This window comes from Camelina sativa, chromosome 19 (genome assembly GCF_030686135.1).
Source record: "Camelina sativa cultivar CO46 ecotype springtype chromosome 19, ASM3068613v1".
Taxonomy (NCBI): Eukaryota; Viridiplantae; Streptophyta; class Magnoliopsida; order Brassicales; family Brassicaceae; genus Camelina; species Camelina sativa.
Genome location: NC_141898.1, coordinates 24,074,741 through 24,191,495, shown reverse-complemented (window position 1 = coordinate 24,191,495; position 116,755 = coordinate 24,074,741). Strand labels below are relative to the sequence as shown.

The following is a 116,755-nucleotide window of genomic DNA, read 5'->3' as shown; positions in this document are numbered from 1 at the left end:
TGTTTGTTATATTTAGTTTAGTTTTTTTTTTTTGGAGATTTTATTTTGAATTTTAATTGTTATAACAAAAAATAAGGGATCTTAATACATAGTAAGTCATTTATAATTTTATACGCTATGATTAAGTCACATTTTCCCTAATGATTTAATTATTTTACACAATCTTAGTTAAATCAACTTAATTTTTATTTACAAATAATAAAATGAGGATTCAACCCGTATTAGCATAAATTTAATAATAATTTATTAATTCCAACATGTCCTCTTTATAATCCATCTACCATATAACCATATTATATAGTATTTTTAATTTTTAAATTTTACATATTCATAATATTTAAAAATTTATTAAGTTTATATATATATATAATATTTAAATAAACGTTAATCGAAGTTGTTCTTACGTTAAGAATCAAAGCTCAAAGGTTTTGGAAAACAAAATAGGAATTTGTTTGCAAAAGATTCAGAGATAGAATATTTTTAATAAACAATTGAAAGTGTAGTTAAATATATCATAGTTTCTGTTTCCATATTGATTTTGCTGTATTTTTTTAGTTGGAATGGTATGTAAAATATTTAGGAAACAAAATCTGAAGTAATGCTATTTATAGAATTTTTTTAGGGATTAACTTTGTAAATAAAATTTTAAATAAGTACAAATATAAGGGTAGAACCCAAAATGTACTTAAAATGTATATATAGATTTGAGAAATTAATTCGAATTAAGTTATATCATTTAAATTTGTTTGTTAAATATTTTTGAAGTACTTAATATGCATGTACTTCAAAAATATTTGTTTGTTAGATAATTGGTTTCCTAAAATACTTAATCCGCATATACTGTAACATCCACGAACCAAGTATTGGGTTTTTGGGATGGGTGTCGATCGACACCAATAATTTCTGGTTCGACCAGATTGACTTAATTATCGATTTTGGTCGGTTTGGTTTAGGAAAAACCATTAAACCGAGTTATTTAAGTGGATTGTCGACAAAAAGGGTTTTGGAAGTTTATTTTTGTCGTCGTTCTTTTGTTTTTGAGAAAAAAGAGAGAAAATCAAGTGTTCTTGAGATTTTGGTGATTTTTGAGAAGAATATTGGTTGTTCTTAGGAGATTTGAGGCTAATGAGGAGCTAGAAGCTTGATAGGAGGGTTGGATTCGTTGCTATTGGTCTGAATCTTCCTGCAAAGAGGTGAGTGCATGACCATGGCTGATCTAAGCCTGAGATTCCTTTGTGGCTGGTGGGGCATTGTGTTTGTTTAACGCGAGTCACGGGAAGGAAACCTGGTTAGGGATAGGACTCTGACGTGTTCAAAATTGTTTGCTCGTGACTCTTGGGGGACGTTAGTTCTCCTAGTACCGCCATATACTGAGACTTTGTGGCTTGAGGGCATGGTTGGTATATCGACTTCAGATGACGATCCGGGGGCACGTTGTAGGATGGCAACCCGAGAGACAAATATTGGACTTCCTTATATATTATGGCATGCGGGCTTAGGCCCGATGAGGAGCCAACATTATGGCATGCAGGCTTGGGCCTGATGAGGAGCGAATAAAAACTCAAGGTTAAGGCCTATGAGTAAAGGAAAGTCCAAAAGTCGAGAGCAAATAATGCTTGGAACATGAGTCTATCGCCTAGAGGTGACATTCCGTTGATCGGTCGGAGGAGTGCGGGCCGTGGAGACGGTTGCACGGTAGCCAAGGACGAATCTATGTTGGTGGGGGAGAATTGTAACATCCACGAACCAAGTATTGGGTTTTTGGGATGGGTGTCGATCGACACCATGGTGGTGTCGGTAGACACCAATTATTTCTGGTTCGACCAGATTGACTTAATTGTCGATTTTAGCCGGTTTGGTTTAGGGAAAACCGTTAAACTGGGACACCAATAATTTATGGTTCGACCAGATTGACTTAATTGTCGATTTTGGCCGGTTTGGTTTAGGGAAAACCATTAAACCGAGTTATTTAAGTGGATTGTCGACAAAAAGGGTTTTGGAAGTTTATTTTTGTCGCCGTTCTTTTGTTTTTGAGAGAAAAGGGAGAAAATCAAGTGTTCTTGAGATTTTGGTAAATTTTGAGAAGATTGTTGGCTGTTCTTGGGAGATTTTAGGCTAAGGAGGAGCTAGAAGCTTGCTAGGAGGGTTGGATTCGTTGCTATTGGTCTGACTCTTCCTGCAAAGAGGTGAGTGCATGACCATGGCTGATCTAAGCCTGAGATTCCTTTTTTCTTGCTTGTTTGTTGTTGTTTTGTGTGTTTTTTCTTGCTGGGAATGGTTACTATAGGTTCCTACGGATGCATATGGCCTGGGTTTTGAGTATTGGACGATTTGGTGGTGATTGGAAGCGAGATTCGACTCTTGTCTTCGAACGATTCACGATTTGCAGGTGCAGTGTCGATCGACACCAGGAGGGTGTCGATCGAAACCAGTGAGTAGCATTGGTCTACACTGTGGGGTAGTGTCGGTCGACACCAAGTGCTAGTGTCGGTCGACACTTGGCTGGTGTCGGTCGACACCTCCCTTCCAGCGAGACTATGTGTTGCTTCCTGGTTTGTATGTTTTGTTTGTTGATTGTTTTAGATATTGGTATCTCAGTTGCTTGTGTGTATAGCCAAATAGATGGGAGGATTGCCTCACTGAGTGTTTATCAAATACTCATGCATCTCAATTTGTGTTTGTGGTGCAGGTAAAGACAAAGTGTGATCGTGGAATCAAGGCAACAAAGAGGAGGATGTTTTAGGGACTCGATTGGTTGTTGTGTGGCATTGCTAGGTTGCTAGAGTTGGGTCAGTAGAACATTGCTAAGTTGCTGGTTCTATGTTTTCCTGATGTTCGATTATTGGAATTGTTATACTTTGAATATTGGTTATTTAATTATTGGATATTTATTGGTTTAATGTTATTGGTTATGTTATCCGCTGTTATGTGTTTGTGGTTAGGTGGTTAGTGGGTATGAGACAACTAGCTGTAGGGTATTTATTATTAGGAATATTTCCAATCTAGCACACTTTAAAAAAAAAGTATTTGCTATTTAACACACTTTTTACTATTTGGACACTTTTTCTATATCTATTAACTATCTTACCCTCTAAAAACAACTCTATTAACAATAATACCATCAAAACTAGATATCTCTTTCTCTTATTATTTATCATTACCAAATTCACATGCTTCTTCTTTATCTCTTTCTCTCTCTTTCATCGCTCCCTTCTACCTCAATTGTCTGCAATTTTTGTTTACTATTTTTGAGAATTGGAGATTATGATTTTTTTTTAAAGCATTAACCAATCTAGCATCTTTGATTTTTGGGCACAGCGAAAGCAAAGAACCAGATAACGAGATTCTTCTTATATGTCATGGGCTTGATATCTCATTCTCATGGAAGGGATTGTTTTATCCTCCTCTCATTTTGAAAGCCAATTCAGTGGTGGGTTTGTGTTTAAATAATCTGAGGTTTCTAAATTTGAGATCTTTTTTCTCCCTTTTCATAATTGAAATCTTATTTAAAGTTTTAGTTAAAAATCCTAATTAACAATAGGAAGATCCAAATAAACAAAACAAAAGATCTTTGCTTTAGACAAATCATACAAAGAATCAAATCAAATTCTTGAAATTTGGAAAGAACCCAGAAAAAAATTACCCAGATTGAAGAGCAATTAGAAAAAGAAAAAAACAAACATTTAGGGGTCATTGTCACAAAGAAACTGACCATATAGTTGTTGATGCCACAAAGAAACTGACCATATGGTTGTTGATGCCACAAAGAAAGTGGCTATTGACCATATGGTCACTGTTTCGTGGACATCAACTTTCAGATTTTTTTCATTTGTTTTTTTTATTGGTATGATCAAAAGACAATTTTATTTGCATATCATCAGACACAAGAATCATCAGTTCACCAATTACTGTAAAAACAAAAATTATAAGGTGTACTGGACATCAACTTTAAGAGAACATAGTTTAGGCTTCTTTACACGGTGAAAAATTATTATTAAGATTTCTATGAAGTCATGTCCACTTGCTTACATAAGAGTATTGTCCACGAATCTCTGTTTGTAAGAATCTTAGAGTTTTAAGTTTGGTTGGAAATATAGCTATAGTGTATAACTAATCGGTATCCATAGCACCTGATGCAGCATCTTGATGGCTTCGGCAGTAAACCAAACGAGTCCTCGTTTGGTTATACGTATTATTGGTTTTTGCGTGTTTTGGTTAATTTCCTTTTCTTGTTTTCTAAGAAAGACTTCTTTGGATGTTTAAGTCTTTATATTTATCTTCTCCTACGTCGGTTGTGACCTAGGTTGGAAACTATATAAGTGTTTTTGGGATTAAGGTTTTGGGGCAGCTTTTGTTAATTAATAAACGAGATTTGTCTCTCATCCCTTGTCTTGATTTGATTAGCTTCATCAAAACAGGAAGTCGGTCTCAAGAGATTTGTGTAAATCTCTTGATTGAGCGAAGTAGGTCTCAAGAGAATAATTTCATTCCCTTGATTGAGCTACAACCAGTTCTTACGCTGCGCCAGGTTGGTATCAGAGCTCCACTACGATCCGTAACTATGCCGCGACCTAAGAAAGACGTCCAGCCAAGTGAGGGAGAGCTTAACCGCCAAGCCATCACAGAACTTCGAGCTCAAGTTCAGAGCTTAACAACGGTGGTTCAAGCGATGAGTTTGCGTAAAGCGGCTCCGGAGGAAGACAAATTTTTTGAAGAAGATGAAAAAAACAGAGTATGACGAGAATCCTTTTGGTGAAGAAAAGGTGAAGCTTATTCGTCAAAACGGAGAAGATGATAATGACGGGAGGTGGGAATCAAGCTTTAAGCTGGAGATTCCAGAGTTTCATGGAGGTTCTTCACCCGAGGATCTTTTGGATTGGTTTGTCACAGTGGAGGAAATTCTGGAGTTTAAACGTGTACCCTTAGAACGTTGTGTGCCTTTAATTGCGATCCGTTTTCGACAACGAGCTGCAGCGTGGTGGTCACAATTGAAAACAACTCGTTCACGTCAAGGAAAAAAAAAATCACATCTTGGGGCAAGCTTCGTAAGCATATGCAAAAAAAAATTTGCCATTCAATTACGAACAACTATTGTTCCAAAAATTGCAGAATTTACGTCAAGGGACTCGTACAGTTGAAGAATTTGCTACTAAATTTTTTCTATTAATCAATCGTGTGGAGGTTAGAGATTCTGAACAACAGTTGATTGCTCGTTTTATTGGAGGACTTCGTCAACAGATTCAACACACACTCAACTTGTTTCACCCTCTTTCTCTTGCCGAAGCTCATCAACAAGCAATCACCATTGAAACACAGACCAACGGCAATTATTCGGGTTGGAGTTCTTCCCGCCTGAATCGACAACCTACCCCTGCTACTTCTTTTGCTCCAGAAGTCGCTGTTCCTGTTCCAGCTAAGGAGACAGCTATTGTTCCTGTTGACACGAATAGAGCTGTCAAATGGTCCGTCCATGGACCATTTGGGCGAGTCCATCTGAACATTCTTTTGCATGAGCTTAAGTTGGACAGTCCCAAATGGACAATGGTCCACAAAGTGTCTATGCCCATTAAGACCATTTCCAAATGGTCATGACCATGGACAATCCATTTTTTTTATTGTCATTCACTTATAAAATCTGAATTTTATTTTTGTTATTTATTTTTGTTATTTACTTATAAAATCTGAATTTTATTTTTGTTATTTTCTTTTATAAAATATGAATTTATTTTTGTTGTTATTCACTTATAAAATCTGAGTATTATTTTTGTTATTTTCTTTTATAAAATCTGAATTTTATTTTGTTGTTTTTTTATAAAATCTATTTTTTTTTTGTTATTTCCCTTCTAAAATTATGAGTTTGGTGGAAAATTACGTAATTACAGTTTCTCCTCAAAACCAAAATTAGAGAATCCACATTTTTTGCCAAAACCGTAAAACTGTGTTTTCCCGCCAAAACCGTAAAATTACGTTTTCCCGCCAAAACTGTAAAACCGTGTTTTCCCGTCAAAACCGTAAAACTACGTTTTCCTGCCAAAACCGTAAAACTGTGTTTTCCGCTAAAATCGTAAAATCACTTTTCCGCAAATACAATAATTTATCTGTTTTATGAAAAAAAAATTATAAATGTATTTTATGAAAATAAAAATTTATAAATGTAAAATATAATAATTTAAAATTATTTAGTTGTAAATGGAATTTCTCATTTTGGTAAGTGGGCAACCCATTGTCCATTTGGTTAAGCCCATATGGTCAATGGACAAAAATGGTCAAATGCCCAAATAGACCATTTATTTTTTGGTCTGACCATGGTCAGCCCATATGTATATGGACATGGGCATGTCCATGGGCGGCCCGCCCAATTGACACCTATGGACACGAACCGACCAGTCCGTACGGGGACTCTCCGTTGTTTTGCTTGTGGAGAACCGGGGCATCGTCAGTCTGCTTGTCCGACACGCAATCGAAGAGGACTACTACTTGATGATACTGGGCGTGATGTTGAAGTAATATATGATGAGTATGAGGAGGATCAAGTTGTTACGGAGGAGTTAGAAGCAGATTCAGGTCACCTTTTGATGTTACGTCGTTCTTGCTTACCACCACGTAGCCAATCTGAGGCTCCGCAACGTCATAACCTCTTTCATTCACGGTGTACGATTGGTGGTAAGGTTTGTAATTTCATAATTTCATAATTAAAAAGTTGAGTATTCCCGATGAGCCACATCCTGTCCCTTATAAATTGGCTTGGTTGCAAAAGGGCAATGACGTGAGTGTCACACGACGTGCACTTGTGACGTTCTCAATTGGTGAAGCTTATAAAGACAAGCTTTACTGCGACGTGGTTCCTATGGATGCTTGCCATTTATTGTTGGGCCGACCATGGGAATTTGATTGAAAGGTTTTACATGATGGGTTTCATAACACCTACAGCTTTAGCTTTCAAAATCGCAGCTTTCTTTTGAAGCCTTCGTTGCCTGCTCAAGTATCGTCCCCCTCTAGCTCCATCTTAATTTTACAAAAGCGTCTTTTTGAAGCTGAAATGTGTGATGCGGGTATTGTTTTTGTCATGCTTTCGACTCATGGGACTATTCCAACAGAACGTGTTATTCCTTCAGTGTTTCAAGACGTGATTCATGAGTTCGCCGACATGTTTCCTGATGACCTTCCTGCAGGGTTACCACCTTTACGGGATATCCAACATCGTATTGATTTTGTGCCGGATGCAGTTCTCCCTAACAAATCCCACTATCGTATGAGTCCTAGTGAACATGAAGAACTTCGCCGCCAAATCGAGGAGTTGGTGTCTAAGGTTTTTTTGCGAGAAAGTCTTAGTCCTTGTGCAGTTCCGGCTTTGCTTATTCCTAAGAAAGATGGTTCATGGCGCATGTGTGTTGACAAGATTACCGTACGCAATCGCTTTCTGATTCCGCATCTCGACGATTTACTTGATCAGATTGGTAAACAAGTGTGTTCTCCAAACTAGATTTAAAAAGTGGGTATCATCAGATTCGAATACGTCCTAGAGATGAATGGAAGACTGCATTTAAGACTCGTGAAGGTCTCTTTGAATGGTTAGTTATGCCTTTTGGTTTATCTAATGCCCCGAGCACTTTCATGCGTGTTATGAATGAAGCACTTCGCCCTTTTATCGGTAAATTTATCGTCGTTTATTTTGAGGACATCTTGCTCTTTAGCTTGTCTCTTGAAGATCACATTCAAAAGCTCCGTGAGGTCCTTCTTGTTTTACGTCATGACAAGTTTTACGCTACTATGAAGAAATGTGAATTCGGGTCACCGGAAGTACATTTTCTTGGCTATATTGTCTCGGCTGAAGGTTTAGCAGTTGATCCTGGAAAAGTATCGGCTATTAAGTCCTGGCCTGAACCTAAAACACTCACTGATACGCGAAGCTTTCATGGACTAGCTTCTTTTTATCGTCGTTTTGTGCCACAATTCAGTAGATTGATGGCACCTATTACTGATTGTATTAAAGAAGGCTCTTTCTTGTGGAATTCAGCTGCTTATACGGCATTTGAGGTGATTAAAAAGAAATTAAGTGCAGCTCCAATATTAGCTCTTCCAGATTTTTCTTTGGTTTTCGGGTTACATTGTGATGCCTCAAAGACAGGCATTGGTGCCGTCTTAAGCCAGCGACAACATCCCATTGCTTTTTTTAGTGAAAAATTGTCGGGCTCTCGGTCACGTTACAGTACTTACGATGTGGAGTTTTATGCTATTGTGCAGGCAGTCAAACATTGGCGACATTATTTGTTTCACAAAGAGTTTGTTCTGTATACAGATCATGATGCTCTTAAACATCTTAGAACACAAGACAAGGTTTCAGCTAGACATGCTTCGTGGATTGGCTACTTACAACAGTTTACATTTGTGATCAAGCACACGTCTGGATCTAGTAATCGTGTTGCTGATGCTTTAAGTAGACGCTATGCACTCTTTGCTGTGTTAAACGTCTCTGTTCCGGGTCTTAGTACTTTCACAGATTTATATCCCATAGACCCTTTCTTTGGTCATATTCTACAGGACGTTGAGTCTGGTTCGTCACGGGATTATACACTTCATGAGGGATTTCTCTTCAAGGATTCTCGTTTATGCATACCAGATTGTAGCTTACGTTTGAAACTTATCTCTAAACTTCATACATAAGGTCATGTAGGGCGGGATTGAACGTTACAGTTGGTAGCATCTTCTTACTTTTGGCCTTCTCTTCGACGTGATGTCGAGAGGTTTGTGGAGTGGAGTGTTATTTGCCAAAAATCTAAAGGTCACACATCTAATACCGGTTTATACATTCCCCTTCGTGTTCCAACACAACCTTGGACGGATATAAATATGGATTTTGTCTTGGGTCTTCCTCGTACGCAACGCGGGTTTGATTCTATCTTTGTGGTGGTTGACCGGTTTTCAAAAATGATCCATTTCATCCCTTGTAAGAAGACAACTGATGCAGTTCAGGTTGCCAATCTTTTTTTTCGGGAAATATATTGTTTACATGGTTTGCCATGCTCCATTGTTTCTGATCGAGATTCTCGCTTCCTTGGTCATTTTTGGCGTTCTCTTTGGAAATTACTTAACACTAGCTTGGACATGAGTTCAGCTTATCATCCACAATCTGATGGGCAAACAGAAGTTGTTAACCGTTCTTTGGGAAATCAGTTACGGTGTTTGGTTGGTGAAGCGATTCGGTCATGGGATTCAAAACTCCCTCAAGCAGAATTTGCTCATAACCATGCCGTCAATCGTAGTTCTGGTTTTAGTCCTTTCCACGTTGTGTATGGTATTTCACCACGAGGACCGGTGGATCTTTCATCTTTGCCTGATCGTACTCGGCTTCATGGTGATGCTGAGGTTTTTGTTGATACATTAGCGCAAGTACATGCTGACACTAAAGCTCATTTGGAATTCTTGATATATCATGGTTTTTAGGTGTTTTTAGCCATGATATAAGTCTTATTTATAGAGTCTTTTTGGTATTTTTAGACTCTTTTGAGTCTTTATAGGATTTATCATGGATGGGAGCATAATGGAGCTAAATATGAGGATTTGGAGCACATTCAAGTATTGAGGCTAAGCTGTGAAGTTGGGAGACAAGTTCAGAGACTTGCATCGATCGATGCAAGTGATGGTGTCGATCGATGCATCATCTAACAGAAGAATCGGAAGTTTTCTCACAAGTTTTGAAGATTTACAAAGTTGCCATAAAATATTCCATATTTGCATCATTAGTCCCTGGACGTTTTTAGGAATATAATTAGGATTTTTGGGTCATTGTTTTAGACCTAAGTTATTTTCAAGTTTTATTTTTTGCCACCTTTTGAGAGAGAGACCTTGAGAGCTTTTTGGGAAAGACAAGAACTCAGCCCTGTTGAGAGTTGAGAGAAGTTTTTCTAAACTCCTTTGTTCTTTTCTTTTGAATTTAATGATATCTATTTTATCTATGGTTTTTGTTTCATTAATCATATATGAGTAGATCTCTTGTTAGATTCATGGTTTTTCATAGGGTTTTTATGATTTATTAGATCTGTTATTTTTAGGATTCTTTATTTTTCTAGATCTTCATCTTAGGTTGTTCTTCATATTAATTCTTGATTGATCACTTAGAGTTAATACCTAGGAAAATAAATTGATATGAGAATATAATTGATTTTCCTGATAAAACCTTTTGATGAGCAAAATTACTTTCTGCAAAGAGACTTGATTTAGTGATTTTGTGAACAATCTAAACTTGTTTTTAAAGCTGATTTATTACCTAGAATTTTGCAAAGAGATTTGGATTTTCTGGTTTTAAATTTAGATAATATTTGCAGTGAGAACTGGTTTATTTTACAGAAGAGTTTAGAGTTCTAGATATGATCTTAATTGCTTGAATCCTAATTTATTGATTGATTTAATATTTCATAAATTCCTGAGAAATTCCCTAAGCCTAGCTTTTTAATTCCCTGAGTTTACAACACTTTTTAATTTTGTTTATGCATTGTTTTTAAATTAATATTTTGATTTAGCATAATTAAAAGATTAATAAGTCTATTGTGTGATCTAGAGTCTCTGTGGATTCGACCCCTAGAGTATTACAACTGCAAGGCTGTTAGTACCATTAGGGTATTACAATTTAAACATATCAATCCTCTACAGCGAAATACAAAGCCTCCGCGGACACACATCGTCGACGTCTCGTTTTTAACACAGGTGATTTAGTATGGGCGGTACTCACTAAAGATCGAATGCCAGCAAGAGCTTACAACAAGTTAAAAGCTAAGAAGATTGGTCCTCTTGAAGTGTTGGAACGTATTAACGACAATGCATCTCGCCTTCGTCTTCCCTCCGACATAAACACTTCTGATGTGTTTAATGTATGCTACTTGTCTCCGTTTCTTCCTCCACCACTCCTTCCAGATTAGCGGCCGAATCCTTCTCACCATGGGAGTCCTGATGCAGCAGCATCTTGATGGCTTCGGCGGTAAACCAAACGAGTCCTCGTTTGGTTATACGTATTATTGGTTTTTACGTGTTTTGGTTAATTTCCTTTTCTTGTTTTCCAAGAAAGACTTCTTTGGGTGTTTAAGTCTTTTTATTTATCTTCTCCTACGTCGGTTGTGACCTAGGTTGGAAACTATATAAGTGTTTTTGGGATTAAGGTTTTGGGGCAGCTTTTGATAATTAATAAACGAGATTTGTCTCTCATCCCTTGTCTTGATTTGATTAGCTTCATCAAAACAGGAAGTCGGTCTCAAGAGATTTACACAAATCTCTTGATTGAGCGAAGTAGGTCTCAAGAGAATAATTCAATTCCCTTGATTGAGCTACAACCAGTTCTTACGCTGCGCCAGTACCTCATCCACATGATGGCATCCATAACTCAAACCAAAAATGTTTTGGAAAAATTTGAAACAAAAATGTCAAATTAAGAAATGAAGTTTGTTTGTTCAAGTTATAATATGATTATTCTATTAAAAAAAGTCTTTAGTTTTAGCTAAGTTTTGTTAATTTATGTCAAATTAAGTTTAGGGTTTAGGGTTTAGAGTTAGGATCTAATATATAGTTAAATGCTTTTGAGTTTGAAATTTAAAATTGAGTGGATAGTTAGGAGTTAAGGTTTAGAGTTTCATGTTTAGTATCATAAGTTTTTACAGTTAAGGGTTGTGTTTTCAAATTTAGTATTCAGGGTTAACAACAAAAATATTGAGTATGAATATGCTAACATACACGACTATTACTTTCATACAATTAAATGCATATATACATTTAAATCTGATTTTATGTGCTGTTTTTAGATGGTGCAAAGGAAGGAACAATAACTTTGCAAGATAATGTTTTAGAGTGAATTGGAATTAGTTGTTGATTCCACAAAGAAACTGACCTTATGGTCATTGTCTTGTGGATATCAACTTTTAGAGAACATAGTTGTCCACGAATATTTGTTTGTAAGAATATGAGAGTTTTGAGTCTGGTTGGAAGTATAGACATAATGTATAACTAATCAGTATCCATAGCACCTCATCCACTTGATGACATCCATAACTACTATTTCAGTATTTTGTTATTCAACTTTTATGCTTTTAGTTGACTTCTAAAAATTGTGGCACTACATGATGTATGTTAACATATAAACTTTCATTTTTTTTTGTTTTTTTAATCTTACAATTTTTGAAACTAATAAATCATAGAAAATCATAGAAAATAAGAAGAAAATAAATAAAATCTGTTGTTTAAATCTCAAAAATAAAATCAACTATTTAGTCGCTCATCTGAAATTAATATTTTCTAGATTAGACTTTCTACTATATTAAAAAATAATAAAATTTAATTTTAAAAGAAGCAAATTAGAAAGCATAAATAAGCACATCATGATCATACAAGTTATTTAGCTACAATTAGTAATAAAGTTGTTCAAAATAATTTCTCTAATTTTTTTTTGAGCAAGAAGCATAAATAAGAGTTAAGAATTTGTTGATGATAGAGAGAAGGGGAATCTAATGAGACATTGATGGTGTAAATTGTGAGTTGTCTTCGATCTTACTTTTTTTATTTGGTTGAAGTAACAAAGTAAGAGAGAAGAATGAGAAAGAGACAAAAAGATATTTAGTTTGGTTACCTTTTAGTTTGGTTATATTTGGGGAAGGGTAAAATTGTTCTAAAAATGGTGAACAATAGAAAAAAGTGTTCCAATAGCATAAAATGTCTAAAGTGAAAGAAATTTCATAAAAAGTGTGTCATTGTGTAAATCTCCCTTATTATTATTAGTATTATTATTATTATTTATAAAAAAACGGGTCGGGTCGTTTCATATACGTCCAAAATGTACTTCAAAAATCTTAAATATTTGGGAATATTAGTTTCCTAATCATTCAAAAATTAGATTCTCGTTTTTAGGATTTTTATTAATGTTAAAATAATTATGGGATTGTAAACTTTTGTTATGAAAATCAGTTGTATCATTTAAATTTGAGAGATTATACCATCTCTAAAAATAGTTTTGAATATTTTATGGGAATAAAACTTTAATCGGTAGAGTAGTTTATGGAAAAAGCGAAACGTATAGATGTTGTCTAGATTTTATTGCAATAAATGTTAAAGATTTTGGTCGATTTAAGAAGTTTTAGTAATTGAAGTTCTGTGCAATGTTATTTTTGGAAATTGTTTAGGGGTTAATGTTGTAAAAAAAAATTAAATAAGTAAAACTTAAAGGGCATAACACAAAATGTAATTCAAAATTTTTAATATAGATTCCGATCAAGTTTTAGTCATTCGATTCCTAAGCTAGATGTACCTAAGCCAAAAATATATTATTTCAAAACCAACTAAAATCAGTTAAAAAATTTGTTGAAAACATTTTGTTTAAAATAAACATATTACTCAATTTTCAATTTTTGACCCACAATTTTTTTCTTTATAGATCAAACAATTTATATTCATTTTAAAAAATTCAAAACATGGCAATCGCGTACATTTTTATTATATGAATGAAAACAGAAATATAATCCTATAAAGATGAGAGGTAAAGTATAATAACTAATAACAAATTAATATAGTAAGGTAGATATTAAATTTTATGTTTATTTTGATTGGTTAGTCATTTTTAAAAAATTAATAATATATTTTTGTTTTTATAAGTTAATTAAATTGCATAAAATTTTAAGGTTATATTCAAAATGTACTTCCCAAACTAATAAAGAGGGAATACAACTAGCAAGAATGCAAGATAACGAACGAGTCCTCGATCGATCCATTTCTTATTAATATTTATTGTTAATACCTATTTCGTATTTTATTTAAATTCTCTTGTACAAGATTGAATCTGAAAAATGATTATATGGTTTTATTAAATGATTTGGTAAAAAATACTTAGTTAGAAAAATATTAAAACAAAAATAAGAATGCTTTTTTTTTACAACAATAAGAATGCATTTTATATATTAGATATTGGAATGCAAGTTTTGATTGGTTTTTGTTATTAATGATATATATTTAAGGGAGATTCTCAAAAACAACATCAAAATAATTTTTTTTTCCAAACTTAGCACAATATCTTTAAAATTTCAAAAATAGAACCAACTAATCATTCCAATTAAATCCTAAATTTAAAATACTAAACCCTACTCTTCAAAACTATACCCTAAATGTGAAATTGAGAACCCAAGCCTAAAAAAATCCTAAAAATTAATTTTAAATATTTTAATTGTTAAATAATGCTATTTTTGGAAATTTATGCAATGTGTGCTATAGTTGTCCATAAAACTTGTTTTAGTACTATTTTAGAGTATTTCTCTATATTTAATATATTTCATAGGTTCAAAGTGATTTTTAGTAATATTTAAAGTAATATCCTAAGTTTCTAAGAGCATGTGCATTGGTGAGGGACAAATTTTGGTCCCTCAAATATAATAATTTTATTTTCAGAGTTTCTTAAGTTTGGTATGAGCATTGGTGTCCCTCACAGTTGGTCCCCTGGAAAAAATAATAGTATTTTAAATTTAAAAAAATAATTATTTAAATTAATAAGTAAAAACATATTAAAGTTTTAATTATAATTAAAAATATAACATTGACATTAAAAACATAAGAAAATTACAAAGTTACAAAAACTTGAAAAAAAAACAAAACATACAATAAAACATTAAAAATAAAAAACATAAACCATACAAACATCAAAAATAAAAACAAACTTTTTTTCCTCTGCATAGAATTTTTTTAATTAATCTTCATTATCTGTAATATGTCCAAAGTTAGTCCAAATATGCTCTGTCAAATCTTTTTTTAACTGGTCATGGACTTGTTTATCCTGCATATTTGTTCGACGAGTAATCGTACTGCTCATATTTGAACCCAAACTGGCGGCACCGACGGTATATGTTTGATCTACATCTTCTCCGTGTTGAAATTCAGAAACAATGTTTCGGAAACTGTATGTCTCTCGTTCATCCTCGACAATCATATTATGGAGTATTATGCATGCTCTCATAACATTTGCTATTTTGTATTTATCCCATAAAGGAGATGGATTTTTAGCAATGGCGAATCTAGCTTGCAGGACTCCAAAGGCACGCTCAACATCTTTCCGCACAGCTTCTTGTTTTTTAGAAAAGAGAGAATTTTTCATACCTTGTGGAAGCCGGATAGATTGTATAAAAGTGGCCCATTTTGGATAAATACCATCCGTGAGATAGTACCCCAAATTGTACTCCCTTCCGTTGACAAAGAAGTTGACCTCCGGAGCTTTACCGTTAAGAACGTCATCAAAAACATTTGATCGATCCAGAATATTAAGATCATTCATAGTACCTGGAGCTCCAAAAAAGCATGCCATATCCAGAGGTCATAGGAAGCTACCGCCTCCAACACGATTGTAGGTTTTCCGGTTGATCGTGAATACATCCCTTTCCAAGCTGTTGGACAATTTTTCCACCCCCAATGCATACAGTCAATGCTCCCAACCATCCCGGGAAATCCACGTTTTTCATTTTCATAGAGTAGTCTTTCTAGGTCGTCTGGTCTGGGACGTCTTAGATATTCATCGCCAAACAAGTTGATTATTGCAGCGGTAAACTCGTGCAAACATTTCCGAGCTGTTGAAGCACCAATTCGTACATACTCGTCAACTGTGTCGGACGCAGTACCATATGCCAATTGACGAATTGCTGCAGTACATTTTTGTATAGGTGATAGACTAGCCCGTCCGGTTGCATCCTGGGATTGATGGAAATACTCAACTTCGGTAGAGAGATGTTGCACAATACGCATGAACAATGGCCTGTGCATGCGAAACCGGCGACGAAATAAATTGTCCGGGTATGTTGGAGTATCACTGAAATAATCATTCCAAAGATTATTGTGGCCTTCTTCCCGGTTTCTCTGAATAAAAATCCGTTTCTTTGGCTCGACTGGTTCTTGAATGATATTAGAATTTTCTAGAAAATTATCAAAATAAGCATCAAAATAAGCATCAAAATCATCCACACCATCTCTTTGGTAGTGGTAATGGTTTGATGAAGATGACATTTTTTCAAGAAAAAAGGTTGAGATCTTATTTTGATATTGAGGTGAAATGGAGTATAGAAAAAGAGTAAATAAGATGAGAAGATATGGTTTTGCATCATCGAGAAAGGAAGTATATATAGAGTAAATGAGATGAGAAGATATGTGATACCCGTGATTGTTTAATTTACTAGCATGTGACACATCGAAACAAATGACTATTTTGCTTGTGAGTATTGATGAATGACTATACAAAACACCTGACATACAAGCTTACAAGTTCAGAAAATTGTCACGGGTAATCATAGGCATACAAGCTTACAAGTTCATAGGGATACAAGTTCAGAACCAGTTGTATTTAGACATCACCACAATTACCAGTAAAGCAACGACAATAACTGTTGAGAAAAACCATCATTTCAAAACAATTTCTAAACTTATTTCTGCTCTTCCCTAGATCAAACACTATTTTCTCTAACTGGGCTATTTTCTGCTCAGTTTCATTACGGATGTGTGAGTCGTAGTCACTGGCGAATGTAATGCTATCTACCTTCTCCGTCAGCAGTTCACATTGTATGTTCATCTCTCTCATCTCCTCCATGACTGCTGCATCTCACCACTTGTGAATATGCATCTCTCCATCATCAACATTCCAACATGTGAAGAACCTCCATTAACATATAAAACATCGCAAATCAATTCAACCTCAGGTTAAAACATTGGAAATCACTTAATAATATGGCAATGTTAAACCACTTACCTTCTGTTCTCGCTTGAGGATAGAATAGGCTGACCACCACAGTAGCATACCTTGGGGAATCCGAACTCAACCTCAGGTTGGGGAGGGTTGAGTCGCCTGAGTATTGAGTAAGTTACTCTCAGCCTCATCCATCCGAATCAAAGCTTCTATTTCCCTCTGCTCAGTGTCCTGCGAATATCTGTCATACTCCTCTGAGGAATCAGGCTGAGAGTAGCTGTAGTCATGGCCCATCAGATACTTAACCTGGAAATAACATTATTCAAGAACAGTCGTAGCTCGAAGGTTAACAAAGAGAACACATAAATTTATAGATAACAAAGAGAACACATAATTTAATACTGAAACAGAAATTCAAACTTATTCTACTAAATTAGGAAATACAAAGTTGCTTCTTAAGTCAATACATCAATCTGCAAAATATTGTGCCACTATCTTATCCTTTATAAGTTGATCAGCTCCACTAAGTGGCTCCGGTTTGGCAAGAAGTGTGTCTAGTATGCCAAGCTTCTGTAGCTTCTCCTTTTCAGCCATATCCACCCTCTTGACTTCCCACATGCTCGTGTACTCAGCAAGAGCCTTTCCCTGAGAGTTCTTCCTGTCAGCCTTCGCAGCCTTGATACCTTGAGGCCTTATCTCAGAGTCTTGTTCAGTGTGGGTTGCCTCGGATTGATCAGCTGCACCAACTGGTTTCCTCTTTGTTCTGACTGAAGGTGAGGGGGTGTTAATCGCGTTTTGGTTAAGGAATTTCTGCTCAAACCTTAACAAACACCAGCAATGCTCCATTGTAAACTTCGTCTTATAGTCAGAGAAGTATATCTCGTGAGCCACCTTCAGCACATCGTTCTCAGAGTGTCCACTACTGTTTAGTCTCTCTACAGCTGCATAAGCCCCACAGAACTTGTTAGTGAACTCATTGATCTTGAACCACCTCTGTTTACAGTTTATGTTCAGCCCCTGTTCACCGTTGGCTATAGCATGAGGAGACTTTGTATAGTATTTTTGAATCCTTTGCCAAAAGCTTCCTCCCTTCTGTTGATTAGCAATAATCGGGTCCTGCGAAGTATTCAACCACGCACTGATCAAAATTTCATCGTCAGCCGGATTCCACTTCTTCCTATCCTTCCTGACAGGTGCCTCTTGAGAAAGAGGTACATCCGGGGATTGTTGAGAGTTCCATTGAGGTATTTCGTAAGGAGAGTTGTCTTCGTTAAGTGACTCTCCTTGACTATTGAGAAGATCTAAATAACTAGAAGACTGACTGAATGTATTGTAAGAACTCATAGGAAGAAGAGTTTGAGATGATTAGGAAAAGAGTGAAGTATGGTTTGGTGTTTAAAAGAAGAACCAAAAAACCAAGAACCAAAAACGAGAGAGAGAAGATGATGGAGAAAGATTGAAGGCTGGTTTGGTGTTTAAAGGGTGAAAAAGTATCAAGTAATAAATTACCATTCGTAATGACCAAAGCTTCAACTACCTAAGTCTAATCAAAATTTATGACAACAAATATCAAGTACACCAACTACTTGAAGTCTAAAACTATTTTAACAGAGATCATCACCAATAACTAGTCTACCAAATCAATAAATGAGACCACTACATACCACAAGTATACAACAAACAACAAGAAATTGACATTTTTGATGCTAATGGAATCGATTATTTACCTTTGACTGGCTGATTGTTGCTACTTGTTCTGTGATTTCTCGTAATGTGAGGCTTTCTTTAGGTGACGCTGAGGAAACTCATAAACAACAAACAAGTGCAATGTTAAACTCGGTTAAACATAAAAGAATCCGGTTTCACAACAAATAAGCGCAATGTTAAAACTCGTTATTATTCATAAGAAAAGCAGTGACTAACGCTTGCTATCACAAGAAAGGCAGTGACTAACGCTTGATAGCAGATAAATCTATAGTCATAAGGCCAATTTGGTTGCCTTACCATGTAGGGATTGACTAACGCTTGCTATCCCATTCGAAATACGACCAAAGAAACAAACTTTATCCTTTGAAATCTGCATCCCCAAATAAATTTCGTAGAATTAGAACCAATTTTAAGATAGTCATAAAATCAGAAACTAAAATCAGAGTGAAACTAAATCGAAACCCTAAAAACTAAATCGAAACCCTAAATCGAACCCCTAAAAACTAAATCGAATCCCTAAATCGAAATCCAAAACATATTACGAAACCCTAAATCGAAATTAAAATCAGAGAGAACATATACATAAACACAGATAGTCAACAATCGAATCAAAACTCAGAGACAAATCTATCGAATCACATAAATAATTGCCTTAAACCCAAAATAGATAATACATCTAAAAAACTAAATCATCTACCATCGGAAACGAAGTTGGAACACAAACCTCTTTCTATTGCAACCGGCGTGAGGAAATTGACGACAAATTTGTCTTTGTTTCAGCCAATTTTCAAGGATATCGGCCTTCGGAATCAAATCGTCGTCGAGAGAGAGAGTAAAGAAAGAGAGACGGAGAGAAAACAAATGACTCGAGTAATCGATTTTTTGGGTTCACCCTACCCAAACGACAGCAACCAATACCATGTCGCCACGTGTTATGAAGGACGGACGAAAATACGTCCCGTTTGTAGATACGTTTCTTCGATATTTCATTCATTTCGATTTAAATTTCAAATTTTAATTATGTGGGACGGTGCACACATATGCTGATGCACATACTCTAACGTACTTGTTAGATATGCATAAGGTTTTTTTTTTAAAAAGAATATTAAATTTGTTAGATATGATTAGGAAGACTTTTTAGGTAACCTTGTGGATAAGTAATTTTTTTAAAATATATCACAAACGTTGTAAATCTAATTTCAAATGGATATTACTTATTTATATACTTCTAAAATAAAATTTTCAAATGGTCTAATGATAACAGTTGGATTAATCTACTTAACTAACTTCCTAATTTAAAAAATTGAATTAATAATTTACTTAACTTTAGTTAATGCTTCTGTATTAATAGTGATTAGATTAAAAGGTTCAATATTCACTTTAAATTCGATTATATTTATTGTTTTCAGAAAATAGTGTACAATACTTGTTCTATTTCAACTAATTCTATTTCCCGTTTTATAAAAACTGGGATATCCGGATATAATTATTATTGCATTGCATCACAAGTCTCAAACACCAAAGAATGTCAAGATTTTAAGCGGTATACATTTTTATATTATAAAACCTAGAAATCACATCAATGCTTGATTTCCACTCATAAATTAAAGTACGCAAACGAAAACATAGCATGAAGTAATAAACATCCATACAAACCACACGTTCGATAAGTCGTAACTTCAAAAAAACATAAGCATATATGAAATCAATCTACAAGGTGATTCAATCGTCTTTAAGCTTGTTTTGATAAATCTTGTTCTATTACGCAAAATTACCTTAAAACAATAAACTTTATCACAATATATTCCCACAATAACAAAAAAAACAACTAATCTTATAACAGTTATGAATTTACCTTTGAAATCAGAATGTATGAATCCCTTGTCTCAAATCTTTTGTCCACACTGTGAGCTGCCAAAATCATGACACGGTATCCTCGAAACACTTCATTCATTGTTGGCAATAAATTGAATTTCCTCTTATGGTGTCAAACAAATGCTCTATAGACAAATGCATAGATTCGGATTTCATTTTGATTATGAATAATCATCCAAGTGATCTTGTACATAGTCACTTTAGGCTTTTCTAAAAAGAAAAATGGAAAAGAATGTGATCTACTTCTTAATTCATAAATATTACTAAATGACTAATTTCCATTTTCATGTTGATATAATTATTTTCTTTGGAGAACATAAACAAAATGTTTGTGTGAGTGGTACATTTTTATGATTTACTCTATATATATAGGTTCCGATTGGTAACGGCTGTTACTTATGGCTGTAAAGACTTTAACTTTAAAATTTTAGCTGTAGAGAATTTGGCTGTAAATGCTTTAATTGTACAAACTTTAACTGTTAAAATTTGATTAGTAACAAATACTTCTAAAGCTGTAACTGTTACTTTTATTATTAAAAATATTGAAATGATGATATTAACGATGATAATAAAAATAAAAATAATTATTATTGAAATGAATCTTAAAAGAAAGAAAAAAAATTAAAAATAATTAATTTCTAAAAATAAAATATGTAAAATATATATATAAACTTGTAGAGAGCTTTATTATTGTTTCAATCATCAAGGAAAATAAGAAAGACAAAAAATACCTACAACTTTTTATTATTTATTTTTTAACAGCCAAAAAAGTCTCACATTGGTGGTTTTAAAAGTTTGTACATACAAACTTAAAAAGTGGGCAATTAAACTTTTCAAAAACTTTTAAAAATAATAAAGTAATGAAAGCATGATTGCTAAAATTTTAACTTTTAAAACTTTAAATTAATTTTAAAGTCTTTAAGGTTTCTTCCGATCAGAATCATTGTCTTTGAGTAGATAAGAGCATGGTTGTATGCGGAACATTGTTGGAAAATGTTTGCACAAGCAAAAATAAACTCATGATTTAATATAAGTGATGTGTATGAAGTTTCATATTATAACCTCTCGAGAAGGATCCCTCGAAATCTAATGTTTTTCTTTTATTGTTACATGTAATTGAGAGTAAAGAGCATGATGTTTGATTTACAAGGGGAGAACATAACTGTGATGTTAGCAGATTAACAACTTCGATTAGAATTCAGTTTCGGCCAATAAGTCTTCGCAATGTTCTATTTAAAGTCATAACTGATATATCATGGTTTTTAGGTGTTTTTACCCATGATATAAGTCTTATTTATAGAGTCTTTTTGGTATTTTTAGAGTCTTTTGAGTCTTTATAGGATTTAACATGGATGGGAGCATAATGGAAATAAATAGGAGGATTTGGAGCATAATCAAGCATTGAGGCTGAGCTACGAAGTTGGGAGACCAGTTCAAGAGTAAGCATCGAACGATGTTTCATATGTGTCGATCGATGCATAGCCAAAGAAGAAATCGGAAGTTTTCCCACAAGTTTTGAAGATTTACAAAGCTGCCCTAAAGTTTTCCATATTTGCATCATTAGTCCCTGGACGTGTTTTAGGAATATATATAGGACTTTTATGGTCATTGTTTAGACCGAAACTTTATTTTTCCGGCAACTTTTGAGAGAGAAAACTCTGAGAGATTTTAGAGAATTTTTGGAGAGAAGAATCAAGACTCCTTCCAGAGAAGATTCAGAACTCTTTTTCTACTTCTTTAAATCTCTTAATGCTATCTATTTTATTCATGATTTGTGTTCTTACAATTATGTCTGAGTAGATCTGCTTGTTAGGTTTAGGGTTTCTCATTAGGGATTTCATGGATTGTTAGATTGATTAATTGTTTGGATTCATTATCTTTCTTGTTCTTCACCATAGGTTGTTCTTAATGCTAGATCTTTGATTAGTCATCTTGATTTAGATCTTAGGATTATTAATTGATATGAGAATATAATTGATTTTCCTGACAAAAACCTTTGGTGAGCAAAATTACTTCTTGCAAAGAGATTTGAATTAGTGATTTTTGTGAACTTATCTAAACTTGATTTTATTGCTGGTTTTTAACTTGAATTTTGCAAAGAGATTTGAATCCTGCTTGCTTAATTAATTGATCTGATTTTCCATGATTTCCCGAGAATTTCCTTAGGCCTAACGTTTCATTCATCTGAATTTACATCTCTTTTATTTTCTGTTTAATCTTGCAATTTAATTACAATATTTTGGTTTAGCATAATTAAAAGATTATTAAATATATTGTGTGAATCTAGAGTCTTTGTGGATTTGATCCCTAAGTACTACAATTGATCTCTTAATTTGAGAGAGTAGCTCTAGGGTAAATTTGAGCATATCAAAAAGCTTTGTTGAAAAATATCCTTCAGATGAAGTAGCTTTACCATAAGATTCTAACTGCTTGCCTTTACTGAGAGCCTTTTTAACATCCATAGTGTCATCTACAAACTGGTTTTCCTGAACTGAATGGATAAAAGGGGCATCTTGTTTTATCATGTGTCAACCTCTGACACTGAAAGCATCTTTTGCGAATTCTCTCATAATCGATTCCAATATTTACCATCGACCCATTAGGAAGTTGAAGCTCTTTAAAGTTTCTTAATCCCTTGGAAACATCAAGTGAAATCCTAATACAAACATAATCCTTGTTTTGTGCTTCTTCCTCATCAAAAGGCACCTCTAAAACATGTCCAACAAACCCAGCAATTTTTGAAATAGTATCCTTTATATAGTGATTCAATGGAATATTATGAAGTCTAATTCAAACCGGTAGAAACATTAGATAATCAGGAGGAGGATCTTCAACCCATCTTTCCATAACTACCCCCAATCATCTTGAGTCCATACCCCGGTCTTTAAAATCTCTTTTATATCTTCTTCATTCTTGAAGATGAACTGAAACCTGATAAGGCAATTCCTCTAACCCTGTCATATAATCTCCAAATCCTTGGCATCTCTAATATCCAATTAGACATTCACTGATAACCAGGGTTCAAAAATCGACCCAGAATACTTCACAGATTTCTTTCAGATGAACTAAACTTAGGTTTATTAGATAAAAGAACCAGAGGTTTTTCTTCTTCTTCTTCAATCAACATCTCTTGAAGATATTGATCCAATTGCTTCTCCATATCGATTACCGAAACCAAAAAGAGATAACAAAACCGTACAATACAACAAAGAACCAAAACAAGTGAAACCAGAAGAACTGGAGTAAAAGATAAACCCAGAACTTATTTTGTCTGAAGCCGGACAGAAAACGTTGAAATCTCCGGTTAATTCTCTCCTCAGTAGTCTTATTCTGAGAGAGAAGTTATTAAGCCCAAAAGAAATTGGGACGACAGCGTTTTTAACAAGATTTAGTATTTTGAATTTAGATTTTAATTTTACAGACTAACTATATAATATCTCGCGCATATACGCGGGTTGTTGTATTAGTTATGTTAATTCATTTTAGTTTATGTAATAATCGTAAAACTATCAGAATTTTCTGAGAATTTTTTTTTAGTAATATTTAAAAATATGGTATTTCTTAAAAGTGGAATTGAAAAAAAAATATTTTTTAAATTTCCCTAAAAATACATATATAACAAACAAATTTTCTAAATGTCAATAATACACTTTATTTATTCAAGTCATACAATATCAAAATATATTACTTATTTAAAAGATGTTGTTAATGATAAAAATCAAAATTTACTATATGATATTCAAAATTTACTTTAAAGTTTTAATAATTAAATTCTAAAATTATTTTTTAAGTATCAATTAAATATATTTCCTATAAAATCATATGAAATGCAAAAAAAAATCCCAAAGATTAATTTAATTTTCAATTTTTTTATATTCACCTTAATTGAAGCTATATTGCTAGGTTAAATTCTAATGATTTCCTCTGTAACACCCCCGAACCGTTCTAGGACTAAGAACGAATCAGACGCATTACTTGTAATATCCGTAGACGATCCAACCGAGGCTATTAGAACAAATCCAACACCTTAGTCAGTCCATCCGCGGGTATCGTTCCTCTCGAACACGGCCTAAGGCTTTTCAACCCGTACCATGTCCGTGAGTTGTGTTAGTCCGGACAAGACTAATATCGAGTGGAACACAAGGCTTTTAATTAAAAAAATCTCATTTTATTAATCTTCAAAATAACTTAAAATACATACGCGTTTGGCGCCAAGGCCTAATGCCCAAATCGAGTCATACAATACATATTCCAAATATTTCTTTATAAAGGCAACAAACTCTACACCAGTGTTCAGCGTCTGTTCTTTCCCAAAGGTCTCCCAACTATGATTACCTGAAAAACAAAAGTAAAATCTTGAGAAATCTAGTCCGGGATCTAACAATCAACAACCCCAAACCCAATCCCCCAAATAACAATCAAGCACACAACACACAATCAAGCTTAAACAAGCAATCATACTCCATACAGAGTATTCACAACGGAAACTAACTAACACAAACAAAAAGGCACCACAGCCATCACACTACTCACTACCAAACCTAAAGGCCTTTACTATTAATAATGCTATTCTGATTTCTCACAAGGCAATGTCTTCCGACCCTTAGCCACAAAGGCTAGAAAGATCACATCCCTTCCCCAAAACCGTGTACAAGGGACCTATTCCCTTACGGAAAAATTTATTACTTCGTCAAATAGTGTCTGGAGGGAGCGAACCGCTCCGAGCCGCTGGAACAATCACGACTTCGCCACACACTAGCCATATAAATGACTAGCACCACTCTACTTAATACGAGCCTAACATAATGTTAGTACTACTCGCAAAAGATCTACTAACACACAAGTCAATCAAGCAACAACAAGATTAACTAACAACAACAATCAATCAATCAAACAAACAATCAAACAATCAAACAAATAAAAAAAACACACAACGCCCGGTTATCATGTCAATAAATACCGATTATAAACCAACCAAACAAATAGATCTCACACAAATATAAATATGCAACCTCAATCCTAAACTCATACACCAAATAAAATCCTAGTCATGTGCTACTACACATGCTTCGGTACTCACCTTGGCCTTAACGTCGAGAAAACGACATTCTACCCTTGTCCGCCTATTGATCTCGATCCGACTAGCTTTCTCCAAGGATGGATCTAAGCTTCAGACCGAACCAAAAACTTAGAAAAATATTCTAAACAAAATAAAAGACTAAGGGCAGAATTTACTTACCGGAAACACGACCACGACTCTCGACTCGACCAACTTCTATCCAACTCGCCTCCAAAAACTTAACGATTTAACTAACTATCTAACTATTCTAAAGGTGGGATTTTGGTGGAAAGCTAATGAGCTAAGCTAGAATTTTGTGGCTTATATATAGGGAGATGAGACTTAGCTCCCAAGCTAAGGCAAGCACGAGGTGGTGGATAAGCATTATCCAAAAGCTTATCCTTATCCACTTCTATCCTTATCCTTATCCACTTTCATCTTTATCCAACTCAAGCTTGTGCCAACTCACGCTCCACACACGCCAAGCTCATCCAAACGTGTGGCACCATGTAGACGACACACCTACTTGCACCACAAGCACCTCTACGACAAAGCAGCTTCGCGGCCAAAACTGAACCGAGAGTTCTTCGTCTGATTTTTACAGCTAAACTCATGTAATGTGGCTTGTCCTTAACCACTTACTAACCTTGTTGTCCCGTATCCAAACCCGTTCGATCGTCGCTCGCTTGTCTCGGCCATAACAACTCATTCTCGGTAAAACTAATTTTCTCTGTACAATTGATCTTTCCATCGACCAAATTGTTTAACCCTTGATAGCCAACTCCATAACCTTTAGTAAACACTCGATCATGTCCTTTGACCGAATGCATATCATCTTCCTATAGCCTTACTACCCAATGCCACTGATAGTCGGTCCTTCTCTTCTTGATACTTGCCGGTAGCCGATAGAAATCTTTAACTCGCTTATGGTTTGATATAAAAATCAATTCAACCATTTTTCTTCGATCAGTCCTTCGGATAAGGCCTAGCTTACAAATGGCTCCAACGGATTTTTCTTTTCGAATTTTTTTTCCAAGTCTCGGTCGCACGTCCACATTGGCGGCCCTCCGTCCGTATACTAGGTCAAAGTCAGGGGTATTATATCCTCTATGTACTAAGTTTTGGAAATGGAATACCAAATTGTTTTTTTATATAAAAAATCATTAAATTACAAAATTTTGAATTAAATAAAAATTATAATGATCTTTATATAATTATATTTTGGATCACAAGAACTAAATATAATGATGAGTATACAAAAAAATATATTACCATTTTTTTGGAGGTAAGAGAGAGTTAAAAATTTTGATTTAATAATTTTATTATAATTGTTATTTTGATTTTAGCTTGATTTTCTCATTGAGCTTTGATCGAAATTAATATTGTTGAATCTGCATCGATAATTATTTTACAGCCACCAAAATATGTAATTGAAAATTAAAAATAATAAGAAGACAAAGAGTAAACGAAGAAATACAAAAAAACAAAGAAATAAATTTTTGGTCAAAATATAAGATAAATCTAAAAAAATAGATAATCACACATTTTTATTATGAATTTTGAACCCATGCAAAAACATAAACACAACAAAAGAAAATATTTAGAATTTGAGATATGGTTGATGATGATGTGAGAATGGTTATTTATAGAATTTTAAGGGATAGAAGTTACATGTCTAAAATATTTTATTATATATATGTAACTGAAAATTAAAAATAATACAAAGACAAAAAAAGAAGAAAGAAATACATAAAAAAAACAAATCAGTAAAATTGAACAAAATATATAATCACTTGATCCTTTCTGCATTGAGAGTGTTTCTTTCTGGCTCCATTTGTATCTGCTTCCCTTTCTTGGGTTTAGAGCTCTCACCAATTTCATATTTTCCTTTTGATTTCCATCCTTTAGCTATATTTGAATCTGATGGAACTTTTATGGAGGCTGAGCTTGAAGAAGGGAAACTTTGGAGAGGATTAACAGCTAAAACCTCCTCCAAGTTAGGCCCAGGATTAGTAAGTCTCGGCGGCTGTGAGATATATAGGAGAGTAAGAGGAAATTGCAGGGCTCTGATCTGAATGATTCTCTTCATGACAGTTTTTATGATTGGAGAGCTCTTCTTCTTCTTCGCAAACAGGAACATGTGGAACATCTAGGTACTCATCATGAAAAACCGGGGGAGCAAGATACGGGTAGTGAGTAGAGTCATGATTGAAGCGACAACAGTTAGTGCAGACCTTTTTGAGTTTTTTCATTCTCAAATCGAATCATAGCCCTTTCTCCTGATTCAATCAAATCTGACTCTTCAAAAAAAACGAAGTCGTCTGTTATTTTAATTTTTATCTTAACTCTGATAAAAGCAATCTGCATAGTAGTCTCTTCATTGAAATTCAGAACAACAACCTCCCCAAGAGTATTAGCAATGAACCTAACAGTTGTCTCAGAAACATAAGGCAAGGGTATACCTCTTACTTGGACCAAAGATCAATAAAGGTAAGGAAATCCTCTCCAGGAAAGTCTTCCCATCTTTGTAGAGCAACAAACGAGTTATCAACCACCCAAGGTCCCCTTCTGAGTACTGAAACTAAGTCAACCTCTGAGCTGAACCGAAGCTGGATATATCTGTCATCCAACACACGTCCATGAACCCTAGCAGATAAACCAATTGATCAGGTAAGGAACCATGCACAAACCATCTTCTCCTCCCATCGTAACTCAGACCTCTTGATCCTATTTGTGAGAACTTGGATCAAAATTATGACTAAAGAAAAAAAATTTGACAACAGAAAAAGGTACACAACATTTATAGTGATCACCATCAATATAAAAGTTACATTCACTTTAAGCCGCTACGGATTCATAATTTGCAAACATACATTTTTGAAAGAAGGTTGTAATTATGAATGGAACAAGCAAGAAAGAAACTGAGCTCTCAATCCAACCAAAACTATTTGCGAGTATATTACATAGTTGTAGTACTAGTTTTACATCAGAAGACTCTTTAGTCTATCACCCTCAAAACCCAAAAGAGACTACACCGAACCAGAAACAGAGTCAGCCATTTTACAGAGACAAAAAAAAAAAAAAAAAAAACAAAAGAAAACAAAACATTATTCTTCAAATTCACACAGTTTCTTCTTCTTCTACTAAGTGATCAAGCAGCGGAAGCTTTCATGACCTTCTTCTTACCAGCTGAAGATTTGATGGACTTAGGCTGTCTCACCTTCTTCGCTTTCCTCTTCTTTTCTTGTTTGTTCACAGACATAGTTTTATTGGACCTTGTCGAAGAAGACCTAGTCCTACTCGTCTTCTTCTTCTCTCTTTCCTCTTTCTTCAAATCCTTCTTCTTCTTGTCCTGCTGCCTCGTTGTCATCTTAGTGGCCTCTACTAGCTTGTAAGAGGCTCTGATCTTCACGAGCTTACCTTTAGCGACAGAGTTTTTAAGCTGTAGAGAAAGTGTTTTACGAAAATTCTCTGGAAGTGAGGGTTTATGTTTCTCCTCTATCTTCTTAGCTATAGCGTAAGGGCTTGATCCGTTCTTCTCTTTCAGAGCCATCAGAGCCTCTTTTATCATCTTTCATCAAAACCATAATCAAAACAAAAACCTTAAGTTTAACAGATAGAACTCAAACGAATAGATATATAGTAATAGAAGTCAAAAGAAATGACTCACCTGAAAGTATGGAGGATGAGTGGCGGTTTTTGGTTTTTGTGGCTTCTTCTCCGACGGAGTCTTCTTCACGATCTTCTCTTCAGCCATTAGAGACGGAATTAAGATACTATTGATGCAGAGGATTTAGTGAAAGATGTTGCTTTGTTTTGTCTATATCTATTAATTTTTTGTGCTAAGCTCATATATAAGGCCGAGAAATGTGTGCGTGTGTCTTTTGTATTCGTTACGGTTTTGGTCAGTGGATCGATTACGTGTGCATTAATCAAGTCTCGAGCGTACACATGTCTCTTGGAGGCTGGATTCCATGTGTTATATGCGAGAAACACACTTGGAGGCGGTGATGAAAGTGTGTTTGTTTCTACTGAATACAAATCCTTAATTTAAAAGCTGCTCTTTGGACGTCATTTTAAAAGAAATAATTCATACAGAGGATGCCGTACTACGGAATTATATTAGTTATTTTTTTTGTAATTTATATTTTTGTAACCAGTTTTTTATTTTGACTTATTTTTTGTATATATAGTATTTATTCGTATATTTAAGGTTATACCATAAATTAAAAATCCTAATAGAGTAAGTAGTTTACAAAATGTAGCTTTTCACAAAAATAGACACACCGCAATATTGGATAGTAGTTTTATAAGAGAACAAACATTCCGCAATATCGGATAATAATTTTATAAGAGGACAGACACACCGCAATATCGGATAATAGTTTTGTAAGAAAATGGGTTTTTCTTTATTTTAATTTGTTGTCAAAAGAGGAGAAATTGCTTGTTAAATTTTAGTGTGAGATATTTCAATGATTAGGAAACCATTGTATTTATAATGAAATTATGTATATTTAGGTTATCATTTAGAAGTTAATCTTTGATATATCAAATGATCAGCAAAATATATCTTGTTTCTTGTTTTGTTATAACTAAAAGATAAATATTCCATGTGTAAGATTATCCTAAAAGATTGTTTTAGATTTACAATTAAAAATAATCTCGGCAATCAAACAATTTTGTAAGATTTGGAAATCAAAATATATGGTTTTAATTAAAACCAATGAAAAGATATGTGGCCAAGATATAATTTTATTTTGAGAATCAACGGATAATATTTAATGAGAAAATCGGATCAAATAACCGGGTACTAAATGACCCGCGCGAGATCCGATTTAATTTGAATGGTTAGAGAATTTTAATGCCACAATATACTAATTTATTAATAATTATTGATTACTAACCATTTTATTTTAAAGACCAAAAAAAAGTCATGGTCCAAAAAATGGTCCATAAGTACTCCTGCTTTAATATAGATAATTTCAATTTTTTAAATAATTATTAAGGAAGCAACTTTAAACAACTTACAAAAATATCTCGCAATTACACATATTTGCGTTTTAGGACGATTACGAAGTGAAAAAATTGTACAAAACCAATTTAATTTATAGTTTGATAAAAATACATGTTTTAACGGGTTTAAGTCAAACTTTTTTTATATTTTAAAATTTTTCAGAGTAAAAATATTAATATTACTTAAATATTTTATAGACCTTAAATATATTATAATATTTTAAACTTTAGACGAAGTTCAAATATTTATAATAATTTAAATATTCTATAAAAATTTAAATATATATAATATCTTAAACTTTTTTAAAAAACGTAAATATATTATAATATGTTTACTTTTTAAAAGTTTAAATATTCTCAAATATAGAACCAAATTAAACTGTTAAATTTGGATACCTGATAAATCAAGGTTCCTGCTCATTTGTACTCAAAACATATTAGTCATATATTTATAGTGATTATGAATCATATTCAAAAATATTTAGTCGATGTGGGATATACAATACACCTTTTCTGTAAATTAGTTTACAACTTTACATATATATAATTTCTGCGTTTTTAATTCTTTCCATCTATACTACTCATAATTAATTACTATAATTTCGTTAAGGTTATATTTAAAAATCTAAACTAAATGATGATTTGTTTTTATTTAATTGTATTAAGTTGATTTGTTGTTTCCGTAATATCTCACAATATAAAAACAAATCAAATAAGTTTACATATATATACAATTTCGTATTTAATATATTGATTATTTTGGAAGCAACAAAGTCACAATCCATTAGTATTAAAGATTTCTCATTATTATTAATATTCGTATTAATTATAGAAATTAAGTATGGTAGTAGTTAATATTTGATACTACTGAAACAATTAAATACTCGGATACCAATTTCCTTATTTATAGGGATTATAAATCTGTTTGGTTGTGTGCTTAACTATTCTTGAATCAAATAACATACAGGATCCGAATATTATAAACTTGGAGTACAAACAGATCCACAAGTTTTTTTTTTCTATTTTCGGGTCATACAGGATCCGCGTCCCGACCCGGTCGTAAATAAGTAGTCGAGCGGAGGGTATAACTGTCTTTTAAACAATTCGAAACTATAAGTTAATTTAATTAAATTAAGTGATTCTCTAATTATTTTTAATGAAAAACGTACCAAAACTAAGTTATGGTCTAATTTGAGGCTATTGAGTACTCTTACTACAGTCTCTCAATATAGCAATTATGACGCTAACCCAATAGATTGAATTGGGTTAAATTTTAACAGGTTAAATATGAACTGTCAGATGGCTCAAATCCCATGTACGTTTAGTTACGCTTAAGAAGATTTAACTATTTCTCCATCGTGATGAGAGAACCAAAGACTTTTCTAAGAGTTTACAAAAGCAAAAACCAACACAAAATAACTTTAGCATAAAGACATCACGAAGATATTTGAAAGATGATGATACAAGTCACTGTCTACGACAGACAGGACTGTGCTTATGAAGCTTTAAGAAGAAATGAGATACAGTGTCTGGTTTTTTATCATATGTTTTGGGTTGTATCAAATTCGTAGACAGATTCAGAATCAAAACCACAATATTCTTCTTCTATGTTCTTCTGGTCAAGAAGACAAGGAAAAAGAAGCTTGGGCAACCTTTGATACATATTATTATATCATATCATCACAATCAGATCAGATCAAGCTGTTCTCTTTATGATGTGGACTCCACTGTCTGTCTCAACAATGTCGCTTATATCTCCCACATTGAGTGCATAAGTTGCTTCTTCAAATGGTTTCTGCATTTGACCTCGACCAAAGGGACCTGAACACACAGGTACACATTACACAATCAACACCAATTATAGATTAATCAAGGAAGAAAGTTTAGATACTAGACATCGGAGACGATCTAACCGGACATTAGTGAGAGTTATGAGCACCAGCTATACATATATCTAAGGAAGGTGCTTCAGAATCTAAACATATGTGATGATCTAACCAGACAATAGTGAGATTTATGAGCACCACTACCAATTAAAGATATATTTAAGGAAGAAACTCAAAAGCTGGAGATTATCAGAAGCTAGAGGTTAGTAAGACTTCAGAGCACCAACTCTAAATTTCATCAAGGAGGAGATTTTTCAAATTCTAAACACTGGCAATGTATTCCCAAGCAGACTACTAATATATGCTCGAACTCTCTTCTCATAATCACTATCTCGATTTGAACTTAGTCTAGCTTCGTTCTACAAGACTATCCAGATCAATTGCATCTCTTAAAATTCTACAGATTAGGGATACAAAAAAACAAACCGAGATCGCCGCCGCGTTTAGCTGAGCTACAGTCAGAAACACGAGTCGCCACTTCTTCGAAGTTAGCCTTGCCAGAGACAATATCTTCACGGATCGATTTGAGCTGCTCGACGGCGGCTTCTCTAGTAATAGTCATAATAATCTTACCTTCCGGATCCTTCCACGAAGCCTTCCTACGAGATCCCTGATGCTTAATCAGAATATGCGACGCCTTGACTTGATCCCTCGACGACATCTTGCTCTTCTTCCGATGCTTGCTGAGGTGGTGGTGGTGGTGATGATCGTCTTTCTTCTCCTTCGTCGATCGATCTGTTGAGGAGACCGAATCGTTCTTCCGTTTCCGATCTGAATCTATCTTCGTTAAGTTCGTGCGGCTCTCTTTTCTCTCTCCTTTCACTTCACTATTTTTGCTTTACCCTAATAATAATAATAATAAGTGACGTTTGCTGCGATGGTGGTGGGACGCGTTTTTATATCACACACAAGAGTTCCTTTTTTTTTCCACAATAATAAATTCATATCGAGTAGAAAAATAATTACAGTAATAGGTTTTACCAAAACAAAAGGTTGTGTTAATTAAGAAAAAATGGATTTTTTGAAAAGAAGTAATTTAAATTACCTCGATTCAGTGATGAGACTGAACTCGATTGAGTCACTCCCCGTGTTGTACAACTTTGTTGGGTTAGACATGGTGACATATTGTCTATCTAATTAATATTTAATCTTTTGAACATATAAACGAACCATCCGGTTTAACATGGTTTGTAATCAGATAAGATTTGCTTGATTGTTTGGTTTCTAATAATATATAATCTCAACTCAGTGAGGTTTTTTTTTTTTTTGGTTATAAAAATTTACGTTTGCTTGATTGTTTGGTGGTAGCCATGGGAAGAAGGTAGCGTTCACGAGGTGTTTATTTTCTTATAATGTAAATTGTAAATTATTAGACTACAGTCTGTGTTTTTGGCACATTGTTAAGTCTCTATTAAACTTTCTTTTCATTTCGAAATTGGTTGAATCACAAAACGCGATTTAGTAAGGCGTTTTTTACAATCCAGAAATGAACGACAAAGTAAATAAAAGTTTAGTACTAACACATGATAAAATAAAATAAATTGAAAGAATACAGAATTTGGTGAATCAGTCAAAAGGTTATGTTAATTAAGAATTTTTTTAAAAAAGAAGTAATTTATATTACCTCGATTCGGTGAATTGTGGGTTAGCCAGCCACACATACACACAATCGAAGGATCATCGTACCAATACCGTTCCTCGAACCAAGGTGAGACTAACACTCCCGTGTTATACCACTTTGGTGGGTTAGAATTAGTGACTTATTGTCTATTTAATTAATATTTAATCTTTTGAACATATAACAAAATATCCGGTTTTAATATGGTTTATAATCAGATATAAGATTTGATAATTAATCAATACCTTAATGAGAAACTCCAAAGTCCATAACGATACAATGAATGTTTAAATGAATCTGCTTACAAGAAAACAAAAAAGCATACTTGATCCTTCGGTACCTTGATCCTTCGGTACCTTGATCCTTCGATTGTGTGTACGTGTGGTAAACAATAAATATTTGAGTCCTTCTACGTGTAATTTTTTTTGTTCACCTCCTCTCTCATAACCCACCAATAAAAAGATGTCATATAATATTATTTTTAAAAATAAATCTAAATTAAAATCATAAAACAAAAAAAAAATTAAAAAAATTTTAATCTGTAAACTTTTTATTAAATTAGTTTAAATATCGATTTGAATTTATATAAGAGAGTTATTATTTCAACTTTTAATTAAACAAAATTATATGTCGATTTTGGTTTATAATTGAAGTTTTCGTTCATTCACAACAAAATATTTTCTTCGGATTTACAATTAAACGAGATTAGGTATCGGTTTAGGTTTACAATTAAACAAGATTATGTGTCCGTTTGGGATTATAAAACAGAATTAGGGTTTAGATTTTTTAATATTAAATAAGTTTATATGTCGGTTTGAGTTTGCAAATGATAATTATCTTTAGCGAACCGTAGTAAACCGGGTAATTGAGTTGTGTGCGTTTAAGTAAATTATTAAATAGAGAGAATAGGTCACCAATTCTCACCCATCAAAGTGGTAGTGGCTCGGCATGTTGTAAGGGTCTCTCACCACGGATCGAGTAACGATATTGGTAGCCCGGAAGAACTTTATTTCCGCTTCCAAACGTACCAGCAGAAATAGGAACAGTGTAGATCCTTCAGCTGCAAGTTCATAAAAGTCTAAAAAACTGAATTCTTCATCAAAAGTACATACACTATACTAAAAGCATACTCATCACATGACGAACCTTCTATAACACTCAAGGGTTTCCAATGCGTCGCCTTTGGGTCATTGCTCTGTAACTGTCTAGATTTTAAGTTTCTGATCCTCTAGATTTGTGTTGCTCTTGCTCTGTGACTCTCTAGTTTCAGATTGAATATGATCCGAGGATAATTGCCTATCGTCAGCTCTTAGATGTGTTTTGGGCTAGTCATGATTCCAGACAAGTGTGTGGACAAGGTCCTGATGTGGGTAATCAATACAGGTAAAAGAGGAAGTACAAAGCTCCACACACTAGTTTTTTGGAGATCTTGAGTTTGTTTGGCCCTAATTTAAAAGCATTGGAATCTTTTTGAAACAGATCCTGTCTATTTTCACTAACTCTAGTTGAGAGTGACTTCTACTAGCAACTTAAATCAAGAAGCTAGGAATGTTAATGGCGCCGCATCATGATCACTAGGTTCAACTTTACTCCCTAGAGTTAGGGAGGGTATTGGACTTGTATTTCAAGGGATTTGGTGAGATTTTAATATTTTAGGATTTTGCAAGATTTGATTAAGCTTTTAGAAGATTTTTGGTTATTTGTTAGAGTTTTTATATATTTTTTAAAAAATACTTTGTGATTTGGTGAGATTTTATCATTAGATTTTGGGAGATTTTAGGATACTTTATAATTTTTGGTTTAGCGACGAACAATTCATCTCTATGTTCAGTGACGACCTACACCACAACCACAATCATCACCATCACAACAACAACTTCAACGACGATATCTCTATGGTACTACACCGTCCAATCACAATAGCATTAGCAATGATAATAGCAAAGAAACACCACCATCCCATCATGATCATCACATGGACAACATAGCCTACCAAAACAATCTTATGTTCCATGTTTTTATCTTTCTCGATTAACAAGGGATAAGATTGATGAGAAGTAAGCTTAGGAGATTGATTTACATGTGTGTTGCTTGTTGTGCAGTATTGTGTATTGTCTTTGAGGTGACATGAGTTTAATGTGGATAAGATTTGTTGTGACTTGCAAAGAAAGAGCAGAGGAGTTTAACCAAAAAAGAAGAAGTAAGAGCTTACTAAGACTAACAAAAACGGAGAGTAGCAACCATACAAGCAGCTCCATAAAAAAAAAAGGAGTTACTGAGAAGAAGATGAAGAAAAGAAAAGCACAAGAAGAAGAAGAAGATGATCTTCAGTCATTTGTATATATCTCCCATTGAGACTGCCAAATGCAAAACAAATTGTAATCAATTTAAAAACTTGAATCTGAAACGAGAGAGGAAGCAATCAAATTCGTTGGTGGTGGGATTGGAGCGGAGGAGTGGGGAGAGCTAGAGGATGTGAAGATGTGAGACCTGTTTCAGTTTTGATTTACCAGAAAATACAGTTTTTTTTTCTTCTAAAATCATGTAAAATTTACCTCAAAGGGTATGATTTTGAGGGAGAGTATTTTTAACTAAAAAACAAATCAAAATCTCCTAAAATCATTCAAAGTAGCAGTTTTTAAAAAACTTGTGATATTTTGAATAACAGTAGATTTCAATTATGAATCATTAATTGAACAATAGTGGATTGTAAATTATTTTAAATGATTTTACATAAATCCAAGTTGAATAACATAGGATTTTAAAAGATTTTTAAAAATCATCAATTGTATAACAAGTGATTTTAAGAATATTTTAAAATCTTCTAAAATATCAAGTTTAATATCCCTCTAAGTAAAATCGTTTGACATGAATTTTTTTACCAAAAAAGAAACGAAAAATTTCTAGCACATAAGCGTAACACTTTTCTGGTTATGGAAATCTTTAATAGAGAACCGGACCTAAACCTAGAATTAAGTTGTGTGTTTTAATCATTAAGTAGCTATTAAACAGAGGAAAGGTCACCAATACTCGAACAGCAAAGTGGTGGTGACTCAGCATGATATTGGAGTCTCACCAGGGTTCGAGAACTTTATTGGTACCCCCGTTTGAGAAGGAGTATCCTCTCTAACTGCTGCTTCCATCGAGTATCGGTGGAAGAGTCCGACCGTCGGACTGAAGTATAGTCATGGGACTAGCTTCCAACGAGTATCGTTGCTCTGTCTTGCTTGACCGGGAACAGAAGTCTTGATGATGGATCTTCTCTGAGGAGAAGAATCTTGGTCGGGGAAGTCTATCACAGAGAATCATTGCCTTTGGTGGTAGCCGAATTGAGGTTATCCAAATTACCTCTTTTTGTTACAATCCAATCACATTCTGCAGCAAAGGTAGGGTAGGAGTACTAGTTAGTCTTAAGGCGTCAGATAAATAAACTTAGCCAATGTGTCCTTTCACATCAGCAACCTGCTGAAAGCACTCAAACGTAGCTAAATCCCTCATATTGTATAAACTATGAACTATATTAAGCCTAATGAAATGGCCGGCCTATCTTTTTTACAGCATAATGAGTTCTTTGCAAGGCTAATTTTCATAAGAGTCTTTTTTTTTTTCGTATACAAAATGCAATTTCACATTGTCGGAAAGGACGAATTAATCTTAACAGCTTCGTAGCTACTCCTGCTTCATATTTCTTATCAGACCAACAAGCTGTAGATCCTTCAGCTGCAACCTGCAAGTTCATAAAAGTCTAACGAAGCATTGAGGCGAGAGAAAAATGTACATCTGTTTTCTTTGCTAACATATATGAAATTATCCCTTCCTCTCAAACAAACAATTTTGGATTATTAAAGCTCTTATGATATAAACCTAGAGACTATATACCTCCAACAACGATCATGCAATATGCAAAATAATCATTTTATTTTAGTTTCTACTGTAGATACTAAGTACTGTAAGGAATTAGATTCTATTTAGTACTACAAATGGAAAACATTATACAAAAGATGGAACTGAAAATCAATAAAAGCAAAGAGGCACGTGTGGGTAGGTCAAAAGGAGTCGCTGAGAGACGTGAATAAGCAAATAGAAGCAGAGAAAGCACGTGAAACAGAGTTAAAACAGAGCAAGAAAGAAACATATTGTTGTTGTAACAGCTTGACACTATAGTGAGTTGTGTATAAATAGATAGAAGAGTATTGAATTGAAAGCTATGTATTGATTGATGTGTGTGTGTGTAAGAAAGCTTATGGTTTGCTGGAGGAGACTTAGGAGATCTCTTGAAGAAATCTTCATTGTTAGGGTTTTGAGTTTGTTTACTATCTATAGCTTCAAACTTATCACAAGTAGTAACCATATCCACTTTTTCAGATTCAAATCAAGAAAGACAGAGAAACAGTGCAAGGTTCTCGAAATGCTAGCCTCCACTCACCCATGATTGTGGTGAGTAACTTTTCATATATGCTACACATATTTCGGCTTCTATGACGAAAATGAGAGGAGGAGATTTGGCATGATTATAATGAGTATGAGACCAAGTTGAAAAGCTGAGTTTGGGTAATGTGTGATCTTTGTGTATATGTGTGATTGAGGTTTACCTAACTGTCTTCTGTATGCTTATCACATATTCACATCACTGGTTGTCGTTAAGCTTTTCATTCATAATCTTGTTTTATACAAAGATGAAGTATAAAAATAAACAAAAAAAATTTCCTAGGACATGAACCTAACAATTTTCTGGTTATCGAAATCTTTACAGCTGGACCGTATTAAACCGGGAATTAAGTTGTGGTCTTAAAAGGCTAAAGTATTAATAAAGAGAAAAAAGGCCACCAATCCTCAGCCAGCAAAGTGGTGATGACTCATCATGATATTGGAGTCCCACCACGGTTCGAGGAACGATATTGGTACCCCGTGAATCACATCCTCTTTCTAGCTTCTACCCTGTTTCCACTTTCGGTGGGAGCATGGTAGACAGCATGGTAGGCAGGGTTGTGGTAGACTTCCCCGGAACCCGACTATTGCGTCCGGTTCAAAGACAGAGTTGGAACCAACCATAGTGTTACGCTTATCTTTGAGTTTTTCATTATCCGGCTGAATCTTTCTGTATACAAAATATAAAGTAAAATCCTATGACATGAACTTTTTTACCAAAAAAGGAAAGAAAAAATTCTAGCACACAAGCGTATGGAAATCTTTAATAGAGAACCGGACCTAAACCTACAATTAAGTTGTGTGTTTAAATCATTAATTAGCTATTAAACAAAGGAAAGGTCACCAATACTCGAACAGCAAAGTGGTGGTGAATCAGCATGATATTGGAGTCTCACCACGGTTCGAGGAAAGATATTGGTACCCCGTGAAAAGAGAAAGAGAATTACATCCTCTTTCTAGCTTCTACCCTGTTTCCACTTTCGGTGGGAGCATGGTAAACAACATGGTAGGCAGGGTTGGGGTTTCAACTATGGTTGGTTCCAACTATCTCTTTGAACCGGACGCAATAGTCAGGTTCCGGGGAAGTCTACCATAGGGAATCATGCCTCTTGGTGGTAGACGAATTGAGGTAATCCAAATTACCTCTTTTTAAATTCCAATTACTGTTTAGTTTTCAAACTAGGACCATGATGTTATCTGCGAAACCTCATTGCCATTGTGACCTAAATCCACTCCCTTGCTCACCAATGCTTTGTCGTAACCAATTATTTATGTATCCCTCTTTTTTCAGATAATGTTTTGCAAAACAGTCATGATGATTAGAATAATTTTACGGAAGTGTAGAGACTAGAGAAAACACAAGAAAATTACAAATCGATTTAGACGCAATCATGAAAGCTTGCAACTAGTAACCATGCATATCATGCAGTAAACGAGAGGAGGAGAATAGGCATGATTATTATGAGCATGACACCAAGGTCCAAGTACAGAGACAAGATCAAAATAGAGATCATAGGCATGACGACAACTCAATTCTTAATCATGCTTGTGCGTCACGCATTAAGGAACGTTGCGAACTCAAAAAATTAGGGCAGGCTAAGGAAGTGTTGCAGATTCCATCTATCCTCTTTCTTTCCCCTATTCTGCGACTCCTGTGTTCACCATCTTGATGTCATCCACACATATGTGACAGTCGATTTAGAGATGCTGAACAAAGAACCGGGACTAAACCCGAAATTAAGTTGTGTGTTTTAAACCAATTATATGTTAGAAAGGTTTTAAGTAGTAATTAATTAAATAAATTGTTACCAATTCCGGCCCAGTAAAGTGGTAGTGACTCTGCATGACTAGAGAGTCTCACCGGGGTTCGGAGAAGCAATTGGTATCGTAACAAGGATTGTAAGTCTATCACTGAGAATCATGCTTTCGGTGGTAACCGAATTGAGGTAATTCAAATTATTTTTTTTTTAAAACAAAAACCTGATGTTAAGAGAAGAAACATAAAAGACGTTGTCCTCTTTTGAATATTGTGTTTGGCTTTTGAGATGGACCAGTTAATTAGTCTTAAACGCATCAGATAAATATATAAAAAACTTTGTAAGTCTTAGCCAATGGCTATGGATTAATTCATCCTTCCCCCAAATCTTATGTAGAAACTGGATTTCCACAATGAATTTGTTTATGGGGGAAAACAAATTCAGTAAAGTAAACTCTCTAGAAAACCGATATGAGCTTTGAAATTAGAAGAAAGGGAATTGATCTCGAAGACTTAGGGTTTTGATTGCTAAGAACAAGAAGATAACTCAATAATTATATTCAATAATCGATGATTTACAATGGATAAGTCTCTCCCTCTTTATACATATTCATAGATCGCATAATATATTAACTTTCCTTATGAGACGAACTGAACTAAGGAAAGTTGCTTTATTTCTCGAGTCGGCCGCCGGGCGAAATGGAAGTCGGTTCTTCTCCTTCGAGGCTGGGCTTCCTCTGTCCGAATTGGGTTTAAGTGACCTAATTGGGTTTAAGTGACTAGATCGGATTCCCAGTTAAATAACCAAATTGTCTTTCTGGTTTAGTTCGGTATGTCGGGGGTGCTAAATCCCGCACCAACAATTAGTCCCCCCCAGTTCTGAATATTCGAAATTCAATTCAAATATTTTGAACTATGGAAAAGAGAATATCCGATCTAGACCATAAAGAATTATTTGATTTTATCCGGATTTCCGCGTCATATCACTGTGAATCGTCCGGACGACACGTGTCGTTTGCGTCACATCTGTTAGGTCAGAAATCGAAGAGTCGCGTAGGCCATAATTACTCTTCGTAGGGTTGTCGCCCATTCGACTCTATAAGTACGCCCCCTCTCTTCGTCATTTCTCATTTTCTGCCAACAGTGAAAGGTAATCTGCTCCGAACTCTCTTCTTTTTATTTATTTATCTCCATTTCCCTTCCGTACTCTCTGAACTCACATTATGGCGGCCACTTCGGATCCATCTTTTTCGCCGGAAAGGGAAAGCGGACAATTAATTCGTCGCACCTCCAGACGCACTGCGCAGATCGGAGAATCCAGTAGATCGGGCTCCGAAATCCCACTTCTAACTCGCTGCTCAGCTGGAGCTTCATCATCACAGACTCCTCTACTAGTTCGCCATGAAGACGGGAATGACGAACTGACTCAAGATATGTTATCACAGGAAGAAGATCGGTTCGCACCTTTAGGAATCTCGATCGAAGACATCGATCCTCTGTTAGACCATGAAGGACGAATTGGAGGCGATAAGAGTTTAAGTTCGATCAAAACCGTGACCGACATGCTGAACGCATGTGGTCTATTTAACAGCAACGTCACAATTTTAATTTCCTCGAGCTGACCAGCGCCCCTGGAACCCCCCATAAGGGTATATATGCTTGTACGAGGGTTACTTTACCGAATGTCGCCTCTTATTCCCAATCCCAGCGTTAATATCACTCTACGCCCAAAGACGCAAGATAGCGATCTGCCAGTTTGTCCCCGGAGCCATTTGTAACTTTATGGCTGCCCTTACCATAGCAACCGAAGTCGGAGTCAACATCGGAGTTCAATGCTTTGAGCAACTATCCAATTTTAAGTTATCAAAGAGTCTGCATCGCTGGGAAGTGAATATGAGGCCGGCGCACAATTTACTTGTTGGTCAAAGAGTTTCCAAATTCAAGCAGTGGGCGAACCACTACTTCTACGTCCGCATCGATCAGTACTCACTCGTTAATCCATTGGGTTTCCATCGGAGAGTGTGGAATGAAAATCCTGGTAGATTTTATATTTCCAGTACATTTTAACTGACTTCGGCACCTCTGACCAGTTTTAACTTTTTTGGGTCTTGCTTCCAGATCGTCCATTTTGCGGAACACGTCTAGCTCCAGACTATCATCCCGTCAGGAACGCTCTACTATCCGGGAACAATCATCGGTGGAAATTTCTTACTCGTATCCGTGTTGAAACAGCGATGGGCAAACCCAGGACAACATTCCCAAGTTTCGAGAGTTCGCTGGGACGAACTGTGGAGCCAGCCGGGTCACGTGTCGTTGAATCCGACAGTCTCCAGATCGTTCGCCGAGAAACTCAGGCTGCCATCGAAGCCAATATTGATCCTCCTCGGGACCGGACTGACGTCGATCCTGTTCAGGGTCGGACCGTCGTCGATCCTATTCGGGCCCCTGAAGAAAACGTCGACATAGTCGATGTTGTGAAAGATGATACCCTTCCCCTAGCTTTAGGGAATGCCGATCCTCCGAACGATGAACAGGATGTCCCTCAGCTTGGAGCTGTATCGAAAAAGAAGAAGAGGAAGCAGAAAAAGAAGACGTCGCAGTCAGTAGTAAACCGCAAACGCTCGGCTGAAGACGCCAGACTGGAATCTGCCGACCGATTCCGTCTGGCAAGAGAGAATGACAAAACGGATCGGTTTGCCTTCAAGTATTTCGGTGATACCCCTCTGGTCACAAATCGCGATGCTTCAGGCGAACTCTTCTGAACCTTGAAGATCTCCAGTCGAGTCCTTCCGTCAGTGGACGAACTGGAGTTCAAACAAGCGTTCCTTGATGTCGCCGAATCCCACTTAATGGTTTGCCTTATTATTTTCTTTAACTTGTTCAAACTTTGTGCGGGCAAAACTGATAGACGAGTATGATGAATACGCTAACCCAGTTATACGATAGGCGAGTCAAAAACGATAAGAAGTCTGGATTTGAGCTCGAAAAGGTGAAGGAATTTGCGGAACAAATCCGAGTCGCCAGCGAAGCTAAAGACGAGAGGATCAAGGAGCTTGAAGCTCTTCTCTCTGAAAAGGATGGTATCATCGCTAAATCCGAATTGAGGAATTGCGAACTGAATTCCCGAGCGCTTACTCTCGAAGAAGAGAAATCTGAACTGCAGGGAGCATGTGACGAGTTGAAAATCCAACTCGACTTTGAAGTTAAAAGACTTCGGCGGGATCATTTGAAGAAGGTGGAGCGAACAGCGAAGAAAGCGCAGACTCGATTGGATAAGATCAAGGCTTATCTAGTCGAACAAGAGAAGATTCGCCCCTTGGAAGATCTGTTAAACCAGGCTACCGGAGTACAGGAAACTGTGCAATATTTGATTGAAAAGGGGGCCGTCATTCCCGAGGAGCGAATCGCGGAGATTGATAAAAACAAGGCTTGATAAAAACAAGGCCAAAGCCGAGGAAACTACCAAGGCGATTGATGTCCTCGAACTGAATGAAAATGACCTCGTCATGTCCCCGGATCAGCTCGGTTATGGACTTCTTCACCCTGGAACGATGACTCCAGACTCCGTCTACCATCCGTATGGCTCCAATGCCGAGAGCTTCCAAGCTGATCTGACCAGTGCCTTGGATGCTTAACTTTCATTTTTTTGTTTTTGTTGCAAACTCTATTAAGTATGGGTTTGAATACCCTTGTAAAACATTGCCGGCTTGTTCGGCCCATTCTCCCTTTTGGAACTTTTTTGTCGGAATTTTTCTTTTTACCAGAAAAAGAAAAATCGACAATTTCGAGGAATTGCATCTTTTCCATATTGCACGGAATATGGAAATTTTGAAAGGATTTCACCTCCCAGTATTCATATAAATCAACCGGCACTGTCTCCGAACTAGACAACTTGCGAAAAACTTTCAATCAAAGCAATGTCAAACTCTATTAGCAGCGTGGAATCCCCTCTAGTCGGGAATGATGTCCCGACCTTCTCGAACGCCGAAGCTATCGAAAGGGGGATGGCCTACTACCCGAACATCCGAGCTCCTTGGATGCTGATGTTCCGCGTCAAACCGGAAGAAAAGCGTGACTTGGAAGAATTTCTCCATCAGGTGGAAGACCGTCACACGGAGTACCGCGAATGGCTCGCCGCATTCGAACAAGCGCAATGCGAATTGCTGCTCAAACTTGAGATGCTTGAATCCCACCCAAAAGATTGGGTCGAGAACGGATTCGAGAGGATAGCAGCCCTACCGCCTTGCATGGTTGCGTACTGCAACGAGTGCCCAAAGGAAGCAGATCGGAAGCCGACACACATGGATCCTACCCTGATTGGTGATTTCATTCCAGGAAACGTCAAGCCGTTTTATATTAACAGGCGTGCTAATGATGTCGAACTTGCTGAAGCCGACACCTTCTTTCGTCAGGTAACTATCGCGAGACATCCCGTAATGTCCGCTTCCAAACTAATCCGTCGTTGACTTTGCGTATGCAGAGCGAAGGCACACATCAAGAATTGACCCAGGATCTTCAGTACTTTCATATGAAAAAAGGTAGGATCGACCGCCAGAAGGACTTTGGAATCTGAAGTTGCCATACTTAAGGCAAAAAGGAAAAGGACTATTGACTTGCTGGATGAGTCCGAACAGAAGGCCAGGGCATTGGAAACTCGCCCCGAGGATTGGGAGAAGACCGGGCTGCAACTGTTGTGGCCGATGCCAAAACGACTCAAGACAAGTGTTCGTGAGATCGCGTCGAATGGCGCACTAGTTCGGAATTAACATGTGTTATTTAAGTATTTAATAAGATTTAGCTGCATTGTAGCAGGCGAATTTCGCAATTTGAGTATTTAAAGTTTGCTATTTCATTGTCGAAAAATGTACCAGAAGCGAGACGTCTCCCGGCTTATATCCGGCAATTTTTATTAAACGATGGTAGAAAACATCGATCAAACTTTAAAAATTATGCTATTTGGCCCTAACGGGATACGTTTGGTCGGAGGGCGAGATACTGGGCTCGGCTTATCTACTTTGCTTTATTTCGGATGTCGGACTGCGAAATTATTCTCTGGGTTCGGCTAACCATTCCGTCCGAACTAAAGTTTGGGTGCAAAATAAATACTCTGGGTTCAGCTTATCCCAAAATTAAAAGATCGGGTGCGGAATAAATACTCTGGGTCCGGCTTATCCCTAAATTAAAAGATCGGGTGCGAAATAAATACTTTGGGTCCGGCTTATCCCTACATATGAAAGTCAGGTGCGAAGTAACAACTCTGGGTTTGGCTTAATCCTGAGAAATAGTGCGTAGTTACGCAAGTTGATCACCTGGCCAGGGTGTCAACGAGGAGTGAGTTCGGTATATACCAATACTTAATCCAGATCGGGTTAAGAACCGAGATATATGTATACATTCTCTCCTTTTTTCTTTTTGGAAATAAAAAGACGTGCTGCATTAAATATGTTACGCGGTCTTTGAGAATTATTCTCGGGACGCAGCGAAAATTTTGTTGCGTTCTGCTTGGTGGACTCAGCGGCGGTTACTTTCCATGACCCAATATAAATAGGGTTGAGGGTTGGGAGAAAGAAACATTCCAACTTCCACAATTTCGAGAAAAAGAAGAATGGTAACTACTCGATCCGCATGGCTAAGACAGGCCCGGGAAAGAATAGCTGCTTTGGCGAGTGGTTCCGGTCGTGCTGAAGCGTCGGATAGACCGGGCGGAGACGTTTCTGGTTCGTGCACCTGTCCCCTTCGTCGATCTAACTGGCGCGGAGGGGAGTCTTATATGCCAGGAGCTCCGACGGTACCGAGCTCGCCGCTATAGGTTGGGAGCTCATCTTACGGCAAGACGTCTTAGGCTCGCTGAAATCTGTCGGTTTTACCGCTTGGATGGGAGTGTTCGGGTTCTGAACGAGATGATCGCCGAAAGTTTCTTCTTGGCGAAGTGGCGTATGACCCGGTTGCTTGTCGCGCGTGCGGCGTGCTAGGAACAGGTTGCGCGCATGGAGGTGCCTGTCCTACTTGAGGCCGATTGCCAACCCCTGGAGGATACCGCACACCCGTTTATCACAGACATCTGGGCCTATCGGGCTTTCCTGGACAGGTTGAGGCGATATGTCAATTTTTTGGAATCGGCTGGCCCAATCTTTCGCGAAAGGCATATGGTCGAGGGCCCATGCACCTTCCTGGAAGATTTGGTGTCTAGTGGCTTCGAAGTCCCGGCGGAAAGACTCGAGGCCTTAAGGCAGGCACGCTGATTTTGGCGAGCCGAACTGCTCAAGACGGATGTGGAGGAACCATTGGAGGACGATCTGTCTGGTCCACATCCTCCACTTCGGCTGCAAGACAATCCAGAAAGGTAATAGTGGGCCTCGTACCGCGCCGAACTCCGAACGGTTTTTCCCTTTGCGTCTCTTTTCTCGCCCTTTATTTTTATCTTATTAATCGGTCAAATCTCCAAAGCATGTAATGGCGATTGATCAAGAATTTGCTCATTCGAATTATCCGAATTAGGCAATGGAAGTTCTCCATTTGTATTTGAAATAATGATTTTAGACGAAGTGTAATGGAAATTAATCCAAACGACTTTCAGCGAAATCTTATAAAAAAATGAAACTAGTATCGCGGAATTTGGTGTACCGCCGATCGAAGTGTATTCGAAATAAAGAAAGAAGTTTTTTCAGCGGGAAAAGACTTTATTAATATCTTAGCTGCATTCACTTAATCTTGAAAAGACAAGGAATTGCCTACGTACCCCGAAACGGGGATCAACCAACCGTAGTTCGTATTACAAAGGAAAGATGAATGGAGTTCGGATTCTCGAAAACTCCTAGTTAGGGTCTTGACGACGACTTAGCAGTAATAACGTTTCAAGTGGGCTGCGTTCCACGAGTTTTTGATGCGTTCTCCGGCCATGGTTAAGAGTTCGTAGACGCCCGGGCAAACTGCCCTGGATACTAGGTACGGACCCTCCCACCGAGCGTCGAGTTCACCGGCGTTGACTTCTTTAGTGTTCTCGAAAACTTCCCGTAGAACCAGATCGCCTTCGTTGAAACGCCACTGACGAACAGTCTTGTTATAATACCGAGCCGCTGTGTCTTGGTAGTGTTGCACTCGGACTAGAGCTTGATCGCGCAGTTCTTAGGCAATATCGTTGTGGTCAATCAGCATCCTTTTGTTAAGTTTGGGATTGTCGACTATCATGGTACGTCGGAGTGTCAGGACTCCTGCCTCGGCCGGGGCGAGTGCCTCGACACCGTACGCGAGGGAAAAAGGGGATTGTCCCGTACTCCGCCGCGGGGTTGTGCGATAGGACCACAATACGCCATCAAGGGGGTCTGTCCGTGCCCCCTTCCTTCGACCGAGTCTTTTTTTTAGTCCGTCGACGATCGATTTATTAGTGGCCTCAGCCTGTCCATTTCCTTGCGGGTATTGGGGAGTTGAAGTGCTGAGGCGGATTTGCCACTTCGTCAGGAAACGTCTGGTGATCATCGAAGTGAACTGTGTGCCGTTATCGGTGACAATCTCGTCTGGAAGTCCGTGACAACATATGATGTTCTTCCATATGAAATTGGTTACGTCCAAGGATTGGATCTTTGTGAAGGACTCTGCTTCGACCCATTTGGTGAAGAAATCGGTCAGCACCAGGACGTATTTCTTGGATTTTGACGCCGGCAGAGGACCTATAGCGCTCATGGCCCAGCGCATGAAAGGATATGGAGCTGTCACGGTATTCAACAGTTCGGGCGGGACATGCCGCATTGGTCCATGGCGTTGACAGGCTTCGCATTTTGCCGCGAAGGCTTTACAGTCGGCATCCATGGTCGGCCAATAGTGTCCATCCTTTTTGATTTTGAGGGCGAGTGCGCGTCTGCCAGAATGGTTGCCACCTTCGCCTTCGTGCACCTCCATCATGATTCGTTCGACCTCGTCCAGGAGGATGTATCTGGCACTTCGGGCCTTTAAGCGTCGAGCTGCCCATCGGTGTGGTGGGACGACGCCTTCGGAGATATAGAGTTTGATCTCAATTTGCCAGTCGTCCGGAGGCTTTGTGACGTCCGTCAGATCCTCTACTGGCTCGTTGACCTCCATCGGAACTGAGTCATCGTTGATTACAGCTATCTGATTGTCGGGGTCGCAAATCAGGGTGTGCGCCACAAATCAGGGTCGGAGCGGTTCGCCAAGGCTGCGAGGGCGTCGACTGACGCGTTTTCGTTCCGTGGGACCTTCGTCAGAGAAAAAGATGTGAATTCCCTGGACAATGTTCGGACCAACTGCCGATACGCCCCCATTCGCTTATTTTTGGCGTCGAACTCTCCGCTGAATTGGCTGACTACGAGTTGGGAGTCACAGAAGACTTGCAAATGTGTCACTCCGAGTCCTCGTGCTATTCGAAGCCCCGCAAGGACAGCCTCGTACTCCGTTTCGTTATTTGAAGCTATGAAGTTGAGCTTTAATGCTTGCTCGAGAACTTCACCGGTGGGGGACTGGAGAATGTGTCCCACTCCGGATCCTTCATTCGTCGACGAACCATCGACAAACATTGTCCAATGCTCTTCCTTAGGAGTGGGGTCGTCGAGGTCAGGAGATAGCTTGGTGATGAAGTCGGCCAGGACTTGCGACTTCAAGCTTGGACGAGAGCGGTATTCGATGTCATACTCACTTAGCTCGACTGCCTATTTCGCCATGCGTCCGGATTGGAGGGGGCTATGGAGGACAGTTCGGAGTGGCTGATCGGTAAAGACGACGACGGAATGTGACTGAAAATAGGGTCAGAGCTTCCGTGCGGCGATGATTACTGCGAGTGCGAGCTTCTCCAGCGTGGGGTATCGTGATTCCGCGTCGTTGAGTGCTTTACTCGTGTAGAAGATAGGTTTTTGATCCCCGCGGTTGTCTCGAACTAACACGCCGCTGACAGCCGAACTGGAGACCGAGACGTAGAGGTACAGTGTTTCGCCGTCTTCCGGTTTGACTAATACTGGGTGGCAAGTCAAATACTCTTTCAATTGCCGGAAGGCAATCTCGCATTCCTCGTCCCAGTGAAAATCCTTATTTCCGCGGAGGAGTTGGTAGAAAGGGAGGCATTTATCTGTTGATCAAGCGAAGAAGCGATTTAGAGCTGCGATGCGGCCGGTCAGGCGTTGCACTTCTCGCTTGTTAGTCGGTGACGGCAGTCCCAGTATGGCTTTGATCTGTTTAGGGTTTGCTTCTATCCCTCGTTTAGTGACGATATACCCCAAGAATTCTCCTGAAGTAACTCCGAATGTACACTTCGTTGGATTCAGTTTCATCTGGAAATGATCCAAGATGTCGAAACATTCCGCGAGATGCTCGACGTGCTGCTCTGCGATTAAAGATTTGACCAGCATATCGTCGATGTAGACTTCCATGGTTTTTCCAACCAAACTAGCGAACATCATGTTCACCAGCCGTTGGTAGGTTGCTCCAGCGTTCTTCAGTCCGAACAGCATTACCTTATAACAATAGGTCCCCCTATCTGTAATAAATGCCGTTTTTTCGCGGTCAGTCGAACTCATGGCAATCTGGTTGTAACCTGAGAAGGCATCCATGAACGAGAGCAGTTGGTTTCCGGCTGTGGCTTCGACGAGACGGTCTATGTGTGGCATGCTTTGTTGAGATCGGTGAAATCCACGCATACTCTCCATTTACCGTTCTTCTTTTTGACCACGACTGGATTGGCCAGCCAGTTAGGGTATTGGACCTCCATTATCTGGTCAGCTTTGAGCAGCCGCTCGACTTCATCCTGAACTGCTTTGGCCCGATCTGGACCCATGCGTCTGCGTTTCTGCCTGATTGGTTTGAACGTGGGATCGACGTTGAGCTTGTGGCAGATAACATCGGGATCTATTCCGATCATGTCCTTCGTTGACCAGGCGAATGTGGAAGATCGAGATTGCAGAAAAGCGATCAGCTTTGTCTTTATGTGCTCTTCCAGTTCGGCATCGATGCCAACAGTTCGTGAGGGGTCGGAAGGATCAATGTTCACTTGTAAGATTCAACACTCCGGAGACTTGAGGCGATCTCTCTCCGGCTTATGGGGACCGGTAAGATGGTCCCCGCTCTATAATTGCTACGCGTCCTCAGTCTTCCTCTGCTTTTTCTCGATAACAGAGCAAGTTCGGGCTACCCCTGGTCACCATAAAGTGAGCAAATTCCTGTGGTGGTTGGGAACTTGAGGCAGAGGTGATAGGTCGATGGTACGGTCTACATCGCGTATATCCACGGTACCCCAAAATGGCGTTGTAGACCGAAGGCGAGTCGATGACTTCGAACTTAGTCTTCCGGGACAATCCGCCGGCTCGTACTTGCAGCTTTACGTCGCCCATTGACAGTTTGGTGACCCCATCATAGCCCGTCAATGTTCGAGACTCGGGTTTCAGTTGCTCTAGTGTGACACCCATTTTTTCTAGCGTTTGCCAGCATATTACATTGACGGTACTTCCCGTGTCGACCAAAACTCGTTCGACGTCGAAATCGCCCATGGAGACTTCGTTGACCAAAGGGTCCGAATGGGGGTGTTGGATATGGGGTCCGAGCAGAGTGGAAGTTCGCTCGGGGCTGTCTGAAGGCTGCAAACTTGACGCGCCCTCTTCTTTAGTGCGCGGACGGAGTCGGCGCAGTCCTCTGGTGGACCAAGTATCATGGTTATTCGTCCTCGGGAGGAGAATTGGCCCGTTCGGGATTTTGCCCTCTCTGTCGCTTGGGTGGGCCAGACAGTTCGTCCGCCTGGGGCATCTCTTCTTGATGGTTTGCCAGCACTTGGTTGGCCAGCTGTTGAACTCCGTTGGCCGGACCGTTGTAGCCTCGTCCTCCTCATGTGCCACGACCACTATTAGATCGTCCACCACGCCATCCCCCTCGGCGACCTCTGCCTCCACGGATGCTTTTTGGCTGAAAGGTGGCTTCGATTTCGCCGGAAAGATACTTTCCGTACAGGAAATTCTTCAGATGGACGCATTCGTGTGTGGAGTGGCCGGTGATCATGTGGAAATCGCAGTACAGCTCCTTTGATTCGGATGGCTGTTTGTTTTGGTCCTCCACTTCGGAAACCATGTTAATGACACCCTTTTTTCGGTCTTGGGGGTCGTGATGCTTGCGAGGTTCGTGGTGCTCGTCCTGGCTTTTAGCCTTAGGGGGTGTGACGGTTGCCCGATTGTATTTGCGGCCAACTGGGCGTCTTTGTCTTCGTCGAGCGCGAATCTGGAGGCTCGATATAGCGCATCATCGAGGTCCTTGGGCTCCCGTATGTTAAGATCCTTTCATAATGGCGATCCGGGAATCAACCCCTTTCTGAAGGCTGCCATTGCGGCATTCTCTGGGACAGTGACGCGCATTAGCTTTTCCTTGAATCTGCTCAGGAAACTGCTGATGGATTCGACGGGTTCCTGGGTCATCTCCCAGAGGTCCGAGCTTGTCACGCCTCGTTCAATGAGAATTCGATAATGCTTAAGAAAAGCCGTAGACAACTGGTCGAAGTTATCGATTGAATTCGGTTCGAGCCTTGTGAACCACACAAAGGCAGGACCGGAGAGGCTATCGACGAATAGCTGGCAACACCCAACATCCCTCTGTTCGTCGGTGAATTGTGCCTTTGTCATGGTTACCATGAAGGACGTCATGAACTGGACGGGGTCTTTGTCACCCAGGTAGGTTGGGAGTTTCAGCTTGACGTTTGGAATGGCAGCCCGCAAGATCCGTTGAGTAAAAGGGGATTGCCGAGTCACTTCGGCAATCCTATCGATTTCTGGAGCTGTGCTGATAACCCGATGAAGAAGCGTGTTTATACCGCTGATCTGCGTATTGATTTCTTCGATTTCGAGGCAAGATCCCGTGTTCGTGAAGCGGGCGACCGAGGCGGCCGAACTCTCGTGCACACGTGAGTTTGGGTTTATTGGTCGAATACTCGACGTTGCCTGAGGGGGAGGATTCCTCCGCTCGTACTGTACGTCCGAAAAATCGAGACGACGAGTGAGGTCGTCTGTGCCGAGTATGGGTGACTGTCCAGCAGAGATTTGTGATGGGATTGTCTGAGTTACGACGGTATCGACTCTGCGGTTGGTGTCGGAGATCATCTGGTAGATCTCTTTCGACATAGTGCCGAACAGGATCTTAAAATCTTCCATGGAGACGACTTGCGGATTCTGGACAGCTGTCGTGGCGCGAACAGGGGGGTTCCCGTTTTGTGTGCGGAGCCGCTGCTCTGTGGCGCGTGCATCCTCCTCGTCCGGGGGTCGTTCATCGAAGAGCTCCGTGTCGCGATTGACTATCTCTTCGCGAGTTCATCCTCCTTCCTGGCTAGTCTCCCCTTCAGATCTGACCTCAACTGGGAGTTCGGAGGAGACATCGGTTAGGTTCATCGACTCGTTGACGGGGCAGTGAACGTACACGGTGGTAGCCGGCCTGGTTGATACACCGCTCTGTGTTGCAGCGTTGTCTTGAGCAGATGCGATGCCTGTGACATCGGGTGTGCTGGAGGTGGTACGGTTCGCGCCGGTGACTTCGGTGATGAGTGAAGACATTATCGTAGACTTTTCAGAGAACTTTTTCGGATGAGATTTTCTTAGAGAGTAACTTTTAGAGACGATTTGCTGTCCCCACAGACGGCGCCAATTGTAGAAACTGGATTTCCACAATGAATTTGTTTATGGGAGAAAACAAATTCAGTAAAGTAAACTCTCTAGAAAACCGATCTGAGCTTTGAAATTATAAGAAAGGGAATTAATCTCGAAGAATTAGGGTTTTGATTGCTAAGAACAAGAAGAAAACTCAATAATTGTATTCAATAATCGATGATTTACAATGGAGAAGTCTCTCCCTCTTTATATATATTCATAGATCGCATAATATATTAACTTTCCTTATGAGACGAACTGAACTAAGAAAAGTTGTTTTATTTTTCGAGTCGGCTGCCGGGCGAAGTGGAAGTCGGTTCTTCTCCTTCGAGGCTGGGCTTCCTCTGTCCGAATTGGGTTTAGGTGACCTAATTGAGTTTTTAACCGGATTCCCAGTTAAATAACCAAATTATCTTTCTGGTTTAGTTCGGTATGTCGGGGGTGCTAAATCCCGCACCAACATCTTACCTCCTTACTTTGTTTCCAACTCAATATCAATTCAACGTACCTGATGATCAATGCCGTAAATCACCAGCTTAAGCTTTCCACCAAAATTCATCATTTTAAAAACTCTCCAAGGGTTTCTGATATGCGTCTCCTTTGGATCATACATGATTATTGGGTAATACTAATACACTCTTGACTCATGAAGATTAGCAGAAAACTACATATCACCATTCAGACAAGACGACTCTTGCCATGCACAGAGCACTCAACTTATGATGTACCCCTCTCCATGACTTCAATTTGGTTTCTTTGGATAAGCATAAGTTAAGTGCTTATCCGATCCCTCTTGTTAAAATATTCACTACATTATGTTACAAACTCAGTCGTAGAGGTATGTTGGGAGGGGTCCAGCTGCTGCTTCAGGCTTCAGCCACCAAGGTTTCCGGGTTCGAGGAATTCCAATGGTGTACCTCTTTGATTATATGGTCTAATCATACAATATTACAGATTCACCAAATCGAGGTGATATAAATTTTTTTTTTAACGCTGTAATGATGATTAAGTAAATAGAAATTGTTCAGAAGAAATAAGAAGCAAAACCAGAATTGAAAGTTAAATGAGACCAATATAACCATCATAGTAGACTAAATCATATTCCATCTTCATCCTCATTCAGCTCGTTCCTCTTCTATCCGATCATGTAGCCACGAAGGACCACCTAAAGCTAGATAGAGGTGAGCCTTCTATCTTTAGTGACGCTGTGAGCAATATCCCTGGCCAACGAGTTGGCTTTCGGCGAAGAGAGTTTGAAGGATACCTCCCCCATCACCTGTATTACTCCAACAATATTTTCCACCTGAGATCGGTATTTCGGCCAATCCAACGGAGACTCCAAAGCAGCTAAAGCCGCTTGAGAATCCGACCACTGTTGGAATCCAATCATCGATTAACCTTCAAATTGGTAAACATGTGAAGAGATGGAAGCAAGAGACGCATCGGAGAAGAAGACTTGTGTCGTAGAAGAAGAAGTAATGCAAAAGGACAAATGTTTATTGGGCCTGTTTAATTGTTTAAGCCCAAAGATAAATGGTTCATTAAGAAGTAGGTATAAATATGTAATGTTGAAACATAAGTGAAGTAAAAAGAAAGAGATTAAAAAGAGGCTAAACCTAAAAGTCGAATATGGTATCAGAGCTTGAAGTTCTTGGTGACGAAGCTTAAAGATCCTATACGAGAAAGCAAATCCATAAAATGTCACGATTGGTGGGTAAAGAGAGAATGCATTGTAAGATATGCAAGAAGTACAATCACTATGAAGATGAGTGCTACTTCAATCAAAGGTATGAAAATCAATTTTTTTCAAAGCAATTCAGACCAAGAAAAGGCTGTTTTGCTTGTGGAAAAATTGGACATTTCGAAAAAGATTGCAAAGGTAAACAACACCGTTTTTCTCAAACACAAAAGTATATAGAAGAGGACACTGGATTGTTTCATGCAGCACACACTGTTGAACAATCAAGTGGAGATGAAGCATGGTTGATTGATAGTGGTGCAACTAACCATATGACCAGAGAAGAAAGAATGTTCACAACCCTAGACAGATCTTTTCAAGTCCATATCAGAATTGGAAATGGAGCTAGGCTGATGACCACAGGGAAGGGAAGCATCGAAGTAATGACCAAGAAGGGAAAAAGGGTCATCAAAGATGTTTTTTTGGTTCCAGAGATAGACAAAAATCTATTGAGTATACCTTAGATGGTGAGGAAAGGATATCAAGTTATGTTTCTGGGAAACAAATGTATAATTTATAACCAAAGTGGAAATAAAGTTGCTGAAGTAGAGATGGTAAGAAACGCCTACCTGTTGAGGATGCAGTTGGCAGAAGAAAGTGTGAATGTGGCTAAGGAAGAAGACTTGTCTGAGTTGTGGCACAAAAGGCTTGGCTATTCAGGTTTTCACAATCTACAGATTCTGCAGACAAGTCAGATGGTTAAAGGGTTACCAAAATTTAAAGTCATTCAAGATGTGTGTGAAACATGTGTCAAAGGAAAGCAGTGTAGAGAAGTGTTTCCTAAGATGTCTGAAACCAAGAGTAATGATATACTAGACCTGATTCACACAGATGCTTGTGGACCTATGCAGGCTTCATCATGTAGTGGGAGCATGTACTTCTTGACTTTTACTGATGACTACTCTCACATGGTGTGGGTGTACTTCCTGAGGCTGAAATCAGACACGTTTAACACATTCAAGAAGTTCAAACAGATGGTAGAAACACAAACATGCAAGAGGATAAAGAAGATAAGATCAGATAGAGGAGGTGAATACAAGTCTGATCAGTTCACAAGATTCCTAGAGGAGAATGGGATTGAGAGACAATTCACTATAGCTTACTCACCTCAGCAAAACGGGGTTGCTGAGTGCAGAAATAGAACCTTAATGGACATGGCAAGGAGTATGTTAAAGGATAGAGAAATGCCTGACAAATTCTGGGCTGAAGCAACATTTACTGCAGCCTATCTTCAAAACCGACTTCCTACTAAAGCCCTTGATGGAAGAACGCCTCTCGAAGCTTGGAGTGGTCACAAACCTTCAGTTACATACCTCAAAGTTTTTGGATGTCTATGTCATGTATGGATTCCTGCAGCAAAGAGAAGAAAACTTGATGATCGCTCAGAAAAGGCTGTGTTTATGGGATATAGTAGTGTGAGTAAAGGCTACAGAGTGTATGTCTTGAGTACAAAGAAGATTGAAGTATCAAGAGATGTGATTTTTGAAGAAAACAAAAGCTGGAATTGGGAAACACAAGAAGAGTTAAGGGAACAAACTGAAGGTTCATCCAATAATCAGAATACAGCTCCTAAGACAACTGATGATCTGTAGAGGAGAAAAGACACAAGTCCAGAAACTAGAGGTGATGCAAGAGGCAGACGACAAAACATTAGTCTTATACCTTTTCATTTGAGTGGAGAGGTGCCAGAAACTAGCAATTCATCTCGGCTAGTGCACAAAGTTAAAAGATTGAGTGATATATATCAAGAAGAAGAAAGACAAAGAGATGAAGAAAACCAAGTAGAGGAAGCATGTTATCTTACCTGGGAAGAACCGTCAACTTTCGAAGAAGCCATGCGTGATAAGGTTTGGGAAGTACCAATGGAAGAAGAAATCGGTACAATCAACAAAAATGAAACTTGGGAACTGACAGAAAGACCTACAGACAAGAAAGTCATCTCTGTCAAATGGATATATAAGATCAAAACGGATGAGTGTGGGAAGATTCAAAAATTGAAAGCAAGGCTAGTGGCTAGAGGTTTCACTCAGACTTATGGAGAAGACTATGGAGAAACCTTTTCTCCTGTATCCAGACATGACACCATCAGAATCTTGATAGCTCTAGCTGCACAAAACAAGTGGAACCTGCACCAGATGGATGTTAAGTCAGCTTTTCTAAATGGAGAGATTACAGAAGAAGTATATGTAGAACAACCACCAGGTTTTGAAATAGAGGGAGCAGAAAATAAAGTGTACAAGCTGAAAAAGGCCTTGTACGGATTGAAACAAGCACCAAGAGCTTGGTACAACAAGAGAGATGCATACTTCATGTCACAAGGATGTAAGAGAAGCGACTGTGATGCAGCAATGTACACTCTAGAAAATGAAGGTGGAATTATTGTGATCAGCTTATATGTGGATGATATAATCATCACAGGAAGCAATGAAACCATGATTCAGAAATTTAAAGAAGAGCTGAAAAGAAACTTTGAGATGACTGACCTGGGTAAGCTAAAGTATTTTCTGGGGTTTGAAATTTCTTACACCAATGAAGGAGTGTTCCTGAGTCAAAGAAAATATGCTCAGCAATTATTGGAAAAGTTTGGAATGAAGAACTGCAAGCATGTTAGCACACCACTCACACCCCATGGAAAAGATGAAGAGGAAGGAGCAGATCTACCTAATCCAAGATTATACAGAAGTATGATAGGAGGATTACTCTACCTGGCAACAACCCGACCAGATCTTGCTTTTGCTGCCTCCTACCTGTCCAGGAGCCTATCACAGCCAAAAGAACACAACATGCAAGAGGCAAAAAGAGTGTTGAGATATATACAAGGAACTACAGACTATGGATTACATTTTCAAGGAAAAGGTCAAGTGGAACTAATTGGTTTCTCAGATTCCGATTGGGCAGGGTGTAAGGAAGATATGCGAAGCACCACAGGGATTTGCTTCACACTAGGAAGTGCAATGTTTACATGGCAAACTCAGAAACAAGACACAATTGCTCAATCCACGGCAGAAGCAGAGTATATGGCACTCTGTTCCGCAACAAATCACGCAGTTTGGTTGAAGCGTTTATTAAGAGAACTCAAGGTGGATACAAATAATGTTCCAATCTACTGCGACAGCACCTCCGCAATAGCAATTGGGAAAAATCCAGTTCAGCACAAAAGAACAAAACATATGCAAATAAAATATCATGTGGTCCGAGAAGCTGAAAGAGATGGAGTAATCAACCTTCGGTATTGCAGTGGAGAAGAGCAAGTTGCAGACATCCTCACAAAACCACTTGGTACAAAGCGTTTTGAAGAACTTCGTCTCAAACTTGGAGTGATGCAAAATCCTACCAGGAATACAAATTTGATTGAAAGAGATTTTGCAAAAAGCTCTCAAGAAATTTGTTTGCAGGAAGAGGAATTGAACAAATCAAGTAAGCCAAAAGGAAACAAGAAGGAACTCAAGATCGAAACTAAGTCGGTGGAAGTGACTGGTTTGATGGAAGTTGAGGAACAAATGAAGAATGAGGTGATGAGGGAGAAAGCTAGCTACGCCGATGTTGTGAAGAGAACCCATCAAATAAAACAGAGAATCAACAAGAGAAATCAAGGAGAAATGGGGAGCAAAGCCCAAATTACAAATTTGGGGATTAATCGAAAGATTTGAGAGGGAGTGTTGAAATCCAATCATCGATTAACCTTCAAATTGGTAAACATGTTAAGAGCTTGAAGCAAAGAGACGCATCGGAGAAGAAGACTTGTGTCGTAGAAGAAGAAGTAATGCAAAACGACAAATGTTTATTGGGCCTGTTTAATTGTTTAAGCCCAAAGATAAATGGTTCATTAAGAAGTAGGTATAAGATTAAAGTTTAATATAAATATGTAATGTTGGAGACATAAGTGAAGTAAGAAGAAAGAGATTAAAAAGAGGCTAAACCTAAAAGTCGAATAACCACACCTCACATGAATAAACCTGAAGGGTACAAAGACTCTGCAGGCACCGTAGGATACAACCCAACTCTGCTGAAATCCTATTCATTCTTGGAAGAAAAGCATCCCTAGCATGAAACTGAACATTCCCTGCATCATTCCGCATAATCCAAGCTCTACCACAATAATACGTTACATTAACCCAAGCACAGCGTATATTGCATTTCAGAACTCCCGGGGCAGGCTTACTCCATCGTGTAAACCTCGCTAAACCCCGTTGCTCCACTAAGTTAGTTTCCTGCAGAACCATGGCTCACTGGCGTAGCCATTCCTCAGACGTCTCCAGTGTCGTAGCTAGCAACACATGAGGATCCTGAGCTCTACCTGGAAAAAAAAAGTCCATTCTGTGCTTTCCAAATTTCCTAGAGTATCCAAGGGATTACATTCCTAAGGTCTTCCCGTATAACTCCTCTAGTCATTATCTTTAATAGATAATTCACGTTTTCTGCAACACAAGTAACAAATCCATGGCAAGGGAAGTAATGTAGCATCCCATACTCTAGTCGCTAGAGTACATTCAAAAAGCACATGTACAATTGTCTCTTCCTCAGTTCGACATTCTTGGCATATAGGATTCCCTTGAACATCGTGGCTACGCATACACTCTGCAACTGCTAAGGCACCAGACAGAGCTCGCCATAGGAACATTCGAATCTTTGGTTCAGTAGGTTTATCCCATATCCTTGTCTTGATCTCATTCACAGCTCTGACCCCTTCTGAAAGATTAACCCCAGCTGATGCTTCGTTAGTAAGGAGCCTGGTCACTCTCTTTACAAAGTACTTACCATCCTTTAGAAATGCCCACACATAACAATCAGAGGAAGACATAACTCATGGGAAAATGATTGTATCTTGATCACATCATCCGGTGGGAAAAGCCTCTGCAGGAGTGTGGTGTTCCACTCCCCTTCTGATGTTATCAGTATCTATACCTTCAGATTTAAATCTATCTTCATTTCTCTGTTGAAAGGACGCCTTGGAACCTCATCAAAAATCTATTTGTCTAACCAAACACTGGTGCTCAAGCCATCTCCTATAGACTTCATAACACCTTTTTCCAACAGCTCCCGGCCAAAAAGAATACTGCGCCTAGGAAGGTCTATAGCCAATCTTGGCTTCGAAAAGACTAGTATCTACAAAATGCTTAGCCTCGTACACTCTCGCTAGTAGAGACTCAGGAGCATCTAACAGTCGCCAAGCCTGCTTGGCCAAAAGTGCTTGATTGAACCTGCCAATATATTTAAAACCAAGGCCACCACACTCCTTCGTCTCAAAGATCTTCTCCCACGATACCCAATGCATTTTATGTTTGTTCTTCCACTGGAAACTTGCTATGGCACTTGTGAATGGAAACTCACTCTATCTAGTCTTTCGATCCAACATTTGCTTTTTGCCGGTGATAGTATTTTATAGTATAATTTATAACTTATAATATTAATATAAAGTTGCGTGAGAGTTTTCCTAGTTCCATAATAATTTAGGAGAAAAGAATTAATTTTTACCAAATCAAATTTGTTCATCAGCATATGGAAATCTTAAAAACAATTTTTAAAAAGAAGTAATTTATATTACCTCAATTTGGGTGAGTTAAGCCGCAACGAAGGATCAAGGTTGTACGAATTCCTCGAACCCTCGTTAAACTCACACAAGTGTCATCCTGCTGAGCCATTTTGATGGATAGGAATCCATGATATTTTGTCTACATAAATAATATTTAATTTTTCGAACATAACATAAAATATCCGGTGAAGTGATTTTAGTGCAGTGGCAGGAGGTAAGTCCATTTGTAGAAGACACCATCACACCCAGAATCGAGTCTCAGTTCCTATAAATATAAGAATTTGCCCTAATGGGCCGGCCAGTTGTGGCCCAATGGTTGACAAAAAAATATATATATATATATATATATCCGGTCTAATACGGTTACGATGAGATTCTGATTGATTAACACATAAGTTGATCACGATGAGATTCTGATTGATTAACACATAAGTTGATCATCAAGATTTCAATACCATAATGATACAATGAAAGTCTAAGATTAATCCATAAATGAACTTCGTTATCACCCATAAATGAATGGGTGCTTACAAGAAAACGAAAAGCATACTGTGAGAGATGAGAGAAGAGAGATCAGAAAGAAACAAGAAAAAAAACACTGAACAATCAATCACCACTCAAAGGACAAGGTCAAGGGGCAAGAGTAGGACTAGGAAATACACAGTGTTGTGATAACTGATAACTAAACGACCAATTTCCTGGCCAAAAGAATGAACCAAATCTTACATCTGTGATTATCAATCGTATCCAAGAACACGAAGATCTCTCTCAAGGCTTATATATATTAGATGTCTCTCAACACGGGCCAACCTTTTCTAATGATCTCATTAACTCTAGAGTCTATCTGTTTTTGGATTCTAGGCGGGCAGAGCTGGGCTGCATAACCGTTTAGTTTTGTGGCTAGAGCTGATCTCTCAAGCTCTTCTTCAGCCATGTTTCCTGTTAGCTGAATAAGAAATGGATGTTGCTTAAGCTCGAACTTCTGCAAAAAATACAAAATTCAAGTGAACATATGGATTTTCACAATCGTTTATCCTATAACAACTGGATTAACAGCTAACAACAAGATGGTAGAGAGACTCAAAGTTGAACCTGGTGATCAGGCTCTGCGCGATAAAACGTTCCTAGCTGTTGAATTTGAGTAGTGACGATACTGCTTCTAGATTTAAGTTGCTCCCTTTCTTTGCTAGTAGAAGCCAGTCGCAATTCTTCTGTAGAATTAGTGAAAATACACGATCTGTTCATAAAGATTCCAATGTTTTAGAATTTAGGGCCAAACAAACTCAAGATCACCAAAGAGCTAGTGTGTGGAGATTTACTTCCTCTTTTACCTGTATTGATTACCCACATCAGGACCTTGTCCAAACACTTGTCTGGAATCATGACTAGACCAGAATACATCTAAAAGCTGACGATAACCAATGATCCTTGGATCATATTCAACCTGAAGACAGTTACAGAGCAAGAGCAACACAAAATCTAGAGAATCAGTAACTTAAAAACCAGCTCACAAGGATTATTAGAAGATGAACATAGATAATTTAAGTTAACCTCAATCCTATATACGCTGAGATCACACATTACCAAAGCTCAGCAAAACAAGCTAAATCATATCGAACAAAAGAAGAGAGGCAACAGATCAATTCACATATAACCAAAACTCAACAAAACAAGCTGAATCAGCTACAGAATCTACCAATCAGGCTATTAAGATAGAACATTGCGGATCTCAAGCATCTTCCAATCGTCTACACAAATTGGTCAATCCAAACGAGCACTATTAAGTAGAGCAACTGATCAAATCGAACAACACAGGCACTACATCAGCAGCTCAAACTACACTAATTTTTCGATCAAACAGATAGATTAAGTATATCAAAACCAAATCGACTAATATGATTCAAAGCCGGCGGCAATGGAACACTGAATCAATCCTCAAAATCGAGACAACGAAACCAACCTGTACGGACTCGGCGTGATCACCCAAGTTCCTATACTCAGGATTCGCTTTCGTTCCGCCGGCGTAACCGGCGGTTGTTCGTACGACGCCATTGATACAACCAAAAGCCGCCTCCGATCTCCAGAAGCTCCCAAGCGCGAACACCGCAGATTTCAAAGGACGATCGGGAGAATCAACGACAGTATCTGAGATCTGATTCGGAATCCTGATGCAAACAGCTTTATCGAGCAGAGAGATGCAAAACAAGAAGAAGAAGAAGAAGAAGAAGAAGAGATTCGTATAAGGAATGAAGCAGTAACGGTTCATCTTATATGATAAAGCCATTACAGTTTACTTCTTAGCTGCTGCTCCGAACCAGGGAACCACGAATCTCCTCCTCCATATGAACAACCTTGAGTCGCTCAAAAGTCACCTCCAATCAATAATGGCAAGTTAAACTCAATTGAAATTTTCGAGTCCCTCTGTCTCGTCTAGAAGCTTTGCCAAGTTAAAAAAAAAAAAAGAAAGAAAAAAAGAGGTAATTTATATTACCTCGGTTCGGTTTAATATACCCGGTTTAATATTATGGTTCGTTAAAAATCCAGAACAAACAAACCAACCAATGGCAAGTTTAAGCTTATGTGATAGAATTAGGACTGACATATTATCAAACACGATTCGGATAGAGAACAATAATCAAAACTTGTGATGAAAATTTGCAATGTATACTAGTAGTATAAGCTTTTAGTTAGAGATAGAAGACAAAGATTTTCATATAAAAAAAACGTTCGCATTAGAGAACAAAGTTCAAAATTAAGGAAACCACATATAATACAACAAAACTTGAAAATAAAGAAACGAGAAACAAAGTACACTAATTTTTTTTTACTCTGGTCGGCCTTGGTGGCTGAAGCAGCAGCTTGACCTCTCCTCTTATAAGACCAACCTTCTGTCCCAACATACCTCTACGACTGAGTTTGTAACATAGTGTAGTGAATATTTTAAACAGAGGGATCGGATAAGCACTTAACTTATGCTTCTGTCGTCTTGTCTATTTGATGATATGTTGTTTTCTGCTAATTTTCATGAGTCAAGAGTGTATTAGTATTACCCAATAATCTTGTACGATCATCCAAAGGAGACGCATATCGGAAACCCTTTGAGAGTTATTAAAGGTTTTTCGTGATTCTCAAGGAGTCTAAAATGATGAATTATGGTGGAAAGCTTAAGCTGGTGATTTACGGCATTGATCATCAGGTACGTTGAATTGATATTGAGTTGGAAACAAAGTAAGGACTAAGGAGGTAAGACTTGGGGGAAGGATGAATTAATCCACAGCATTGGCTAAGACTTAAGAAGTTTAATTTCTATATATTTATCTGATGCGCTTAAGACTAATTAACTGGTCCATCTCAAAAGCCAAACACAATATTCAAAAAAGAGGATAGTGTCTTTTAAGTTTCTTCTCTTAACAATCAGGTTTTGTTTTGTAGTTACTGAAAATTAAGGAAAAAAAAAAGAGATAATTTGAATTACCTCAATTCGGTTACCACCGAAAGCATGATTCTCACTGATAGGCTAAATTTTCAATCCTTGTTTCGATACCAATTGCTTCTCCGAACCACGGTTAGACTCACTAGTCATGCTGAGTCACTACCGCTTTACTGGGCCGGAATTGGTAACAATTTATTTAATTAATTACTACTTAAAACCTTTCTAACATATAACTGGTTTAAACACACAACTTAATTCCGGGTTTAGTCCCGGTTCTTTGTTCAACATCTCTAAATCGACCGTCACATATGTTAATGACAAGATGACATCAAGATGGTGACCATAGCCAATTATCCTCAGATCAGATTCAACCTGAAGACAATTATAGAGCAACAACAACAACACAGGGGTTATGATTGCGGACCTTCCACCGGTGCTAGACCATCGAGGTCAAATCGGTGGTAATAAAACTTTGAGTTCCATCAAGTCGGTGAATACGATGTTAAACTCTTGCGGCCTGGATTGTAGCGGCGTCATCATCATAATTCCTCGGGACGACCAGCATCCTTGGAATCCTCCGAAAGGATATAGTTTCCTCTACGAGGATTATTTTTTCGATTGCCACCTCTTCTTTCCGCTTCTGAAGCTGCTAACATTATATACTCACCGGCGTAAACTAGTGATTTGTCAGCTCGCCCCTGGTAGTATTTGTAATTTCACCGTCGCTCTTACTATTGCAGCGGAGGTCGGGGTCGAGATCGGAGTTCAATGCTTCGAACACCTGACCAATTTCAAAGCGTCAAAGTTCAACGGATTCTGGACGGTGAATATGAAACCACAACACAACTTCATCCCCGGTCAAAAGATTAGTAACTTCAAATCCTGGGCCGCTCGCTATTTCTTTGTCCGTGTTGACCGATATTTGTTCGAAGATCCACTGAGCATGACGCGGAGAGTGTGGAATGATTCGCCCGGTAGATTTTACATCTTTGATTTGTTTCGAGCTGATCATGTCACTTCTAATTGGGTTTTAACTTTTCTTTTTCTTGACAGATCGCCCCCTTTGTCCGACAATATTGGCCCGCAGATACACCTTGGTTAAAGAAACTTTATTCTCCGGCTCTAATCAGCAGTGGGATTTGATTTCCCGTGTCCGCGTCGAACAAGCTACGGGCAAGGCAAGGACAAACTTTCCAAGTTTTACGAGCTCGCTAGGTCTACCGTCAGGTCCCGTCGGGGCATCCGTTATCCTTGCCGATTGTCTCCGAATTGAGAATACGGCCCTTCCAACTGAGAACAGACCCAATCTCGTATTTGGTCAGATCGTAGAAGAATTCGTCGAGATTGAGAATCTCGAAGATAATCCTGAGGAAGTCGCCCCGACAGCCTTGGAACAAACTATACTCGACGAGACTGCTCCCGAGTCGGAGACTGGTGAGAAAAAGAAGAAGAAGAAAAAGAGAACAAGGGTAAAGAAAGAGAGACCCACGAGGATTCTGTTGCTGGCCCGCTCCCCAAGTCCAATCGCAAACATTCAGCCGAGGATGTTGGCCTTGAATCTGTCGATCGGTTCCGTGTTAAGAGGAGGGACGACCGAAGAGATCGATTTTCCTTTGATTATTTCGGCGATAGTCCTTTGGTCACAAATCGAGCTGCCGCCGGCGAGCTTTTTCGGAACCTGAAGATTTCCTCTCGGATTCTTCCCGAAGCGGACAAGTTGGAGTTCAAACAAGCGTTCCTCGATGTCGTCCAATCTCACCTCACGGTTTGCATCGTTCTTCCTTTTAATATGCTTATATTTTACCTTAATAGTCCCCGCATAACGTGTCTTCCTTATGTTTACAGACTGCTGCTCGCGTCAATGCGTTGACCCAATTGTACAACAGGCGACTTAAAGCGCTGTCGACTTCCGGGTTTGAACTGGAGAAAATGAAAGAATGCATGGAGCAGATCTAGTTGACTGATAAGGCCAAGGATGATAAAATGAAAGAATTGGAGGCCGCCATCGTTGGAATAGATGAAGCTTTCATGCAATCCGAGCTGAAGATTTCCGACTTGGAATCCCGTGCATTAACCTCTGAAGAGGAAAAAGCCGAGCTGCAGCGAAAATACGAGGAACTGAGGTCCGTATTTGAGTCTGAGGTGAGTCGACTTCGTCAGGATCAACTGGCAAAAGTTGAGCAAACTGCGAAAAAGGCCCAAGACCGATTGGACAGGATGAAGGCATATCTGGTAGAACAAGAGACAATGGGTCGCCCCAAGGAGGACCGTGAAGTACTTGCTCGAGAAGGGGGTGATCATATCCAAGGAGCAGATTGCTGAGATCGAGGGGAAACATGCGAAGGCCTTGGAAGCCGTCGAAGCCTTGGACATCATCGAGTTGTCAGAAGGCGATCTCACCATGTCGCCAGATCAGCTTGGCTTCGGACTCCTTCATCCTGGGACGGTGGCTCCTGACTCTGTCAGACATCAGCATGGATCCAATGTTGGTGTCTTTCAACCCAACCTCTCCGATCTCCCGGAGACTTAATGTTGTCTTTCCTTTTATTAAACTCATTTGAGTCCGGGTATAAAAACCCTTGTAATAACATTGCCCGTTTTGTGACCGGTTTTTACCATTACTCCTTTTTTGACAAATTTCCTTTTAAATTTTATGAAATATTTCCTCTTTGCCAAAAAGGAAACCTTGACGAGAGGGAGGGTTAATCTTCCAATTTGAAATTGGAAACCCACCCTTGAAGGTTAATATAAATATATTAACCCCGTTCTTTATTCGTTCACAAATTTAGGTCAGAAGAGAATTTTCATAGAAGGATGCCAAGCTCTGTAGGCAGTGTTGATCCTGTTATCGAGGTTGGGAATGATGTCCCAACATTCTCGAATTCAGAGGCCATCGAGAGAGGGATGCCCTACTACCTGAATATCCGAACTTCGTGGATGTTGATGTTTCGCGTCAGTCCGGAAGCGAGATCGGATTTAGAGAATTTCTTTTCCTGCATTAAGGAGCGCCATACTGAGTATCGCAATCGGCTTATCGTGACGGAGCAAACGCAGCATGACCTGCTTTTTAAGCTTAAAGTACTCAAATCCCATCTGAGATTCTGGGTTGAAAACGGACTTGGCAGAATCGCGAACATGCCTCCGTGTCTAGTTGCGTATTGCAACGAATGTTCTTACTCAGCAAACTCGACTCCAAATGATCCAAGGGGCCTGGAGAAGTTAAACCGTTTTATATGAATAAGCTTGTTGAAAGGGGCGAAGCCGCCGAAGCTCATGCTTTCGTTCGCCAAGTAACTTTCTCGAGCTCTCCTTTATTATTATTTACTTTATAATCGTTCGAAGTTAATCGAAAGATTTTGATTTGCAGGTCAAAACTGCACATTGGGAGCAATGCCAATGATCGTCTAGCTGAGCTGGCACAAGATCAATGATCGTCTAGCTGAGCTGGAGGCTGAGATCGTTACTCTGAAGGCGAAGAGGCAGAAAACCATAAGTCGCCTTGATGAGGCAGAAAACCATAAGTCGCCTTGATGAGGCTGAACTAAGACGGGAACGTTAAAACTGGCGATCTTACCTCGACCAGCTGATCGTGGAAAAGCCATTGGAATCCGACCTCTCGAGCTCGGCGCCTGTGAGTCGTCGAGGGCGTTGAAGTCACCACAAGACGGCAAAGTCCCTGCGGACCGGCTCAGAAGGCTTTTGATTCCGTGCGTCCAAAGAAATCGGTCGTCCTCCACATCGTCGACAAAATTCTTAAATTTTCAGTACCTTTTTTTTGGTTGTTTGTTTAATTGGCGATGTGCCCAGGTGAAAGATTGCTCCTTTTATTTAGCGAAGTGCCGAGTTGAATGTAATCAACTTGAAATAAAAAAAGATTTCTTTTTGGTTAAAAGAAATTTCATTATTTTCCTAGTTGTACCCGTTAGATCTTAACGAAAGAATAGGGGCTGCCTACGTACCCAAAAATTCAAGCAAGTCGTAGTTCATAGTACAAATAATATTGAGATGGAGGTCGAATTTCCGAAACCTACTTATTATGACCGTATAGGCGATCTAATAGTAATGACGCTTAAGATGACCGCATTCCAAGAGTTTTTGACCTGCGTGCCATCCATGGTTAGGAGTTCGTAAACTCTGGGGCGAACTGTTTTGGAGATGAGGTATGGTCCTTCCCAATGAGCGTCGAGTTTACCGGCGTTTACTTCCTTGGTATTCTCGTAAACTTCGCGCAGAACCAGGTCGCCTTCGCTGAGACACCGATGACGAACAGTCTTGTTGTAGTACTTGGCGGCAGTGTTTTGATAGTTCTGTATTTGGACCAAAGCCTGATCGAGCAGTTCTTCGAACAAATCGATCTGATCAAGCATCATGTCATCATTAAGATCGGAATTGTCAACCATCATGGTGCGGCAAAGCGTCGGTATTCCCGCTTCTGCAGGAGCCAATGCCTTGATACCGTAAGCCAGAGAAAAATGAGACTGCCCCGTAGCTCGCCTTGGAGTGGCCCGATAAGACCACAACATGCCGTCAAGCTGATCTGCCCAAGCTCCCTTCCTTCGTCCGAGATGTTTCTTCAGCCCGTCTATTATGGTTTTGTTCGAGGCTTCGGTTTGTTTGTTCCCCTGGGGATACCGGGGAGTGGAAGTGCTCAAACGAATCTGCCATTTACTTTGAAAACGTCGGGTGATCAGCGAGGTGAACTGTGTTCCATTGTCGGTGATGATCTCATATGGGAGTCCGTGGCGACAAATAATGTTCTTCCAAATGAAATTGGTCACATCTAGTGATTGGTCAGCTTCCACCCACTTAGTGAAATAATTGGTTAATACCAGGAGAAAACGCTTTGATTTGGATGGCGGTAGCGATCCGACGAGGTCCATTGCCCAACGCATGAATGGATATGGTGTTGTAACTGTGTTTAGCAACTCGGGAGGAATGTGCTTCATTGGTCCGTGAAGTTGGCAAGCTTCGCACTTCCCCGGAAAAGACTATCCCTCAACATAACATAATGTGCACATCGGGCTTATAGTCACCGAGCTTGCTAACGATCTGTTGGGACTTTCCATCCGAGATGTATAATTTGATCTCGAGTTACCAATCATCTGGCGGTTGAGTTACATCTGCTGAATCTTCGACTGGCTCATCAGTTTCCATTGGTATCGTGTCCTCGTGGATAGCGAAAGTCATACCTGCCAATTTGATGCTAGGCGTTTCAATGCATTCTGCCAGGACAGTTTGTCGTAGGCCAGGATCTAAACAGTTTGCCAGGGCGGTGAGAGCGTCTACCGACGCATTTTCACTCCTCGGGACTTTGGTCAATGAGTATGAGGTGAACTGCTCTGACAGAGTTTGGAGTAATTGGTGATATGCCCCCATACGCTCGTTTTTAGCATCTTACTCTCCGCTGAATTGGCTAACTACTAGCTGCGAATCACATAAAACTTGAATGCTAGTCACTCCGAGTCCTTGTGCCAACCGTAATCCGGCCAAGACAGCTTCGTATTTGGTTTCGTTGGTCGACGCCTTGAAGTTGAGCTTCAGAGCCTGCTCGAGGACTTCACAGGTCGGAGATCGGGGAATGATCCTGATCAACAGGTCAATTAAACCCAATGTGTACTCCACCACGATCTAGTGGTATCGTTGTAACACTTCATGATCGAATCCATAGAGACCAAGCGATGCACTATGAAATTGTATAGATTTGAATATAGCTAAGGCAAAAAGAAAGATTGTGATTCAAGTAATCGATTAAAAACAGAAAATAAATAAGAGTTTTGCAATCAAGGAAGGATATTGGGCGTAGGGAATCAGTTAGGGGATTACAATCACAAATTCAGATGATATATTGGAAAGCATTAGAAACTGTTCTTGAACTCAAATCACGAATGTAAAACTAACCTACTGTCGCAGCATTAGTTATCTATGCAAGGAATTGATTAAATTCTAAACCGTCGTTTGAATCTAGCAATCCTAACAAGCAATAAGTTCAAGTTTTATTTTGTTCACAAGGTGCCTTAACTTCAACTTTCGTTGGCTAAGGATCAGCTTGCTCACCTATGTTCTTTTCAAGCAATTCAAAAACACTTTTGATGCCTAGATGAATTAAACCTACAATCATAAACTAGATAGCTAATCTAGTTTAAGCATTAAGCACAACTATAGATGAAGAACACAAAAGATCAATCCCAAATCTAACAACCTAAGTTTAGAGAATCATAAAACCCCTTTTTGAAACCGAAAACCCAACAGTAAAACTACTCAGACATGGAAATCAAAGAACATCAAATCAAAGATGAAGAAAACATAATTGAATTGCAAAGAGAAATAAGAAATAGGGTTTAGAAATCTTCTCTAAAGTGTTAAGAAGGATTAGAGATCTTCTCCTCCAGCTCTCAATACAAAATAGTCTCAGAAAATAAAGCTTATGTCTTTGGAGGCCGAGCCTCTAACTTAAATATCAAAATAAAACCCTAAAAGTCTGTTTAAAACAAACAAACAAAAAAACTTGAGTCGGGTACGGGATCGGTCGATCCCGAATGTGGATCAGCCGATCCTGGATGCTTTTTCTGTGTTTGCTCCATCTGCTTGCTAGTCCGATCAGTCTTCACCAAATTAGCTCCAGATGTATGTCTTCATCCCCAAAACACTCAGTTTCCTTCCAAAGTAGCCTAGAACCTGTGCAGACTCACAAAACACTAAAAAGACTTTAAAAGCACACTTTGACTAAATAAAAGACTCAAAACAAATACCAAAACTATGGTTAAAATCCTATAAAATATAGACACATCAATTCCCCCGGACTTGAATATTTGCTTGTCCTCAAGCAAGAACAGACAAAAACTCAGGAACAGAGAAAAGGTTTGAAAGTGGAAACTTACATATTCTTGGAAACCTCTTCTTTGCACTATTCATCAAATCAAATTAAGAACTACTTTTTGTACTCTGCCCATGATTAGGATCAACACTCCCTACTCTGAACTCCACAACCTCAAAGAACCTTCAGTATCCCCATTGTTGTCTCTCTAAATCAGATTAGTGAAAATGTGTGGTCTCACCGAGGGAATATCGATCATTGTGAGGATTTGCATATGTTGTAAGGCTTGAAGGAAGGAGTCTTGTTCGATGTATACTAAGTCCCAAGGCAAGAAGTTAAATCCGGTTAAATCCTTTCAAAACTAGAGACAACATCCGATCAGCTTAATGTTCTCTTTGGTGAGGGTCTTTTGGGGCATATTGAGCCTGCTCATGTTCGTTCCAACCTTAATTCAAAAATTAAAAGTACTAAAGCAATCATAAGAGTGTTCACTCAAAGCAAAAGATTCCTAGAAATGAGCATAGTTTCCCAATATCTTTTTTTAGAAAATAAAAAGACTCAAAGAAAAGAAAAATCCAAAGAAAACAACCAAAGAAAACGACATTAGTAACTTGGAAACATCCCTCCCCCGGACTTACTTCACATCGTCCCGGTGTGAAAGCAAAGCCAAGAAAAAGAATGAATCCCACAAAGAAAATAAGAAAATTGATAAAGAAAAAGAAAAACTAAGGAAAAGAAACAAAAACGGGTGATCTTGCATCTGGTGTTGGAGTGGTGTTGGCAAAGGTGGGGACCGATCGGTCTCAGGGTGGGATCGACCGATCTGCAACATTATTGAACTTAGAGACACCCGCAGAAAACCACCGGGATCGATCGATTTGTAAGGAGGATCGACCGATCTGAAGCTCCGAGAACAACAAAACAATTCGCATCTTCTGCGTTTGGAACCTGTTCCTGAAAACACTTAACACCAGACGTGATTTCACCATAATAAATCCTAAAACAAACCAAAATCCTAAGACAATTAAAAATTAAAGGGTAAGCCAGTACAAACCCCATGGGTTGTCTCCCATAAGCGCTTATTTAAGGTCTATAGCTTGACCGCTCAACACAAAATGTTAATCATGAGTATCAAAAGGCTGAGCAAATGGACCTTTAGTCCTTCTCTTGTTAATGAAATAAACAATATGTGTCAAGTAACACACAATTATCCATGGCAAAACGATAAAATACACATCAAGGAAGTTTACTATAAATGTAGCATATACTTTGAAATATTCCTTGATGGTTGGATGCTCATGAGGATCAAATGCATTTAATGGAAAAATAAAGTCAATTTCAGGTTCAAACGAGGTTTTCACAAAATAATCAACTTCATCACCATTAATTTCATAAAACACAATATCCTCATTCATATAATCCACCTCAGGGTCCTTTGTTTCATGCATAATTGTATCAATATCAAGAACACACCCTAGGTAAGATTCTTCAAGAAGAGAGCTAGATACATCAGGCATTGAAAACTCAAACTTGAGATCATGAACATTCAAAGCACAATGATATTCAATATCAAAACATATTTCATGATAATCCCTAGCAAGTTTTTCTGCTCTTAACATGTCTAGACGTTGAGACTCACATATCAAATCATAGCATTCATCAATGAGCAATGGAGTATCCAAACTAGAAGTCACCTCTTCAATGCATGGCATGTGAATATCCTCAAAATCATGAATTTCAAGGGTGGAAACGCATGTACCTTCTATTTGGCTTGGTGGAACCCAATATATTACCTTTTCGCAAGCATGAGCTTCCCTAATCTCTGTGAAAGTGGGCTCCCTCCCTTCAAGTACTGCTCGATGTGAGATGAGATTCAACCGGATCATTGCTGCTAAGTTCCTTCTTATTGTTGTTGGATGCTCCATGGAAAGCTCATCCAACCTAACTTTTTGATCTGGTGTAAGAACACTCTCATCAAACGGTGGATCCACATAATGCTCATCTAGAATGTCTTCATCAAATGTGGTCTCCTCTTCCTGCTGCCAGTCATCGTAATCCATGGCCCCAAAAATATTTTTTATTTTTTTTAATCTACAAAAAGAGAAAATAATAATAGTTAGTAAAAACAAAAAAAATCTTAGACTATACTCAATTCTAAAATCTCAAAGGCAATCGTTTTGGTCCTCGGCAACGGCGCCAAATTGATCAACAGGTCAATTAAACCCAATGTGTACTCCACCGCGATCTAGTGGTTTCGTTGTAACACTTCAGGATCGAATCCACAGAGACCAAGCGATGCACTATGAAATTGTATAGATTTGAATATAGCTAAGGCAAAAAGAAAGATTGTGCTTCAAGTAACCGATTAAAAACAGAAAATAAATAAGAGTTTTGCAATCAAGGAAGGATATTGGACGTAGGGAATCAGTTAGGGGATTACAATCACAAATTTAGATGATAGATTGGAAAGCATTAGAAACTGTTCTTGAACTCAAATCACGAATGTAAAACTAACCTACTGTCGCAGAATTAGTTATCTATGCAAGGAATTGATTAAATTCTAAACCGTCGTTTGAATCTAGCAATCCTAACAAGCAATAAGTTCAAGTTTGATTTTGTTCACAAGATGCCTTAACTTCAACTTTCGTTGGCTAAGGATCAGCTTGCTCACCTATGTTCTTTTCAAGCAATTCAAAAACACTTTTGATGCCTAGATGAATTAAACCTACAATCATAAACTAGATAGCTTATCTAGTTTAATTATTAAGCACAACTATAGATGAAGAACACAAAAGATCAATCCCAAATCTAACAACCTAAGTTTATAGAATCATAAAACCCCTTTTTGAAACCCGAAACCTAACAGTAAAACTACTCAAACATGGAAATCAAAGAACAGCAAATCAAAGATGAAGAAAACATAATTGAATTGCAAAGAGAAATAAGAAATAGGGTTTAGAAATCTTCTCCAAAGTGTCAAGAAGGATTAGAGATCTTCTCCTCCAGCTCTCAATACAAAATAGTCTCAGAAAATAAAGCTTATGTCTCTGGAGGCCGAGCCTCTAACTTAAATATCAAAATAAAACCCTAAAAGTCGGGTAAAACAAAAAAAGGAAAACTTGAGCCGGGTACGGGATCGGTCGATCCCGAATGTGGATCAGCCGATCCTGGATGCTTTTTCTGTGTTTGCTCCATCTGCTTGCTAGCCCGATCAGTCTTCACCAAATTGGCTCCAGATGTACGTTTTCATCCCCAAAACACTCAGTTTCCTTCCAAAGTAGCCTAGAACCTATGCAGACTCACAAAACACTAAAAAGACTCTAAAAGCACACTTTGACTCAATAAAAGACTCAAAACAAATACCAAAACTATGGTTAAAATCTTATAAAATACAGACACATCAGATCCCTACGCCGGATCCCTGATTGGAAGAAGAGCCATCAACAAACAGCGTCCAATGTTCCTCCTTGGGAATGGCCTCTTCGAGTTCAGGAGACAACTTCGTGATGAAGTCTGCTAGGACCTACGATTTTAGGTTCGGGCGAGAGCGATAATAATATCTTACTCGCTTAGCTCGATTGCCCATTTTGCAATTCGCCTAGACTGAAGAGGGCTATGAAGAACAGTTCAGAGTGGTTGATCAGTATAGACGACGATGGAATGGGACTGGAAATAAGGTCGGACTTTCCGAGCAGCGACGACTAAAGCAAGGGCAAGTTTTTCTAAGGTCGGATAACGTGTTTCTGCGTCGTTGAGAGCCTTGCTTGTGTAGAAGATCGGTCGCTGATCGTCGCGATCATCTCAGACCAGCACCCCACTGAATGTCGAGCTAGAGATAGAGACGTAGAGGTATAATGTCTCCCCCCTCCTCAGGCTTGACGAGTACCGGATGGCTGGTCAAGTATTCTTCAAGTTGTTGGAAGACAATCTCGCAGGCGTCCTCCCATTGAAAATCATTGTTTCCTCGGAGAAGCTCGTAGAATGGAAGACATTTGTCCGTAGATCCGACGATGAACCGATTGAGGGCGGCTATTCGACCTGTCAGGCGTTGAACCTCTTGCTTACTGGTCGGGGATGGGAGTCCCAATACTGCTTCAATCTGCTTTAGATTCGCCTAGATGACTCGTTCGGTCACGATGTATCCACAGAACTCTCCCGAGGTTACACCGAATGTGCATTTGGTTGGGTTTAGCTTCATCTGGAATTGATACAGGATGTCGAAACATTCGGCGAGGTGTTGGACCTGCTGTTCCACGATCAGAGATTTGACTAGCATATCGTCGATATAGACTTCTATTTTCCGTCCTATTAGGTCGGCGAACATCATATTAACCAAGCGCTGGTAAGTCGTCCCTGCGTTCTTTAGCCCGAATAGCATTACCTTATAGCAATAAGTCCCTTTGTTCGTGATAAATGTGGTCTTCTCACAATCTGCGGGGTTCATCGCGATCTGATTGTACCCTGAGAAGGTGTCCATGAACGAGAGTAGCTGGTTCCCCGCGGTGGCTTCCACGAGACGATCGATATTCGGTAAAGGAAAGCAATCCCTTGGACAAGCTTTGTTGAGATCAGTGAAGTCGACGCAGACTCTCCACTTGTCGTTCTTCTTCTTGACGATAACCGGATTTGCCAGCCAATCAGGGTACTGTACCTCCATTATCTGGTGAGCTTTGAGGAGTCGCTTGACTTCGTCTTGTACGGCCTTCACCCGATCTGATCCTAGGCATCGGCGCTTCTGCCGGATTGGTTTGAACGTGGGATCAATGTTCAGCTTGTGGCAAGTGACCTAGGGATCTATCCCGATCATATCTTTAGTGGACCAGGCGAACGTCAAGGTCTGGATTTCAGGAAAGTAATCAGTTCAATCTTGATCCGATCTTCGAGTTCGGCTCCGATCCCAACCGTCCGTGAGGGATCTATATCATCGATGTTGACCTGAATAATTCGACACCCCGTGGATTTTAACAGATATCGCTCCAGTTTATGGAGATCGGCCAGGTGATCCCCGCTGTGTAATTGCTATGCTTCCTCTTTCTGCCTTTGCTTTTTCTCGAGAACGGAGCAGGTCTTGGCCATCTTTTGATTGCCATAAAGCGTGTAAATCCCGGTAGCATTTGGGAATTTAACATAGAGGTGGTAGGTCGAAGGGATCGCCTGCATCGAATAGATCCAGGGCGAGTCCAAGATGGCGTTGTAGATCGGTGGTGCGTCTATGACCACGAATTTGGTCTTACGGGTGACTCCGCCAGCTCGGGCTTGCAGCTTCACATCGCCCATCAGTATTTTGGCTATCCCGTCGTAACCGGTCAGCGTTTTGGACTGCAGCTTGATTTGCTCTGGTGTAACGCCCATCTTTTCTAACGTCTGCCATAACATGACGTTGACTGTGCTGCCGATATAGACTAAAACCCGCTCAACTTCGAATTCACCTATTTTAACTTCGACAACCAGGGGATCATTATCAGGATGATGAATCCCTTTGGTATCGTCGGTTGTGAACGTGATAGGGTCGGTCCTGAATGGTTCTTCCTCGGAGATCGCCTGAACGCTACAGATTTGGCGCGCTTGCTTTTTCAGAGCCCAAACGGAATCCTTGCATTCCTCCGTCTGTCCGATAATCATGGAGATGCGACCCCTGAGGGGGAGATTTTGTGCGCTCAACTTGCTGTCCTTTTTGGCGCTTTGGCGGTCCTGGGAGTCCTTCTGCCGGTGCCGGATTATTCTGTTACGCGACGGGCGGTGGGTGTTGATGATCGTTCGATGTACTGTTTGAAGGATCATTGTTCTTTAGACCTCGTGAAAGACCCCATCCCCGGCCATATATGGCCGGAGAGGTTCTCCCGTCCCTTTACACTACTTAGTCATATTTTAGGGCCCATTCCTTTAAAACAATGTTCGTTTGCACATTCTGTGATTCATACATAATCCTTTTGATATAATACTTAGAGTAATAAACATTCGATATTCATTAAGTAATCAAAGGATTCGATATAACTTATGAGTTTGCATAATAAGCTAGAACAAGCTGTATAATCGATCCTATCTACCCTTCACAGCACCACTCATCTTCCCGGCCATGAGTCCCGCGCCTAAGCACTTCCTTTCCCGCGATCACTCTCCTTTCCTGAAACCAAGTAGGCATCAATAACATTCCCTTTCCCGTTGTACATGTCATGCAATGCACGCTAGGTACTATTAACCGTCCAGTACAGAGACCGGCCGGTAGAGAGTTATCCCGCGCATCAGTTCGGACGGTGTACTGGGGGTCTGTACCGATCCCTATCCAACCGCCGAGCCGCGTTTACTTTTCTCCGCCTGAATTGTCCGTACTTGGACACCCCGGATGGTACGCTGATCGGTAGGGAGGTAGCATGCGCATCAGTTCGGTTGGTTCACGGCGAACCTGGCGGTTCCCGATCCACTTCCGAGCCGCATCCCCTTTCCTCCGACCAACCGGACCATCTGAAGCATTACTTATGCTTATGTTTGATGCACTACCCCAATTCCCAGAGTCTATATGGATGGTACTGTACCGTACCTCCGACCTTTATTACCCTTCTCGCTGAACTCTTTATCACTCGGAGCCTTCTTCCTGATCTTTACTCGTACTCTCGAGTTTTTGGTGTATTTTTTCTGTATCCGAACGTGTCTTCAGAATGAGAGGATCGCCCCCTTTATATAGGGTCCTGGGCCGCAGTTTTGGCCCCAAAAGGCACCCTTCGGACGAATCCGTTCATTCACTCCTGTTCGCTCAAGTACGCTCACCGTACCCGTTCGGCCATGGCCATTAGGCCGTGCCCTTTCGGTCCCGAGCTCCCAGCTGGTCAGTGAACTGTCCACTGTCGTTCAGCTGGTCGAGCTGGGTCGAGCTCCCTGGCAGCTGGTCGAGCTGACACTAGCTGGCCGAGCTGACCGCAGCTGGCCTCAAGCTATCCAGAGCTGGCCGAGAGCTGTCCGGAGCTGGCCCGGAGCTGTCCGGAGCTGACCAATACTTGTCCCATACTTGGCTCGTTTTCTCCCCTTGACCGAGCTAACGAGTAGCTCTTCCCCGACTTGTCCGAGATCCCCCTTCCATCCCGGACCAAGCCATGGCCTACGATCATATTCAGGATCGCGGGCGTTACAAGTCTCCCCCCCTTGAAGGGGATTCGTCCCCGAATCCGGATCAAGTTGATCTTCACCCATCTCCTTGAACCACTTAGGAAAATCAGCCTTCATCTTGTTTTCAGTTTCCCAAGTAGCTTCTTCCCGTCCGCCGCAGTTCCACAAGATTTTTACCATGTTCATCTTCTTCCTGCGCATTTCCTTTACCATTCGATCGATGATCCGAATAGGTGTTGCTTCCACGGTCAAGTTCTCTTGCAACTCGGCCGGAACATCTTCGACCACTTCATCCTCTTCTCTTAGGCATTTCCGAAGTTGAGATACATGGAACACCTTGTGGAAAGCGTCTAACTTTGGTGGTAACTCCAGCTTGTACGCCACCGCACCTACCCGTTCAAGTACCTTGTACGGACCAACGTACCTTGGGCTCAACTTTTTCCTCTTAGTGAAATGCCCTTTTCCCTTATAGGTCATGGCCTTAAGGTACACCAAGTCACCCACTTCAAACTCCAACTGTTTCCGACGCTTGTCCCCATAACTTTTCTGTCGGTTTTGGGCTTCTTTCAACTTGATTTTTAAGAACCTTAGCTTGTCGGCCGTTTCATCCACAATCCCGGGTCCGAATAACGTCCGTTCCCCAACCGGCGTCCAGCACAAAGGCGTTCGACATGCTCGGCCATATAGCGCTTCATAAGGCGACATTCCGATACTAGCTTGGTAGCTATTGTTGTATGCGAATTTCACCAAGTTCAAGTAACTTTCCCAGCCTCCACCCCAATCCAGTACGCATGCTCGCAACATATCCTCGAGCGTCTGAATTGTTCTTTCGGACTGCCCGTCCGTCTGTGGGTGGTACGCTGTACTCAAGTTCACCCTTGTTCCCAGGGCCTTTTGAAAAGCTTTCCAGAATAGCGAGGTAAACCGTGTATCACGGTCTGAGACAATGCTCACCGGTACCCCGTGAAGCCGGACAATCTCTTCCATGTACCTGGCCGCGATCACTTCGGCCCCATCCATTTCCGCGATTGCGATGAAGTGTGCAGATTTGGTCAATCTGTCAACCACTACCCAGACCGCATCGTGTTTCCACTTGCTCATAGGCAACCCAGTCACGAAGTCCATGGTCACATGATCCCATTTCCATTCCGGCATGGGTAGACTTTGGACCAAACCGCTCGGCACCTGATGCTCGGCCTTAACGAGTTGACAGGTTTTACACTTGGCAACCCACGCGGCCACATCTCTTTTCATTCCCTTCCAGTGATAGTATCGTTTCAGATCGCGATACATCTTGGTCGAACCAGGGTGGATTGAGAACTTAGACTGGTGCGCTTCCCTTAGGATTTCATCCCTTAGTTCCTTACCTTGTGGCACACACACCCGTCCATTCACCACAATGGTTCCATTGTTCAATGTTTAGAACTCAGTCTTATTATTCTCCGCCCAACCCTTTAGTTCCTTGTCCTTTTCCTGAGCCAAACGAATTCTACTAAGTAGGTCCGCTTGATCAGCTGCCCCTAAGCCCAATGGCTCCACTTCTCCCGACAATGCATTTAAATGCAAGGTCCCCAGCATATTAACCAATGCTTCCTGATTTTTCTCAGCTTCCACATCGAAGCGTCTCCTACTCAAAGCATCTGCAACTTGATTCGCCTTTCCCGGTTGATAGGCAATATCCAAGTCATAGTCTGCGACAAACTCCATCCACCGTCTTTGCCTTAGATTTAACTCTGGCTGGGTGAATATGTATTTCAGACTCTTGTGGTTGGTGAAGATTTGAACCTTGGCTCCATAGAGATATGAACGCTAAATCTTCAACGCGAACACCACCGCGGCCATCTCTAAGTCGTGCGTTGGGTAATTCCTCTCGTGCTTATGCAGTTGCCTTGAAGCATATGCGATTACACTGCCCCTTTGCATTAACACACAACCTAGCCCGGTTATAGAGGCGTCAGTGTACACTATGTACGGCTCGTCCGTTTCCGGCAACACCAGTACCGGAGCACTTGTGACCATTGCCTTTAACTCTGCGAAACTTTTCTCGCATTCCTCCGTCCATAGGAACTTGGTATCTTTCCCTGTCAATCGCGTCATTGGCTGAGTCATACCCGCAAAGCCTTTGACGAATCTTCGGTAATATCCAGCCAACCCAAGAAAGCTCCTTATCTCGGTGGCATTCCTCGGACGTGGCCAGTCCTTTATCGACTTGATCTTTTCTGGATCCACGGATACTCCTTGGTCCGAGACAATGTGTCCAAGGAACCCGACACTCTTTTGCCAAAACGAGCATTTGCTTAATTTCGCGAAAAGCTCTTGTTCCCTTAACCGCACCAAAACTGCCCTTAAATGATTCTGATGAGTCTCCCAATCCTTCGAGTAGACAAGTATGTTATCAATGAAAATGATTACAAACTCGTCCAAGAATTCCCGGAAGACACCATTCATCATCTTCATGAAGGCTGCCGGTGCATTGGTCAATCCGAACGGCATAACCACAAACTCAAAGTGACCGTACCTCGTCCGGAAAGCCGTTTTCCGAATGTCCGATGGCTCTATCGGAATTTGATGGTACCCCGAGGCCAAGTCTATCTTTGAGAACCACTTTGCACCTCGGAGGTTATCCAACAACTCGTCTATCCGGGGCAATGGATACTTATTCTTCACCGTAACCCTATTCAGCCCCCGGTAATCAATGCATAGCCTAAAGCTACCATCTTTTTTCTTCACAAACAAGACCGGTGCACCCCAAGGTGAACTACTTGGTCTGATAAACCCTTTTTCCAACAATTCTTCCAATTGTTTCTTTAACTCCGCCATTTCTGCCGGTGCCATCCGGTAAGGCGCTTTAGATATAGGGGTCGTCCCCGGTTCCAGCTCGATGGTGAATGGATCTGATCTATCCGGCGGCACTCCCCGTACCGCTTCAAACACATCGGCAAATTCATTGGCTACCGGAATCTCATCCAGTTCCTTATTTTCCCCAACTTCCTTTGTTGTGATTGTGGCTAAGTACGCCTCACAACCTTTCTCCAGCATCCTTTCCGCCTGGATTGCTGAGATGATCAAACTTCCCGAAGTTGATCTTATTCCCTAGAATCTCAATGTTCCTTCCTTTCCCTCAAAATTTACTCTCCCTCGGTGACAGTCAAGGTGAGCCTTGTACTTTCCCAACCAGTCCATCCCCAAGATAACATCATGTTTCATGAGTGGCACAATGATTAGGTCAGTAGGCATATCCACACCATTGACAATGACCGAGATGCCGTGAACCACACCGTACGGGAACATCACCTGCCCGCCGGCTGCTCGGACCATTCCATATTCGGTGTTTGGTTCTCTCTGGAACCCACCTTTCCCTATCATTTCTGGGCTCACAAAACAGTGTGTGGCCCCCGAATCAAACAAGGTGTGTGTTTCCACACCACCTATACTTAAGGTCCCTACACATTCCTCTAGAATGCTAAGTACCCTTATCCCCCATAGACATGCACCATGATGCTATGTAATGCACGAATTGAACTAAAGAAAGGGTTCTCGTTACATACCAGTAATCGCCCCGTAGTTCCCATCGGCAGTTTCCTCAGACAGCTCATACACGCATGGTGCAACAGCCTGTCTCTTTGGTGGTGGCGGTAAAATTTCCTCGCCACGGTTTCCCCGTTGATTAAGCTTTGGACATTCCCTCTTAAAATGTCCCTCCTTCCCGCACAAGTAGCAGGTCCTTGGCCCATTGCCATTGTCCATCCTTGGACAGTTTCGGATCTCATGGTCCTTACTTCCACAGCGTCCGCATGCACCCACGGCCTTCCAGCAAGAACCGCTGTGGTACTTTCCGCAAGTCTTGCACTCCCCATACCTGGGTTCAGACCTTGCGTTATCCACCTTGTCCCACTTCCTCTTTCGGTCGGTGGTTTTGGCTGGGTGAGTCGAACGAGAAGAAACTTTCTCGCGTTTGAGCTGTTTCTCTTCCTCTATCCGAGCTTCAATCATAGCCGCCCTTTCCACCACTTCCACGACCGAGTTAAAGACTCCGTTCACGCAATGGTTGCGGATGTCCACCCTTAGTCCACGGATAAAGCGACGTACTTGTGCTTTCTCATCCTCAATTTCCTTTCCCACAAAGCGCCTAAGGCGACTGAACTCAACGTCATACGCGCGTACCGTCATCTCCCCTTGTACCAGGTTCAGGTACTCGCTTTCCAGTCGGTCCCAAGCCTCCGGGGGAAAGAATTTCTTGTTGAATTCTATCTCAAAGTCCGCATAGGTTAGGACTTGACCACCTGTACGTTTCTCCACTGATACCCACCAGTCATGGGCTTCCTCTTCCAGGAAATGGACAGCAATGTCCTTTTGATACTCCTCCGGGCAGCGAGTGGAGTTGAAGTTCCGTACCAGTCGACTCCTCCACTCGTCAGCCACAATCGGGTCCGTACTACCCGGGAAATGTTTTGTTTTTAGCCTCGTGACATGCTCCAGTGCATCAAGGTAGTCCTTTCTCTTTCTCGGAGAATCTCCAGGACCTACCCCAATGGTCCCCGCAACAATCTTGCTACGTACCGTTGGTACCACAGGATCCGGTACCAACGCCTTTGTGAGCACGTCCAGCTGTGCCATCATGGCTTTCATCGTTTCCCACTGTTCCTGGGACGATGGTACAGCATTCGGTTGCCTATTCACGTCCGTAGCTCCGCTACTCTCCGGCTTATCATTATCCGGTTGTTTTTCTCCAGCCTCAGGTCCGGCTGCAATCAGGGTGTCCGTATTCCCTACGTCCGCATCGACCATAGTCTCCGCGTCCATGGTCCCATCGGCCACCTCCTTGCCTTTCCTTTTCTTTTCCTTGCTGCTCTTACCCATCTGCAAAATTATGCATTAGTCACGGCTAAATTAATATACTGAAAACAGTAAGAACAACTACCGCGAGATCCCATGAAGCCGATGAGTGGTGATGCCCCAAACCCGAACTACCGGTCCTAGAACCAAGCATGCTCTGATACTAACTTGAAAGACCCCCTCCCCGGCCATCTATGGCCGGAGAGGTTCTCCCGTCCCTTTACACTACTTAGTCATATTTTAGGGCCCATTCCTTTAAAATAATGTTCGTTTGCACATTCTGTGATTCATACATAATCCTTATGATATAATACTTAGAGTAATAAACATTCGATATTCATTAAGTAATCAAAGGATTCGATACAACTTATGAGTTTGCATAATAAGCTAGAACAAGCTGTATAATCGATCCTATCTACCCTTCACACCACCACTTATCTTCTCGGCCATGAGTCCCGCGCCTAAGCACTTCCTTTCCCGCGATCACCCTCCTTTCCTGAAACCAAGTAGGCATCAATAACATTCCCTTTCCCGCTGTACATGTCATGCAATGCACGCTAGGTACTATTAACCGTCCAGTACAGAGATCGGCCGGTAGAGAGTTATCCCGCGCATCAGTTCGGATGGTGTACTGGGGGTCTGTACCGATCCATGTCCAACCGTCGAGCCGCGTTTACTTTTCTCCGCCTGAATTGTCCGTACTTGGACACCCCGGATGGTACGCTGATCGGTAGGGAGGTAGCATGCGCATCAGTTCGGTTGGTTCACGGCGAACCTGGTGGTTCCCGATCCACTTCCGAGCCGCACCCCCTTTCCTCCGACCAACCGGACCATCTGAAGCATTACTTATGCTTATGTTTGATGCACTACCCCAATTCCCAGAGTCTATATGGACGGTACTGTACCGTACCTCCGACCCTTATTACCCTTCTCGCCGAACTCTTTATCACTCGGAGCCTTCTTCCTGATCTTTACTCGTACTCTCGAGTTTTTGGTGTATTTTTTCTGTATCCGAACGTGTCTTCAGAATGAGAGGATCGCCCCCTTTATATAGGGTCCTGGGCCGCGGTTTTGGCCCCAAAAGGCACCCTTCGGACGAATCCGTTCATTCACTCCTGTTCGCTCATGTACGCTCACCGTATCCGTTCGGCCATGGCCATTAGGCCGTGCCCTTTCGGTCCCGAGCTCCCAGCTGGTCAGTGAACTGTCCACTGTCGTTCAGCTGGTCGAGCTGGGTCGAGCTGGGTCGAGCTCCCTGGCAGCTGGTCGAGCTGACACTAGCTGGCCGAGTTGACCGCAGCTGGCCTCAAGCTATCCAGAGCTGGCCGAGAGCTGTCCGGAGCTGACCAATACTTGTCCCATACTTGGCTCGTTTTCTCCCCTTGACCGAGCTAACGAGTAGCTCTTTCCCGACTTGTCCGAGATCCCCCTTCCATCCCGGACCAAGCCATGGCCTACGATCCTATTCAGGATCGCGGGCGTTACACCTCGCCTCGGGTTGGGTCGTCCAGGTCTTCCACCACAACCCCTTCTTCCGTCGCGGAAGGCTTTGGGTTGATAGACAGCTTCGATCTCACCGGACAAGTATTTACCAAATAGATAATTAGACAGATGTTTTCACTCAGCCGTGCAATGGCCCGAGACCATATGGAAATCGTAATATAATTCCACTCATGCGTTCGAAGCCTGCTTATCCTCCCCAGTGTCCTCGAAAATCGCATGGACTACACCGCGCTTAGGGTCCCTTGGGTCGTGATGCCTGTGAGGCTCTTGGTAACTGTCTCGATTTTTTTCTTTCATCGAGATCGGATACGTGGGTGGGGGATTTTGTGACTCACCTCTCCTCGTCCTCTTTGACGTATGCAAACCGAGATCCCCGATGAAGTGCATCATCTAAATTCTTGGCTTCCCAAATATTGAGGTCCACTTGTAGGGATGACCCGGGGATTAGTCCCTTTTTGAAGGCGGCGATCGCGATGTCTTCGGTGACCAAAAAGTTGGTGTATTTCTCTATGAACATGGTCAGGTACGGCCGGAACGACCATCTCTAGGATTCGTTTTGTAAACGGGGTCCACTGTGTGGCCTCGAACATCTTATCGATTTCTGGAGCCGAGCTCACGGCGCGATGGAGGAGCGATCCCATATCCCAAATTTTGGAATGAATTTGCTCCAGTTCAAGGTGGGGGTCCACCGTCAGATCGCCCTCGGAGGATTGTCCGATATGGGGCTGCATCCCCGAAGGTACGTACCGGTTCTGAGATCGGTAGGCCGAGGGCGGAGGTTTGTCAAACAGATGTCGGCGTAGCGGACTGTTCCTACGGGACATTTGCTGTGGCATGATATCCTGCGGAAGCGGAGGGGGTGCGCAGCGTTCTACCGCATCCATCCATCGGTTCGTATCGGAGATCATCTGAAAGAGATCTTTAGATATTGTTCCGAACACGTTCCGGAGGTCGTCCACTGAGACGAGTTGAGAAGGTTGCATGGTTTGCACTGCTGAAGTTTGTCTGGCATCAGATCCATCGACGGGTAGTTCTCCGTCAGGCCCCTTGGTTCCATGGGTAGGAGCCTCGAGATCCTCTCTCTCGGTTGAGGGTTCCGCCGAGTCGTCTGTTGGGTTTTCTGACATGTTAAGGTTACGTCGGACATAGATGAGTGGAGTAGGCGCAGCTGGAGCGGTGGGTGGATCCGTGATGACACCTTGCGAACTGGTAGCTCCAGTGATTAGGTCTTCTTGCTGAAGAGCGGTCGTGTTGGTGACGCCGTTGTTGGATGCTGGAGACATGGTCTTTCTTGCTTAGACAAGTTTCAAAGGAATCTTTTTAGAGAAGTAACTTGAGAACTTTGCGTCCCCACAGACGGCACCAATTGTAGAAACTGGGTTTCACACAATGAATTTGTTTGAAGGGGGAAACAAATTCACAGAAGAATTCTCTCAAAGAAACTGGATTAAAGCTAAGAACAATGAAGAATTGAAATCTCTTGGGAATCAAGTTAGGGTTCTCGCTCAAGAACAATGAAGAACTAGGTTTTTTGTATTAATTGCTAGATGAATTACAAAGAAGGGGCATCCCCTTTTTATATGTTTTCATATATTACAATTTATGTTTACTTTCCTAATCAGTCGAACTGCAATTAGGAAACTTCCTTCTTTTCTTCAGGTTGGTCTGAAGGCGATTTAGGAAGTTGGCAATTCGATCTTGGGCTGGGCCTATCTATTCTTTCGGATCTTCGTTCAAAGACAGAATCCAATCCCAAGATGAATTTCCGGTTAAGCAACTGGTTTTTTAATGGGTTTAGACCGGTATGTCGGGGGTGTCAATTCCCGCACCAACACTTTAGGAGTCTAAAATGATGAATTATGGTGGAAAGCTTAAGCTGGTGATTTACGGCATTGATCATCAGGTACGTTGAATTGATATTGAGTTGGAAACAAAGTACGGACTAAGGAGGTAAGACTTGAGGGAAGGATGAATTAATCCATAGCATTGGCTAAGACTTAAGAAGTTTAATTTCTATATATTTATCTGATGCGTTTAAGACTAATTAACTGGTCCATCTCAAAAGCCAAACAAAATATTCAAAAGAGGACAGTGTCTTTTTAAGTTTCTTCTCTTAACATCAGGTTTTGCGGAGGTTCCTAGTTTTGTAGTTACAGAAAATTAAGAATAGTTTGTTTTTAAAAAAAAAAAAAAAAAAAAAGAGATAATTTGAATTACCTCAATTCGGTTACCACTGAAAGCATGATTCTCAGTGATAGACTTACAATCCTTGTTACGATACCAATTGCTTCTCCGAACCCCGGTGAAACTCTCTAGTCATGCAGAGTCACTACCACTTTACTAGGCCGGAATTGATAATAATTTATTTAATTAATTACTACTTAAAACCTTTCTAACATATAAAGTCCCGGTTCTTTGTTCAGCATCTCTAAATCGATCGTCACATATGTGTGGATGACATCAAGATGGTGAACACAGGAGTCGCAGAATAGGGGAAAGGAAGAGGATAGATGGAATCTGCAACACTTCCTTAGCCTCCCCTAATTTTTTGAGTTCGCAACGTTCCTTAATGCGTGACGCACAAGCATGATTAAGAATTGAGTTCCTCGAACCATAGTGGGACTCCAATATCATGCTGAGTCATCACCACTTTGCTGGCTGAGGATTGGTGACCTTTTTTCTCTTTAATAACTACTTAATGCTTTAGCCTTTTAAGACCACAACTTAATTCCCGGTTTAATACGGTCCAGCTGTAAAGATTTCGATAACCAGAAAATTGTTAGGTTCATGTCCTAGGAATTTTTTTTGTTATTGTTATACTTCATCTTTGTATAAAACAAGATTATGAATGAAAAGCTCAACGACAACCAGTGATGTGAATATGTGATAAGCATACAGAAGACAGTTAGGTAAACCTCAATCACACATATACACAAAGATCACACATTACCCAAACTCAGCTATTCAACTTGGTCTCATGCTCATTATAATAATCCCAAATCTCCTCCTCTCATTCTCGCCATAGAAGCCGAAATATGTGTAGCATATACGAAAAGTTACTCACCACAATCATGGGTGAGTGGAGGCTAGCATTTCGAGAACCTTGCACTGTTTCTCTGTCTTTCTTGATTTGAATCTGAAAAGGTGGATATGGTTACTACTTGTGATAAGTTTGAAGCTATATATGAACTCTTCTCTCTTATCACTTGTTAATTAAAGACAACAAACTCAAAACCCTAACAATGAAGATTTATTCAAGAGATCTCCTAACTCTCCTCTAACAAACCATAAGCTTTCTTACACACACACATCAATCAATACATAACTTTCAATTTAGTACTCTTCTATCTATTTATACACAACTCACTAGAGTGTCAAGCTGTTACAACAACAATATGTTTCTTTCTTGCTCTGTTTTAACTCTGTTTCACGTGCTTTCTCTGCTTCTATTTGCTCTGTTTTAACTCTGTTTCACGTGCTTTCTCAGCGACTCCTTTTGACCTACCCACACGTGCCTCTTTGCTTTTATTGATTTTCAGTTCCATCTTTTGTATAATAACTAAATAGAATCTAATTCCTTACAGTACTTAGTATCTACAGTAGAAACTCATTAAGCTGTAAAAAAGATAGGCCGGCCATTTCATTAGGCTTAATATAGTTCATAGTTTATACAATATATGAGGGCTTAATTAGCTTATACTAAACTTGTTGAAATGCATTTTCTAGTTAGCCATGTTTGAGTGCTTTGAGCAGATTGTTGATCATAGAGCACACATTGGTTAACTTTATTTATCTGACGCCTTAAGACTAACTAGTACTCCTACCCTACCTTTGCTGCAGAATGTGAGATTGGATCAAAGACCATGTCATTGTCCTTAATCAAAATAAAGAATGATTTTTTGTAACAAAAAGAGGTAATTTGGATAACCTCAATTCGGCTACCACCAAAGGCAATGATTCTCTGTGATAGACTTCCCCGACCAAGATTCTTCTCCTCAGAGAAGATCCATCATCAAGACTTCTGTTCCCGGTCAAGCAAGACAGAGCAACGATACTCGTTGGAAGCTAGTCCCATGACTATACTTCAGTCCGACGGTCGGACTCTTCCACCGATACTCGATGGAAGCAGCAGTTAGAGAGGATACTCCTTCTCAAACGGGGGTACTAATATAGTTCTCGAACCCTGGTGAGACTCCAATATCATGCTGAGTCACCACCACTTTGCTGTTCGAGTATTGGTGACCTTTCCTCTATTTAATAGCTACTTAATGATTAAACACACAACTTAATTCTAGGTTTAGTCCGGTTCTCTTTTAAAGATTTCCATAACCAGAAAAGTGTTACGCTTTATGTGCTAGAATTTTTTCTTTCCTTTTTTGGTAAAAAAGTTCATGTCATAGGATTTTACTTTATATTTGTATAAAAAAGATTCAGCCAGATAATGAAAAATTCAACGATGATAAAAAAAAACTCCAAAAAAAAGTAAACAAAAACAAACCAACTCAATCTAGTCTGCACAATGCACTTGCTACTCCTCAAGCTCTAGCAAAAATGATTAACTGGATTTTAAGAACACTTCAACCTTTTCTAATTATCTCACTAACTCTAGGGAGTAAAGTTGAACCTAGTGATCAGGATGCGGCGCCATTAACATTCCTAGCTTCTTGATTTAAGTTGCTAGTAGAAGGCACTCTCAACTAGAATTAATGAAAATACACAGGATCTGTTTCAAAAAGATTCCAGTGTTTTAAATTTAGGGCCAAACAAACTCAAGATCACCAAAAAGCTAGTGTGTGGAGATTTTTTACTTCCTCTTTTACCTGTATTGATTACCCACATCATGACCTTGTCCAAACACTTGTCTGGAATCATGACTAGACCAAAACACATCTAAGAGCTGACGACAGGCATTTATCCTAGGATAATATTAAACTTGAAGCTAGAAAGTTACAGAGCAAGAGCAACACAAATCTAGAGGATCAGAAACTTAAAATCTAGACAGTTACAGAGCAATGACCCAAAGGAGACGAATTGGAAACCCTTGAGTGTTTTAGAAGGTTCGTCATGTGATGAGTATGCTTTTAGTATTATAGTGTATGTACTTTTAATGAAGAATTCAGGTTTTTAGACTTTTATGAACTTGCAGCTGAAGGATCTACATGCTGTTCCTAGTTCTGCACGTACGTCTCCATGATGCATCTCAATCCGGAGAGCGGACTGCATAATGGTACGTTTGTTGGAAGGGGTAATAAGTTCTTCCGGGGTACCAAACATGCCGAGCCACTACCACTTTGATGGGTGAGAATTGGTTAATCTCTCTATTTAATAATTTATATATATATTTTTTAAGTACATTTTGGGTTTTACCATTTTAGTTATAGTAATTTAAAAAGTTATTTACAAAACTAATCCTTAAAATATTGCACAAAAACAAAAGTAATATATGGTAAAACATAACTAATTACTCTAATAATATAGATATATATATATATATATATTTTAAAATCGAGAAATCATTTAGATTCCTAAAATATCTCTACTAACTAATATAGATAAAATCTAGATAATATATCTAATGGAAACTAAATAACTATACATATGAGATTATTGGAATATTCTTTACCTAAATCATAAATCTTTTACTTTGAAACGTAAATGTCGGATTTTTAAAGATTTTTTTGCTTGCTCACTAATTTATTCTCAATTCTATATTATACCTAATTTAATCAACCTTAAAGCACTATAAATAACCTCTCACTAGCTAAATGAGTGCACCGAACATACTTACAACCAGCAAAGAAACTTAATTGAAATCGATGGAAATTACTTTATATTTTCTTTATTTCTTCTCTTGCTTTTGATGTTTATTTTCCGTTGTAAATTAGTCACTCTGCTTTAAGATATGAATCCTACTCATCACTAACGATTCAATGTGTATGTTTTCATTGTGTTGTATATTGTTTTTCTATCATATCAATAAAATTAAGTTTTCAGTTTCTACTCATGACTAACCACCGTCTCTTTTCTCATGTCTATGTTTTTCGTTAACTAATTAATATGCACTATATGCCAATTGTTTCGTTGATATATTCGTTTGTCCATATACTATATGCTGATAATTCCCTTATCTCTCCCAGTCTTACGGAAACGTTGCATACGTTTTATTTTAAACGTACATGTGATTGTATGAATCCCTTTAAAATTAATTATTTCACTAAAACTCTGCTAACCTAGATTCAAATCTAGCCAAGACAATCTAGAAAACTAACCAATGAATTGGCCACACGAAAGGACGAAGAGGAGGACGGATGACTAGCAAATAATAGAGAAACAACGATTAAGATAATAAGTCACATACTCACAAGTCACAACCATATAAGAGACAAGATGAGTCATGAGCACAGCTTTCCGCCGAAGACTCACTCAGAGGACATAGTAGACATAGAATTCAATATCACCCACTTATAAACAACTTTTGATAGACTTTGTTAATTTATCTTTTATTATCATTTTTATATTATTAACTAATTTTTTTACAGCTATTAATTAACTTGATTTACTGTTTAAAACATGTTATCTCTAAGTGGAAAGAGAAAGACATTTGAGCTCTATAATACATACATGTGGATACTAGTCAAGTTATGTGAGATTCTTATGCATTTTTTTTTCTTTAAAAAGACAACAAAATAACTGAGATCACCAAGGAAAAAAAACACTTATCTTTTTTTAGAGTAACATTATCTTTTCAAAAATAATATTTTCTATATTTTACTTGGTTTATCATTAACAAAGTATATATATTTTAACACCATTTCAAAAATTTCAGAGTATGATTATTGATATAATTAAAATTAATAAAAAAAAGAATATTATGTATATGTAAACTTATAAATGTTAAAAATATCATAAAACGGAGTTATTTTGCGTAACGGATTATAAGAAAAGACGGTTTAGATTAGCATTAGTATAAATTTAAAAAATATCATTAATTTTTGTTAGTATTATCAATTTTAGAATATTAGACATCTAATTAAGTTGATTAATTAAGTTGATAAACAAACAATATTAATATTAACAAACAAATAAATATAAGTCGACCAAAAAAACAAATGTAACTTAAAATTTAAATATTTTAATTATAGAAAATTATTCTGCCGTGTACCGCGATTTAAAATCTAATCTACTTTAAAGGCACAACTCAATTACCCGGTTTACTACCGTTCGCTAGAGATTTTATAGAGCAAAAAAAAAACATACAACTCAATTCTCGGTTTAATTACGGTTCGTTATAGATTACGCTCATGTGCCTCTACAATTACCCTTGTTCATATGAACAAAGATTCATGGAGAGAACAAAATTGAAAAAGATCAAAAACTTGTGATGAAAATTTGCAAATTGATATCTATACTATAAGAGATCCTCATCAAAACCCTAACAGTGGAGACTTATTGAAGAGATCTTCTAACTCTCCTCTAACAAACGATACGCTTTGTTACACACACACATCAATAAGTACATAACTTCTTCAATTCAACACTCTTCTATCTATACAACTCACTAGACTCTCAACTCTCAACGCGCTGTTACAACAATATGTTTCTTCTTGCTCTGTTTCACGTGCCTTCTCTACATCTCTTTGCTTATTTACGTGTCTCAGCGACTCCTTTTGAGCTACCACACGTGCCTCCTTGCAAGTCATAATGTTAGCGTCTAAATTGTTGTGTTGTTTTTCTGCTGGTCTTTACAATTAGTCTAACCATTGATCATGTGACTGTGTTTCAAACATTATCTCATCTCGTATTCTTTCATAAGGCTTTGTTTTTTTTTTTTTTTTTTTGGTGCAAGAGATGATGATATTGAAGAGATTGTAAATTGAAGGATAAAAACGAAACAAGTCATATATGTATGAAGTATGCAAATTTTGTCAAGCCTTAAGTAAAATTTTGATTTCAGTTCCAATTTCGTTTGTATGGTTCTTTTAAAACCAACCAATGGAAAAAAAAAAAAAAGGTTTGTTTTGCAGGTGAAGGATCTGTACAGCTTGTTGGTCTGCAGCTAAAGGATCAAAAGCTTGTTGGTCTGATAAGAAATATGAAGCAAGCTGGAGTGGATCAAAAGCTTGTTTTTTGTGTTGTGACAATGTGAAGTTGCGTTTTGTACTGCATATATATAAGAAAGAGTTACTCAAATGTTATCCAAAAGTTGGTTTATTACTCATATCTATAAATCTTTTGAAAATTACTCAAATGTTTAGTGCCATGTGGGTAATTACAATTTACCCCTTTTGTTTTTCGATTTTGAATTAAAAAATATATATATATATATATACATCAGCAAATTAAAATACACATCATTTTCGATTTTCCACGTCAATAAGCAGTTCTTTTTCAGAATCGACAGTTGAATTTTTTTTTGTTTATATCAAAAAGGGAAATCAAACAGTTTCCACTGTTCATAACAAAAAAAAAAAAAACCTATCCTCTCGGACTTGATGATAGGTTTTAATTTGGTGAATCAAACTTGCCTTGATTGAGTCTAAGACTTGATGATAAGCTGGTGCATAACCTATCTTGAACCAAGAATCTTGGATGATTATCTCAGCAGATGTTATATGCTGCATCCAAATGTTGTTACTCAGTTTGGGATTCATGCTGTAGAGAGCATATATAGTTAATGTTACAGAGATTATAATGTTACAGAGTTCTCAGCTAATGGTATATGTTGCATCCAAATGTTGTTATACAGAGATTTTGAAACATTACGAGAATTAATAAAGAATTACGCAAATGTTATCCAAAAGTTGGTTTATTACTCATATCTATAAATCTTTTGAAAATTACTCGAATGTTTAGTGCCTTGGGGGTAATTACAATTTATTTCTTCAGTTCTATTTTCAATTTTGAGTAAAAAAAGAAAATACACATCAGCAAATTAAAATACACATCATTTTCAATTTTCTACGTCAGTAAGCAGTTATTTTTCACAATAAACAGTTGAATTTTTCTTATTTATGTCAGAAAAGGCAAAACAAACAGTTTCCGCAATTCATAACCAAAAAAAAAAAAAAAAAAAAACCTATCTCTCGTGGGTGTTGCCTCTGCGGATCTCTCGTCTTTCAGCTCTCAACAATTTTTTTTTTGTTGTAAAGGATTGATTTTTTTGGTTTGCACCGGCCATCCCTAACCTTAGGATTTCGTGTTCTTGCTCTGAGCGAAACCCTAGATTCGACCATTTTCCCCATTGAGCAGAGATGCTGCGAGTAGCAGGAAGGAGGCTTTTGTCTGTTTCGCAGAGATCTTCTCCTGCGACCTCCTTCGTCCTCTCCCGTGACCATACCCTTTCCGATGGCGGTAACTCCTCTTCCGCCCCTAGATCTGTCCCCTCTGCGGATCTCTCGTCTTTCAGTTCTTACCACCGGAGCCTTATAAGAGGTCTGCTGATCTACAAACCCTTTCACTCTCTAAATTGATTTTTTTCATTTCTGCTGTTGTTTGTAGTTTTTATCAATTGAATGATTTCCAAAAAAGAAACCTTTTCTTTTTTGTTTGTATGAATCAAGAGAATGATTTGTATTAGAGCTTGTGGTACCATTTCGTTTCGTTCTTCTCCTTGCTGGAAAAAATCTGTATTCTTTTGTCCAGAGGGAATGAGATTGACTTTTGTTTTGTTGATCAATCGAATTTGAATTGATCAGTTCCGTGATAATCCTTTGTTTGATGAGAAAAAGGGCCTTTTTGATCATTTGTATCCCATCAATTGTATTGTTATTAGAGAGATTGATGTTTTATCGTCTGTGGGGATATCATGTTAGCTAATTATACTTTGTTTGGCGGATTCATTAGCAGCTTAAAGGCAGGAGCTTGCATCAGTAGAAGAATCTGAAATTTAGTATTGTTAACCAAGAGAACTACGTTTGTCATATTAGCTTAAGAGTTTTGAAAGCATCTCTATAATAATGAAGAGGAATCTGATCACTGAATTTGTTACCTTGGTTTTTGCATTAAATAGAGTTTAGTTATCATTGAATTTGATTTTAGGATTGTTTGAATAAGTCTGTTAGTATTAGTCTTTTATCTCATGGATTCCACTTTTCTGTACTTATGTTTTCCTTTAGAACCATAACATTAATGCCAAGTCGTGATTGTGGTAGTCCTTTCTCCATTGTCATTCCTTGAACGTTGCTTGATATTTAGGTATTGTTAAACACTTGATCGAAAACAAAGTTTGCCTTAGTGTGTGAATATATTAATGTTTCATGCGATTTTCAGGTTTCTCTTCCCAAGTTCTTGCTCAAGGAAATGAGATAGGTTTTGCTTCGCAAGTCCCAGCCACCGTGGAAGCTGTCAAGACACCTTACTCAAAGATTGTCTATGACGACCATAACCATGAGCGTTACCCACCTGGTGACCCCAGCAAGCGGGTGTACGCCAGCATTTTGATAGGTTCATCAAGGACCTAAAGGTATGCTATCCTTCTTTGTATTTAAAGGCCTTCTCTTGTCTTTTTTGTTTGTAACCTCTGGTTTGTGTTCTCATAAACGTTTTCTATTTATGAGCCTGGTGATCTTGAAAAATCTCAGCTTGGATTAGCTCATAGCTACAGCAGAGCCAAGGTGAAGTTCAATGTTAACTGAGTGGATAACATGGTTATTCAAGCTATTTTCCTCCTTGACACCCTTGACAAGGATATCAATTCCTTTGCCATGAGAGTCAGGTTTGTTTTTTGCTTTTTCCTTTCAGATTCTGTGTTGCAATTTACCTTTGAGAAATATTGGTAGCTGAACTGTTTACAATGTTCTTACAGGGAATGGTATTCGTGGCACTTCCCCGAGCTAGTGAAGATAGTTAATGACAACTATCTTTACGCCCGTGTTTTTTTTATAGCAATGAATAAATGTGTTTTTAGTATCAATTGTTCTGAGACGGTTATCCTCTTACTTGTTGACAGGCCAGGATTTATCACCAGTTGACCTGAGCAACGTACAGACCTTTGCTTAGAGAGTTATGGATCTTGCTGACTACAGGAAGAAGCTAACGTACAGACCTAATTTGGCAGCTTTGATTGTATTTTTATTTTTGAGTAATGTCGGTTGCGTTTCACTTTTCAGTTTTACAGGCTGTAAGTTCTGCAATCACATGATTACTTCGAAAAAATATCATTCGAAGTGCATATCAAAATCTCCCATGGATGTTAAATGGGGAAACCAAACAATAATTCTGTGCTCAGATCCACACGCGTAATAAATTTATAAAGTTAGTTTTTTTATAATATATTATACAAAATAATTAAAAAATTGAATTCAAAATTTGAATAAAAAATAAAAAAATTCCGACAAAGTGAATAAGTGATGGCTGAGTTATTGACTTACACGGCTGACTTATGAAATATTTGTAAATTTATATAATTATAATTCAATATTTAAATGTACAATTGAAATATGAATATTATAATTATTATAACCAATAAAAAATAATAATTATAGAGAAATATTGATTTTTACACATTCTCACAAAACATATAACACATGACGTTTAGGGGTTAGGGTTAGGGTTGGGGTTTAGGGTTTGAGATGTAGGGTTCAGATGAGTAACATTATTTGTTTTTTGGTTTTAGTTCTAATGTGTTTTAATGTGTTTGGTTTAAGGTGGTAATATGGATATACTAATATTATTACCATTTGAATATTTTTTTTAAAAATCAATTTTTTTTTTATTATTTCCGATTATGGGTTGGTTAGATTAATATATAACCATAAATAACTCAAAATATATTGTAATTAAGTAGATTAACCTAATATAACCGAAAGTAAGCCGAATATAACCGAAATTAACCAAACATACCAATTCAAAAATACTAAATTAGAAAAATTATTTTTTTCGGTTCAGTTCGGTTTGGTTGGTTATTTAGTCATTCTAATTTGAGGGTTGGCTGAGTTATGGTAAAGTTATGGCTGAGTTATGCAACGAATATATTAATTTATTATATACCTTCTCGAGAATACAAAAAGTATTGTTGGGGAGATGCAAACAATAATTATGTTTATTGTTAAGAATCACACGCGTAATAAATGAAATTTTAGCGATTTTTTATTTAAAAGGAATTCAAAATTTGAATTTGAATTTTTAAATTTTTTTTTAATAAAAGTATTTATCAAACAATTGACTGATATGGTTGAGTTATCAACATAAACGGCTGACTTATGAAATATTTGTAAATTAGAATTATTATAACTCAAAATTAAAATATAGAATGAAAAAATGAATATTACAATCATTATAAGCAATAAAAAATAATAATTATAGACAAAGATTGATTTTTACACAGTCTGATCAAAATGTGTACAACATTCAAAACATGACATTTAGGGGTTAGGGTTAGGGTTAAGGTTTGAGGTTTAGGGTTCATATTTCCAACATTATGGGTTTTAATATAACTGTTTGGTTTTGGTTATATTGTGTTTGGTTTAAGGTAGTAATTTGTAACTCAGTCTATATAAAACTCAGCTATCAAACAAATTATAACTCAGTCACAACATAAAAAACATTACAGTAATTAAAAAGCAAAAGAAATTGCTGCCAAATTCAGCCGCTTCATCAACTGAAACTATGTAACTCAGCTGTATCGTTTAATAAGTCAGCCGTAACTGAATAACATTCTAGTAATTAATCTTTTGCTACTAAGTCAGCTGTCGAATGGCTGAGTTGTACGATAAGTCAGTCTATCACGGCTGAGTTGAACAATAAGTCAGCCTATCACGGCTGAGTTGTACGATAACTCAGCCAGTCAGAAAAGGGTAACTCAGCCGTGTCGTAGTGATAACTCAGCCGTGTCGTAGTGATAACTCAGCCAAAATTTTAACAACTCAACCATCGGGTGAAAACTCAGCCGTAAGAACGGCTGAGTTAGAGCATAACTCAGCCAGATTTTGATAAGTCAGCCGTAACGCTTGGCTGAGTTATGCTCTAACTCAGCCAAATTTTGATAAGTCAGCCAGATTTTGATAAGTCAGTCGTAACGCTTGGCTGAGTTATGCTCTAACTCAGCCGTCCGCTCTTACTCAAATGTTTTTTTCCATAACTCAGCCGGAATATACCTATAATTCAGCCGCAACAAACCTTTGTAACGCGTTATGGCTGAGTTATTGTTACACGTCAGCGTTTTTGACGTGGCGTCTGACGTGGCAATGACATTTTTGTAATTACGTTTTTTCTGGTAACATAAAACAAGGGCATGCTGGGTATTTTGAAAATACCCGAAATATTCTAGTAATAAAATCTTTGTTTGTAGATTCTGATAATATTACCTAATTTGGATAACATTTGAGTAAATCACTCTGTATATTAAAAAAGCTCTTACAGAATTTGCCTGACAAAATTATTCTTAAGCTGTTTAAAATAAAATGCATTTGATTAGCTACGCTTTATAGTTCATAGTTTATACAATATATGAGGGATTAATTAGCTTATACTAAACTTGTTGAAATGCATTTTCTAGTTAGCCATGTTTGAGTGCTTTGAGCAGATTGTTGATCATAGAGCACACATTGGTTAAGTTTATTTATCTGACGCCTTAATGCTAACTAGTACTCCTACCCAACCTTTGCTGCAGAATGTGAAAACACACGATTCAAAGACCATGTCATTGTCCATTTGTCCTTAGTTTTCTTCTCTAAATATGGTGATGCTCTGTTTCTAGTTTGTCATAACAGTAATTAAAATTTAAGAACGAAAATTTTTTTTCATAAAAAGAGGTAATTTGGATTACCCCAGTTCGGCTACCCAACCAAAGGCATGATTCTCTGTGGTAGACTTCCCCGGTTCAAAGACAGAGTTGAAACCAACCCTGCCTTTCATGCTTCCAACGAGGGTCACTGGACTTCCACCGGCGCTCGGTCGAAGCAAGAGAGAGGGATACATTTAACCATCTCATTTCGGGGATACCAATATAGTTACTCGAACCATGGTGGGACTCCAATATCATGCTGAGTCATCACCACTTTGCTGGCAGAGAATTGGTGACCCTTTCTCTCTTTAATAACTTCTTATTGTTATAATACCACAACTTAATTCCCGGTCAAATACGGTCCGGTAAACATTTCCGTAACCAGAAAATTGTTACGCTCATGTGCAAGGGTTTTTTTTGTTTAGTTATTTTAATACTTTAATTTTGTATAAACAAGATTCAGCCAGATAATTAAAAAGCTCAAGCAATAGTAAAAATTGATGTGATAAAATTTTGCAATGCACAAAAGACAAATATTATTATCTTTTTTTTTTTGTTCAAACAAGACAAATAGTATTATCATATGTAATCTTTGGGACTAGGTCAATAAGACCTTGTTTTGCTACCTTTTTTGAGCCTAGAAGCCTTGTATCTTTATTTAAAAAAAAAAAAAAAAAAGTAATCCTTGGGACTACGTACAAAACACTAGACAAAAACTCCAAATAATAAAGTAAAGAGAAACAAACCAACTCTAGATGGGAAGATTTTGGTACGTTTGCAATAAAGGGAGGTGAGACTTGATGGAAGGTTGAATAAGTCACGGTTGTGACTACTCCGTTCTTTAAAGTCGCTTTCCATTGAGCTTTAATCTATGTACTTTGATGAAGAATTAAGATATTTTTTAGACTTATATCAAGTTGCAGCTGAAAGATTATACAGCTGGTCCTAGTTCTGCACGTACGTCTCCATGATGCATTTCTTACCCTAATTTGAATTAAAAAGAGGTAATTTAGATTACCTTAATTCGGCTACCATCAAAGAGGCATGCTTCTCTGTGATAGACGACTACCCGGACCGATCAAAACTCCCGGGGTACCAATATCGTTACTCGATCCCTGGTGAGAGACCCTTAGAACATGCCGAGTCACTACCACTTTGATGGATAAGAATTGGTTACCTAATCTCAATTTAATAATTACTTAAACGCACAACTCAATTACCCGGTTTACAACAGTTTGCTAAAGATTTTTAGAACATAAACATACAAGTATACAACTGATCAATCCTAGGTTTAATTACTGTTCGTTAAAGATTACGAGAACAAGCCTACCAAAAACAGTTACGCTCATATGCCTAGAATTACCTTTTTCATATGAACAAAGATATTCATCAAGAGCACAAAATAAAAAGCTCAACGATAGTCAAAAGTTGTGATGAAAATTTGCAAATTGATATGTATACTATAAGCTTTTGGAGAGAAAAGACTAAGATTATCGTAAAAATGCTTAACATTAGAGAACAAATATATATGGTTAAACCAAGGAACGAAACCTCCTAACAAGACCAACCTTCTGTCGAGGAGGTGCATCACCCAAACCCGTTCTGACACTACCATTGTGTTGATGATTACCCCTTCTTCTTCCATGAGAAAGCTCCACTAGATCGAATTCATAGCCACTCGGGACAATCTTCTTCGAAACATGATGGCAAGAAAATATCGAGACTACAAATATGGGGAGACGAAATATATTTGAGCCCCTCTGTGTTATTTAGAAGGTTTGCTGCATGATTCAGTTTAAGAATTCTTTTTTTAAGAGGAGGTAATTTAGATTACCTTAATTTGGTGAATCCATGTATACTTGCTTGCTAGACAAGCAATCGCAAGGTCAAGGTACCACAACACAATCATTCTTCGAACCCTGGAACGTGTGAGACTCACTCCCTGTGGTAGCCCAGGAACCACTTTGATAGGCCGGGTTTGGTGACATTTTGTTGTGCTTACACCACCCTTAAAAGTCGCCGTCGGTTGAGTTTTGTCCAACTGTTATGGTTTGCATGTTTGCTTCTGTGATTAGTATGCTATATAATATATGTACGTTTGTGAACTTGCAGCTAAAGGATTGTTTGAGCAAAATTAATCGATTCGTTCAAAGACTACGGAAACAAGAAACAGATGTTGAATAGTTGCTTTTATTAATCAAATATCGATCGCGAAGTACAAGAAATCAAGCGCAGTGAGTCAATCTATGAACTGAGTCGTGAGCCTTGTGGTTTCGTGAAGTATCTTGCTTTTGCTCTCCCTTTTGTGTCGTATCATGAAGACGTAGCTCCCCTTTTTATAGAGAAACCTTGTCAACCCTAATCCTTATAGGACTTGGATTCGTGTAACCGCCTCTTTATGAGATAAGGTCGTTTTCCAATATTCCCTGATGAGATCAACTTCGAATATTCTCTTGATGAGATCAACTTCGAATATTCTCTTGATGATGTCATTTCGTCAAAGGAACGCAGTCGGTGTCAAGGTCCAGTTACGGCCCGTATTGACTCAATGCTTGCCGTTACGGCCCATATCAATATAGTCTTCTAGAGAATACATAATTCTCCATTATTTATAGAATATATCACAATTATAATAGAATTTATCTATTATAATTTTTATGATCAAAATTATGCCCAACAGTTTGCCCCCCATTCTCTTTTTTTTAATAAGAATTTAGAGAGTAGTGTAGACAGATGATATTATTTTAATAAATCCATAGGTATAAATAATAATTTACCAAAGCATATGACACATTACCTTGAGTCTGGCGTAGACTTCTTAACGCAAATGGACTTGTACTCTCGCTTTATCTTGTGGCCCATTACGAGATAACACTGGCCCATAAGCAGCACTATAGACCCATTTCTTTTTGCTGTCGTCTTTCTCACTTGCCACTGTTTGTGAACCCTAAGCCATTTGCGGCTGTGTTTTTTTGTTGCTCGAAGAAACTTTTCTCAGATCCCATTGACTATTTTCTTGAATAATCTTGGGTAAGTCGATTTTTCCTGCTCCTTAACAAGAATTTTCTATTCCTTCCATTTGTGTAGACCATTGATTATTTTTTCTGATTTATCATTTCACCTTCCCCAGTGGCAATCGGTTTCAGTTTTCCTCATAGTCTCTTTCCCCTTGACAATCTTCAGGTAAACTCTCAATCCCTCTCTATAACTTCCCTATGGGTACCCGGCCGTAGCCAGTTTCTAAGGTGACTGTTCACCGTGAATGGGTGACTACCGTGACATTGTAGCTGGCTTATCCTCCGTTGGTGACAGAGTGAAAGTGCATCGTAGGTCGAGTTCGAGTGTGGATTCTAGCATGTCTCTTAGAAATGTGTCATTAGAGGTGAAGCTCTTGCAGAACAACCCACCTTCAGTCTTCAAAGAGGATGACGTTCTTAAGCTGAAGACGACTTACAACTTACCATCGTCTGTGAACTTGAGGCTTCCTCTTCCCTCAGAACGAGCAGCGGATGCAAAGCATGGTGAGGTCGTTGTTTACGAGCTGTATTTTGCGGCAGGCTTGCGGGAGGTGATTCCATCCCTTATTGCAAAAGTGGCTAAGCGCTTTGCAATTTCTCCTGGCCAGCTCTACCCATCAGCCTGGAGATTGCTGACCGCCATTCAAACTTTTGGGGAGTTGGAGTCCATTACCATAGGAGTAGAAGAGGTCTTGTGCGCGTATTTCCTTTTGAAAATTGACACCGACCTGGAAGATACTCTCTACATACGAGGAATCATCCACCTTTAGCTGTTGACTTTGAGGGACATTCCAGGAGAACGCTTGAAGAAGGATGGCGAGAAAGATATGTCTTTATGAAAGTGGGTGATAATCCGGGTTTCCCTACTTCTTGGTTTGTTGCAGGTGTCAGTTCCAAAGCAAATCTAGCATTTAGGGATGGAGCTCTTGAAGTGGTAAAACATCCGTTGCTTTATCGTTCTGTGGAGTTTCTTACCAGCAAGTTTGCTTTAGAGAACAGTTCTATCTGGGGTTAGAAAGCATCACTTGACTTCATTTTCTTTTTCCAGTTTATGTCTCCCTTGCCATGTGAGCTTGTAGACACACCCGTTTCTTAACGTATCATGTTGCTTCTTCTCTGCAGGTTTCAACATGTCCCATGGTCAGCGGAGCTCCACATCAGATGCTTTTGCAAAGTTCATGGCTGCTTCTGGGAAATTAGCAGAGGCTAATCCCTCCTCATCCGGAGATGAAGTGCAGTTTCTGGGTGATCTTTCCACGCACAAGCGTAAGACTCGTGACGACACCACAAATTCGTCAGAGGCGAGGCGGCTTAGGACTGTTCAGACTGTTGCGGTCCTATCTCCTTCCTCTGAGTTAGTCTCCAGCTCCACTACTTCTATGGCTGCCGAGGAATTGAGATGCAAGATTCTCACTCATAACTTTGAATCTCTGGTCGACATTGGGACCAACTCCACCATTGATAGCGTCTATACTGATCTCCTCAAGGTATACTCATTACTGACATGTTTTGCCATTGCAGCAAAGTTCTCCAAACGTTTCCCTTCTTTTACACATGCTTCTTTTCAACAAGTGTTTATAACAGAACTTGCAATTTTGCTTTAGCTTTTGACTTGTAATGCTACTCACTACGTGTTTTGTTTCTTCTCTTTTTTGTGGACCCAGGCAATGTCTTCTTTCCATCTCGTCGATAAGAAGTTATCTTCTGAACACCAAATCAATGAGAATCTGAGGCGTGAGCTGGACAATGAGAAGTCAAGAACCGATTTTGCTCACAAGACCATTGCTGCGAAAAGCAATGAAATTTCTAGTCTTGAAGCGAAAGTGCAAGAACTTGATCAGACCATACTCGATCTTCAGGCTTCAGGTTTGGATTTACTGAAGGAAAAGGAACTGCTTCAGCAAGAGATCACGGTCCTCAGGAAACGAGTTGACGTTTTGAAGAATGAGCTTGAGTTTTTCTTGAATGGAGCAGCTATCATAGCTCGATGGGAAGCCTTGCGGGAATGCTTGTTGGGAGAGCACAAAAAATGGAAACTGGATGAAGTGGAGGAACAGTACCGCACCGTGATGCGGAGCCAAGCACTGTTTAAAGGAATGCCTCCTCCTATATTCGAAGAATCCCTTGCTTCGATCCAAGCGCAGGAGCGGGCTAACTCCGGCCAGGGCACTTCTGATCCCACTCCCCCATGACCAGCTCTACCTCTACTCGTTTATGAGTTTTATGTTTTGTGGAAAGTTTCCGAGTATTGTTGTACTCTGGCTTTACGGTAATTTAACAGCGTATGAACACCGCTATAATCATGTTGAGTAGGAGATTATCTTCTAGTATTGTAAACATATGTAGTGGACGATTGTTGCATCCCGTAGATCCCACTAGGTGTTAGTGCTTGCTGCCATCTCTGTATTTTTTGCTATATTAATGTTTCACCTTATTATCGATGATCCATATTTCTATTGTGACCTTCGTGAATTTCACACCAACGTTGAATTACGTTTGTCGACAATTCCTTTTTTTTTTTTTTTTTTTTTTTTTTACTTAGTGAAGATGTTTTCTACGTTGTGAAGATGCATTCTACAACGTGAAGATGTTTTCTACGTTGTGAAGATGTTTTCTACAACGTGAAGGTGTTTTCTACGTTGTGAAGATGTGTTCTACAACGTGAAGATGTTTTCTACGTTGTGAAGATGTTTTCTACAACGTGAAGGTGTTTTCTACGTTGTGAAGATGCATTCTACAACGTGAAGATGTTTTCTACGTTGTGAAGATGTTTTCTACAACGTGAAGGTGTTTTCTACGTTGTGAAGATGTATTCTACAACGTGAAGATGTTTTCTATGTTGTGAAGATGTTTTCAACAACGTGAAGGTGTCTTCTACAACGTGAAGGTGTTTTCTACGTTATGAAGATTTTGAGTGCGACAACGTTGTGCATGTTTTACATTGTAAAAATGCTTCGCATCATGATGGTATTCCCTAATGTAGTATCAAGTTATTTCTCTTTGTAAGCAAGTATTTTGCTGTCAAGTATATCACCTCGTACCCAACCATTAGGTGGACGCTGAATTTGTTAAATTCCTACAATGATGTCTCGTTAATATGTAATTGCAGCGAGTGTTTCGCGTTTAGATGACTACACCAAAAATAAATATGTCGTGCAGCTTGCTGCTTGATCTTTTGTAGAGAGCCTATTGTTCATGTGTTCATGGATCAACGGTTTCAATACGTTAAACAATCACATGGACGTGTCCTATGCTCTCAAATATGTCACGTAGACGAAAAATCAAGTTTTATTAAAACCATTGTCTATAACTTGAGACATGTAGTGAAAATCCTCGGGAAAATCAAAGAACACCAAAAATAAATGGTGAAAAACCAAAAAACAAAAGCACTAAAAGTAGTATTTCTTCAGATGCAGGGCATTCCAGCTGTTAGGAAGATTTTTTCCTTCATGGTTTTGCAGCTTATAGGCTCCTGACCCACGAACTTCGATGACTTGTAAGGACCTTCCCAAATGGGACCGAGTTTCCCAGCTCCTTGTTCCATTGTATTTTGAAAAGTACGTCGCAAGACCCAGTCTCCTACCTGAAACGTCCGTGTGCGCACATTTTTGTTGTAGCTCCTAGCCACTTCCTGTTGATAGCACCAATTGGTTATTTTCGCTGTCTCTCGTTTCTCGTCTAGTAGATCAAGTTCGAGACACATCAACTTCTCGTTCTCCTGCAAGTTAGGGTCTTCGGTTCGTGCCGTTTTTACGCCTACTTCACAGGGTATTACCGCTTCCATTCCATACACGAGTGAAAACGGTGTTTCACCGGTCGATGATTTAGTAGTGGTACGATAAGCCCACAACACGCCTGGAAGCTCTTCTACCCAATTTCCTTTAGACTTCTCTAGGCGTTTCTTCAGTAGTTTGACAATTGTTTTGTTTGACGATTCTGCTTGACCATTAGACTGCGGGTGCCTTGGTGTTGCGAAGCTTAATTTTATGCCCCAATCATCGCAGAAATCTTTAAACTTGTTACATGCAAATTGGGGTCCGTTGTCAGTGACAATCTCATGAGGTACCCCGAATTTGCATATAACATTCTTCCATAGAAAGCTACTGACTTCTTGCGCTCTGACTTGGCTGAACGCCTCTGCTTCCACCCACTTTGTAAAGTAGTCAGTCACAGCCAGTAGGAAAACTTTCTGAGCTGGCGCTGTTGGTAATTTTCCGACTATATCCATGCCCCACTTCATGAATGGCCATGGAGAACTGATTGTCTTTAAATTTTCTGGTGGCAGTCTTGAGACATTTGCAAACCTTTGACATTTGTCACAGTGACGAACGAATCATACAGCATCCTCGTTCATCGTCGTCCAGTAGTATCCGACCATCTTGGCTCTTAGCACTAGATTTCGCGCGCCAGAGTGATTTCCACATTCTCCTAAATGTAGTTCGGCCAAGACTAATTGAGCTTCACTCGCCGTAATACACTTCAAATAAGGTCCAGAGAATGATCTACGATATAATTGTCCTCCATTGAGAATATATCGTGCAGCTTGCTGCTTGATCTTTCTACATTCAGCGCGATCCAGTGGCAACACGCCGTCTCGAAGATAGTTGAGTATTGACGTCATCTAACTCGATGTTTCGCTTGTCGTCACGACGCAAGATTCTTGCTTTTCTGTGTGTTTTTTAGTCGCTGGCCACTGTAGAATCAGTAGCGGTACATTAACTGAAGTGTCAGTTTTGAGTGCGGATCCAAGGTTAGCGAGTGCATCTGCATGATTGTTCTCTTCTCTCGGAATTTGACTAATCTTGCAGCTACCAAACGCTTTGATAAGCTCCTTCACTACACTCAAGTATCTAGCCATACTAGAATCCTTGGCTTGGTAATCCCCTTGGGTTTGATTGACGACTAACTGCGAGTCGCTAAACACTTCTAAGTTTTGAGCTCCGAGTTCTCGAGCCAACGTTAGTCCTGCTATCAGTGCCTCATATTCTGCTTCATTGTTAGTAGCCCGGAAGTTGCATCTGACTGCTCTCTAAGCTGTATCGCCTGTTGGAGACATGAGAACTAGGCCAAGACCAGTTCCTCTAATGTTGCTAGAACCATCGACATAGAGCTTCCATTCCCCGTTTCTTGTCCCATCCAGAAGCGTTTTTACCTCTTCTATCACTTCTCGGACCATGCTTGGTGCGAATTCAGCAACAAAATCAGCTAATGCTTGCGATTTTATGGCTGTGGTCGGTCTATAAATAACGTCATACTCTCCAAGTTCGACTGCCCACTTAGCCAATCTCCCTGACACCTCTGGTTTGTGGAGCACCGCTTTTATAGGAGACGAAGTTACTAGCACGATAGGATGGGCTTGGAAGTAAGGACGCAGCTTCCTTGCCGCTGTTATCAATGCAAGCGCTAGTTTTTCCAGGTGGCTGTATCTTGTTTCGGCTTCTAAGAGAGACTTGCTCACATAGTACACCGGATATTGTTTGCTTCCTTCCTCGCGTACGAGGACTCCACTGACGGCATGTTCTGATACAGCAAGATACAGTAACAACACTTCTCCATCTTTGGCCTTTGACAAAACTGGAGGTGTCGTGAGGTACTCCTTCAAATGCTTTAGTGCTTCCTCACACTTGTCATCCCATATAAAGTCTTTTGGCTTCGGCTTTCTTAAGATAGCAAAGAACGGGTGAGATCTATCAGAAAGTCTCGAGATAAATCTGCTGAGAGCAGCCATCCTTCCAGTGAGCTTCTGCACGTTTTTCACGTTTCTTGGAGGAGTAATGCCCTGGATTGCTCTGATTTGGTCTGGATTAGCTTCTATTCCTCGGAACGTGACAATGTACCCAAGGAACTTGCCTGAACTAACACCAAACGAACACTTTGAAGGGTTTAGCTTCATGTTGTATTTGCGCAGTGTAGTGAAGGCTTGATGTAGATGTACTATGTGGTCCTCTGCCACCAACGACTTTACCAGCATATCGTCGATATAAACCTCCATAGTTTGACCGATTTGGCTAGCAAACATCATGTTCACTAGTCTTTGGTAAGTGGAGCCAGCGTTCTTTAAACCGAACGGCATCACTTTGTAGCAGTATATGCCTCGTGTAGTCATGAATGCCGTCTTCTCTTGGTCGTCTGGATGCATTAGAATCTGATTGTAGCCGCTAAAGGCATCCATGAAGCTCATCAGTTGGTGTCCAGCGGTAGCGTCTACGAGCTTGTCGATGTGAGGTAACGGGAATGGGTCTTTAGGACATGCCTTGTTTAGATCGGTGAAATCTATACAGACCCGCCACTTCCCGTTTTTCTTTCGAACGACCACCACATTGGCTAGTCAATCCGGATACTTCACTTCACGTATGAACCCAGCATCCAAGAGATTTTGGACCTCTTTGTTAATTATCGAGTCGCATTCAGGTGCAAACTTCCTTCGTTTTTGCCTGACTGGTTGATGATCTGGATCTACTTCAAGTCGATGCATTATGACATCTGGATCAATTCCGGGCATGTCTGCGTGAGTCCAAGCAAAACAGTCAGCGTTTGATCTAAGGAAATCGACAAGCCTCTTCCGTATATCGGTTGGGAGTTTCGAACCCACATTTACCTGTTTGTCGGGATGACCTTCGAGTAACGACACCTCATCTAGTTGTTCCACCTCTGGTTCTTCGCCATGAGGTACCAGCGGTGGCTTCTGTAATTGCTATAATTGTTGACCCTTTCCCTTCAAGGTAGTTTGGTAGCATGAACGTGAGCTTTCTTGTTCACCTAATATCTCTTTCACTCCCCATGGGGTGGGAAACTTGATAGTTTGGTGTAGGGTTGATGGAATAGCACCCATGTCGTGAATCTAAGGGCGTCCCATGATAGCATTGTACGCCGAAGCACAATCCACTACCAAAAATTTTGTGTGTCTGTTAACTCCCTCAGCATATACCGGAAGTGTCACTTCACCAATACTCTGTTTGACCTCACCGCTGAACCCTACTAAAGGGATAGATTTTCGTGTCAATCCTCCTTTATCAAGACCCAAATCTTTGTATGCTTGCATATAAAGGATGTTTGTTGAGCTTCCATTGTTGATTAATATTCTCTTCATCAAAGAGTTAGCCACTGTCAGTTGTACGACTAACGCATCGTGATGCAGAGTTGGTACGCTGCTTTTATCAGTCGTAAAAGTTATGGTGTATGACGGTGTGTCGCCTTGTGTAGCGTGTCCTTTATTTTGAGAGTTCCTGACAGCTCTGGTATTTCTTTTTGCAGCTGAGTGAGTTATTCCACTTATCTCTGATCCTCCAGAGATAACGTTAATGACTCGATCATGTTTTGGGGGTGAAGCCGGACCATCGGTAATTGCTTTTTGTTTATTGTTTTCGCCTTCCAGGCGGTTGCGGGTTTTGTCAGATAAGTATTCTCTCAAATATCCTTTTTTCAACAGCTCATTCACTTCCATCCTCAATGAGCTGCAATCTTCTGTCATGTGGCCGTGATCATTATGGAACTCACACCACCTTGAGGTGTTACGCTTGTTGTCAGGTGCCTTCATCTTTGGAGGCCATCTCACGTTTTCACCCATCTCCTTCAGTACACCGACTAAATGTGCGTGCGAGATTGAAAGGTTACTGATATCTGGCCATGTTGATGATCTAGGTTTGACGTCGTCTGCTCCACTCAATGGTCGATGCGTGTTCTTTCTTCCACTCTTTGTGTTCTCGTCCTTAGGTCTTTGGTAAGGTTTTTCGTCTCTACTCGACCTCTCGTTTCTCACCACACGTGAATCAGATCGTGGTGAACGTCGCTGGCGATAAGCCGAGTCTTCCTCCCACTTTATCTGCGCCCATGCGCGTGAAAGCACGTCTTCCATCGTTCTGCACTGATACTTCGTAAGCTCCTTGTACAAGTCACCGTCTGGAAGCAAGCCTCTTTTAAATGCGGAGATGGCGGTTGACGTGTTGCAACTGGGTATCGATACTTTTTCCTTGTTGAAGCATCCCACATAGGCACGCAACGACTCGTCTCTCTTTTGTCGTACCTCGTAAAGGTCATCCGCTGTCTACTCCAGGTTCCTGCTGCTTGCGAATTGCTCAATGAAGAGATCTGTCAATGATGCAAACGAGTTGATCGAGCCGTTTGGCAGGTTGATAAACCACTGAAGTGCTGCGCCCGTTAGGCTTGAGCCAAAACCCTTGCACATAGTAGCTTCCCTGCACTCTTTTTGGATGGCCGTCGTGAACATTCGTTGCTTGTATTGTGCTATATGGTCATCGGGGTCGGCTGTTCCATCATACATCTTCATTGTTGGTAACGTGAATTTTCTCGGCATCTCCGTGAGTGCAATTTCATCAGAAAAAGGTGTATCAGCATACGAGTGCAAGTTGCTTTTTCGAATTGGTGGAGCCACTCCTGGCAGTCGTCCGATCATGGCTTCTACTGCACCCAAACGCTTTGTAAGCATAGCTTCCAAGTAGGCGGCTTCAGCTGACATGGTGTGTGGTTCATGTTCGACTCCTGTAACGTGCGGTATGTTAACGGTTCGTTGTTGATCCGTGTTGTCTTCTCGGACAAGGTTCTCGCGAGTTTGCCTTATATTAGGATTTTGTCCTTATATCTCTCGCTGCCATCGTCTTTGAACTCGAGCCTAGGCAGCATCGTCCAGACATAACGCCATCGTTTAGACAATATTGAAGTGGCGACTGCATCTTTTGTCTTGACGTAGTACAAGATCCGCAAGAGCAAATCGTCCGGCAAATCACAGATCCTAGTTTTGATTCTCTGACAACCTTCGGTTTCTATAACAGTTGATAGATGCTTATCGTTGCGGATAATATCCCACAAAAAAGACAAACAACTTAAGAAACCCATAGATGTGGTGGGATTTTACAACTACGTACCTAAACGCCAATGGAACGAACTTCTTTCTCGTCGCTGGCTGTGTGACACACAGAAAACCCTAATTTAATTTAGGCAAAACAAAAGTAAGCCTTTAATACACGGTAGTAAATTAAAGTTGCCTAATTTTTATAAGTAAACTGCAATATGCCATACAACCTGATATCACCATGCCGTAAAAATCGATACGTCGTAGACGTATTTGTCATGTTGTCAATTTGCGCTCCTCACTTTCAGTTTTGTTCATAGTTTGATGAGTGTTGTCACTATTGCTTAGGCTGTAAGTGTTTTCGCTTCGGAGTCTTTTGTAAAACTCAACATGTTGAGTTGTTCTTTCATTCCTTATTACACGAGAATCAAATTGTGATGAGTGTCTATGTCGATATTGTGTGTTTTGTTCCCATTTTATTTGTGCCCAAGCCCGCGAGAGCACATCTTCCATGGTTCTGCATTGATATTTTGTAAGTTCTTTGTACAAGTCACCATCATGTAGTAAACCTCTTTTGAATGTCGAGATGGCAGTTGACATATTGCAACTAGGTATTGACACCTTCTCCTTGTTGAAGCATCCCACATAGGCACGCAACGACTCGTCTCTTTTTTGACGTATTTCGTAAAGATCATCAGTTGTTTTCTCTAGATTCCTGCTACTTGCGAATTGCTCCACAAAAAGATCTGTCAATTGCGCAAACGAATTTATTGAGTCGTTTGGCAAGTTGATTAACCATTAAAGTGTAGCCTCTGTAAGGCTTGAGCCAAATCCTTTGCACATGGTAGCTTTTTGATATTCCCTTTGAATGGCTGTCGTGAAAATTTGTTGCTTGTATTGTGCTATGTGGTTATCCGGGTTGGATGTTCCATCATACATCTTCATGGTTGGAAACTTGAATTTCCTTGGCATCTCGGTTAGTGCAATTTCATCAGAGAAAGGTGTATCAGCATACAAGTGAAAGTTGTTTTTCCGGATCGGTGGAGCCACTCCTGGTACTCGTTCAATCATAGCTTCTACGACACCGAGACTTTTTGTGATTATAGCTTCCAAGTAAGCGGCTTCGGCTGACTTGGCATATGGTTCATTCCAGTTTCCTGTCACATGTTGTGTGTTGACAGTTCCTTGTTGATCCAAATTTTCTTCACGGGTAAGGTTTTCATGCGCCTGCCTTAGGTCAGGGTTTCCTCCGCCGTTCTCTTCCTCACGAGGAGCTTCCAGCCGTCCATCTTCCGTTGTGGGTGTTCGATTATTAGTTCTAGGCGTTGAGTTAAGGTTATGAATCTGACTCACTTGCACGCCACGAAATCTAGAGCTTGCTTCGGTAAAAACTCTCCCTGCTGTCACCAGCGAAGCGTTCTCCTCCCGTAGCCTAGCGTTATCGGCCTTGATCTGTGATAGCTTCTGCACTGTCTTTTTCAGCTTAGTAGTCAAGGTTTCAAGCTGAGCAGCGACATTCGCATCGATGTTTGCAGTATCACCTCCGTTTCTCGTCATCTCACGTAGTTTACTCTACCCCTCCTTCTAGCGCCAATTGTTTGGGCAAAAATAATCGATTTTTTTAGAGTCTACGGAAAACGAGATAGAAATAGTCGAATAGTATTTTTATTAATCAAATATCGATCGCAAAGTACAAGAAATCAAGCGCAGCGAGTAAATCTATGAACTAAGTTGTGCGTCTTGTGGTTTCGTGAAGTATCTTGCTTTTGCTCTCGATTTTGTGTCATATCATAAAGACATAGCTCCCTTTTTATAGAGAAACCTTGTCAACCCTAATCCTCATAGGACTTGGATTCGTGTAACCACCTCTTCATGAGATAAGGTAGTTTTCCAATATTCCCTTCACAAGATAAAATTATTTTCCAACATGAAGTCTAGATGTATGAGAAAAGAAAGTGTTTGCAGAAACTTGTCATCGGGGTTATGAACATCGCTGAAAGATGCAACCTCAAGGCAAGGCATATTATATAGCAAGAGATATTCTTCCCAAGCATGGTTGAGGGACAACTTTTTTAATGCGGGGGAGTCTATTACCAACGATCGAAGAATGAGATAATCATCATCCACTGCTTGATCCTCCTCTACCTCATCAACTTGAAAATCATTCTTCCGCCAATTAGTCGTATAGAATAATGTTTCTAAGGAAGAAACTTTCACCGTAAAGTCTGTCAAGTTGTCATCCTCATGTCGACTCACCGACAACCACTTGAGAACAGGGGAACTTGATAAAAGCCTAACAAGAGATTCGTCGTCTTTATACACCATGTCGTGAAGTCTCAAATATAAGAGAGATGGTAGGAACGCCGGAGAGGAAACATCCACTAGAATCTCGTTGGATAGAGCTAAATCAACGAGCGTGTCGCATGTGTAAAGGCACTTAGGAAAGCTTGTGGGCTGTGCGGTCCAGAGGAGCTTTAAATCTAACACTTCCAAACCTCTATTAACTGCGTTCTCAACCAACTTTACAACATTTACATCAACAGGAACATGTGGACCGACTTCGACATCGACAAACAAACTATATAGTTTCGGTGCCTTATGGAGTTGCAATGAATTTTCAGTAAACCACCCAACGCTCTCGCTGCCATCGTCTTTGAACTCGAGCCTAGGCAGCATCGTCCAGACATAACGCCATCGTTTAGACAATATTGAAGTGGCGACTGCATCTTTTGTCTTGACGTAGTACAAGATCCGCAAGAGCAAATCGTCCGGCAAATCACAGATCCTAGTTTCGATTCTCTGACAACCTTCGGTTTCTATAACAGTTGATAGATGCTTATCGTTGCGGATAATATCCCACAAAAAAGACAAACAACTTAAGAAACCCATAGATGTGGTGGGATTTTACAACTACGTACCTAAACGCCAATGGAACGAACTTCTTTCTCGTCGCTGGCTGTGTGACACACAGAAAACCCTAATTTAATTTAGGCAAAACAAAAGTAAGCCTTTAATACACGGTAGTAAATTAAAGTTGCCTAATTTTTATAAGTAAACTGCAATATGCCATACAACCTGATATCACCATGCCGTAAAAATCGATACGTCGTAGACGTATTTGTCATGTTGTCAATTTGCGCTCCTCACTTTCAGTTTTGTTCATAGTTTGATGAGTGTTGTCACTATTGCTTAGGCTGTAAGTGTTTTCGCTTCGGAGTCTTTTGTAAAACTCAACATGTTGAGTTGTTCTTTCATTCCTTATTACACGAGAATCAAATTGTGATGAGTGTCTATGTCGATATTGTGTGTTTTGTTCCCATTTTATTTGTGCCCAAGCCCGCGAGAGCACATCTTCCATGGTTCTGCATTGATATTTTGTAAGTTCTTTGTACAAGTCACCATCATGTAGTAAACCTCTTTTGAATGTCGAGATGGCAGTTGACATATTGCAACTAGGTATTGACACCTTCTCCTTGTTGAAGCATCCCACATAGGCACGCAACGACTCGTCTCTTTTTTGACGTATTTCGTAAAGATCATCAGTTGTTTTCTCTAGATTCCTGCTACTTGTGAATTGCTCCACAAAAAGATCTGTCAATTGCGCAAACGAATTTATTGAGTCGTTTGGCAAGTTGATTAACCATTAAAGTGTAGCCCCCGTAAGGCTTGAGCCAAATCCTTTGCACATGGTAGCTTTTTGATATTCCCTTTGAATGGCTGTCGTGAAAATTTGTTGCTTGTATTGTGCTATGTGGTTATCCGGGTTGGATGTTCCATCATACATCTTCATGGTTGGAAACTTGAATTTCCTTGGCATCTCGGTTAGTGCAATTTCATCAGAGAAAGGTGTATCAGCATACAAGTGAAAGTTGTTTTTCCGGATCGGTGGAGCTACTCCTGGTAGTCGTTCAATCATAGCTTCTACTACACCGAGACTTTTTGTGATTATAGCTTCCAAGTAAGCGGCTTCGGCTGACTTGGCATATGGTTCATTCCAGTTTCCTGTCACATGTTGTGTGTTGACAGTTCCTTGTTGATCCAAATTTTCTTCACGGGTAAGGTTTTCATGCGCCTGCCTTAGGTCAGGGTTTCCTCCGCCGTTCTCTTCCTCACGAGGAGCTTCCAGCCGTCCATCTTCCGTTGTGGGTGTTCGATTATTAGTTCTAGGCGTTGAGTTAAGGTTATGAATCTGACTCACTTGCACGCCACGAAATCTAGAGCTTGCTTCGGTAAAAACTCTCCCTTCTGTCACCAGCGAAGCGTTCTCCTCCCGTAGCCTAGCGTTATCGGCCTCGATCTGTGATAGCTTCTGCCAATTCTTTGAGCAAAATTAATCGATTCGTTCAAAGACTACGGAAACAAGAAACAGATGTTGAATAGTTGCTTTTATTAATCAAATATCGATCGCGAAGTACAAGAAATCAAGCGCAGTGAGTCAATCTATGAACTGAGTCGTGAGCCTTGTGGTTTCGTGAAGTATCTTGCTTTTGCTCTCCCTTTTTATAGAGAAACCTTGTCAACCCTAATCCTCATAGGACTTGGATTCGTATAACCACCTCTTCATGAGATAAGGTAGTTTTCCAATATTCCCTTCACAAGATAAAATTATTTTCCAATATTCTCTTGATGAGATCAACTCTGAATATTCTCTTGATGATGTCATTTCGTCAAAGGAACGCAGTCGGTGTCAAGATCCAGTTACGGCCCGTATTGACTCAATGCTTGCCGTTACGGCCCGTATTGACTCAATGCTTGCTGTTACGGCCCACATCAATATAGTCTTCTAGAGAATACATAATTCTCCATTATTAATGGAATATATCATAATTATAATAGAATTTATCTATTATAATTTATATGATTAAAATTATGCCCAACAGTTTGCCCCCACTCTCTATTTTCGTAGTAAGAATTTAGAGAGTTGTATAGACATATGGTATTATTTTAATAAGTCATAAATATAATAGCTAAACATTTGTTAAGTCAAAGCATACCTTTAGACGTAGAAGTTTTCTCGCACTTGATTTTTTAGTCATTTTAGTTTAGCTCCATGCTGATTCATTCGCTGCCTTTCGTTAACGATGTCATGATCCACATCGTGATCTTGTAGTTTTGGGACGATTTTATCCCATGGCAAGACATTGCATCGTGACACAATTTTGAGAGTTCCTGACAGCTCTGGTATTTCTTTTTGCAGCTGAGGGAGTTAACAAACACACAAAATTTTTGGTAGTGGATTGTGCTTCGGCGTACAATGCTATCATGGGACGCCCTTGGATTCACGACATGGGTGCTATTCCATCAACCCTACACCAAACTATCAAGTTTCCCACCCCATGGGGAGTGAAAGAGATATTAGGTGAACAAGAAAGCTCACGTTCATGCTACCAAACTACCTTGAAGGGAAAGGGTCAACAATTATAGCAATTACAGAAGCCACCGCTGGTACCTCATGGCGAAGAACCAGAGGTGGAACAACTAGATGAGGTGCCGTTACTCGAAGGTCATCCCGACAAACGGGTAAATGTGGGTTCGAAACTCCCAACCGATATACGGAAGAGGCTTGTCGATTTCCTTAGATCAAACGCTGATTGTTTTGCTTGGACTCACGCGGACATGCCCGGAATTGATCCAGATGTCATAATGCATCGACTTGAAGTAGATCCAGATCATCAACCAGTCAGGCAAAAACGAAGGAAGTTTGCACCTGAACGCAACTCGATAATTAACAAAGAGGTCCAAAATCTCTTGGATGCTGGGTTCATACGTGAAGTGAAGTATCCGGATTGGCTAGCCAATGTGGTGGTCGTTCGAAAGAAAAACGGGAAGTGGCGGGTCTGTATAGATTTCACCGATCTAAACAAGGCATGTCCTAAAGACCCATTCCCGTTACCTCACATCGACAAGCTCGTAGACGCTACCGCTGGACACCAACTGATGAGCTTCATGGATGCCTTTAGCGGCTACAATCAGATTCTAATGCCTCCAGACGACCAAGAGAAGACGACATTCATGACTACACGAGGCATATACTGCTACAAAGTGATGCCGTTCGGTTTAAAGAACGCTGGCTCCACTTACCAAAGACTAGTGAACATGATGTTTGCTAGCCAAATCGGTCAAACTATGGAGGTTTATATCGACGATATGCTGGTAAAGTCGTTGGTGGCAGAGGACCACATAGTACATCTACATCAAGCCTTCACTACACTGCGCAAATACAACATGAAGCTAAACCCTTCAAAGTGTTCGTTTGGTGTTAGTTCAGGCAAGTTCCTTGGGTACATTGTCACGTTCCGAGGAATAGAAGCTAATCCAGAACAAATCAGAGCAATCCAGGGCATTACTCCTCCAAGAAACGTGAAAGACGTGCAGAAGCTCACTGGAAGGATGGCTGCTCTCAGCAGATTTATCTCGAGACTTTCTGATAGATCTCACCCGTTCTTTGCTGCCTTAAGAAAGCCGAAGCCAAAAGACTTTATATGGGACGACAAGTGTGAGGAAGCACTAAAGCATTTGAAGGAGTACCTCACGACACCTCCAGTTTTGTCAAAGGCCAAAGATGGAGAAGTGTTGTTACTGTATCTTGTTGTATCAGAACATGCCGTCAGTGGAGTCCTCGTACGCGAGGAAGGGAGCAAACAATATCCGGTGTACTATGTGAGCAAGTCTCTCTTAGAAGCCGAAACAAGATACAGCCACCTGGAAAAACTAGCGCTTGCATTGATAACAGCGGCAAGGAAGCTGCGTCCTTACTTCCAAGCCCATCCTATCGTGCTAGTAACTTCGTCTCCTATAAAAGCGGTGCTCCACAAACCAAAGGTGTCAGGGAGATTGGCTAAGTGGGCAGTCGAACTTGGAGAGTATGACGTCATTTATAGACCGACCACAGCCATAAAATCGCAAGCATTAGCTGATTTTGTTGCTGAATTTGCACCAAGCATGGTCCGAGAAGTGATAGAAGAGGTAAAAACGCTTCTGGATGGGACAAGAAACGGGGAATGGAAGCTCTATGTCGATGGTTCTAGCAACATTAGAGGAACTGGTCTCGGCCTAGTTCTCATGTCTCCAACAGGCGATACAGCTTCGAGAGCAGTCAGATGCAACTTCCGGGCTACTAACAATGAAGCAGAATATGAGGCACTGATAGCAGGACTAACGTTGGCTCGAGAACTCGGAGCTCAAAACTTAGAAGTGTTTAGCGACTCGCAGTTAGTCGTCAATCAAACCCAAGGGGATTACCAAGCCAAGGATTCTAGTATGGCTAGATACTTGAGTGTAGTGAAGGAGCTTATCAAAGCGTTTGGTAGCTGCAAGATTAGTCAAATTCCGAGAGAAGAGAACAATCAAGCAGATGCACTCGCTAACCTTGGATCCGCACTCAAAACTGACACTTCAGTTAATGTACCGCTACTGATTCTACAGTGGCCAGCGACTAAAAAAGACATAGAAAAGCAAGATACTTCACGAAACCACAAGGCTCACGACTCAGTTCATAGATTGACTCACTACGCTTGATTTCTTGTACTTCGCGATCGATATTTGATTAATAAAAGCAACTATTCAACATCTGTTTCTTGTTTCCGTAGTCTTTGAACGAAT

At 39.6% G+C, this 116,755-nt stretch overlaps 8 protein-coding genes, 3 long non-coding RNA genes and 4 pseudogenes across 17 annotated transcripts; 4 read left to right on the top strand and 11 right to left on the bottom strand.

Annotated features, from left to right (window-relative positions):
* The first annotated feature begins 4,718 nt into the window (after positions 1-4,718).
* Positions 4,719-8,664, top strand: LOC147920946 (uncharacterized; annotated as a pseudogene).
* Positions 8,665-17,155: 8,491 nt separating this feature from the next.
* LOC104768199 (glutathione S-transferase T3-like) lies at positions 17,156-18,031 on the bottom strand. Its single transcript, XM_087501303.1, has 2 exons — positions 17,411-18,031; positions 17,156-17,269 (listed from the first exon to the last, which is right to left on the bottom strand). Exons 1-2 carry the CDS (start codon positions 18,029-18,031, stop codon positions 17,156-17,158), a joined length of 735 nt encoding a protein of 244 aa, XP_087357429.1.
* A 4,704-nt stretch (positions 18,032-22,735) lies between these two features.
* Positions 22,736-23,396, bottom strand: LOC147920945 (uncharacterized protein At4g02000-like; annotated as a pseudogene).
* Positions 23,397-24,421: 1,025 nt separating this feature from the next.
* Positions 24,422-25,626, bottom strand: LOC104767162 (uncharacterized). Of its 2 annotated transcripts, none has more exons than XR_764194.3 (3): positions 25,509-25,626; positions 25,350-25,437; positions 24,422-24,604 (listed from the first exon to the last, which is right to left on the bottom strand). It is a non-coding gene; the product is annotated as an uncharacterized LOC104767162 (long non-coding RNA). The 2 variants fall into 2 exon arrangements; XR_015590511.1 differs by having other exon boundaries at positions 25,350-25,432; positions 25,509-25,618.
* A 2,635-nt stretch (positions 25,627-28,261) lies between these two features.
* LOC104768198 (histone H1-like) lies at positions 28,262-29,156 on the bottom strand. Its single transcript, XM_010492123.3, has 2 exons — positions 28,999-29,156; positions 28,262-28,899 (listed from the first exon to the last, which is right to left on the bottom strand). The coding sequence occupies exons 1-2, from the start codon at positions 29,083-29,085 to the stop codon at positions 28,480-28,482; spliced, it is 507 nt and encodes a 168-aa protein (XP_010490425.2). The 5' UTR covers positions 29,086-29,156; the 3' UTR covers positions 28,262-28,479.
* A 2,588-nt stretch (positions 29,157-31,744) lies between these two features.
* Positions 31,745-33,278, bottom strand: LOC104767161 (peptidyl-prolyl cis-trans isomerase Pin1). Its single transcript, XM_010491198.3, has 2 exons — positions 32,654-33,278; positions 31,745-32,162 (listed from the first exon to the last, which is right to left on the bottom strand). The coding sequence occupies exons 1-2, from the start codon at positions 32,886-32,888 to the stop codon at positions 32,038-32,040; spliced, it is 360 nt and encodes a 119-aa protein (XP_010489500.1). The 5' UTR covers positions 32,889-33,278; the 3' UTR covers positions 31,745-32,037.
* Positions 33,279-50,114: 16,836 nt separating this feature from the next.
* On the bottom strand, positions 50,115-50,516 carry LOC104768197 (uncharacterized). The gene has a single exon (XM_010492122.2). The coding sequence runs from the start codon at positions 50,514-50,516 to the stop codon at positions 50,115-50,117; it is 402 nt and encodes a 133-aa protein (XP_010490424.2).
* A 777-nt stretch (positions 50,517-51,293) lies between these two features.
* Positions 51,294-52,127, bottom strand: LOC147920944 (uncharacterized). The gene has a single exon (XM_087501302.1). It carries the CDS (start codon positions 52,125-52,127, stop codon positions 51,294-51,296), a length of 834 nt encoding a protein of 277 aa, XP_087357428.1.
* An 8,250-nt stretch (positions 52,128-60,377) lies between these two features.
* On the bottom strand, positions 60,378-62,366 carry LOC104767160 (peptide methionine sulfoxide reductase A5). Of its 2 annotated transcripts, none has more exons than XR_015590869.1 (4): positions 61,878-62,312; positions 61,249-61,361; positions 61,010-61,128; positions 60,378-60,899 (listed from the first exon to the last, which is right to left on the bottom strand). XR_015590869.1 is itself a non-coding variant. In XM_010491197.3 (4 exons), the coding sequence occupies exons 1-4, from the start codon at positions 62,199-62,201 to the stop codon at positions 60,702-60,704; spliced, it is 780 nt and encodes a 259-aa protein (XP_010489499.2). In that variant the 5' UTR covers positions 62,202-62,366; the 3' UTR covers positions 60,378-60,701. The 2 variants fall into 2 exon arrangements, 1 of the variants encoding a protein (XP_010489499.2); XM_010491197.3 differs by having other exon boundaries at positions 61,010-61,154; positions 61,878-62,366.
* Positions 62,367-70,672: 8,306 nt separating this feature from the next.
* On the bottom strand, positions 70,673-86,165 carry LOC147920943 (uncharacterized). The gene is made up of 2 exons (XM_087500615.1): positions 85,822-86,165; positions 70,673-72,255 (listed from the first exon to the last, which is right to left on the bottom strand). Exons 1-2 carry the CDS (start codon positions 85,845-85,847, stop codon positions 71,283-71,285), a joined length of 999 nt encoding a protein of 332 aa, XP_087356741.1. The 5' UTR covers positions 85,848-86,165; the 3' UTR covers positions 70,673-71,282.
* Positions 86,166-91,380: 5,215 nt separating this feature from the next.
* Positions 91,381-91,846, top strand: LOC147920942 (uncharacterized). Its single transcript, XR_015590632.1, has 2 exons — positions 91,381-91,515; positions 91,616-91,846. It is a non-coding gene; the product is annotated as an uncharacterized LOC147920942 (long non-coding RNA).
* A 774-nt stretch (positions 91,847-92,620) lies between these two features.
* On the top strand, positions 92,621-94,873 carry LOC104767159 (uncharacterized). Of its 2 annotated transcripts, none has more exons than XR_015590867.1 (5): positions 92,621-93,036; positions 93,874-94,066; positions 94,185-94,318; positions 94,409-94,448; positions 94,553-94,873. It is a non-coding gene; the product is annotated as an uncharacterized LOC104767159 (long non-coding RNA). The 2 variants fall into 2 exon arrangements; XR_015590866.1 differs by having other exon boundaries at positions 92,640-93,036; positions 94,161-94,318.
* Positions 94,874-100,238: 5,365 nt separating this feature from the next.
* On the top strand, positions 100,239-102,808 carry LOC147920941 (uncharacterized). Of its 4 annotated transcripts, none has more exons than XM_087502581.1 (5): positions 100,239-100,357; positions 100,458-100,510; positions 101,229-101,354; positions 101,467-101,831; positions 102,009-102,808. In XM_087502581.1, the coding sequence occupies exons 4-5, from the start codon at positions 101,475-101,477 to the stop codon at positions 102,534-102,536; spliced, it is 885 nt and encodes a 294-aa protein (XP_087358707.1). In that variant the 5' UTR covers positions 100,239-100,357; positions 100,458-100,510; positions 101,229-101,354; positions 101,467-101,474; the 3' UTR covers positions 102,537-102,808. The 4 variants fall into 4 exon arrangements, with proteins under 4 accessions (XP_087358707.1, XP_087358706.1, XP_010489498.2 ...); XM_087502580.1 differs by having other exon boundaries at positions 100,245-100,357; positions 100,658-101,354; XM_010491196.2 differs by having other exon boundaries at positions 100,245-100,357; positions 100,615-101,354.
* Positions 102,809-107,185: 4,377 nt separating this feature from the next.
* Positions 107,186-108,820, bottom strand: LOC147920940 (uncharacterized; annotated as a pseudogene).
* Positions 108,821-111,055: 2,235 nt separating this feature from the next.
* Positions 111,056-112,042, bottom strand: LOC147920939 (putative F-box/FBD/LRR-repeat protein At1g22000 pseudogene; annotated as a pseudogene).
* Positions 112,043-116,755: the final 4,713 nt, after the last annotated feature.

Excerpts from the sequence above, each read along its gene's own strand:
- LOC104768199 (XM_087501303.1), bottom strand. The coding sequence starts at position 18,031 with ATGAGTTCTTACAATACATTCAGTCAGTCTTCTAGTTATTTAGATCTT. Across the intron at positions 17,270-17,410 it reads GTGCAGCTGATCAATCCGAG|GAGAAGCTACAGAAGCTTGG; the intron begins GCAACCCACACT and ends ATGGCTGAAAAG.
- LOC104768198 (XM_010492123.3), bottom strand. The coding sequence starts at position 29,085 with ATGGCTGAAGAGAAGATCGTGAAGAAGACTCCGTCGGAGAAGAAGCCA. Across the intron at positions 28,900-28,998 it reads CTCATCCTCCATACTTTCAG|ATGATAAAAGAGGCTCTGAT; the intron begins GTGAGTCATTTC and ends TTTTGATGAAAG.
- LOC104767161 (XM_010491198.3), bottom strand. The coding sequence starts at position 32,888 with ATGTCGTCGAGGGATCAAGTCAAGGCGTCGCATATTCTGATTAAGCAT. Across the intron at positions 32,163-32,653 it reads TAAACGCGGCGGCGATCTCG|GTCCCTTTGGTCGAGGTCAA; the intron begins GTTTGTTTTTTT and ends CTGTGTGTTCAG.
- LOC104768197 (XM_010492122.2), bottom strand. The coding sequence starts at position 50,516 with ATGGGCGATTTCGACGTCGAACGAGTTTTGGTCGACACGGGAAGTACC.
- LOC147920944 (XM_087501302.1), bottom strand. The coding sequence starts at position 52,127 with ATGTCGAAAGAGATCTACCAGATGATCTCCGACACCAACCGCAGAGTC.
- LOC104767160 (XM_010491197.3), bottom strand. The coding sequence starts at position 62,201 with ATGGCTTTATCATATAAGATGAACCGTTACTGCTTCATTCCTTATACG. Across the intron at positions 61,362-61,877 it reads ATCACGCCGAGTCCGTACAG|GTTGAATATGATCCAAGGAT; the intron begins GTTGGTTTCGTT and ends AACTGTCTTCAG. Across the intron at positions 61,155-61,248 it reads GATGTGGGTAATCAATACAG|ATCGTGTATTTTCACTAATT; the intron begins GTAAAAGAGGAA and ends CTTTATGAACAG.
- LOC147920943 (XM_087500615.1), bottom strand. The coding sequence starts at position 85,847 with ATGCTTTCAGTGGTAACCGAATTGAG. Across the intron at positions 72,256-85,821 it reads TCAGTGGTAACCGAATTGAG|ATTAAAAAAAATAAAAAATA; the intron begins GTAATTCAAATT and ends CTCTTTTTGTAG.
- LOC147920941 (XM_087502580.1), top strand. The coding sequence starts at position 101,180 with ATGAAAGTGGGTGATAATCCGGGTTTCCCTACTTCTTGGTTTGTTGCA. Across the intron at positions 101,355-101,466 it reads AGAGAACAGTTCTATCTGGG|GTTTCAACATGTCCCATGGT; the intron begins GTTAGAAAGCAT and ends TCTTCTCTGCAG. Across the intron at positions 101,832-102,008 it reads TCTATACTGATCTCCTCAAG|GCAATGTCTTCTTTCCATCT; the intron begins GTATACTCATTA and ends TTGTGGACCCAG.